Below are 138799 nucleotides of genomic sequence, written 5' to 3'. Positions count from 1 at the left end.
ATTGTCATAAAGAGACGCACATGGTCAACAACAATGCTCATATAGGCTGTGGTATTTAAGCAATATCTGAATGGAATTATCGGATTTAACAGATTAAGTGTGTTAAGAAAGCATTCCCCACATCATTTTATAACCAGCCTGGACCATTGAATAAGGCAGGTACTGTGTGTGGATGTAAGCTGATGGTGCTAAATTCTGACCCTAGCATGTGTGTACCTCCAAAATCTAGATTCATCAGCTCATGCTACATTTTATGCAGTCTTCAACTGTCCAGGTTTGTTGAGCCTGTGTTTATAGTAGCATCAGCTTTCTGCCTTTTTTTTTGACAATACTGAAAATCAATGTGGTCTTTGGCTATTGTCGCTGATTCACCTCACTCTGAGATGCTTTTCTCCTCACCAAAACTGCACAGTCACTGTAGCCTTTATGTTAACATTAAACCAGTCTTCCCATTCGGGTGATCTCGTTTATCAAGAAGGTGTTTCTGTCTGCAAAATGCCTGCTCACTGGATGTTTTCTCTTTATTGCACCATTTTTTTACTCTAGAGACTGTTGTGTGTGAGAATATCAGTAGCTCAGCAGTTATAGAAAATAACCAAAGTAGCTTCTCTGACACAATAATCATACCACGGTCAAAATCACTGAGGTACATTTTTTTTCTATGCGGTACTCTCACCACGGCGGCCCGGGTTCGATCCCCGGTCAGGGAACCGACCCCACTTTTAGTGCCGGTCCCAGGACCGGATAAATAGGGAGGGTTGCATTAGGAAGGGCATCCAGCGTAAAAACATGCCAAATCGAACATGCGGCTCATGTTTACGGATGATCTGCTGTGGCGACCCCTATTGGGAGAAGCCAAAAGAAAGAAAGTTTTTAAGAGCTGAGCATTAACTAAAGCTGCTGGGCCGTATCTGCATTATACTGCTGCCATATTATTGACTAATTAGATACTAGATCGTGATGGCATGGATGTTTAGTTGTACAGGAGCTCTAAACTGCTTAAAAAAGCAATACACTGCCAGCAAAGCAGACTAAAAGACAGAGCAACCTAACAGTATTGAAGGCTTTTGCTTTTCAGTGAGGCAGATTCTCTGCAATTACCAATGATGTTTTTCTCCAAGTATGTCTGCTTTTTTATCTACTTCACAGTAATCAGATACCAAAAAAAAACTATGTTGTCCATTTATTTGTTGAATTTGCCTGCACTGCTGAATTTAAGGGATTGAAGAACATTTTGACCATTTTAACAAAGAGAATTAACTACACAACATTAAATATACCATCTGAAGCACAGTGGTCAATATCAAAATGATTGGCTTAGTAGAGTTTTTTTTTTACAAATATTTGTACAAAATGAAAAACAAGGTTTGAAGAGGCATCTTAACAATTACACTCTATCATTTAATAATACTTTTTGTTGCACATATCATGCTTTAAAAACAATGTTCAGGGTAGAGAAAATGATCAGAGCTAAGCTGAATTGAAAAAATGCCAGTTTAAAAGCATACAAAACAAAGCATATATGAGTTATAGTATGTGTTCCAGGGGACACCTACAAACCAGGTAAAAAATTATTGTAATCATACACTGTGCCAACCCACCAATTTAGCAAATGTGACTCAGCGACTGCCTTGAATTTACCACTTGACTGAGTTTTACATGCCACGCTCATTAATTGTGTAATACATAGTAATTGCTACTGAGGACAACAGGCCAGTTGCAGTGCATGAGAGCATTCTAATGACTAGAGACAGCAAAGCAAGTGAATCAAGTCATTTCCACTCCCTTGTGCGAGTTAATTGCATTGTCTAAGCCTGATTCCCACATTACATGAGAATTATGAGACACATTAGTTTGTTCTTTGTATGGAAAATTAGCATTCTGACCTTGCAGCCATGTGTCTTGTGTGAGATTTATGATTTGGTCCAGTGAATAATAAATTATAGCTCTCAGTCTAGGTGGAAAGTACAATGAGTGTTTTAGTGTGGTACTAACTACTGTTTTCAAAACTGTCTAATAAAGATAAATGGCATTACTCATTTATCCTTTTAAAAGGAAATTAGCAAATTATAGAAATCTACACATAACAAACTCCCCCATGTGTGTTAAGATGCCCTATGATATTTAATGAAAAGCAGCCTGGCAAGATAGGGTCCTGCAGGGACAGTCCTGCAGGTATCTATGGACACTTAGCACTTGGACACTTTAAGGACAATCACATTAAACACTTTAATTTTTATTGTCAATATCTACCATACGCATCTATGTATTTACATATATTTTCACATATTGTATATAGTTTATACTTTTTATTTATCTACCTTCTTTTTACTTGATTTTATTTTTATCCTCATTCCATTCCTTTTATATTCCATTCCTTTATATGCTTGAATGCCGGACAGTCGTAAAAAGCATTTCACTGCATGTCGTACTCTGTATGTATGTAATTTGATTTGATTTGATTGCTTGATTGATTTAATAAAGCATTTGAATTAGTCCTCCCACTCTCTATTTAGAAGCTATATAAATATAACCCTTTTTTTTGTATAACTTTAAAATGTCCCTTTCCTGGCATTTGGGCCTAATCCAAACCCATGCCAACATGACAATGCTGTGTGCACAAAAAGAGGTTCATGATGATATGGTTGGTGTGAAAGAACTGTAGAGGCCTGGAATAAACTGAAAACACAAAATGTGTAAAATGTGTACCTTCTCGACTGACAACAGTGATTGACCTCAACTGACTGTATAAGACTGAAAATGACATTACTCATAATCAAACACCCCAGTGTTCATGTTAGTTCTCACTCTCCAGTGTTCTGTAATGTTTTAAGATTTATAACACCCTTGATATTATCCAAAGGAGGATGGGTTCCCTTTTTGGGTCTGGTTTCTCTCAAGGTTTCTTCCTCATTCATCTAGGGAGCTTTTCCTTGCCACAGTCACCCCAAAGCTGCTTTGAGACAATGTCCATTGTCAAAAGCACTATAGAAATAAATAAACTTGAACTAAAATAAATAAACTAATGCTATAATGGCTGAATTATCAGAAATTCCCACAGCCACATTACAAATACTAGTGCAAAGCCTTTCCCAAAGAGTGGAGTCTGTGTTTACAGCTTAGGCTGAATCAACTCTGGAATAGGAGCAAATACGGGTATCATTTTTATATAAGCAAATATTTTTTTCAAATGGTGTACGGTTCATTCTTGAACTATTAAGTCTGATTAATGTCATCCTATGATAAAATATGTTCTAATAAACACCTTACTTATGTTGTTTTTCCATTCGTCATCCAGTGTATTAAATACTGCTAATTATTGGTATTCATTTATTGATATAACAACCGAGATAAGTTTCATTAAAAATTATTCAGTACAGCTATAGAGACATGTTTTTTTTAGGATTATATTAAATGAGGTTTTGGTGTTGTAGTAAACAAAGTACAATTGTGCATTCATATTTGTTTGTTGGTTTTGGACTTTTAGACCTGATGGTAATTATTACTGTATATAGATCTATAAACGAGCAGAGCTGAAACAGTTCATAAGCAGGATTAGAAAATGTTGTATACTGTGTACCTGAAGCCTGAGATACAAGCAGGTTTGGCATGGTATCTCAAGCAGGTGGAACTGGATCTGCTCCTAAGCTATGTGCACTGATTGTTTTCGCCAGGCTCAGCGGGAAAGAAGGAGGATGATGAGGGTGAGTGAAATAGCTGGCGCTCCCTGCTGCCCCCCCTGCCAACACCAGGCTGCCCCAGCATGCCATTATCGATCTGTCCAAGGAAGTAGACATGGAAAGGGGAGGGCATTGCAGATTGTGTTGAGAAAGAGAAAAAAGGGAAGAAGGGAAAAAATAAAGAGGGACGTGGAGTGAAGAGGTAGTTAGCAGAGGGCAAGCTGAGGCAAAGAGAGATGAAACAGGTTTATGCTTCTCCATTTCTCCTCCTGATCTCACCTCGAGTTCCCACAGCATTGCTATTGAAGGGCAGCAGAGGGCAAGTTCGAATAACAAACAGCCCATAAAGGGAGACACACCAAAGATAACGAACATTTTAGACAACATCAACACACTGAATTTCATTTCGACGATTCGGTCAAATTCACTATTAACTTTCTCTACTGTCAAAACCTAGCACAATGGAAAACATTGCAGACAGTGATTCAAACATAATGTACTGGCATCCAAAACCCTTATAATAGGAACCAATAAAACTATTTGAAACAGTATTATTGACACCCCAAAAACTAAAGGAATGAAAATAATTACAAACAAATAAAAGAACCCATTGGCTTTTCCCCAGGTTTTCCTCATATGGTTTTTGTCCTCTAATATTATAAAAATACATAAACATTTAAATATATGTAAAAAAAAAAATTAAAATACCAATAAGATTAAAATAGGGCATTATTAAAACAGAGGTAAAAGTCTGTCAAAAAATATGCATAGATGAGGACACAGGACCGCAAAAACATATACAGTAAACAATAAAATATGGAAATGGGTGTAAGGCACAAAATCAATTATTTGTAATTGTTATTTTGGTTCATGCACTAACCCAGCCATTAGGGGGGCACAAGCCAGTGTACTCTTAGTGCCGGTCCCAAGCCCGGGTAAATGGGGAGGGTTGCGTTAGGAAGGGCATCCAGCGTAAAACATGTGCCAAATCAAATATGCGGATCACAAATGAGAATTTCATACCGGATCGGTCGAGGCCCGGGTTAACAACGACCGCCACAGGTATCGTTAGCCGACAGGGTACCGGTGGAAATTGGGCTACTGTTGGCCGAAGGAGGAGAAGGAGAGGAGGAAGGCGTCTACAGAGACGGCAGGAAAAGGAGCAGTGTAGGAGAGTAGAGGTTCGGGTTGGTACTTTAAATGTTGGTACTATGACGGGTAAAGGGAGAGAGATAGCTGATATGATGGAGAGGAGAAAGGTAGATGTGTTGTGTGTTCAGGAGACCAAGTGGAAAGGGAGTAAGGCCAGGAACATTGGAGGTGGGTTTAAACTGTTTTATCATGGTGTGGATGGGAAGAGAAATGGTGTAGGGGTGATTTTGAAGGAAGCGTACAGTAAGAGTGTAGTGGAGGTGAAGAGAGTTTCTGATAGGGTGATGATCGTGAAGGTGGAAGTTGAAGGGATGATGATAAATGTCATCAGTGCCTATGCTCCACAAGTTGGCTGTGAGATGGAGGAGAAAGAAAGATTCTGGAGTGAATTAGATGAAGTGGTAGATGGTGTACCTAGGAAAGAACGATTGGTGATTGGGGCAGACTTTAATGGGCATGTAGGTGAAGGGAACAGAGGTGATGAGGAGGTGATGGGTAGGTATGGTTTTAAGGAGAGGAATGTGGAAGGGCAGATGGTGGTAGATTTTGCTAAAAGGATGGAAATGGCAGTGGTGAACAAGTATTTTAAGAAGAAGGAGGATCATAGGGTGACGTATAAGAGTGGAGGAAGGTGCACACAGGTGGATTATCTTCTGTGTAGGAGATGCAACCTGAAGGAGATTGGAGACTGTAAGGTGTTGGCGGGGGACAGTGTAGCTAGACAGCATCGGATGGTGGTCTGTAGGATGGTTTTGGAGGCGAAGAAGAAGAGGAGGAAAGTAAGGTTTGAAAGAAGAATAAGATGGTGGAAACTGAAGGAGGAAGAGTGTAGTGTGAGGTTCAGGGAAGAGGTCAGACAGGGGCTTGGTGGTGGTGAAGAGGTGCCGGATGATTGGGCAACTACTGCAGGAGTGATGAGGGAGGCAGCTAGAAAAGTACTTGGTGTGACATCTGGAAATAGAAAGCAAGACAAGGAGACGTGGTGGTGGAATGAGGAAGTGCAGGAGAGCATTAGGGGAAAGAGATTGGCAAAACAGAAGTGGGATCGACAGAGTGATGAGAAGAGTAGGCAGAAGTACAAGGAGATGCGGCAGCAGGTTAAAAGGGATGTGGCGAAAGCCAAGGAAAAGGCATATGAGGAACTGTATAAGAGGTTGGACACTAAGGAAGGAGAAAAGGATTTATACAGATTGGCCAAGCAGAGGGACCGAGCTGGGAAGGATGTACTGCAAGTTAGAGCAATAAAGGATGGAGAGGGAAATGTGTTGACTAGTGAGGAGAGTGTGTTGAGAAGATGGAGGGAGTATTTTGAGCAGCTGATGAATGAGGAAAATCAGAGAGAGAGAAGGTTGGAGGATGTGGAGTTGGTGAAGCAGGATGTAGATAGGATTAGTAAGGAGGAAGTGAGAGCAGCGATTAAGAGGATGAAGAATGGAAAGTCGGTGGGACCAGATGACATACCGGTAGAAGCGTGGAGATGTTTAGGAGAGATGGCAGTGGAGTTTTTAACCAGATTGTTTAACAGGATTCTGGAAGGGGAGAGGATGCCTGAGAAATGGAGAAGGAGTGTGCTGGTACCGATCTTTAAGCATAAGGGAGATGTGCAGACCTGCAGTAACTACAGGGGAATTAAGTTGATCAGTCACACCATGAAGTTATGGGAAATAGTAGTGGAAGCCAGGCTGAGAGAAGAGGTGACCATCTGTGAGCAACAGTATGGTTTCATGCCGAGGAAGAGCACCACAGATGCCTTATTTGCTTTGAGGATGTTGATGGAGAAGTATAGAGAAGGACAGAAGGAGCTGCATTGTGTATTTGTGGATTTAGAGAAAGCGTACGACAGGGTGCCGAGAGAGGAGTTGTGGTATTGTATGAGGAAGTCAGGTGTTCCAGAGAAGTATGTGAGGGTGGTGCAGGACATGTATGAGGACAGTGTGACGGCAGTAAAGAGTGCAGTAGGTACGACAGACTGGTTCAGGGTAAAGGTTGGACTGCATCAAGGATCGGCCCTGAGCCCTTTCCTGTTTGCAGTGGTGATGGACAGGTTGACGGACGAGGTCAGACAGGAGTCTCCCTGGACTATGATGTTTGCAGATGATATTGTGATTTGTGGTGAGAGTAGAGAGCAGGTTGAGAAGAGCCTGGAGAGGTGGAGATATGCGCTGGAGAGAAGGGGAATGAAAGTCAGTAGGAGTAAGACAGAGTACATGTGTGTGAATGAGAGGGAGGGCAGTGGAGTGATGCGGTTGCAGGGAGAAGAGGTGGAGAAGGTGGAGGAGTTCAGGTACCTGGGGTCAACAGTGCAAAGTAATGGAGAGTGTGTTAGAGAAGTAAAGAAGAGAGTGCAGGCAGGGTGGAGTGGGTGGAGAAGAGTGACAGGAGTGATTTGTGATAGAAGAGTATCTGCAAGAATGAAAGGGAAAGTTTATAGGACTGTGGTGAGACCTGCGATGTTGTATGGATTAGAGATTAGGTGGCATTGAGTAAAAGACAGGAGATGGAGCTGGAGGTAGCAGAGCTGAAGATGTTGAGGTTTTCGTTGGGAGTGACGAGGATGGACAAGATTAGAAATGAGTTTATTAGAGGGACAGCACATGTAGGATGTTTTGGTGACAAGGTGAGGGAGGCGAGATTGAGATGGTTTGGACATGTGCAGAGAAGGGACATAAATTATATTGGTAGAAAAATGCTGAAGATGGAGCCACCAGGTAGGAGGAAAAGAGGAAGGCCAAGGAGGAGGTTCATGGATGTGGTGAGGGAAGACATGCAGGTAGTTGGTGTAAAAGAGGCAGATATCGAGGACAGGGTGGTATGGAGACGGATGATCCGCTGTGGCGACCCCTAATGGGAGCAGCCGAAAGAAGAAGAAGAAGAAGAAGAAGATTTTGGTTCATGCACTCAAACCCTACTAAAAACCGATGGTCTGAATTATAGAAGGACGTGTAGAGACCTTCACCAAGCCCACATTGTCATTGTAAAAATGTCCTGCATTTAGGAGTCTAAGATCCATCTACAACAATTGACTCGTAATTATGCTTAACATCTTTACATTTTACATATTTATTTAGTTTCCTAAAGAGCATCAACAATCCTTCAACTGACTGTTTGTCTTAGAAAATAAATGACAATATTGCAAGAATAAAATCACTTGATTAATTACTTATAGTTTACCCAGATACTTTACCAGTCAGCAGTGCACTCCATAAAAATGATCCTAATTGTTTTATTTTAAGTCAAATTTTCAAGAATCAACAACAAATTACAATCACTACAGCTACATGCTAACAAGTAAATTCATTTTCAAACTTTTATATATCGTCAAAGACTAATAACTTACAAAAAGATTGCATTTTTTGTTGTACATACATTATCTATTTCACAATCCAACTTTCCCGCCTCAGTCTCACAACAAAAATGCTTATGTAATAGACACTGTGTGAACTTACAATTTGCCTTCCTTTACAGACATTTACTATATTCCAGTTATTTTTGCTATAAAACATGATCTCTGTGACTATAGAGTCTTTTTAAACTAGCGGAATATGGTGTGAAGTCTATACTTTCATTAACTGTCTTTTTACTAAAAATGTCCATAGTGGCAAACATGGGTCATTGAGGATCCTGTTCCACAGATGCAATTATAACTATATTAAGCATTGAGAAACATATGAGAACAATTTAACAATGAAACAAACATTTTTGTCAAATGGCTTATTATATTTTGTATTATTATATTTTGGTCCTTAAAAAAAATAGAATTTTAATGGAATTTAAAATGTATTGTGTGTGAGAAGAAAATCAGTAGTAATAATAATATACAAATATAATATTTGTTTTTAGACTGTGGTGAGACCTGCTATGTTGCATGCTATGTACAAAAAGATAGGAGGCGGAGCTGGAGGTGGCAGAGTTGAAGATACTGAAATTTACACTGGGAGTAATGAGGATGAACAGGATTAGAAACAACTTAATTATATGTAGGAGACATTATGGAGACAAGGTGACAGAGGCACAATTGAGATGGTTTGGAGAGTGTGCAGAGGAGGGACATGGGATACATCGGTAGAGGAATGCTGAGGATGGAGCCACCAGGCAGGAGAAAAAAAGGAAGGTTGTTATGGATGTGGTGAGGGAAGACATGCAGGTGGTTGGTTTAAAAGAGACAGATGTTGAGGACATATAGAGGGATGTAGAGGAGGGGGTGGATAAGGCTCTGAGTTACTGATTGGAAGGTCAGGGGTTCAAGCCCCAGTATCACCAAGCCGCCACTCTTTTGCCCTTGAGCCAGACCCTTGTATCATGGCTGACCCTGTGCTCTGACCCAAGCGTCTTAACATTGCTGGGATGTGCAAGGAGTTTCACTGTGCTGTAATGTACATGTGACAAGTAAAAAAAACAACACCTTTTTACCTTTACAGAGTGATGTGGAAACAGATAATCCCCAATGGGAGAGGTCAAAAGAAGCAGAAGAAGATGAATAATAATATTTGTTTACTGGATTATATAAATTGGGGTGGTAGGGGTCCCTCTGGATGCTCCAGCACTGGATACAACACTGCCACACAGTCAAAGACAGATTATTAGCCAGGATTATTGGGCACGTACCATGGGGGGCCCTCAACATACACAGATTTGAAGGGAGTGTTTATGACATTACACACTATCACACATCACAAGAAAAATGGGTTTGGATTTATAATCAATGTGTGATGAGGTCCTAAAAAAAACAAATGGTACATCACATGTTAGATTGCATTGATTCAACCACTTCTACCACTGAATTAACTCACAGTTTAATGATTGCACTGAATCAATGAAAGCTAGTTGTACCAGTAATGTTGGCTTAGAGATTTAGACTTTGTATTTAAAAAAAAAAAAAGGTTCTATGTTTAAATCCCAACACCAGAAATCTGTTACAATTCCTTGTGTGTCTGGTGGTTTAAGTAAAATTGCATGTTTTAAGGCACCAACCAATTGTTTTTATTTGTTGTTTTCAAGATAAACACACGATTTATAAATAAAAAATTTATAAATGCAAGAAACAGAAGTGTGTGCAGTGTAATATTATAACCAAAGTTAAAGTTAAACCCAAAAAAATTTATAAGCATAATCATTTGAACACACTAATTGTGTCAGTACAAATAAAACATCATTGGGAAAAAACCCCAAAGCGCATTCATTTCCCTTAATAGGCCTGCTTACAAATGAACCACAAAACAAATAGGCCAAAGAAGTCATTCCTGAATAAGGTATTGTAAATCCAGCAGCCTAAGTTAAGACTGCTGTCTGCTTATTATCAAGGAAACTTAAATACTTATAAGGAATGTGTACTTTCATGATGCACGTGTTTGATTGTAGAGTAGCATTGGTCTGCATAGTAGAATGATCCCCTGCTTAAGAACCTGTCCATAGCTATATTAATACATCAATGCATAGATTTGACTGATACTGAAATATATATATATATATATATATATATATATATATATATATATATATATATATATATATATATATATATATATATGTCACCTATATAGTTTTAACATAATCCGAACATATATCCTCCATAATTAATCTACAACCCCAATTCCACAAAAGGACATAAAAACAATGCAATTTGCACAATATGCAAATCTCTTAAACTTATATTTTTTCCACACTGGAACACAGAAAAAATTTCAAATCTTTAGACTGAGGAAATTTTAAGAAAAAAATTTTTTTCATTTGATGGCTGCAACATGTCTCAAAAAAGTTTGGACAGGGCAACATACTATAAAGAAACAGCTAGATTAACATTTTGCAACTACATAAGTCAATTAGCAACAGGTCAGTAAGATTTGGGTATCAGGTATAAAAAGAATATTTTAAAGAGTCGTTCAGAAGTAAAATGGGCAGAGGTTCATCAATCAAGAAAGTGCAACTACAAATTTTCAATTTAAGAATAATGTTCCTCAACAAATATTTGCAGAGACTTTAAATATATATCTACAGTACATCAGGTAAATCAAAAGATTCTGAGGATCTGCTGAAATCTTTGTGCACAAGAGACTAGGGTGAAAATCAATACTGATATTCAGGCTCTCAGGTGGCACTGCATTAAAACAGGTGTGATTCTATAATAAGAATTCTATAAATGCATGGGCTCTAATATTTGCCTGTGAAGACAGAAGACCATGCCATTCATAGCTGCAGATGAAAGCTCTGTCATACAAAGAAAAAGCCAAAATGGTCCAGAAATGCAACCATCTTCTCTGGGCCCGATCTCATTTAAAATGGACTGAGCCAAAGTGGAAAACTGTTTTTCAGTCAGAGGAACCAAAATTTTTAATAATTTTTTGGAAACCAATGAAACCTGCATCTCTAAAAGTAGGTATTAGTGACTATGGAATGGGCAGCTTTTACATTTGGAAAGGCAACATCAATGTTGAAAGGTTTATAAAGGTTTTAAAGCAACATATGCTTCCATCCAGACAATGGAACTGGAAGGCCTTGCATATTTCAGCAAGACAATGCTAAACCACATACTGTATCTAATACAACAGCATAATAAAAGGGCTAAGATGCTGAACTTGCCTGTTTTATTACACAGCGTCTCACTTTTTAGAATTGGGGTTAGATAAAAATAAATTGCAATGCTTTTGAATGAGAGTATTGACAGCCCAGTATAGCTATTATTTTACTGAAATGTTAATAAATTGTCAGAGAACCTCCAGCCATGCCTCCCTCCAAGGCTCACACTCTCACTCAGCCTCTCCCTGCTACTAATCACCTACACCTGTCCTACGCCTACTAATCACCAACTCCTGTTCCACATTTACCTATCCCCTTTATAGGGTCCCAATTCTTCCCCCTCACTCACGTTCCAATCTACCAGTTATGAACATCGATCCCCCGGACTTCTGACCACTCTTGTTCCCTATGCTTCCATGCTCTTGGCTATGCTTCTATAGAAGCACTCAGTTAAGTGTACCATTCTGGCTTCCTACTCCAGCAAAGCAGGCGAGTGCAGCGGCTTTCTGCGACAAGTCAGTCTCTACGTCGAGATGCAACCTGCCAGATTCCTCACTGAATGCTCCAAGGTTGCTTTTCTCATCTCACTACTAACCAGGAAGGCTCTGTCATGGGCAAGCACAATGTGGAATGCCAGTCAGGACTTCATCAGTGCATACTCCCTTTTCACCAGGCACTTCGCTGAGGTGTTTGGGGTTGCAATGGCCAACCAACACTACAGCCTTCACCGCTCAGGGAGGGCCCCAGACTAGACTGCAGGGCTTCAGATTACCTTATTACCAGGCTATCCTGGTTTAAGCTAGGAGCCAGGGTTCCAGTTTGGCTGTCCCTGCAGCCTACCAAATCCATAGTCCCCAAGCCCCAATGAGTATCGCCCAGCCATTGTTCCTCACTGGGGGTGCCGCTCAGTTCTTGAGTTCCACTGGGGCTGTTGTTCCACCGGGGTTTTTAATTCTGGGGTGCTGCTCCCGTCCCGAGCACCTGACGAGGCCGTCGTCGTCCCCCCCGAGCCCCAACAAGGCCGTTGTTCCACTCCAGAGTCCCGCCGAGGGCTCCGCTCCAGACCTCCGGCGAGGGCACCGCTGTGCCTCAGATCTCCGCCGAGGGCATCGCTCCATCCCAGGCCTCAGCCAAATTTGTCGCTCCGCCACAGACCTCCACAGAAAGCGCCGCTCCTCCTCAGACCTCCGCCAGGGGCGTCGTTCCCCCTCAGAGTCCCACCGAGGGCGTCGCTCCGGCCCGGACCTCTGCAGAGGGCCTCGCTCTGGCCCAGAGGTTGCGAGGCCTTCCTCGGAGTGCCCTGGCCCACCTGCCAAAGGTGGGATTGGGGCGTCAGGAGCCACCCCTGCAGGAGGGGGTAATGTCAGAGAACCACCAGCCATGCCTCCCTTCAAGGCTCACACTCTCACTCAGCCTCTCCCTGCTACTAATCACCCACACCTGTCCTACTCCTACTAATCACCTACACCTGTTCCACATTTACCTATCCCCTGTATAAGGTCCCCATTCTCCCTCACTCACGGTCCTATCTACCAGTTACGACCATAGATCCCCCGGACTTCCTACCGCTCTTGTTCCCTGTGCTTCCATGCTCCTGACCACGCTTATATGGAAGCACTCAGTTAAGTGTACCATTTTGCTTCAGTCACCTCTGACACCTCTTCGTGACAGAAATAAATGTTATGGAATATAAATAGGAATATAAATAAATAAAAAAACCATACAGATAATTTTCCGATTATTGTGGTGTCATCAGGCCTCAAATTACAATCACAATAACAATATAATACATTTAAATATTAAAGTCAATAGAACATAAGATTTATGTAAAACAGGTAAAAACATTCTTAAAATATACTATACTTATACTTTTAAATAATTCTGAAATCACATAGTACAATTTTCTCTATCCTACTTTTCTCAGTTCAGCACACTGAAGTTCAAAAATATTTCTTAAAAACAGCAGGGAGATATTAATAAATCATGCACCAAAGTGATAGCAGAGTGACAAAGCTGCTTGATGTAAGCAAGAGCAGCTGCAGGGGGGGTTAATGCAGGAGTGTTTGTGTGTTTGTGCATACTGTGTGTGTGTGTTTGTGCATACTGTGTGTGTGTGTGTGTGTGTGTGTGTGTGTGTGTGTGTGTGTGTGTGTGCGTGCGTGCGTGCGTGCGTGCGTGTGTGTGTGTATGTGTGTCAGTGTGTGTCAATCAGATTGGGCGTTGCAACGACATCTTCACCAAATAGAGCTTAAAGGTCAGCTCCTGAGGAAGATGACTGAGGAAGTGCTCTTGCTCTCTCATGGTAGAAAAGACTATTCCTCAGGAGAGGGAAGACCTTTAATGTATGAAGTGATGCCTGAGTATCTGGCTATAGGGCAGATGTAATATACAACTCACTGAAAAATTTTTTTTGTTCTAACTCTGTAGTCCAGCACAGTGATTTTGGTATTAAAAAACTATTATTAGGATCATGTACATAATTTTTAAAAAGGAATTTATATTGCGTTATCCTATTTAACTGCACTTAAAGAATGTTTGAATATGACTGAGTTCAGCGTGGCTAATTTGTTTTATTGTTAAAAAAAATGGTTCTACAGATGGTAGGGGTGTAACATGCATTCATACCAAATCGTTTTGGTACAGGGCTTTTAGTTCTGTGCACATGTGTACCGAATGGAATTCTTTTTATGTGCAAAAAATAGTTCCCTTACGAATGATATTAAGTGGAGGACTGCAAGTTTGTTTAGTCTCCACCTCACACTTTGAGCACAGAGTCACTTCATGTCATCTGCAATGTTTTTACATCAGTCAAGCAAAATGGATTCTTTTGCGTTTTATGTACAGCTTCAAGAATCTCTCTTAAAAGGAAAAAATCCTGACAATTCCACATATGGAGGAATTCTGCATTTCTTAATACCTAGATTATTTTTTTCATTCAGGGAAATCGTGTTTGTACACACCTGCATTACCCAAATGGGGTCTACCAAATATAAACTATTCAATTTATAAATTTCTATTTATTTAGTTTTATTTAATCCATTTCTTTTGTGCCAATTTAATCGATTACTCAATTGGACCAATATGATTAAAAAGTATATTGCATTAATTAAATTTATATATTATTATGTTCATTTATATATTATTTATGTTTTGCATTTCTTTCGCCTAACTGTACCGAAATTGAACCATGGTTTTTAAATCATTCTTACAAAATGTAAGATTTTTTTATTTAAATTTTTTTTTTATTAATTTAATTCTTTAATTAATTTTAATGTACTTATGAACTTGTTAACTTACACACTTAAAAATGCTTAATAACATAAAGACTCTTTGCCAGTACAGTATATTACGGTTTGTGTAACAGAGGGATTAGAGACATTTTATATAAAACGAGTCCTGTTTATTTGTAATTATGCAGGTTGACTGTAAAAGGAAAATATATAACAGATTGTCTTTCACCCAATGTGCTTGTATTTCCTTTATATTGAAATATTGGACATTTAGGAGGTTAAAGAAACAGATACTGCTTCATTTAAAATTTATAGCCGTTCATAAAATGTCATAACTCTTAATGTTCAATAACCTAATGATCCAGGCTAATATTTCTACACAAACCTTAATTACATGTTAAAATGTGTTACAATTAAATATCATATTCAATCATTTATACTGTGAAAATATTATAGCCCTTTCTAGCCTTGACAGTTGAGATCGGAATATCTTGTTTTATATTTCATTAAGAATAAAAATAAATAAAAATAAAGCTCAGCATATTGGATAATAATCTGTTTAATGTCAAAAAAGGGGTAAAACTCAACATAACCTAAGAGAAATATCCCAGGTGTGAAAACCATATAGTGAAAAGAAGAGAAAGGTGATTGAATAATTCATCAACAGCCTAAAGGAAGACTGACCAAAACCAATGATGTGGTAATCAGGGGAACAATATTCTTCTCCTCATCAATTATTAGTAGTTTGTGGATAATGGATTGATGAAGTGACCCCTACTCCTGCACTTCAGGGCCTTTCAACTGATTGCCATGCTTCTTGGAAGAAAATTACATAGAAGAAACATATAGCTATAACTGATGACTGGATATTAACACACTTTACCGGAATGGCACTTTCTGGTGAGGTTCATAAAATAAAAGACAAGACTGATAGTGTACACTCTACAGGGCTCAGGTCTGTTCTATAAGATAAGCTTGAGAGTCCCATCTTCTATTTCCCAGCGGATTTTGTCTTGTTTGCCAATCTAGTCACATTCCAATCTTTAGCAGAGGTTACAAGTCACCGTCTGCATTGTATTAATGTTGTTTGTTCACTTATTGTTGTGTGTTATGATTCTATGTCTGTGGAAAAATACGTAAACCCTTGCCCCTGTTCAGTCACACCACATCAACATAATCACATTGGATTTATTGACAGCCTGTCACAAATGAGCATTTCCCAAGGCCATCTATTGTAGCATTCTATTACGAATCAAAATGTGAAAACGTCTAAATAAATCTAATCATATGTCTAATTGTATAAGAACATCTTTTGCATGGAGATAAAAATGGTTGGCTTTCCTCAGGCCTCTTAGGATTATACAGACCGGAGACTGAATGTTTGGACAGTGTCATGGAGCCTGATGTTCATTTACCTGAGGTTGAATAACCTTAATATTTGATTTTTTTTAAGTGCTAATAGAAGGAAATCTGTCATGGTCCGAGTTAGCTTCTTTTTTATTCCCCTCCCTTGATTTTGTGTTTGTGTGTGTGGGCATAGCGCTCCACTTCACAAGTCTTTTTTATAGAATTATCGAACACACCTGTTCCTCATCAGCTTGCCAATCAGCAGTGTATTTAAACAATGGTTCTTCATCCACCAGCTTGTTCCAGCTTCCACTGCCAACTCATCAGGCTAAAACATTTTGTCCAATGGTTTTGCAGTGTTATTTTTTTATCTTGTGTTTTTAATCATTCTTTTTTTTTTGTTTCTCCTTGTGCGCCAGGTCCATAGCCCACCCTGTCTGCCTGCTCACCACCTGCTATGCCCAGACCGGCTGAACTGTAAATGTGTCTCCCTTGATTTAAACATTAACACTTGGTTCTGTGTTCTGCTTCTAGGTTTTCTTAGTATTGTGATCATATCAGAAAGATCTAGCTATCATGGACCAAACAAAATTGGATCTTCAAACACTTTGATTGGACCAGACCACCTGCACAACTTTCTCCAGCTAAGGGTCACTCCTTTGCCAACACAATCTCCTGTAGCTTGCTACAAGCAACTGTAACACAGTGGCACAGATTTAATGTTTCTATCGGGAACTCCTTCCCCAATTGGCCCAGATATCTTATAGCTCTCAGCCCAGTCATCCTGCTCCAGCAGCCTCCAGCGCTCTGTCCTTCAGGTCTCTGTAGCTTGAAGCACATTGGCCTTGCCCCAAAGACTACACAGATGAAGACTCTTCTCCTTCATTGCACCCTTCTGTTCACCAAGCATCCTCCAACTTACTCTACTGATAAAGTCAAGATCATTAGCCCACATCACCAGACAGCTGAGTGGAGATGAATTGGCCTAGGCTTCTGCAGTCTGAGATGGACAGCTGGCTCTGTGGACCACCATATCCTTTTTACTGCCAAACTAATAAAGATTTTTGACCATTCTACACAACAGAGCTAGGCTGCCAAATGCATCCTTACACTGTGTGGCAGGGTGTTCAATAGAGTTCCAATTCCTTGTCGTAAATTTCAAGTGGAATGATGCAGAACTTTTTGTTTAGCTTCAATAATCCAGGGAAGAAGCTAGCCCCTTTAGAACAAACTTGACACCTTTTAATCACTCGCCTCATCATTAGATTGGATAACTACATGTGGGAGTGATTCAAGGAGAGGGGCCACAGGGCCTATGATCAACCTCTACCTTGGCCGATTTCTCACACATCATTGCCCTTGAGCTTAACTTAAAAAAACAAAAGGGGCTTGTTGATAGTAAAGCAGCTACTCGTGAGCCAAATGATGACCTAAATGTACTGACCTGATATACTTATCTTTACTGCATCCCTATCACATTCACTAACTTCTACAAGACCTGCTTGAAAAAAAAGCAGTATGCCAAACCAAAAAAATTTGTCCCATTCTCAGGTTCTTTCCTTGATCCTGTTAGAGATCATCTTAGTTAGAGCCAATACCAAGAAAATCCAAACCACCATTAAAGGGGCCATACTCAACACTGTGATAAACTCCCCTGGGATCCTGGGATTTGTTCATTTTTCACCCCCATACATCAGGAACTATAGCTGAGTAATGGTACATCACACCAAGCTCACATCCACCTAATTTGTTGGGACCCTAAAGCGGAGAGCATATTTAACAAACTCAAGAAAATGTTTACCTCTGCTCCTGTAACAGTTTAGTCCAACCTGTCATTGCAGTTCATGCAATTAGACACATAAAACACAGGTGTGGGTGCCACCCTTTTCTAGCATTCAATCCTGAATTGAATTCTGAAACCAGAAACTTTATCCATGTACAATGGGGCAAAAAAGTATTTAGTCAGCCACACGTAAGAAGCATTTCAAAGTCCTAGAGTGGCCTAGCCAGTCTCCAGATCTCAACCCAATAGAAAATCTTTGGAGGAAGTTGAAAATCTGTGTTGCCCAGCAACAGCCCCAAAACATCACTGCTCTAGAGGAGATCTGCATGGAGGAATGGGCCAAACTACCAGCAACAGTGTGTAAAAACTTTGTGGATACTTTCAGAAAACGTTTGATCTCTGTCATTGCCAACAAAGGGTATATAACAAAGTATTGAGATTAACTTTTGTTATTGACCAAATACCTATTTTCCACCATAATTTGCAAATAAATTCTTTAAAAATTAGACAATGTGATTTTCTGGATTTTTTTTTCTCATTTTGTCTCTCATAGTTGAAGTGTACCTATGATGAAAATTACAGGCCTCTCTCATCTTTTTAAGTGGGAGAACTTGCACAATTGGTGGCTGACTAAATACTTTTTTTGCCCCACTGTATCTGATTCTCTTGCCAAACAAACTCTCTCCAAATAGGGACTCTTGAGTTTCTAACTGTGAAGTTAGCCCTGGAGAAATGTAGGCATTGTCTCCAGGGGGGCAAGCACCTGTTCATTGTTTTTGGTAAGGCCATAAGAACCTGGCTTAAATTTATAAACACAGAGACTCCCATCAGGCATGCTGGGATTATGTATCTTCCTGGCTTAAACATTTTAAGCCAGATGCTCTCTCTTGCTAATAGACCCCTGAAGAAACCTTCTTGAGTTCCGAAACCAACATCCTTTCATCCTGTGTAGAGGGGCATTGGGGTCTCTCCTCAGGATTTCATCTCCAAACCAAGAGTCAGGTAAAACATGTAATCTGGAGGTTGCTGTATCAATATTAAAAACCCCTCTACCTGGAGCTCTCAGCTCCCTTGGATAGAATATACATACAACTCCCAGTCCAGCACCATGACTAGTGGGACACCCTTCAAATGTTCCATTCATGCAGTTCCACATTCTTTAAGGCCTGTTTAGCCTTTTTTCCACTAAGCAGTGCATAAAACAGGCTTTAATTACTAACACTAAACACTAGAGCTCCTAGTCATACCATATGTATCATATGGATACTCTTGCTATTTTTCTTATTGCATAGATGGCATCCTGATCTATTCCCAAACCAAAACAGAACAAATCCTCTATTTTGCTGCACTGTGGTGCCACCCCCTTACATTTATTTTCAAAGGAAAGTCTAAGATTATCAAATTAAACCATTAAAACTCGTCCTCGTGGTGTTTTATTTAGCCACTGGGTAAACTGAGGCTTTGCGAAAGACCCAATATCAACATCGGTGATGGACCAAGATGGCGGCGCATGTACAACGTGAGGCCCAGCGTCTCTCCAGTTGTATCAGTCTTGCCCCAGTTACTATGCCCATTCTAAAGAGTTGTGTTCTAATGGTTAATGTGAGTATTTCGTAACATCTGGCCCTGACTTTTCTACTCCAGACCACCAGAAGTCAACCTTCTCTTTAAACAAAACTTTCCTGTGAAAATTCTATTTGACCAGGCCTTGTCTTTTCAGCTTTGCCTTTTATTTTAATCTGATGCTGCTTGACCCTGCCTGGTACTGCCTGTGCTTTATTTTGTGCTTTGGATCTTGACAATGTTTTGGAACTGCTCTGGTTATGGTGATTCTTCTGGTTTTGACTCCTCCTGTTTTCTGTCTGACTTTGGTCCTTTCCCTAAAACACCTTATGCATGCTCTCTAAATGTGGAGTAATCTCTGATCTAATTTGTAATAATCTCATACAAAATATTACATACATTTTCAAATTTTAAGATATTTTTACTTGCTTTTCCCTAGGGGTCAATGATGTTTTTGTATGCAGTCACCTACAAGCCAATTATGTATTGTCCCTGTCTATGATGTTGTCACTGCCTTTTCATCCACTGACTTTCAAGTGAACACTCATTGGGTGACATGGATTTGTGCTTGGTTGAGTCAGTGGAAACATCTGTTTTTTTTACTTTAGACACACAGTTAGATTTTTCAGGTGATGTCGTGAATAAAATGTTTTCTTTAAGATAAAACTCTCACATCAGCTATGAAAAAATATAGCTTCCGTTCCCTACATTTCATGTTTATCACTGTGTATATATCAGATACTGTATAATTATAAAATATTGCATTAGCTGGAGTGCAGTTACATCAAATAGATCCGAGGGAAGCCACATTCACTTTATTGCAGGCTGGTGTGAGAACTCACACTGATTAGTACATTCCTATTAAAAACGCTGACAGTAAAGTTGCCTGAAATTCTTCTTACTTTTTAAGACAAAAGATATACTCATGAAAAGTATTGTTTTTCGTGTATGCCATTAGTGGACCACAAATAACTATTGTGTAATGAATATATTTACAAAAAACAAGAATCATGGTATGTTATACACAAATATGAAATGGGAAGCTTTATATTGACTGTATGTCAGCATTAAGAACAAACCACAAAGATAATACCTTCACCACATCATTATTTGTATTATCCTAGTATCCTACAGTGAAACACAGAAATCACCTTTGTTTTGACTCTTTTATTTGGGATTTGTTCATATAACACCAATCCAAGTGGATTTGCTCACTAATCTACTCACAGGCATAAAGACTCCACCGTATGTGAGTGTTCATGCATAACAGTTTGGTGGATTTCACTCCACTGTTAGCCCCTATTGTTCAAAGTTACCCCAAGCACTACACTTTTAGCCCATGTGAGTGTCCTCGTGCAGTTCACTATTGGTCCACACTATAATCAATCATACAGAGGTGTTACAGGGCACAGCAGCGCACCCGATAAATGAACTGTTTCTAAAAAATGTTCTTACAACACACAATTAATGACTTTCCAAAGAAGAGATGCTTTGGTGATTCTAACGTATGGATCCTTTTGATAGTGTTGTATTGAGATCCATTCTCATGAAATATCAGACCTACCTGGAAGTTTTAAACAAGAGAGTTTAATATTTACTTAACGTGGATAGGAATCTCCTCATCCGCTGAGCCTTAGTTCATCGTGCACACAAGTCAACAATCTGTCACTCAGTCATATAGCTTAGGATCACTGCGTCATCTGTACCTTCTGAGAGAATGTATTCAAAAGCAGAAGAAGAAACATCCACAAGGGGGAAAATGCTTTCAGTCAATAATTTCTTGTTCCTTTTTCTTGCACCCTAATCACATTACACTTCACTATTATGTAACAATAAGTATACCTAGTAATGCATCTCTCTCTCGCTCTCTCTCTCTCTCTCTCTCTCTCTCTCTCTCTCTGTCTGTCTGTCTGTCTGTCTGTCTGTCAAGTCAAATATGCTTTTGATACCAGTGATCCTGTCCCTTTCTTCTTTTTGGCTCTGCTGGATTCATCATCCTGATGCCCTATTGGTTTATTCTGATTTCACAACAGCGCTGTGACGACTAGTATTTTTAAAGTTAAAATAAATAAAGCAATCGCAGCTATGCTAGAGCATTTTTTTTGTTATTTCTTAAAAAATTTTGTATTGTTAACATTATCACAATAGTCTACTTCATACTTAAATAAATTGTGCAGTTGTATTTACTGAATAAATACAATTTAAACATACAAATAAAACTGAATAGGTTAACTATTCTTTTTAATTAGTAGTTTGTCCCTTTTACTTCCACTGTTGATTTTTATTTAGTTTTTTTTTTAATGCAATAGACAATATGATTTAGATTACTACATCTACAGATTATATTGTTTTAGTTGAAGAGGACATTTATGTCTATGTCTAGCTAGAAAATAACATTTTACTCCACATTTTACTGTATAGAGTGTGCAAAATTGCCATACAGTGGGTCAGTGTTTTACTGTAAATAAATTACTAAACATAATACTGTCCTGGGTGATTTAGTCTGTGTGTCTATGTGAGTAGTTTATAATTAAATTATAATCTTAAACTTACTAAGGTCAGCATTTTAAAGACATGAGAAAAACCTTATCAAAACAAATGATTATTTGTGTAGCCTAGCCAATGACATTGCGTGTTTTAAACTATAAGGGATACATTTATATTGACTGACTTTACATTTAATTTACATTGAATTACATTTATATTTATAATCTATTTAATTCTGTAAAGCTGCTTTGCAAAGTGTATTGTTAAAAGTGTATTGTTAAAAAAACATTGTACATTAAATTGGATTAAATTGAATCGAATCGAATCGAATTGAAAAAATATATAAAGAGGAAGGAATGTAGTTTGTTTGAATAATAGGGCTTATTCAAAAGATTAATGTTTATTCTATTGTAGTCTAATTAATATACATATTGATGGATGTATTTATTATTTATTTTATACTTGTTATATAATTGGTATCGACACAAACCTGAAAGAATTTGGTTCTAAATCAAAAAAGAACATAAGCTCTACCGCCGGCTCTATTCCAAACAACTCAAGGTGACTTAAACTACAGATGAAAACTACATTTCCCACGATGCTCTTGAGATTTGGTCATGTGACAATTGTGTTCTTGTGACCAGTGTTGAGTGTTTTCCAGTCTCATTGCTGTAAATGAGGCGTTCACGAGCCGGGAACTGCTCTAAATCCGTGTGTTTGTATAGAATCTCTGCAGTGACTGAGCTCCACTGACTTCTTTATTACATTCAGTGAACTGCCACCTTCATTGGGTGTCCTTTTGGATTCATTGACGGCTAGCGGTTAGCAGGGAGCTATGTCGGAAGTGGAGGAGCAGGTAACGCGTGTCCATCTAAAAAGCTTCAGTTTATCATTTATTAAAATATTTGATCAGTTTGACTGGATGTAAATGTACAGTTACTTTCAGCAAAATGCATCTTAAATGACATAAATGATCTTAAATGACTGAAGGGGGAGGGCTGTAATTGCTAGCTGTTTATACTCGCTAACTCATAAATATGTAGCAGATAAATAGTTGATAGAGTGCAAATGAATGATTCAATTTATTTTTAGGTTTTAATAATTTATTGGATGAAATCAACTAATTATGTTTTCTCAGCGTGTTCTTGTAACCTCCCCCTAAAATGGACTGTACCATTTTAGCTTTAATAATTGTACTGCTGGACTTTTTATTGTATATTTATTCAGAAGAGTTATGTATATTATATATTTAAGTCTGCAAAACATTTTATGTTGATCTAAGACTTATACAATTCTCATTCAGTCCATCTGTCTGTCAGGCTTTCTAAAATGAAATAAAAATAAAAACAGGTTGACATAACATACAGTATACAGTACAGGTCACCAAAAAACATTAATACTAAATACACCCAAACTATTAAAGAAAACATGTAGAGTTATGTATAAACCAAAAAGTGTTTAGAAAAAACGCAGAATGTTTTGCCATTTAGATTCAAGAATTAATTTGTGACATTTCTTGCCTTCTAAATGTGCTTTAGACTATCAGTTGACAGAGTAAAGTTTGAGTACATTCAATACCCCTTTTAGTGTTACAACAGCTACTGTACAAATCCATATTATGGTTAGAAACAGTCAGTGAAGAAAAGAGAAAAGACAGTCTATCGTTATAAAAATTAATAAATAAATAATTAAAAGTCAGTTTAAGAAATCTCAAGAAATTTAAATGTACTCCCAAGTGCAGTCTCCAAAACCATCAAACAGGCTCTCATGTTGACCATTTTGGGAAAAGAAGACCAAGAGCTACCTCTGCTGCAGAAGAAATGTTTATTAGAAATACCAGCCTCAGCCACCGATTTACATTAATACTTCTCGGAGTTCAGGTGGAAGACATATTTCAACATACACTGTTCAGAAGAGACAGAAGGAGGCTACTTTGAAGAATTGAAAATATAAAACATATTCTGGGTTATGTAACATGGTTTTGTTCACTACATAAGTCCATATTTGTTCAGGTCACAATTTTAATGTCCAGTATAAATATACAATTTTGATTACAATTAAAATAAAGCATACGATTGAATATGAAGGCATGTACACACATTATGACTGGTATTGTACATATACTAGCAAAAGATTAATTTTATTTTACAGGGAACGAAACCCAGTGAGGAGTCCACAGATGAGTCAGAGGTAAGAGCATTTTGTAGTTGCTTTTCTTTTAGAGATTATATTTGCCACAAATCAAATAGCAGTGTTTATAATCTGTCCTGGACAGGCTAAAGTGTGTTTTGTCACAGACACATGGAGCGATTAGGAACTGTTTTGTTTTTTTTAATGACTGCTAGTGTTACAGATATGGGCATTATTTTATTTTGACGATGATGATGACAGAGCAGAAGAATGCAAAAACATTTGAATGGTTGTTGGTGCAGTGGGTAGCAAAACTTTATCAGTCCAGGGTTTCTTGTTTGATTACTACCTCTGTTTTTCTTTGTGTTTGCTTGTGCTTCCTCTTGGTTCTCCAGTTTCCTTCCATCTCCCAAATGTATCCCGGTTGGTCAGAGATTCCCATAAAGATGCTTGTGCGACCTCAATTGGACATAATACATTTTCTGTGATCCCTATCAATGTTCACTCTACTTTTTTTTTTTATTCCAGATTTACAATATAGGACCACATCTGATTGTCATCCAGTATATATTCTGTCACAGCTGACATACTAGTAGTTGTTACAGGAAATAGAAAACAGGGCATGCTGGTACCATTTCAGCCCAGTATGAAGCTTTACACTTGCTGCATTATTTTTCACACACACTCAGAAGCAGAAGTAATGCAAGCTGCAGTACTATTCACACAATCGCTGTGTACCTAATGTACATTCAGATTATGCAAAACAACCCACACAAGCTTTAGAGCCAAAACATCTTTGTTTATCGGGTTTCCTAGTGTGTAAAATGTTTACCAAATGTCATGAACTGCATCACAAATTTCTGTAGAAAACCTAGAAGACTGGTACACAAAACACACTATAAAACCTACTGTGAGAGGATGAACATTTAGTGTCAGATCTCAGTAGCAGTGTATGTGTATGTGAATTGTGGCACAACCTTTTTCTAATGGGGAAATATATGTATTAATCATGGCATTATTTACTGTTATGACAGTATCAGGGCAATGAAAAAGACTAAATAAGCACTTAAACATGTTTTGTTAGGTCAGTGGGTGTTTATCGTTATTGCTTTCTACCCGGTGTATACACTAAAATGAAATATATTTTCTTTATGATCATGGTGCAACACATAACAGCACACAAGACTACATAAAGTGTGAAACACGTGCAGAACAATACACAGGCCAAAAGAATAATGTTGTGATTGAAAAGCTGTTGCACAATGGACAAGCAGCACTGAGTATGGACAGGAAAGAGTTTTGTAAAGTGTGACTTTATGGGGTTAGATGTTGGTCGAGGTTTGTGTTAGGTGGCAGCAGGCTGTGAATTAATCCGACTTTGTCTGGAAAGAAATGGAGTGTGCTGGTGTTGGCATGGATACTCTGGTATGTTCTGCCAGATGGTAAGATGGTGAAGAGTCTGTGGGAGGGTTGAGAGGGGTTAAAGGGGTCACCTGTGATGCTGGTGGCTTTGCAGATTAAGTGTTATTGTAAGATGTGAGGATGGTTAGTAGGAAAAACCCTGTTGATCTGAGGACAGGAAAGGGGGAGTCTGACTCTCTTCAGACTTGATGATTTGAGTTGAACTGCACTTTGCAGCACAGTCAGGAGTCACCAGTGTAAACAGCAGTGGACCTAACCCTGAACCCTGTGTGACACCGGTGTTCGGTGTAGTGGTGCAGGATGTGGTAGTGCCATTCCTGAAGATTGGTTGCAGAGAAGGGGGATCAAACCCAGCATGCTCAGCTTACTTATGAGTTGTCAGATGATTGTGTTGAATGCTGAACTAAAGTCTATGAACAGCAGCTTTCTATGTGTAAGGATTTTACCAGCCTTGTACATTCAATATTATCTGAATTGGACTTTCGGTACCATTTGATAAAACTAGTACATATTATGTGTGTACAATATTTCTAATATAAACTTAAATATTTGAAGAAATCCATAGAAGAGGTTCTGCCATGTCCCCAATTCATGGGACTCCTTTGCCTTATGTTTAAACAGACTTGGATAAGCGTGGTCCCATTTAATGTATATTCCCTCATAATGTCTGTGTTCCTTCGATTTTGGTTTCAGCATAGCAGCTACTGAAAATGGGTAAAGCATTTCATGTATTGAAATATACTTAATTTTATCTAGTCTTCAATTTTCACAACTGATTTGAAAACTTTCTTGCTATCATAAAATAATGCTTTTTTTATTTATATTAAGCTACACTTCAAAATGTACATATATCATTATCATATTACATTTGTGAGTTCAAAATGAGTGTAAAATGGAAAAAAGTCACAAGGTGTGAAATGTCTCGTTATCTGAAGGTCATCTTAAACCTGATGTGTATGTTAGAAAGATCCTGGACCAATCCTGTGTATTGGTACTGGAGCAGAAAAGGAAATTCTGGGTCAGTATTGGATCAGATTGACTTATTTTCCGATCTGATCCACTGATATATTTTCTTCTTTGAATGCTTGTGGTGGGTTTAAAGTTTTTGAAAAGTTTCAAGGGAATCTTCAAACACTTCCAGCATTTTCTAATGTATTAGTTGTTTTTCCGCTTCTGAAAAAGTCTTTTTGAGAATTTTGTCGTGCAGCAAAACATTTGCATTCGTCTTCCATGAGCTTAACAACTTCTGTAACTCATTATGTAACAGATTTATTTAATTAGCATTTTCCATGTGATGTGATCATATTTGTGATATTTTCTCTATTATACCCAAGGTAAACAAGTTCATCATTATTATAGACACAATAACATTTTGAAATGAGTGCAATAGTTTTTACCTCATTCCTGGTACAGTGTAAAATACTGTCTGAGCCGTAATGAGACACAAGGCACCTTTTAACTAATTGTATCTTATACAACCATACTGTGCTGTAAATGGCAAGAATAAGGTGTATTAGTATTACAGCTCATAACTAAAATAACTTCTTTCTTATTTATAACACAAGATTAAGTGAAATTCATGCTTTTAGCATTTTGTATGAAATGACTCATACCATTACAGCATGTGTTTTGATTTTGCCAGTGATCAGTTTGACTTCATAGGGTTACTTTCATTTCTTTTTGAGAGTGTCAGGTGTTAAAAATTATTATATACTCTGGAGTACACGTAAACAACTTCGTTAGTTATAAAGAACAAACATGTGGTGCCATCCAGATGAGGATGGGTTACCTTTTGTGTCTGGTTCCTTTCAAGGTTTCTTCCTCATACCATCTCAGGGAGATTTTCCTTGCTCTGGCTTACTCATTAGGGATAAACGTGTAGGCCCTAAACTAACATCTGGACTACCGTAATTTCCGGACTATTAAGCACACCCAAATATAAGCCGCACCCACTGATTTTCACAAAGATTTTTATTTTGAACATAAATAATTCGCACCTGTCTACACTGAAACTAATTAACTTTACACAGGCTTTAACGAAAGACAGTGTCTGTTACACGGCGTGTATCTAAACAGTAGCCTACAAAGAAAGTCATTGTTCACTGTCTTTCTCCTTCCTTTCACAACAACTTCTTTTGGCATCGTCGTGCGTTTAAAAATCACCATCTGTGAAACTTTTCTCCCGATGCCGTGCAGCTCAGAACACTGGTGAAGTGTGTTTTTTCATGCCCGGTTGTTTTCAGCGTGACGAATGATTCGCATTTCCTGTTGACAGTCCGAGTGAGCGGCAGGTCAAACATCAGAGGAACCTAATCCAGATTTATGATGTGGTGCGGCCTGATTCAGTGGGAGCGCATCTGATTTTATATAAAGAGTTTCATTGGTTCACCTGAACCCGTTCTGCAATTTCATTGGTCTAATTTTAAGGGGCTCCGTTTTTTTGTCTTGAAGCTTGTGAAACCAGGAAAAACCTGGAAAAATCCATAAATTAGCCGTTTAGTTGTTTAAGCCGTGGGGTTCAAACCGTGGGGAAAAAAGTAGCGGCTTATAGTCTGGAAAATACGGTATCTTCATCTGTTTCGGGACAATATTGTGTTAAAAGAGCTATACAAATAAAACTGAATTGAATTTGTTCCACTCCTAACCTGCTGTTTTATATTGATCATTGTATTGTACAGTCACAAATTTGTAATTTGCTGCTCTGAAATTTTTTGCCAGTAAAGAATAAGACAGATGAGGTGCACAGATTCAAATGTAGCTATTATATCGTTGAAAATACTTTTGTTCAACACTAAGGCAGCTAGAATAGCTTGAAAAAGAGGATGAAATAATTTTAGTTGTAAAGACAATAAAAATATGCTGTAAAGCAGCTCCTGTCTATGAATGTATTATAAATTATAAGGACAAAAGTTTGTGGACACCTGACCTGATTCATATGGGCTTTATGGACTACATATACAGTAGTTTGTGCTTTCTGTTGTAATAGCCTCCACTCTTCTGGGAAGATGTTCCACTAGATTTTGGAGTGTGGTTGTGGAGATTTGTAATCATTCAGCCACAAGGGTGTTAGTAAAGTCAGATGCTGATGCAGGGTGAGAAGTTCTGGGGTTGCAGTCAGTGTTTCGACTCAAAGGTTTTCATTTGGGTTGAGGTCAAAGTTCTATAGCAGGCCACTCAAGATCTTCCACTCCAACCCTTGTTATAATTATCTCCATGGAGCTGGTTTTGTACACATAGGCATTGTCATGCTGGAACGGGTTTGGGTCTCCAAGGGAAAATGTATTGCTATCGTATTTAAAAACGCAATATACAGTTGTGTGCCTCTTCTGAGGTAACAGTTTAGGGAAGAACCACATAAGGCTGGAGAAGTCAGGTGTCCTAATACTTTTGTCAATACAGTATGTATATATAAGAAGTGGCATAAATATAAGGTAGTCTATAAATAAAAATATTCTTGTGCTATTTTTCTTTTACTTATGGTACAGTTATGTAATTCTTGACCCATGTCTTACTCGGTTTATAGATATTTATATGTATTTATTAAGTAGACACTTTTATCGCATAACCATCATAGCCTATTGGTCAGTAGGACAGAACCGTAACTCCTGAGTAATGTGAATTTGGTTTCGACTGTAGGAGGCAGATGAATATGATTCTGAAAAGGTTTCTCTGTCACCAGAGTATCCACATGCCTGCAAGCGGATAAATAAAATACCGTGTGTCAGGCTGAGATGGGATGGAGGCTGTAAGTGATAGAGAGAATGAAATGTCAAGCAGTCACTGAATACCTCCACTGCAGCTCCTTACAATGTAGAATGAATAAATAAATAAATAATAAAAACTATCTGTGGGTTCACAGTAAAACCTCAGTGTGTGGAGTGATTTATTATAATTTTTCACAGTCTTGCTTCAGATTCAGGTTTTTTTTTTTTTGCTTGCTTGCTTTATTTCACCTGTTTCCCTCTCGCTCTTCCTGTACACTTTTCTTGTAAGTATCCACACTATGACTAAATTTTAACCTACTGTATGTAGAAGTCTTAAAGGCATTTGCAATTCAGTGTTACGCTATTTAGTGAATAAAACCCAAAGTGACATGCTGTTAAAACAGTCAACAACAGTTTGCTTTTACAAATGAATTTATTCAGCATTAAAAAAATTTAAATTTCTCTTCCAGAACTGTTAAAGATGATTTTTATTTGGTTGTGGGTTTTATTTTCTGTGTGGCAAAATACCTTTTCTTGTCTTTTTGAGTTTCAGTTCTTGAATCAGTTTCAACCTTGGAAGCAGTTATACATTTATTAGTTTCGATCACATGGAGGACTATTTTAACTATGCCTTTATTATGCGAAGACTATAAATTATCATTAAATCAACTTCTATTATATATCTATAATGCAAATATGTTATGCAAAAAGCTTGTTTTGAAACAGCTATTCATTAGAACGTGTAACATGTTTTTGATAATCAATAAGTGCAACATCAGAGCGAATTTTTTTTTCCTTCTTTTTTTTTGACTTGTACAATAATAATCATCAGTTTCACTTCTAACCTGCAGTCTCTGTCTCTTTGTATTTATTGGCATGCCCTACAATCACAAAGCCGCAATCTGCTGCTCAGAAATTTCTTGCCAGCAAAGAATTATATCCCATACGGAAAGCTGGGAGGGGGAAAAAAACGCTGCATTCTCGAGACGTGATGTCACACAGGGAATCGAAGGAGGATGCAGGCTTAGACTGACATTAATCTGAGTGTCAGTTTGATGCTCTGCGTCGACAATCTGGAGAATCCGAGGAGCGAGAGAGATACGAGGAAGATAGAATGAGGAGCGAGAGAGAGAGAGAGATAGATAGAATTGTGTGTGAAAGGCAGAAGAGTGTGTGCTTGGTCACACCACTCCAAGAACAGGGCAATTAAAGACAGACTCCCCTTCATCCCCCTCTCCCCAGGGCACCAATTAGGAGCGGCACGGAACACCAGCACAACACTCATCCGCCACAGCGGCAAACACTAACAAGAAGCAGAAATTATGGGATATGAAACGGCAGAGCTATCACTCTAACAACCCCCTCCCCCCTCCTCACCCCAACCACACACACACAAACACACACAACCAATGTAGAAAGTTTTTGTGCCTTTTTCCTCCCCTCATCTTTTTTCCTCGCTCCACAACTATAATGGCTTTGTAGACCATGACAAATGTCCAGGTATTCGAAATTTCACATCTGGAGAAGACAGGAAATGGACATGGGAGCTCAGGAGATGAGGGGAGAAAACACCTTTTAGAAGTAAAAGGAGCTGCTCTGTACTTACAAATCACACTTTTCCACAAACATCCATGAGTGGAACAATGTGGGGAAAACGTAGGATTTGACACAACTGTAAAAGCCCAAATTACAGTTCTCGTATATCATCTATACAATGTTAAAATGACAACACTAAAGTGGAAGTTGAAGTATTGAATCATTTGGTCGAATGGAAAAAAGATAAAGGCTAATTTTGTTGTATTTGGTTGTACACCAAATACTGGCAGCAGCAAGTACAAGTTCACACAATGGTAAATCAAAAGCTTTGCCTTAGCGCCTGTGAAGTTTAAAAAAAAAAAACACTTAAAGCATGAGTAAGTTTGACTCATTTTTGAGTTTTGAAATAACAAGTTTAAGCAAACAAAATGCTCAGGTCCAAATAACAAGGTTTCAAACGAGATGTATTCAGGTAGCATCTGATAAACTGTACAGCCAAAGAATATTTGCAGAGAAAGTAAGATGCTTAGATATTTGTGAGTAAATCAGGAAATAAAACTTGTGTATAATATTTGTTTTATGTAGTAAAATGTTTTTTTTTTTTCCTCAAAAAGGTACACATTATGACCTAATTTGACAAAATGATTGAATAGGAACATGCGTGCACTGTAAGGCTTAATGTTTGTAAACTAACCATCACACCCATATACAGTATTAAGAGTATATAATTGTGCAGAATTGTGTTTTCTGTACTGTAGCATTAAGATTTCCCTTTACTTGAACTTCCCAAACAAACACCATACATATTCCAGCATGACATTGCCCCTGTGCATAAAGCAAGCTAAAGTCATGGTGTATTAAGGTTGTATTGAAGAACTTGTATTAAAGTGTTGCCCTCAGCCCCACTAAACACCTTTAGGTGGAACTGGAATGCTGACTGCAACCCACATCCTCTTTACCTGACCTTTACAATTAAATTTACAGCCTTATCCAGAGTGACTCGCAGTGTATCTCATCTATACAACTGAGCAGTTCAGCAGACGCCTTTATCCAGAGCGACAATTTATATCATTTATGCAAACAGAATTCAAGTGGCAGCTTGGTGGCACCATTATTTGAGCTCACAACTAGAGGTTGACCGATGGTGGATTTTACAGATACTGATAGCTAAGTTGGATAGTACTTTCCAGTAACCAATCAATCAACTGTTTGTTTTTTTTTGTTTGTTTTTTTAAATGGATACTAAAAAAAACCCCACCACCACCACTCTATGTAAAAATAGTCCTGAGCTTTATTACAAAAACAATAAAAAACAGTGCTGAATCTTAAAAATAAATGAAAAAAAATATGAATATATTATTGTGGAAATTTACTTTGAGGAAAAATTTACTTTTGAACTTGTGTCTCAAAAACAACATGGAGTGTCAGTGATTCGCATCTATATTCACATGTGCTGTATAATAAAAGCAGACCTTTTCAGCCACTCCAGCATAAGACACAACCCGGAAAAACTATGTGTGGATTTTTTACAGACAGTTCCAGCAATCAACTATCGTGCAGATTCATCGGTTTTGCAGATTCATCGGCACCGATAGTTAATTGCTCCTCTATTTAAACCTTTTAGACAGCCAAAGTCTAGTGAACTGCCTTGTAGGTTATTATAACCAAATGGAATGTCGAGGGGCCCACAAACGTTTAGTCATGCTGTTTAAATATAAATGTACTGTATATTTCTAGAAGCTCAATCTAAATGCTGTTAGCTTTAATATTCAAATGTGCAGCAAATATCTTATATTCAATAATTTTGATTTTTTTTTTTTTTTTTGATTTACTGAAATCAAAGCCATAGTTTAAATAAATACTGTATACCAGTCTCAGACTTAGTAAATATAAAAAAGTAAGAAAAATGTCAATCTAAAGGGTTTGTACATCAAAAAACTTTTTTGCAGATGTAATATCTGCCCTTTGCTCTGGGTAGCACACATGAGAGCCCTTCAGTGAACTGCCTTTAAGAGGTAGTAAATAGAGTGTGTGGGTAAATGAATCTGTCGCATTGATGCTCTTATTATATGCACTTCAAGGTAGAAACGGGCATTGAGTCATACATTTAAAGCTTGTGCTATTTTGCTTATGTGAAAAACATAAACGTTTATAGGTGGTGCTAGTCTTAGTGTTATAGAGTAAAAAAAACATTCTTTCGGCTTCCCCCATTAGGGGTCGCTACAGCGGACCATCCGCATGTTTGATTTGGCACTTGTTTTTACGCTGGATGCCCTTCCTAACGCAACCCTCCCCATTTATCCCGGCTTGGGACCGGCACTAAGGCTTGTGTAACCCTAATGGCTGGGGTATATAATGTGTAAAATACACTATATGGACCAAAATTATTGGGACACCTGACTTATAAAGTGCTTTTCCAAACTGTGAGCACAAACTTGGAGTCGCACAATTGTATAAGATGTCTTTGGATGAAGAGGCATTACATTATTTCTTCTCTTTAACTAGGAGACCCAAACATATGCCCCTGTGCACAAAGTGAAGTCCATGCAACATATGATTTACATGGGATGGCGTGAAAGATCTTAAGTGGCTTGCGATAGAGATGTGACTTCAACCTTACTGAACACCTATGGGATGAATTGTAATGCTTAATGCACCCCAGGCCTCCTCACCCTTCATCAGTACCTGACTTTACTAACTAGCAAATGGAGACTAAATGTACAGTAGAATGTGATGTTCTGCCTATATGAATCTTGTGCTTGTGTCCACAAACTTTTTTCCTATATAGTGTATTAAAGACATTAAAAATGCATCACTGTGAGCAGCTTTTGGAGCCTTCACTCTGTTTTAGATCAGTTTTTTTATTTCTTCTTAGATTGCAGGGCCAATCTTTTCTCACTGAGATGTTATACAGCCAAATGTCGTCATATTCTCATCTTTTCTCATTATTTTAAATACGCCCAGGACACCAACCAATCACCACCAAGACACTTCTTACTTTTGGTCCTTTTAAAAATTTGAAGCCTTGTTTTAGATTTGAATTTCTTGGTGCATTCACTTTGTACATCCAGTTCTTGTCATTATTTTTCATTTGTAAACGCTTTGTATAATTTACTGTTCCCCAACATAATGCCTACATCTCTTCAAAATTCTGGTGTGACTTTCTAGCAAAATTTGTTTCGTTTCACATACTTTAAATGGTTAATAGTTAAACTACTTTTTTCAGAGATAGAATGAACAGTTTGATGAACAGTCAAGTTGAAGATCTGAACTCGGTATAATGCTGAAAGTTTTATTGTTCATTGTCTGAGATCTTGAGGACATTTGCTAAGATGTGGGTGAGGGCATTCTGACAGTGCGAGTCCCTGTGAAGGGATAAGGTTCTTATTGAGGATGAAGAAATAGCAGCCTCAGGACAGCTTTGGTTCAGGTGCTCAGAATCTGCCAGCAAACCATGTTTGATTCAGTTTCACACAAACTTGCTGTAGAAGTTTCACAAAGTGAAACAAATGAGGAGTCTTAGTGATAGTGTTAGATTTTTAGCTGTTTGGATCATATCCTCATTTGTGTGTGTGTGTGTGTGGTGTGTGTGTGTGTGTGTGTGTGTGTGTGTGTGTTTCCCCTCAGGAAGAAGACAGCGAGGAGGAACCTAAAGTAAAATACGAACGATTAACCAATGGCGTGACGGATATTCTTCAAAAGGACGCAGCCAGTTGCTTGACCGTGCATGACAAGGTACTACTTTGCTTCAGTAATAAGGTGGGGGGAAGGTGGTAGCTTAGTGGTTAAGGCATTGGACTGAGACATTGGACTTTTGATCTAAAGGTGATGAGTTCAAATCCCAGCCACACCAAGTAGCCCTTCTTGGGTCCCTGAGCAAGGCCCTTAATCCCATAGCTGCTCGGTTGTATGAATAGGATAAATGTAAGTCGCTGTAATAAATTAAATAAATAATTTGAACACAATTTCAGTTTTAAATTTGTGCTTCTCAAAACTACTCTCCATTATTACTGTTTCACATTTGACTCTACATTTTATATTCCTCTTGTTGAAAGCATTCCTTCTTTCTTAGGAACAAATTAATACTATATTAATATACACTGACCAGGCATAACATAATGACCAGTGTTGTGCTAGTTAATAAAAAATAGTAACTAGTTACAGTTACTCGTTACTTCATTCAAAAAGTAACTCAGTTACTTTGTTGATTACTTACACCAAAAAGTAATGCGTTACTGTTTTATTTACAGTTATTAACTTTTATTAACTTTTTTATTACCTTTTTTATTTATTTTTTTACTTTTTTAAAGAACCTTCTTTAATGTTCCCATTAATGCCCTTTTATGTGTTATGGTCTATACAAACACAAAACTGACTTAAACACAAAGTAATTTTCAAACACTATTTTATTTAAGTCAGACCTGCACAAACTGAATATATCACAAGGATTTCTGAAATAAATAACAAAACAAGCTGAATAATATATTCACAATCAAAAACTAAAGTGGTTTCTGCATCATAAAAGCTGTTGTTTTGAGCTCTTAAAAATGTTCCTTTTACAGCTTAAATATGAAAACTATCAACAATGTACAACAGAACACCGGGTTAGCTTCTAGCTTCTAGCTTTGTCGAGGCATGTAGTTCTTGGAGGAGCTTTAACAGATTGGAGGTGCTGCTATCGCAGTAGATACGAGCTTCGAACCAGAAAGACACAGCTTACATTTGACTAAAAGGTCTTTATGCTCAACTAAAGTGAAATAATGAGCATATTTCCACTTTGAGAAACTCATCTTGCTCTCGCCTTGACTCGCCATTACTGCTGCACAGACCTGAATAAACGGAGACACGCCCACAGTGCGTCTTCTTTGTGTTTACAGTGGTTTATCCTACAATCCTACAATGCGTCGCTGCTGTAAACAGGTTAGACTGTAGGCTACACTTCAGCCAAAATTCATTAATTAAAAAAACGTACAACGCACCATACCGTAATGGTAATGGAGTTAATTTATTTAAAAAGTAATGTGTTACAGTATTAGTTACTGTCAAAAGTAACTGCGTTATAGTAACGTGTTACTAGTAACTCGTTATTGCCCAACACTGATTATGACCGGTGAATTGAATAGCACTGATTATCTCCTTAGCATGGCACCTGTTAGTGGGTGGGATATATTAGGCAGCATATAGACATTTTGTCCTCAAAGTTGATGTGTTGGAAGCAGGAAAAATGTGCAAGTGTAAGGATTGAGCGAGTTTGACAAGGGCCAAATTGTGATGGTTAGACGACTAGGTCTGATCGTTTCCAAAACTGCAGCTCTTGTAGGGTTCCTGGTGTGCAGTGGTCAGACTCTATGCTCCATGATGGAACAGTGGTGAACAGGATCACGGGCGGCCGAGTCTCTTTTATGCACGTGGGGAGCGAAGGCTGGTCTGTGTGGTCCAAACCAACAGACGAGCTCCTGTAGTTAAAACTGCTGTAGAAGTTAATGCTGTTAATGTTTGACAGGTCACGACTGTTTTGTGAAGGGGGACCAGCACAATATTAGGCACGTGGTCATAATGTTCTGCCTGGTTGGTGTGTACTGTACCTGTAAAAAAACTAATCAGTTACCACCTCTATTCTTTTTTTTCCTAATGTATTTTGTTCTTATTTTTTCGTTTTGCAATATGTGATCATTTATATTGACCAAAAATATGTCATGGCAAGCGAGTTCACTCATGCACACCCGCTTTGGAGGAATAGTCATACCCTGTAATGCCTCCTCACCTGATGTTTTATTAACCGCTATTGATTTTTTTCCTCCTTTCTTGCCCCCTGGAGATCTCTCTCTTTTTTCTTAAAAAAAAGAAAAGAAAAGAAAAGATGCATCACAAGCTTGAATCTCCAATAATAGTCCCATTTTGTGTCTTTCTTTTTATACTTATATGTGTGTTCCTGTGTGTCTCCTACAGTACATCCTCGTACCTTGCACACGCTCCAGCAGGCCAAATGTAACCTCATGTTTTAAGTGGTCACAATCAGAATTTTATTTGCACCATTCCATTTCAATAAATCCCTTTAAGAGCTGCTCTAACTGCTGGGGCCACTCCGTTTATTTATTTATTTTGGCTGATTTTATTTGGGCAGATGGGGGGGGGGGGGGGGGGCTCTGTCGGACATGCTCTGCTGTGCCTGTAAATATAAGCATTTCATTATAGACTGCACTGAAGCATGGAGCACACTGTGGGCTGGGCAAGTTGTGTGTGTGTTAGAGCTTCTTGCATGCAATGTTTTAACACGTTTTTTTCACTGCTTTCTTGGATTAGATGGATGTTTTCAACAAAGTCACCAGTCACCAGACTACTTAATTTGCAGATTTTTTTTTTCCTTTAGGTCAAATTTGTGGGATAATTGCTTGTATTTATGTTGCTTTCTGTTACTTATTGCTGCCAGAGCTTTAGTATACAGTTATTTTTTTTAATTATTGGATTGCTTGGGTTTCTTTTTTTTAATTAGGAAATTCTTTGTTAGGACAGGGCAGGTGAATATGCACACACACATGCACACACACATTATATATATATATATATATATATATATATATATATATATATATATATATATATATATATATATATATATATATATATATATATACAGTGAGGAAAATAAGTATTTGAACACACTGCTATTTTGCAAGTTCTCCCACTTAGAAATCATGGAGGGGTCTGAAATTGTCATCGTGGGTGCATGTCCACTGTGAGAGACATAATCTAAAAAAAAAAATCCAGAAATCACAATATATGATTTTTAAACTATTTATTTGTATGATACAGCTGCAAATAAGTATTTGAACACCTGTCTATCAGCTAGAATTCTGACCCTCAAAGACCTGTTAGTCTGCCTTTAAAATGTCCACCTTCACTACATTTATTATCCTAAATTAAATGCACCTGTTTGAGGTCGTTAGCTGCATAAAAACACCTGTCCACCCCATACAATCAGTAAGAATCCAACTACTAACATGGCCAAGACCAACGAGCTGTCCAAAGACACTAGAGACAAAATTGTACACCTCCACAAGGCTGGAAAGGGCTACGGGGAAATTGGCAAGCAGCTTGGTGAAAAAAAGTCCACTGTTGGAGCAATCATTAGAAAATGGAAGAAGCTAAACATGACTGTCAATCTCCCTCAGACTGGGGCTCCATGCAAGATCTCACCTCGTGGGGTCTCAATGATCCTAAGGAAGGTGAGAAATCAACCCAGAACTACACGGTAGGAGCTGGTCAATGACCTGAAAAGAGCTGGGATCACCGTTTTCAAGATTACTGTTGGTAATACACTAAGACGTCATGGTTTGAAATCATGCATGGCACGGAAGGTTCCCCTGCTTAAACCACCATATGTCCAGGCACGTCTTAAGTTTGCCAATGACCATTTGGATGATCCAGAGGAGTCATGGGAGAAAGTCATGTGGTCAGATGCGACCAAAATAGAACTTTTGGGTCATAATTTCACTAAACGTGTTTGGAGGAAGAAGAATGATGAGTACCATCCCAAGAACACCATCCCTACTGTGAAGCATGGGGGTGGTAGCATCATGCTTTGGGGGTGTTTTTCTGCACATGGGACAGGGCAACTGCACTGTATTAAGAAGAGGATGACCGGGGCCATGTATTGCGAGATTTTGGGGAACAACCTCCTTCCCTCAGTTAGAGCATTTAAGATGGGTCGAGGCTGGGTCTTCCAACATGACAATGACCCGAAGCACACAGCCAGGATAACCAAGGAGTGGCTCTGTAAGAAGCATATCAAGGTTCTGGCGTGGCCTAGCCAGTCTCCAGACCTAAACCCAATAGAGAATCTTTGGAGGGAGCTCAAACTCCGTGTTTCTCAGCGACAGGCCAGAAACCTAACTGATCTAGAGAAGATCTGTGTGGAGAAGTGGGCCAAAATCCCTCCTGCAGTGTGTGCAAACCTGGTGAAAAACTACAGGAAACGTTTGACCTCAAACAAATGCTACTGTACCAAATATTAACATTGACTTTCTCAGGTGTTCAAATACTTATTTGCAGCTGTATCATACAAACAAATAGTTTACAAATCATATATTGTGATTTCTGGATTTTTTTTTTTAGATTATGTCTCTCACAGAGGACATGCACCTACGATGACAATTTCAGACCCCTCCATGATTTCTAAGTGGGAGAACTTGCAAAATAGCAGGGTGTTCAAATACTTATTTTCCTCACTGTATATATATCTCAAATAAAGCCTTTCAATGGCTTTTCAGTCATAAACTGTACAGTTTCTGTTGGCTAGTAAGACTTGATGTGGTCTTATTGGTGTTGCTGTTATTGGCCATCCAACTTTAAGTTTATTATGTTGAAATGCTTTTCTGTGCACCATAGTTGTAAAGAGTGGTTAGTTGTGCTAAAGACTTCCTGTCAGCTTAAAACAGTCTGTCCATTTTTCTTTCATAAAATGTTTCCTCCCTCAAAGCCTTCACTCAGAGTTTTTTCCACACTATTCTGTGTAAACTGTAGAAAACGTTCTCTGTGTAAACCCCAGAAGATCCACATTTTCAGCAAACACTCGAACAAAATCATCTGGCAATGAAAACCATGGCATATATTACCCATTCTGAATGTCTTGACCTGCATCTTCTTGGTTTTATTTATTGGAGTATATTTTATTGTGTATATTTATGTAAGTGAAATAACAGGTGTATTGAATGCTGTTTTGGTGGTCAGAAATACATCTGTAGGGAAAGTTCTATCCTGTTGATTTTACGTTTACCATCTATTTCCTAAGACTTTAGCATTAACCTGCTACAAACTAAAATCTAAGGAGGCTAATTGATTATGCTTGAAACAATAAGAACAAACAACTCCACCTACTAAATGTAAATGAGGCAGTTGATGGCTGATTACAATTAGGTCATCAATATAACTTAAGTTGATTTAAATGTGTAACACAACAATTATTTTCCAAATACTAGACTCACCAAACCTATTGACAATATACTAGCCAATATAAATGCTATGTCCTAGAGGCTTATAGAGGAGTCAACACTTAAAAGTGCACAGGAAGACAGGAAAATGAGTAGCGTCTGTAAGCAGGTTATTACTATGTCTACATTATTGATGTCCAGTCTAGGTATAGTAATCTAATTATGTGTCATTCTGAAAATGCCACTGCTATATGTGTCTATTTATCATAAAGTGTATTATTGTGTCATACATTTAGCTGTGTTCGAAATGCTCAATTCATAGTTCACCTGAATTCAGTGTGGAAATAATTCATGTCTTTGGTGCCATTACATTTTTTTGTTTCAGTTAAACATTTCTTTCTGTATGTACAGTAGGGTTCAAAAGTTTGGGAACATTAGTGAAAGTCATAGTACTGACAACAACTTGAGTGATTGTGTAGTCTTTGAAATATGAACTTCCTTCTATTTTTTTTTTCCACATTATGTCCCTATTTTCTATTGGCAAAAACACCATGTGAGTTCAGAGCAGAATTGCCAGACTGGTTTCAACTGACCAGTATACTACAGCAACTAAAACACACAAGTTATTTTTGAAGAGAAAAGCATCTCAGCCTGCGCAATATGCCAAATTTGGAGGAGCATTACAGAGTGCATAGTTTCACTAAAACTAGACACCTAAAATTTTTGCAAACAAACTGGTTTAGTTCGCTATGCAATGGTAAATTTTGTTTAAACACAAAAAGTTTAGTTTGTATAAAAGTAAAATATAGATAGATAGATAGATAGATAGATAGATAGATAGATAGATAGATAGATAGATAGATAGATAGATAGATAGATAGATAGATAGATAGATAGATAGATAGATAGATAGATAGATAGATAGATGTATTAATTAATGTATATATATAATCATAGTTTTATATATGATTATTGTTTTGTTATGCATTTGTCCTCTCAGAGAAAGTGTCTGGTTTTTGCTAAGGAGGTTCAGGGATGTGATCCACGGTGCATATATTATGTTGAAGCATTTTGATATTTTGAAGAAAAAAAAAAATGCCATTTCACACTGGCATGCTCTGATAAATAGGCTTTTCTGGCCTCCAGCAATTTCACACTTTTTTGCCCCTGAGGGGACAAGCTGAAGCCACACACATACACACACACACACACACAATCCCTCAAACACACTCATGAGAGTACACTAATACTCCAGTACAGCAGATTAAAGTTCAAATTCCTGACAACTGTCTATCGATCTCATGTATACTAAAGTTTCTGTCTTCTTTGTGGCTTCCAGTTCCTGGCTCTTGGAACTCACTTTGGAAAGGTCTTCCTACTCGATATCCAAGGAAACATCACCCAAAAGTATGAAATCGTAAGTTAAGAGGATTTGTTTGTGGCAACCTTGTACAAGTTAATACTGTTTGTATCTCATTTATTTCTGTATGCGCTGTTTTGTGTGGTATTGAGATTTTCCGAGAATTGTTTTGGCTGGAAATACCACAGTAACTAATCAATCTCTGTCTCTTGACCTCTCAGAGTTCAGTGAAGATAAATCAGATCAGTCTGGATGAGAGCGGAGAGTATGTGGGGATCTGCTCAGAGGATGGAAAGGTAAGCTGTGTCTTCTTTGCTGGCATTAGAATGGGTTGAACCAGATAAATGACAAAATAAACTTTCACAAGGCCATGTTTACCACCATGTAACATCACGTCTTCTGTCCATATACATCTGGGAACTGAGGAGACCAGTTGCTGAGGTTTTGGGAATGTTGTCCCATATGTGTCTGGTACAGGATTGTAGCTGCTCAACAGTGTGGGTGTCAAATAGGTGCCCTTTGTTGTTGTTTTTGTTTCATGATTCACCAAATGTTTTCAAACGGAAAAAGGTCAAGACCATGGGCCTTCAACCAGAGGGCTGCGGCAGTAATTAAGGGGGGTCCGCTAATTAATGTTGAATCGCAAATAATTATTTAAAAAAAACATGGGTAAATCCGTGAAGGTTAAAATATGTAATTAAAGAATAATTATTACATTAAATTCTATTCAACTTAAAGCTGGTGTTCATTTAAATGTGTAATTGTTCACCTGACAGTAAAATAAAATGGTTAGTTCTATTAAAATTAAATCGTTCATATAATTGTATAATAGTTCACCTGATAGTAAAAGGAAAATGTACTAAACGGCAAATCTATTAAACTGCAAACAACTTCATAAACTGTTATGATGCATAAATCTGAAAGACTTAAAAATATACAGACAATGATGCATGTACAACAAAATAGTTCTAATTGTTTTGACATAATATAACTAGTGTAATATGATTGGTTTCTATTATTATCAGTGGGTTTGTTTGATCCATTTTGTATCGGGGGTCCCTGCCCAATTTCTCTATCGTCTAAGGGGTCCTTGACCTGAAAAACCCCTGGTGTAGACTTCAGGCAGATCACTTCAGCACCCAGACTCTTCTACTACAAAGTCATGCTATTATTGTGAATAAAATATGGGTTTATGAGATTTGCAAATCATTGCATTCCATTTTTGTTTATATTTTACAGCGTCCCACTTTTTTTTAGAATTGGGGTGGATTTATTTATATCTATATTCTATTGATGGAGCCAGTTGGTTACATGCTCAAATTCAGTAAAAGTTTGTGAATGACTGTTAAAAGATGTCAATAACTAAATGACTAAATCATAAAATTCTATAAAAAAAAAAAAATTTGGCAATTGCTCATTATTGTTATTAGGCATTTTAAAGTTTCATCAGTTATGTTGAAAGTAATTAAATTTTTTGTTGAACAGTTTCTGTTTGTTTGGCATCTGTCAGCTTTCCATGACCATCGATCTGTGCACTGAAAATTTGTATCAGGGGAAGTCATTCTTTGGTCATTTTTCTGATTATAGTTTTCTCCTCTGCACCTCATTTTAGCTTGGCCTCTCCTTTTAGAAATCTTGCAGCTCCTGCTTCCTTTGCTTGTAGTTGACGACTTGCTTGTCCAAGTTTTCTTTAAAGTATCTTTAACAGTAACAGTTTTGAAACAGAGGTGGGGCCAAAACCTTCTGTTCTCTTTCCAGGGGCAGTTCACCAAGCTGACAAGAAATGAACATGGCCAAACCATTGAAGCAAACATTGCAACAGCAGTGTGAAGAGACTGGGAGGGTGAAGATGATTGTATGAATAGGGTGGGCATCCAGTCTTGGCACTGAAGCTGCCTCTGCTCTTTAGTGGCAGAGTGTGTTTTTGTAACTGAAACCACATTGCTGCTTAGGATATACCTTGTCAAGTGATTGAACACCTTACCCACAATGGGTTAATGTCTACCCAGCACTAACACAGCAGGGGGTCAGCAAAGTGTTTAAGGTCTCCTTAAAGACCTTTGGTGGTGCTCCATCTATTCCTGGTGCAGGTTGTCTAAGACCTTGCTTATTTCCTCAATAATTGGCATCTTGAACCACTCAATAAAGTCAAGCGGTGTCCAACATGATGGTTTACCATAAGTTGCAGCGACCCCACCCTACACCTTTCCAGCTCTTTGCCTTTGCTTTTAAGATTTTCCCTAGTAGCAGTGCCACTTTGCTCTATGTGGGAACAATAGCTCTTCTGATCTAATTATACACTCCACAAATGTTGATGGAATCAGCCACAAGCTGGAAGCATCTACCAAGTTGAAGTGAAGGACCATGTGCAAAGTTTTGGCACTGTTTTTGGACCTTGCATCTCTCTGCCTCTGTCTAAGTGAGGTGTCTGTGTTCTAGCAGTGTGACGCTGTAATGACATTAGTGTTGGGTGATTTGGCTTCGCACAAGTCAGGAGTCATACTCTCATTATTTTCAAAAGCTGAGAATGCAGTGATGTGAAGAGTGACCCTGATTTGATTCCATCTCTGCTTGGCATCTCCCTCTGGCATGGGGTGGTAATGGTTTTTGGGTGATTGAGTGTTTGTGATCCCAGAGATTTGTATATCCACATTGAACACTGGGTATTCAGTACTATTTGTATCTATGGATGGTTTTCCTAGTGAATCAGAATTGAGCATTTTTGGACTGATTTCACAGCGATAAGTGATTGATCAGTTTTACAATGCCCTCAGACCATGAAAGCGTCATGAGGGCATTTCTGAGGTGGAGAAACCTGGGCCAGAGGGTCATGATCAGCACCCTCTCTGACTTTGAAGTTAGAGCATTGTTAGTTGTTCTTGCCTATAGGACAACCTTCATCTAGTTATATAATTCATCCTTAATCTGATACTAGTCTTGACCTAATAGGAGTGGAACATTGGCACATGGAACCATCAGTTACAAGATTATCTCGATTTTAACCTAGATCACTTATTTATAGCAGCAAGTTCAACTTGACAGCAAAGACAACACCATGCTCTTTGGTATTGTCTTAGCTTTTTCCTTGCCAAAGGATAGTATAATGTCTTTTACAAGGGGTCTCTGAGAGCAGTTTTATCAACAGGCTTTATATGGATCACTGCTGTCTTCTTAATCTTATGTCTTCTGTTAACTGTTCATTTCTGTCTCCTGGTTAACAATCTTCTGTTAGTCGGCTAGTTCAAATGTTCTCTCTGCCTTGTCTGCTGTTTAGTTATACATTCTGGTACTTATACAGTTTGGTCCTAAGCCCTATGCACCTAGTAAGGCCGACATTACCGGCTGGGGGCTGCCCTGATTGAGGAGGACGATAACTGAGCGAGATGCAAAGTCCTTTTTCACTGTCCAAGAGTCCCTGCACCACACAATAACCGAGGTTCATCACCAGTAATTACTGCTGTCTGTGTTATTTTGTCATGGTGAAGTAACACGGAAATAATCTCTCCAATGTGCAGGCATGGGCAGGATTTTGTTCAGTGGACTTCCTGTTGACTGGTTTAAGACTTTTTGATCTAATAGATTGCATTATATACAAGGAAAAATGCAGAACATTATGTTATTTTTAAAACGTATTAATATTGTTTCAGTAACTGCTCTAGTTATCACTGGTGTTGTAGTGACTATAAACAGTCTTTTTCCTTAGCAACTTAATTAGCACTATTTCCAGAGCTGTTAAGCTGTAAAATAAATAAATGTATAAAATAATAATAATAATAATTAATACCTGACCAAACATAGTTAGAAATTCAGCAACACTGTGGTATAAAATATACCTATGAATATTTTTTTATTTTATTTAACATATTCTTGATTAAATGAGTAATAAGATTGAATCTTGCATCAATGGAAGACACCAAAGTATTTAAAATACATTAAATAAAATATCTTTTTCTCAACCACCAATTTATGCTTTCTTCACTTTTTGTCCCTATATCTGCTCATTGATCTAGACATGAGCATTTAGTAGGGTTGACCAGGCTAATCGGCACCACAGCGGGTGGCTTTCTCAGACTGATTTTAGTACAGATAGCAGACAAACGACAACGTTGAGGCCGGTGCTGTGACTGTGCCAATTAAAATCGATGCGCCAGCCATTGTTCACTCTACAGAGGTGTTAACGTTGGTGCCACTTATCCTCTGCTTCAATAACTGAGATATGTCAGGCATGAGACAAAAGTCCTTGATTGGTGGTTCAAAGTTTTTTATTTAATTTTTTTCAATTCTTATTTTCTTAAATATGTTTTTGAACACATGCATACTGGTCTTGGATCTGACCATGGTTCCGTTTTATTTCAGCACACACCTGGACCTGTTAACCCTGAGAGCAAGCAGAGATACTAAGATATGCCATGATATGACAATGATATAACCATGATATTTCCTGCTTGAGTTATTATTTTGGAACAACTTTCTTTTCAGACTTCACACACTTTTTTTTTTTTTCTCTCTAGCTCACACAGACAGGTGTAATTGAATTGCTAAGTTAAGGTTTTCTTGTAGCCTTCAGGGAGTACTGCAGAGCTGCAGATTAAGACCGCTTTATGATGTCTTGTCAGGGCATAGGGAGTTGACCTGTCCACTAATTGGGAGCCTAGTGGATGTATAACCTGTCTGCTGAAAGATGTGATGTGTTTGTGATATCTGGTCCAGGTCAACTTCATGAGTAAAACCAGTCATTTTATCTATTCTTTTAATTATTTTTCTTTTGACACTTCTTTATCTTTGACCTTTCAGGTGCAGGTGCTTGGTCTCTACACCAGAGAAGGCTTCCATGAGAACTTTGACTGTCCTGTCAAAGTAAGTTTTTGTAACATCCACTCTTTTTTTTTCTAGCAGATTGCTGGTGTCAGTAGACGTTTTCCCTTAAAGTTTGACGTCGTGTCAGAAATCGCTCTGTTGGTTTTTCAAATTATGCTTCAGTTTTTCATCAGTTTTAATTGATTTCTCTGGGGCTTCCTTAGCTTGGATCACTCTCATATAATGTTCAAGTGATTCAGTTGTGTCTAATATAAGAATGGCAAAAGGGGTTAGGAGTAGAAGAAGAAAAACCTTTATTTTATGTGAATTGAACATTGTCCATGATGTTCTCAGTTCTATCTTTTATGCACTTTTGATTAAATAATACAGTTCAGATTAAGGTTTTAATCCCATTTGGTTAACCTTCTCATGTTTTGAAGTCAGTTTTCTGTATGTGTTCCAGGTGGTGGCTTTGCATCCTCAGTTCAGCAAGTCAAACAACAAACAGTTTGTAACCGGCGGAAACAAGGTACAGTATTTTACCTGATTTATAACTACATATTAGCAAAAGCCAAAACTTTCATCATGTATATTTCCTGTAATTTTTAGATATTGAATAATACAAAAAAACCACTTTCACCCAGACAACATTTCTTCTAGCTTTTTGCCGTTCCTTTCCATCTAAAGAATAAGCTCTAAACACTACAGCTTCCAAATCTTTGGCTTTTTTGAGCTAAAATACAGCTTGGCCTTGTAGCAGGGTCAAAAAGATAGAAAGAACAGAAAGACAGCAAACAAGAAAGAGGTCCATTTTCTCAAAGTGTTCACTGGGAGAGGTGTTGTCTCCCTGTGCGGAACAAATAACAGTCATTACCCAGAGTGCCATAGTGTCTGCAACATGTAGAACATGGACTAAAACAAATACACACTTATTTTTCTGAGGAAACCGTGTCACCCTGAAAATACAGAGTTTATAGCATAAATAGAGAATCATATTTTTTTACATTTTTGCAAACAAAATAATGCATTTGTGCCTTGGATAAGTCTTGTATATTGTAGGGTTGGGGAAATGTGATTATACATTATAAGTGTAGTGATAGTCTTTTATACCACTGACAGACTGCTTTATTACTAATAGCACAATCAGTGGAATTAAAAGTGATTAAAATGTTTAAAGGCAACAATAAATAAATAAATAATTAGTACCTATTACTGAGTATAAATTGATCATTATCAATTGTAATACTAATAATTTTTTTGTAATAATTGTAAAAAAAAAAATCTTTATAAAAACAATAAATAAAATGCATATATTTATGAAAAATAGGTTAAAGGTGATTACCCTTTAACTGGTTTAAAATGTCCCTTCTCCAATTCGTTATTCACAAATTAAAGTAGACTTGCACCTGATTCTAAAAACAAATTGGGTCACACATCAATCCTAGGAAACTGAATTAAATTATATCGTAGCAGATACGTCCATTTTGTGTTACTTATTTTTGTTCAAAATGATCAAACCCAAATATTGTGATATGTTCTGCACAAATGCTTTCAAGTATCAGTGTATTGACTCATCTGATTGATTAATATTCTATAATAGCAGTTCTGACAGTAGTATCAACTGCTAGATTAATCACAGATTTATATGAATGCATTTCTTTTGAAACATACTAACAACTAATCCATGGGGGCTGCAAAAATGTCAAAAAAGAAAGGGTTAGGTTTTAATGACTGTAATAAGAGGTTTAGTAAAGTAGGCTCCAATGATCTAATCAAGTCAGCTTCTCCTTTTCCATTTGAAGACCTCACTGCAGCACAGTGACATTTTCATAATGGCATACAATTAACTCTTCAGTTAGATTCGTTAAATTTTTTTGTGGTAGAAATAACCAGCTGTCTGGCTGAGCTTGCAGCAAATAGATATTTTATATTTTCTGATTTAATGTCAGTTTATGTCTGTTTTCTCCCTAATTTTATCCTTGGCCAATTCCTACTTACCAGTTAGTTCTCGCCTATTATATAACAGCTGCCAAATCCAGGAGTTTTCAGAAACTGAAATTGTTCAGTTTCTGAAATTGTCATCGTAGGTGCATGTCCACTGTGAGAGACATAATCTAAAAAAAAAAATCCAGAAATCACAATATATGATTTTTAAACTATTTATTTGTATGATACAGCTGCAAATACGTATTTGAACACCTGTCTATCAGCTAGAATTCTGACCCTCAAAGACCTGTTAGTCTGCCTTTAAAATGTCCACCTCCACTACATTTATTATCCTAAATTAAATGCACCTGTTTGAGGTCGTCAGCTGCATAAAGACACCTGTCCACCCCATACAATCAGTAAGAATCCAACTAATAACATGGCCAAGACCAAAGAGCTGTCCAAAGACACTAGAGACAAAATTGTACACCTCCACAAGGCTGGAAAGGGCTACGGGGAAATTGCCAAGCAGCTTGGAGAAAAAAGGTCCACTGTTGGAGCAATCATTAGAAAATGGAAGAAGCTAAACATGACTGTCAATCTCCCTCGGACTGGGGCTCCATGCAAGATCTCACCTCGTGGGGTCTCAATGATCCTAAGGAAGGTGAGAAATCAGCCCAGAACTACACGGGAGGAGCTGGTCAATGACCTGAAAAGAGCTGGGACCACCGTTTCCAAGGTTACTGTTGGTAATACACTAAGACGTCATGGTTTGAAATCATGCATGGCACGGAAGGTTCCCCTGCTTAAACCAGCACATGTCCAGGCACGTCTTAAGTGTGCCAATGACCATTTGGATTATCCAGAGTCATGGGAGAAAGTCATGTGGTCAGATGAGACCAAAATAGAACTTTTGGGTCATAATTCTACTAAACGTGTTTGGAGGAAGAAGAATGATGAGTACCATCCCAAGAACACCATCCCTACTGTGAAGCGTGGGGGTGGTAGCATCATGCTTTGGGGGTGTTTTTCTGCACATGGGACAGGGCGACCGGGGCCATGTATTGCGAGATTTTGGGGAACAAGCTCCTTCCCTTATTTAGAGCATTGAAGATGGGTCGAGGCTGGGTCTTCCAACATGACAATGACCCGAAGCACACAGCCAGGATAACCAAGGAGTGGCTCTGTAAGAAGCATATCAAGGTTCTGGTGTGGCCTAGCCAGTCTCCAGACCTAAACCCAATAGAGAATCTTTGGAGGGAGCTCAAACTCCGTGTTTCTCAGCGACAGTCCAGAAACCTGACTGATCTAGAGAAGATCTGTGTGGAGGAGTGGGCCAAAATCCCTCCTGCAGTGTGTGCAAACCTGGTGAAAAACTACAGGAAACATTTGACCTCTGTAATTGCAAACAAAGGCTACTGTACCAAATATTAACATTAACTTTCTCAGGTTTTCAAATACTTATTTGCAGCTGTATCATACAAATAAATAGTTACAAAATCATACATTGTGATTTCTGGATTTTTTTTTTATTTTTTAGATTATGTCTCTCACAGTGGACATGCACCTACGATGACAATTTCAGACCCCTCCATGATTTCTAAGTGGGAGAACTTGCAAAATAGCAGGGTGTTCAAATACTTATTTTCCACACTGTATCTAGTGCCTACTTTGAAATGTTTTTTTAAAATACTGAATATTTTTTTAAATTGCCGTTCATGCTACGTTTAGGGATGTGCGGTATTTATGATGCATGCATTTGAAAAAAGGTATTTTTAAATATAAAATTTTATTTTTGTCATTTGTATTTGTAGGGTTGATGTAAATAGCTTCATATTTCGTATCAAAACTTTTAGTGTTTTGTATTTTTGTAGTTTTAAAATACTGTAAAAAAATAATTTGTAAGAAGTCGACATGATGACATCATACAAATACGGTCTCTGAATGGTGCCGACTCGGTAGTTTTCCCAGACTTGTTGAGATCAGAACAGAAAATTGATCCATTTGGAAGAAGGTGGTGAAGGTGTGCAGGATTTAAGCTTTCGAATAGGTGCCCAGTGATTAATGAATAAATATTTGATTGCTGAATATTGCACCCTAATTGAAGTGGCTGTTTAGTAGGATCATGATTTTGTATACCATTGCATGAATGACTGCCTGACACAATCAAATGATTAATTAGTTAGAAACTAGTTTCTATGAATGACTTCTTTGTCATTGAGTCAGTGTTGCTGATGTAAAGTCACCCTTCAAACACCAAGTAACTAAATTAGGATTCAATTATGAGTCATTCGCAAACTGTTAAACGTTAAACTGTTGGTTACTTTAAACCTTAACTTCACCTGGGAGATCACAGGGATTTGTATGTGAATATTTGATCTGTTAACAGGTTGCATATGTTGCTATCAAATATTGTTTACTGAATCAACTGAGTGTAATGGTGAAGTGAACAAATCAAATAGGCAAATTTTCATTGAAGGCTTGCAAAAAAAAAGTCATGCTCCCATGTAAAAGTGTTTTTTTTTTTTTTTTTTTTCAAATATAATAATACACTAGTTTATTTTGATGCATGTAAAGTGCAGGTATTTGGCATTTTATTTTTTTAAATACTTTTGGATGGATCTTTTTCCAGGGTTGGGCAAAAGTGGTTGTGTAAAAAACCTAAAGACTTCTATAAGTCTATCTATAATCTATAATCTACAATCTATAAGTAAACATACTGTATTAAAAAAGTTAAAATAAAATTCTATTAAAAAGATTTGGGATAATTATGCATATACAGTATAAGGCTAATGGAAAGATTGAAAGCATTAAAAAAAAAAAATTATAATAAAGTCTAAATGGTTGTAGCCAGACAAATACCGATTTTATTGATATGGGTGAGTACTAAAAAAATAAAATTATTTGATTAACATATTTTTTTTATAATAAAATAATATCAACAATTGGAATAACATAAGATATCTAAAGACAAATTACAAAAAAGTTGAATTAGGCATGAATGAAGTGAGGGGAAATCAAACTGGCTCGACATAAAAAAAGATCTGTATTGTACCCAGATGATCCTGGACAACAAGCACATCACTCAGGAAAACGTCTGGTTTTGAAATTGCGTTAAGTGCCTCGAACGATGTGCTGGATCTAAAGTGTTGCACAGCATTAAAGGGTAGCAAATGGAGCTGAATTAGAATCCAGCTTTCATCCTGCAAAAAAAAAAAAAAAATCATACCAGTCTCCAAACATTTTCGCTTACTTTTTTTTATTTGTTTAATATGATTTATTTAATAGCATTAATATAGTGACAAGGATTTTGATGGAAACTACTAAGCACTAAGCACTTCTGTAAGTCACAATGAGAATCTGCTGTAACCATGAACCGATGCATTGTATTTAGTTGTATTAAATGACACAAGGCTAAACATGGGGGGGGGGGAGCATAAAATCAACATTACAAAAAATTATGTATATCACTTTTCACTGGAAAATTTACCAAAATATAATCAGCTAACAAAAAAATTTCATTCTCTAGGCAATTAAAGAATATAGGAATGGTCATATAGTGCTATGGTTAAAATTTAGGCAAGTAAAATGTTCCTTTAAAATGTAAAAGTCTCGAGTGTCAGTGCGACTATCAAATATAAATCTGTTCAAATATAATCAGTAAGAATTACAGTTAAATACTGTGAGTGGAAGAATACACTTTGTTTCATAACAGGCCTCATCACACCACACTACACACATTATTTATTGTTATAATTGTTATTTCAAACTCTATATTATATCACTTCTTATACATTATATTCTGCAATGTAACATTTCATTTAAATGCTCGTACTTCTATTTTCTATTTTCAACTTACTTCTTATATTCAATGTTTATCACCTGACTGACATCATTAATGCGGTCCTCTGCGCATTTTCTATACCTCTGTTGCTTGCCACAATTTTCTTTACACATGCACTGGAGAATGATAAATAGTTTAAAGGATTAGAACTCGAAAAACTTTTTTTTTAATGCATCTGCAAACATTTCGATTCGTAACTAAACAGTCCGATCACATAAAAACGCCCGTACATACTTTTCACATGCCACGTATAAGAAGTAATTAAATGCTCGATAGCTTTTGTCCACTAACTCGGTCTTAACCGGTGTTGGAGTGTGTCTGCTGCCTTTGGCTTCCCGTTTCTGCTGATTACCTTGTGTTTCGCCGGCTTAAGATTCCCATAATGCTGCCTCGCCATGAAAATCAATACAGCTTCCACTGAGGACACATCTTTTCAAAGGCAATTCAATTCCGTCAGCAGGGCTCCTGAAGTGTCATCTCCCATTGCTGTGCCGTGATCTGTTAACACAGCTCAAAGTGCAGAATCGGAGCCGCTCTGAACGAGCTATTCTTTATGTCGTGTCAGGATACAGACAGGACAGGACAGGTCAGGTCACGTATGTGTACGTGCACTAGAACGTCCTTGTACTTCTCATTTAAGTGGGCTGGATCATTGTGGCATGCCCACTGGTTTTTCTTGTAGAATCTTTTCCACTTAATTTGCTATTACATCTATGAAGTCTATGAGTCCCAGACCAGACAGCAGTGTTTCCATGGAACAGCTTTATGTATTGAAGGTTAAAAGCAAAGAAAGTGATGTCTGGTCTGGGGCAATATTCCAATCACTTTATGATGAAGAAAGGTCATTTATATAATCTTTTCTCATGAGCGTACTTATATAATATAGTAACGCTAGTCCAAGGTTGTGGCATTTGTCTAAATTCGATTCTTCCACTTGTCTCAAAGAAGGCCATCGCACACGTCTTATTACTAACTGAACTCCAGCCGTTCTTACACTAGTGCTAATAAAGTGCAGTGTACAGCGAGCTATTACACTGCACATATGTAATACATATGAAGACTGAGAAAGCTGTTGTCGCTGTTGCTGTTTAACTGATACTTTTGTTTAAAGCAAACAACGATTTTAACCCTTAAATATATAAATATATATTTTTAATGGTTCATTTCTATCATGGGGCATTAGCACTGGCATTTTTATCTGACACAGACTGATATGTAGACTTTCACTTCAACCGTCCATGCATTCTGCTATCACAAATGATAAAATATTATTTGTAATATATATTAATATTTTTTTGTTACCTTCAGTATCTGAATTCTATAGATACAACACAGTTTATAACTCCATATAGTCATATACTCTATGACTGTGTAAAACACCTTTTCAGCTACAGAAATTTGCAACTGTTATTCAGTTTTCTGAATTCTGTTATCCAGAGGATGGAAAACAAGCAACATTGTTTGTATTTTCTTATAATTAATTTATTTAAATATTTTATTTTTATATATAATAATAATAATATATATAATAATTATTATTATTAATTTTGTTTTATTATTATTCATTTCATTCATTTATTTCAATGGTTTTGTCCCAGTTGAATTAAATATTTTATTTTTGAACATTATTAAATTGAAGTCATATGAATAATTATCAAGCAGCTAATTGTGATTTCAGTTCATTTATCACTAATACGTTATTAGTTATAAATTATAGTATTTTGCGAATTATGAAACCAGCAAACTGTTTTTATTATTAAATAATAATTGTATTTTGCTATATCGCAATTTGTTGCCCCAATGTTGAAACAACTTTATAAGCAAACAATTTATTGTACATTTAAATGATGAATGATGCACAATAGATCCAGATCAGCACCTTACAGATATATGTATATTAGATCGGCGAGCTGTAAACTTTGTGTTCTCCTGCCCTCTGCTGGAGTTACCAACAAAACACAGCTTAATGAGACAGCCTGTTCTTCAGTTAGTCCTGCAGACTAACACAGACTAATCACCGTAACTAATTTAGTTGTTGTTATTTACATTTTACCTTTTAAGGCAAAAAGATGTACCAGTTTTAGTAAAATAACCATAAAATGCTGAGCATCTTATAGGTTCAGCTGATTGCATAACATTAAATCAGCCAAGGTTTAACGCTTAACCTTAGTTATTTAATTTTTATAGTTTATTGTGTGTGAAATGGTAACCATTTGAGTGAAATGGTCATCTTTTGTCTCACTGGACCTTTAGTTGCAGCTGTATGAGAGAAACTGGCTGAACCGTTGGAAGACGTCCATCCTGCATGAGGGAGAGGGAACCATTACCAACGTTAAATGGAGGGCCAATCTCATCGCTTGGGCAAACAACGTGGTACGATAACACCATACACTGCAGGAATAAATTCACACATTCATATCATTGGGAATATAACAATGTTGGTGTGTAATTGTATGTAAGGAAGTGTAGAATATATACAATATATTAAAATACTGCAGCAACATAGAAGTAGCTTTTGTGCTCGGATACTGCATTTAGAATGATCTGGAATTTATATTGCATTAAATTTGTTGAGTGCAGAATAAATTTTCTTCTTGAATTGTAAGTGGAGAAAAAACAGATATATATAAATATATATAATATAACTAATCTGGAAGTGTTGCATGTGTTAATCCTTAAAAACAGAGAGTGTGTATGTGTGAGAAACATGATTTTTGGTTGTATAACTCAGTGGTCCCCAACCCCCGGGCCGCAGACCGGCACCGGTCCGTGGGCCAATTGGTACCGGGCCGCACAAAAAGAATACATACGTTATTTCCGTTTTATTTATTATCTGATTCTGAATGATGTCTTATTTTAGAAAATTACCAGATTCTCTCCGCCACATCTGTCTATGACTCAATCTTGATGCATGTCAAGATGCCTCTGTCACATCTCTACATCCACTACCTTCTTAAAGGGGCTGCTCCGGCCGCTAATACATAATACATTACTGCTAAATTCAAACCCCCAAGCCAGCAAAATTAACAAAAAACAACACAGTGGATTTATGTTTATTATATTTAGAAAATACCAGTTTTTATGCCGGTCGTATCATTTTATTTTGTTGTATTTATTTGCCAGACCTTAAAGGTCGGATGTGAAAATATTGTCCGACATTAAACCGGTCCGTGGGGCAAAACAGGTTGGGGACCGCTGGTATAATTGACTTCCAAAACACAGAAAACTAATTCTAAGAATTTTGTTCTATAGCTAGCCGTATATGATATCTGGTAGTTAAAGACTAACCACCACGAACCAACTTATAAAACCTCTAACAAAACTCAAACACCACACAAATTACATATATATATATATATATATATATATATATATATATATATATATATATATATATATATATATATATATATATATATATTTATATATATATATATATATATATACACACACACACAGTCAGGCCCATAAATATTGGGACATCGACACAATTCTTGGCTCTATAAAAAACATTCTTGGCTCTATACACCACCACAATAGATTTGAAATGAAACGAACAAGTTGTGCTTTAACTGCAGACTGTCAGCTTTAATTTGAGGGCATTTACATCCAAATCAGGTGAACGGTGTAGGAATTACAACAGTTTGCATATGTGCCTCCCACTTGTTATGGGACCAAAAGTAATGGGACAGAATAATAATCAGAAATCAAACTTTCACTTTTTTAATACTTGGTTGCAAATCCTTTACAGTCAATTACAGCCTGAAGTCTGGAACGCATAGACATCACCAGACGCTGGGTTTCATCCCTGGTGATGCTCTGCCAGGCCTCTACTGCAACTGTATTCAGTTCCTGCTTGTTCTTGGGGCATTTTCCCTTCAGTTTTTCTTCACTCTTCTCTTCCCATCACTCTGGTACAAGTTGATCTTGGTCTCATCTGTCCATAGGATATTGTTCCAGAACTGTGGAGGCTTTTTTAGATGTTGTTTGGCAAATTCTAATCTGGCCTTCCTGTTTTTGAGGCTCACCAATGGTTTAATCTTGTGGTGAACCCTCTGTATTCACGCTGGTGAAGTCTTCTCTTGATTGTTGACTTTGACACACATACACCTATCTCCTGGAGAGTGTTCTTGATCTGGCCAACAGTTGTGAAGGGTGTTTTCTTCACCAGGGAAAGAATTCTTCGGTCATCCATCACAGTTGTTTTCCGTTGTCTTCCGGGTCTTTTGGTGTTGCTGAGCTCACCGGTGCGTTCCTTCTTTTTAATGTTCCATACAGTTGTTTTGGCCACAAAATGGCTAAAATTTGGCTAATGTTTTTTGCTATCTCTCTGATGGGTTTGTTTTGTTTTTTTTCAGCCTAATGATGGCTTGCTTCACTGTTAGTGACAGCTCTTTGGATCTCATCTTGGAGAGTTGACAGCAACAGATTCCAAATGCAAATAGCACACTTGAAATGAACTCTGGACCCTTTTATTTGCTCATTGTAATTTTTTATAATGAGGGAATAACACACACCTGGCCATGGAACAGCTGAGAAGCCAATTGGCCAATTACTTTTGGTCCCTTAAAAAGTGGGAGGCACATATGCAAACTGTTGTAATTCCTACACCTTTCACCTGATTTGGATGTAAATGCCCTCAAATTTAAGAATATATAAGATATAAAAATAAGGGTGTCTGACTTCTCTTATCAACAAGGCATTTCCACAAACAGGAGTGTCGCACGCTCAGTATTTTTAGTTATTTTCGCGCCATTCTGTGTAAACTCTACAGACTGTGGTATGTGTGGAAAACAGAAGATCGGCGGTTTCTGTAACACAGAGAGGACACTGTTAAAGTCACAGAGAGGACACTGGGATGTTGTGCTGCTGCAACATGATTGATTAGAGATCTCTCTAATGAGCAGGTGTCCTAGTTTTCCTAATGATGTGGATGGTGAATTAAAATGAAGATAGCTTGCAGTCCAGATCGAACCATGATGGTCGTATTTCTGTTCTCGTTCAGGGAGTGAAGATCTACGACATCAGCAGTAAGCAACGAATCACCAATGTGTTACGGGACAACTCCAGCTTGAGGCCTGACATGTATCCCTGTAGTCTCTGCTGGAAAAATAACACTACACTAATCATCGGCTGGGGAACTTCAGTCAAGGTGTGTATGTGTTCGTGGAAGACTTACTGTACCACATTTTGTATTAGGCAAAATAAATATATTTATTTATTGGTTTGGTTTGGTTTGGTTTAGATTTGTGTTGTCAAGGACCGTGGCCCTTCCGAAATGAGAGATTTACCTAGTCGCTATGTTGAGATTGGTAAGCCTTAGCTTTTACTCTTAGCTTATTTAAACCCAAAACATTTTGAGATATTGTTAAAAAATATTAATTGCTAAAAAAAAAAAACATTGTCATTGTCTTGCAGTGTCAGCATTCGAGACGGAGTTCTTCATCAGTGGACTGGCACCTTTGGCTGATCAGCTTGTCACTCTTTACTTTGTTAAAGAGAATTCTGAGCATATGGTAAGATTCCTTACTTCTACTCTGTGTGTAAAAAAGGGACTAAGATCACTAGTTCTGCTTTGCCCTTTGTAACTGCCCAGGGGCAGCACGGATTAATCCAGGATTTATCTTCTACACATGCATATAGATGCTCAGAGACTTCAACACAGTCACAAAATATGACATGATGCTGTATTTGTAATGTGAATACAATTGGACAATACTCCAAACTGGTCTCCTTCTGTTAGTGCATTGTCATTGAGCTATTTCCTGAGCGCCCTTCACTGAGACAAGGGCACATTTCAGTCTGTGGCATTTAAGGTCCAGCCGCAGGCTCATAACTCGCTTTTGGAATGCCCACAACCCCAGCAAGGCTGATATGCCAATTGTCTTAACATTTAACTTGATACTGAGAGGCTGAGAAAGAGATTCTGATACCACACATCTAAACCTGAATTGGTATGCAGTGTAATATTCATCACATATTGATGGGCTGAGGGAGTGGCTGGCAATCTCAGCGAATCTAGCATCTGTGAACACTGCTTCTGTCTTAGGAGTTGTTCAGAGACAGAAAGAAGGGAAGTGGTAGCTCAGTGGTTAGGGCTCTAGGTTACAGATCAGAAGTTTATGCCCCTGTATTGCCAAGCTGCCACTCTTGGAACCCTTGAGCAAGGCCCTTAACCCCTTATGGTTGCATCATGGCTGACCTGGTGTTCTGACCCCAGCTTCTTATATGTCTGGGATATGCGAAAATATCACATCTTCCCTGTGGGATCAATAAATAGAATAGTCTTTGTCCCATATACATTAGAGCACAGTTTTTTTGCATATTGCTCAGAAGCTGGGTTCAGAGCCCAGGGTCAGCAAGGATATGGCACCTCTGGAGCGCAAAGGATTAAGGGCCTTGATCAAGAGAGTGGCAGCTTGGCGATACTGGGGCTTGAACCCCTGACCTTCCAATCAGTAACCCAGCCCCTTACCCACTGAGCTACCACCTCCCAAGTATTCTTTAAAAAAAATGTGATTCCAGTGACCATCACTGAGATAAAGCTGCCTAGATGTATTTTGAAAACAGCTATAATGCCAAGGAAAGGCTAAAGAGTCTTTGAGTTGGAACATCTGCCGTTTGGAAGCAAACTTTCCTTGCTCTTCTGCGTAGGTGTGATCCATAGCAAATTCTAAAGCTGTGAGCACTTACTGTAACTGGCAATCTAGCATACAGTGTAAGAGCAATCTGTCTGCAAAGTATATTGTGTGAAACATTTGCAATAAACAATGCTTGGTATGTCAAGTGAAAACCTCTCAACTATTTTGGAGAATGAGGAATGTTGAAATAAAAAAAAACTGACTCGAGGAAAAAGGAGATGAGTGAAATCTAAGAAAACTGCAGCTATAAAATGTGTTTATGTACTTTCAAAGACACTCTCACTCAGGAAGAAGGAAAATGGGGGCAATGGTTATATGACTGCTGAATGCTTATTAAAAATTCTCTCACTACGTGACTGTTGGATGAAATCTGTGTGTGCACAAATCTTGTTTATTGCATGAAGTCTTTAATCACTGGAACTGTTTCCCTGAGATTAAATGTATAACTGCGTGAATGTACTTCATGTTTGATTATATTGTGTATTGGATTAGATTATACTCATTATATTGTACTATAAGGCAGTGGTCCCAAACCCCTGGGCTGCGGACCGGCACCGGCCCGTGGGTCAATTGGTACCGGCCCGTGGGTCAATTGGTACCGGGCCGCACAGAAAGAATACATAACTTACATTATTTCAGTTTTATTTATTATCTGATTCTGAACAATGTATTATTTTGGAAAATTACCAGATTCTCTCCGCCACATCTGTCTATGACTCCATCTTGATGCATGTCATAATGCCTCAGTCACATGTCTTACCTCTATCCACTACCTTCTTAAAGGGGCTGCTCCGGCCAGTAACACAATACATTACTGCTAAATTTCAACCCTCAAGCTAGCAAAATTAACAAAAAACAATACAGTGAATTCTTGACTATTATTATATTTAGAAAATACAAGTTTCTATGCTGGTCGTATCATTTTATTTTCCGTTCGTGAAAATACTGTCTGACATTGGGGACCGCTGCTATAAGGTACCTAAATGCATTGGATTTAGCAGTTTTGGTAGAACAAAATGATATCTTTTTGTAAGTTTACAAAAAAGATCCAGTTTTGCGTAGGCTGTTTGTCCAGAGTGATAAAAGTCCTACATTGCAATAATAAGAACTTGTATTTTAAGATGATTAGTATAAATGCAATGGTGAAATTTCATACATAAAGTATGAATTGGGTGTGTGTTTGATTTTGTCACAGGAGGAAGAGTTCAGGTCACGTCCACGTTTAGACATCCTCCAGCCATTGCCTGAGAGCTGTGAGGAGATCTCTTCAGATGCTCTCACTGTCCGCAACTTTCAGGAGAATGAATGCAGGGACTACAGACTTGGTAATGGAAGGAGGGCTAGAGGGAAAGTTAAATCATTTACAAAAAACATTTTGAGTTCATCCAATCTTTTATTCGATTCTTTAAGTGAGCCGTATACCGAGACATTTTCACCGTAATTCAATTTGTTTCGATCATTTTGGTATAATACGTTAAATATGCAAACATGGAAACGCTACTTACCCACTTGTTTGATATGAACAATTTATTTATGTTTTCGACACAATATAAATGTTTAAATATATCCCAGGTTTTTTTTTAAAGGATTAGAAAAATAACTTTTATTAATATCATAATAATAGATTTTTTTTTTTAAACATTTTTGGAATATCACAGAGTTAAAATGTTGCCTTGAGCCAGCCATAAATCCAACTATCATCTGTTTATAGAGCACTCAGAGGGAGAATCGCTGTTCTACATTATAAGCCCTAAAGACATTGTAGTGGCTAAAGAACGAGACCAGGATGACCACATCGACTGGCTGCTCAACAAGAAGAAATATGAGGTCTGCGTAGTAGCAGATTAGGAAATATTGGGAACTGTTGTTATATAATCATTAAAATAGTAATGTTTGAAGTTGGTCTGTGTTACAGGAGGCACTAATGGCAGCCGAGATCAGCTTCAAGAATATCAAGAGACATGATGTTCAGGTACAAGCCATGCGAATCCTTGATTCCTGTTATAGAATCAGACAATCCATGTACATATTTTAATACTTTGATTGTCTGCGTACAGAAAATCGGAAGAGACTACATCAATCACCTGGTAGAGAAAGGAGACTATGATGCTGCAGCAAGGTTCTTGAACAGTTTCTGTTATATTTAGAAGGTAGATAATTATGAGAAATGATGCAGTAACTCTCTGTTCTACTTGCAGAAAGTGCCAGAAAGTGCTAGGGAAGAATATGATGCTGTGGGAGGAGGAGGTGTACAAATTCAAAGAAATTGGACAACTGAAGGTACGTTATTCTGAACAGTGAAGGAAACTGACACAAGAGTTTGCCATTGATTTACACAGAAACATTCAAAACGAAGCTGCTTATTGTCTGGATGTGTTCATTATGGACGTGTTGGTTTTGTTTTTGCACGTAAGACAAAAACCTTTTTTAGGATTAAAGTACATTTTAAAAAAATTGTAAAGACAGTGTTTGCACTGCATTTGCCCAGTATATCAGTCCCCTAACACTGGCAGCATTTTTCATTTTCTAGTAGATCAGACTGACCTATAAAATCTCCTGAGGGCTTTAAGGCCTTTCAGAGGTCCCACACTGCTATACCTATGATTTACCTTTCTTGCTTTAATAAAAGGTCCTTGCTGCTCAGTCCCACATGTTACACTTTTGCCATACGACTGTTACACTGCTTTTCTAAAACCTCTCTCTGACTCCAGGCCATCAGTCAATACTTACCCAGAGGAGATCTTCGCCTCAGACCTGCCATTTATGAGATGATCCTGCATGAATTTCTCAAGACTGACTATGAGGTGAGTGTGTACATATACATTAGGGAGGTTGAATGATTTTTATTAGATCATCAGTTTAAAATGCTACTTGATTAATAGTCTTTAAGTTCTAAACTAATCTGATACCGAGTCTGGTGCCGAATCTGATGCCGAGTCTGATGCCGAGTCTGATACCTCTTCTATAATGTTTTTAACATAGTTAAAATCTGAGTTTCCTCTTGAACATTAGGTGGCGGACCGCAAGTTTTTTTAGTCTCTGCATTGCTGTTTGAGCTTTTTTGTAAAAATTGTAAATTTGTCGACACATACATTTGTTACATAATCCAAACACAATTGCAAATCTTGCATTACCATTTGCGTTTACACTTTTGCAAACGCAATGCTAATGACCGCCAAATTAAAAAAAAAACATTTGCAACTGAATTTCCCATGTCTTTTGAGCTGACCATCAGATTTAAATAGCAATATTAATTACATTGTTTGATTTTTAAAATTCTCTGCGCCGCGTATGGAGCCTGCCATAGCTGAAATAGAATTCCAAATCCTTGGATCCTTGTAATGGACTGCGTTAATAAAAGAACAACAAGCAATTTTATGTTTTGCATTTCTTTCCCCTAACTTGACTGAAATTGAACCCGACCTTGACTTAAAAACTGAGGTACGTACGAACCATGAATATTGTGTCCTGTTACACCCCTAGTACTATAGTATCAGTGTGAGATAATCTGCTGATGTATGCATAAAAACTGTCTTTTTCTCAGCCGACATTTATTTACATTATGCTGATACTAAACATCCATTCAGCAGGATTTTTTAGTTCATTTGTGCGACGTGTGCTATTACTATTATAAGGATTCCAATAAATAGTTTTCAATCACAAGACAAATTTTTTTCCCATAAAAAATGAATGGGGACGAAAACATGAGTGTCACAGCTCAGCTCTCATCATGCCTGTTTTGCATATCCAAAATATATATTTTTTATAAATAAATAAACATGCAGAAAATAGCGGCTGACATGACATACCAAACGCTTGTATTAATGAGGAGAATTGCATCAAGCACTTTTCACAGAAAATGAAGAGCATTTAGTGACTGTTTTTGCACTGTGACTCATCACTCATATCTTTTTCAGGAATTCCAAATTCTTGTTAGAATTTTTATACAATAAAATATTAACTAAATGATCATCTCCTGCAGGGTTTTGCCACGCTTATCCGACAGTGGCCAGGAGAGCTCTACAACAACATGACTATTGTACAGGCAGTGAACGACCACTTAAGAAAGGACCCCAACAACAGCATCCTGCTCACCACATTGGCTGAACTGTGAGTGACATGATGTGAAGTATTTTCAAGGATTTCATCTTTGATTATACTGCGGTCATGTTTTTATTTCTGTTAAAATAGTCAAGACACTTGAATAGCTTATAGTTATTATAGCCAAACTATTTTAATCATGACCATGAACAAGCAAAGAAAAATGGTACAGTCTTCTGCTATAGTCTTGATAGGCGTATCACGCAGGTCTGACCTACCATGTGTCTTTATGACCAGATATTAACACAGATAAATCTCTCCACTCTTCTGGGAAGATGTTCCACTAGATTTTGGAGTGTGCTTATGGATATTTGTGTTTATCCGCCACAAGGGTATTATGAAAGGCAGGTACTGATGTAGGTGAGGAGGCCTGGGGTGCAGTCAGTGTGCCAATTCATCCCAAAGGTGTTCAGTAGGGATGAGATCAGAGCTCTATAGCAGGCCACTCAAGATCTTCCACTACAAAGCATGTAAACCAGATCTTCAAGGAGCTCACTTTGTGCACAGGGGCATTGCCATGCTGGAACAGGTCTGGGTTTCCAAGTTCAAGTAAAGGCAAAATATTATTATAGCACATCTAAAGACCCTTGGCCTTCCTCTTTTCCTTCTTCCTGGTGGTTCCATTTTCAGCATTCTCCTACCGATATACCCCATGTCCCTCTTCTGTACATGTCCAAACCATCCTAATCAGGCCTCTCTCACTTTGTCTCCAAAACGCCCTACATGATATATATATATATATATATATATATATATATATTCATTCATTCATTCATTCATTCATTCAGTCCACTAACTATCAGATGAGAGATGAGTACCGCAACGTACCAGAACCTGATAATAAAATAATGGGGAGAAGTGATTTATCCAAAATAAAAAGATGTGCTCTCTGCTTAAGGCGAATGGATTGGTTCAAGAGAAACCACAATTCCACTTGCCATTTCTACTGGGCAGACTTTTGCTCTGGAACAGTAAATCTGAAATTTCCAAATATAATCATAATGCCATATGTCTGTCTTTAGATACACATATGACCAGCGCTATGATCGTGCTCTGGACATCTACCTGAGGCTGAGACACAAAGACGTCTTCCAGCTTATCCATAAACACAACCTCTTTTCTTCCATTGAGGACAAAATTGTCCTTCTCATGGACTTTGACAAGGAGGTGAGCCATCAGCATGTTGGTCTACAGATTTTTAATAAAGTGACAGAAGCTTTTTTCTTTCAGTTTTAAAAACACAAAGAAACTGTAAATATTGTTTGACAATGTAGTAAAACATGAATGAATCCTAGTTAAAAGGTATTTAGTATTTGTTTGGAGAAACCAGTCAGAAAGATGACTGTTTTTTTTTTACCACAAGATTTTTATGAGGTTTAAGTAGATACAAATAGTACAATAGAGTACAAATATTTTACCAAAACGCTGTGCATAGATCATTCCGGGTAAAGAGACAGTTTAATTAGCGTAGCTGTAAATGTTTTTCAGGGTTCAGTTCAGGTTTTGATCAAAGTGTCTGAGGTTTCCATGCCATCTCAGAACAGATGAATGGAGCAGATGGCAAGTTTGGCCAAATTTTTAAAATATGTTCACCTTATTAAAATAGAAGATCAGTGAGCCGATAAAAAGTAGTAAAAACTAAATTTAATAATGTGATTATTTCCTCACTTGTGTGAATGTGAGCTGGGATCAGTTGCACAAAGAGAAAAGATGAAGCTTATTAATACCAACATGACGATCTCATGAAATGAGACAGAGCCAAATATGTGGAAGAGTCTAAATAAAAATAATAATTTCTTATTAAAAAAATTCACTTTTTTTTGTATTATTCATTTTGATTTTATTGTGACTGAGATATTTGGTAATAAGACAACAATTTTAGTTCAGGATATACTGTAGTTTTAAGCAATTAATAGTACAGATATAAAAATAATAATTGGTAAGGTTATTTAAAGGGCTTTGTTTCAGAACTGATGTGTTGAATTGATATGTATTATTGAACTGATGTTCAGCGCAGTTATAGATTGGCTTTGTTGATGCCGTGTAGTTGGGCGGCATGGGGAGAGCGCATTGATTACTTGTCACAGATGTCTAAAAGATCCGCCTTTTTCTCTCCGCTTTTCAGAAAGCTGTTGACATGCTGCTGGATAATGAAGATAAAATATCCGTGAGTTCACCCCACTGCTCTCAGTCTTTGGATTAAAACCACACAAACTCTGTTTACTGGTGTGTCTCGACTTTTTGTTTTTCCTCTCTCAATCTTCAGGTGGACATAGTGGTTGAAGAGCTGAAAGACAGACCTGAGTTGTTGCATGTGGTAAGCAGCAACTATGCAAATTCAGGGTTTTTTGTTCTTAGAATTTACTAATGGCAGACTTAATGCTGGAATTAACCGATATCAAGAAAAAGAAATAACGATAATTTCACTAGCAGTGTTTCAGACTTTGAGAATTTGAGTAGTTGTACTGTATAGTGAGCAATGCATCAACATCACATGAGGGAAATCTATTCTCAAAGAGTTCAGAACTGAAACACTGACATATAGTTTGATTAAGTGCAATTGGTAGTCCATATTAGGCTTTTGAGCCGTTTGGGATTTTGGCTTTGATTTGGAATATTCCTTTTATAATTTGAGTCAAAATTCAGGTTTCACTTTAAGCTCCTGAAAACAAAAGCGCAAGCTTCCTTTCACTCACTATAATCCAGTGAGACGTCAAAGTATAAAAAGTTGGTCTCTAGATTTTAGAATGCAGTGAATCTATAATAACACATTTGTATAAACTCAGCATGCTTTGTTTCTGTTCTATAAGGTGATGGTGTTTACTGCATTATTATCATGAACTTTGATGTTTTGGAGGCTGATCTGTTTGATCTATCCTACTGTTTACGGATGAGGAAGTGAGAGCATCTGCTTTGCTCTATAGATCTGGAACAAGAGATAAAGCCCATTGGCACCACAATCAGCAAGCAGTCCAATGGCAATACTTTGCAGATTATCAGACCAAAACATTTATGAAAGAATTTTGTACAATACAATTTTCAATTACAAATTAATACCTTGACACCACTGAAAAATCACATTTTAAATATAAACGTGTAAACTATTATTATTATTTATATTGTTATTATTTCTTTAAAAACGTAATGTTCTTTATGCTTTAATCATTAGGAACAAACAACTTTATAATTAGTGTTCAGTTTAACAAAAACATTGTAATAGTTTAGTAGAATTCAATAGGATTTATGTCTGGTGACCAATAACAATCCAGACCTTTTTTAACCTTTTTTCTCTCTACATAACTTGGACGTACAGTATGCTTTGGGTCAACGTCTTGTTCTGTGGTGAAGCTGGTTCCAATTAGCTGCAGTCCAGACATAATTTCATGGTGTCACATTATGGAATGGTAGCCATGCTGGTTCAGTATCCTTTCATCTAGAGCCAGGAGCCAGGCTCAAACCTTCCCAGCTCCACAACAAAAAAGATTTTTCCTCCATGTTTGACTGTGGGTGTGAGACAGTGTGGTAACAAACATCTGTCTTGTTTGTTTTGGACTTTGATATTAACATATCAAAGTCCTCCAACTAAACAGATGGAAAAGCTGTGCCATGACGACCTCCATCTTCTTTCTTTTTCCTCAACTGGCCTCTTATCAAATCTGCTCAAAGTAGTAGTTCACCTCCACAGCTAAACGAAGCCTCTGCATTGTCTTTTCTCAGTACCTGCACAAGCTGTTTAAACGAGACCACCACAAGGGCCAGAGATATCACGAGAGGCAGATCAGTCTGTATGCCGAGTACGACCGAGCCAACCTTCTCCCCTTCCTCAGAGACAGCACTCACTGTCCACTGGAGAAGGTACAACTGTAAAACATGACCAGCTCTTTTATCTTCTTATTATATACATGTCTGATTTTTGCTCTCTGAACATTTTCTTCTCTTGTAGGCCCTAGAGATCTGCCAGCAGAGACACTTTGTGGAGGAAACTGTATTTCTGCTCAGTGAGGCCATCCTTCTGTGGTCTTATTTATAATTATATAAGTCTCAAGTCACATTATGTAAAAGCAAACAGGGAGCAGATACACAAAATATCCAATCAGATCTGGGCTTTGTTTCTAAGGAAAGGGTCTTTTTGTGCTTGATGTTTGATTTTTTTCACATCCTAAAGGGGCTTCATATGTAAAGCTTTTCTGAGAGTTGAATGTCTTTAGGACACTTAGAGATTTGCAGATTCCCAGCAACATAAGTATATGTTTTTTATCTACAGGAAAGAATGGAACGGCAGATTATAGCAGTTCTACATGAAAACATGTTTTTGAGGACATTTTACCACAATAAACATAATTTAGCAATTATTCAAGTATTAATTGATGTAAAGTATAATTATTCATTTAGAAGAAGATTCTAGTTTAGCACAAGTTTTGATAAATGCACATCCTAAGCTTTTGTGCCTGAGTTGACTGATAATGTCGTTGCTCCATCTGCAGGTCGCATGGGGAACTGCAGGCGGGCATTACAGATGATCATGGAGGAGCTGGGAGACGTGGATAAAGCCATCGAGTTTGCTAAAGAGCAGGATGATGCTGAACTGTGGGAGAATCTTATCTCTTACTCTATAGATAAACCACGTACGTCTAGTCCAAGCTCGCTGCCGTGCTGTTCTTATTTTGAAAGTCCAAATCTATCAGCGCTGTTTATTTAACAGGAACAGACATGTTTACGATGTTGATATTAATGAAATGGTTTAACTCAAGCATATGGGTAAATGTTTGAAAGATTTGATAATACCCAAAATAATGGCTTTCAATAAGAGTTGGAAAGTATTACTAATTCAACCGCACACATTTTTGTTTCCCCCCAGCATTCATCACTGGTCTCCTAAACAACATAGGAACCCATGTGGACCCCATTCTCCTAATCCGCCGCATAAAAGAAGGCATGAAGATCCCGAATCTCAGAGACTCACTCGTCAAAATCCTGCACGATTACAATCTACAGGTAGAGTCGCCCGTTCCACTGCTGAATGTCGTCTATTCAAAAGACCTTAAAGTGAACTGTATAAGAACAAGATTTATACTTGAGATTGAAAGGTGCTAATGTTTGTGCTTCAGGTTTATGTTTAGATGCCTTGAGATGGGGGGGGGGGGGGGGGTTGGGGGGTTGTTTTTTTTCCCCCAGGTAAATATGAAAGCTAGACAGGGCTGTTAGAGGAAAATAAACATTAATGAGGTGTTAAGATCACCCCGGTTAAGTGAAGTAAGCTTTGACATGCCTTTCATCCCATTAGGACATTAGAATCTCAATTAATATGGGACATCTCATGTTGGTTGACATTATTTAATCTATAGCGAAGTCCATTTTTATATATATATATATATATATATATATATATATATATATATATATATATATATATATATATATATATATATATATATATATATATATATATACACACACACACACACACACACACAAAAATCAACACCTTTATACATTTTAATCATTTATAGGCAAGTTGCATGTTGTGGAAAATATGTGTAACTAGTTCGTTCCTGTCTTGGCTTCTTGTTATCCAACCTCATTTTCTTCCTTTTAATAAGAAAATAAAATGAGGGGGAAAAAAAGCTAAAACACAGCTTGTCATGTTACAGAGAAACAGGAAATCCTGTTTTGTTTTTTTACATTTTTGCTATATTTCAAAACTTACAGATAAAACTTAGTTTTTCCACCTTTTAAATGTTGCACAGCTTCCATACTTTTTCTTGTGTATCCTGTTACTATACACTCCTGGGCAAAAAATAATAAATGGCAGATCCCAAAAGGCTACATGTTCAACTTTGAATGGTAAAATGATTGTTCAGGAATTTATCCAGAGTTAAAACAATGGCAATCCTCGAACCTCCTGTGCCACCATTTGCTCGTTTACTTTGACTGTTTTGGGAAACGCTAGTAACAGGGAATATCATGTGGTCTTTTTATGTGGTCTTCTTGTACACAAAGATAAAAGTGATGTGAAATTGAACGCACGCCTGGGTTCAAAGCTTTTTTTTTTTTTTTCAACTTAGCAATGAATGGATCAATGAATCTACTTTCTGTAAAAAAGCTGTCTGCATGATCCCTCCCACACACACACACACACACACACACACACACACACACACACAGCTTTGTTTTAAGGAAACCAAAGGACAAAACCTTTTTCACAACTAACTTACGTCAGCTATTTGTTTAATTGTTGCTAATTTCCTGACCAATAATTAGTTGTTAAGTTCTGGGTAAATGTTTGGGCGAATTTTGATCTACATGCAAATGGTTTTAATGGATGGATTTTAATGGATAAATTGGGGTTTCAGGCCCCGGTGTCACCAAGCTGCCACTCTTGGGCCCTTGAGCCAGGCCCTTAACCCTTTCACTGTAATATGCAAAATAAGTGCTTCACTGTGCTGTAATGTAACATGTGACTGGTATAAAACACCTTTACTTTTGAAGTTTGTAATTTTCCTCATGGATCTCCCTTTAGATTTTATTGCGTGAAGGCTGTAAGAAGATCCTGGTAGCAGATTCGCTTTCACTGTTGCAAAAGATGCACCGAACACAAATGAGAGGCGTTCGAGTGGACGGTAAAACACCATTCGCAGCATTCGTAGAATCCAGAAATGTCCAGAAAATATGTATTAAATGTGTTTTTCTCTTTGATGTAGAGGAGAACATCTGTGAGGCATGCCATGTCCCAATATTACCATCAGGTATGTTTTGTAGCTTGAATCCTTGAAGACCGATATGGTCATTAAGTGTTTCTTAAGGACCAGTACAACTGTCATTCGTTTGGACTTCCCTAGAATCCTCTTAATACTATCATTATGCCACCACAGGTATAGAAATCAACAATATTATGCAGAAACACAGTATAACAGAGCGCGGCATCGCAGCCAGGTATCTTATACAGTGAGAATGAATGCCATTATTAAAGCAAGAAACCCAACGTACACAATTCAGCAAGTCTCCTTTCACTGCAGTTACAGCTGCACCACCCGCATACATCATCTCTCACAGAAGTATCGATATAAACCCCCTAAAACCACCTTACAGCAATACATGATGTGACGGCTGAAATCCGATTGGATGGAAACTCTTAACCGAAACGCTATGAAATAAAGAAGATAGACTTTTGGGAACAATTTGATACATATTCATGGAATAGGTACTTTAATGTGATTCTGATAGAGTTCAGGCCAGCAGCGGGGTCACCACAGCGGCTCATCCGTATTCGTGATCCGCATGTTTGATTTGGCACGTTTTTACGCTGGATGCCCTTCCTAACGCAACCCTCCCCATTTATCCGGGCTTGGGACCCACACTAAGAGTGCACTGGCTTGTGCAACCCTAATGGCTGGGTCAGGGAACCGAACCCTGGCCGCGGCGGTGAGCGTGCAGAATACTAACCACTAACCCTAAACCACGGCACTAAAAACCACTATTGTCTTTCCCTGGACCTAAAAAAGAAATCCTCATATTCTTCCCAGTTCGTCACGTGTTATGATCTGTCTAAATGTTTAGACAATTAATTCCCTCTCCAGTGTTACCCAGAAAAGCATGGTTTGGTTTATAATTCAGATTATTATAAAACTGCTTTGTGACAATGTTAATGTTAAAATGCCATGAGACATTTCATACTGCCATCTACTATGGCAGATTAGTTTATATCTTGCTCTTTAATACAATAAAAACAAAAAAAAACATTTTGTCGTCTAAATGCAGTGCAATATCAGTTCACCTTTTCACCTTTAACAGAAAATAGGAGTAAAACTCCTAACATTACAGTAAAACTCGTGCTAGAGAACGCAGATGACATCTAACGCTTTTTTAAAAAATCCACGTTGTGTTTCAGACACGGCTCAGACCTTCAGTGTCGTAGTCTTCCACTGCAGGCATATGTTCCATAAAGAGTGTCTCCCCTCACCAGGAACAGTAAGACTTTCTCTCCTTTAAAACTGAATACTCGTGTGTCTGAGCCCAGGTTCAAGATCACTACATTCATCTTCAGTGTAAAATGTTTGAATTAATTTTATTTTCTAATAAACATTTTCTGTCTTTTTTTTTTACTATTAAGTAAACTAGTTGTTTGGGCTTTAGGCATCATCTTATAATCATATGAAAACAATGATAATACAAGGCACACTATGTTTAATCCTAAATCTAGAACTTAATGCTGGGATAAAACAGTGGCAGTATAAATGCTGCAGATAATTTAATGTTTAAGAATTAACAATCAATCTAGAAAATGGGGCATGGAAACATTTCATTTATTGACTTTCATTTTCTAGATTTCAGGTGGACAGTACTGCAACATCTGCAGTGCCAAGAGAAGAGGCCCAGGCAGTGGCATTCTAGAGATGAAGAAATAGTCTCCTTTCACCCAGTGACTCCTTGCATACATAGAGCAGGCTTTCATTTCGTAACACTGGGTGACTATTACAAACTGAGGTTCACTCATTTGTATTTTTGTTAAGCTTTTTGTCTAATGCACTTTTTTTTTTGCAGTGCTTGTAAACCGTTTCATTTGGCATGAAAATAATTTCCACTCTTGTATTATTGGTCAGTGATGCAATGGAACACATACAGGAGCTTAAGAGTGGGGAGCCTGGGGCTCTCAGGACAGGCAAATATGTATTAATCGATATTCTATAAACAATAAAATGAATCGGTAGTGCGCTGTGTCTTCAATGGATAGTTTTTCTTTCCACTTAGAAAAGCTAATGTTGGAACAGCTCACTCTATACAGCAAGGCTTATAATAAAATATCTATATCATCATCTAACTAATCTCTGCTGGTGTCCCAAATGTACCATCAGTACGATGAGTCCTCATGTGCATCGTGATCAGCAAGATTATCTGCCCTTGTGATGACACCTGGGGGGTGTTTTTGGTTCCTGATTAAATAAACATGAAGTCAACACAACGAAATCACGAACACCGTTTTTCGGTCGAGTCCTTGTCCCTGACCACATGTGGAATCTCAATGGTCTGTTTACAGCACAAAGAAGTGGACACTTTTGAAGGTTATGCTTTAATTCTGGTTTGCCAATCATGAAATCAGATAAAAAGTATACTGAAAAGGGTAGAAAGAGAGGAAAAGGGAAAAGAAAAAAAAAACATATGGAAGCAGTTAATCAAAATAAGGTCAGTTTTTCTGAACACAGTAAGCCTTGCACCAAATAAATGGGGTTTTTTTGCAATAAACAATCTGTGCTGAAGCAGAAGTCCAGAAAAAAAAAATTTTCAACTACAATTTAGCACTACAATCCAGTCAAAGGAAGCAGGGAGGTGGTTTTTACTCCTCAAAGTGGAACGATTGAGGCAAGCAGCAGACTTCCACACACGGCAATTATCTCTCCAGAGGATGATAGACATTTCTCACTTATATATATTTATATATTTCAAATCACTCTTCTATGTGTTTACTCTTTACAGTAAGGCCACTTTTAATAGAATCGATTCAAATACCATACGCTTCAGAGCCCCAAAAGGAGAAGAAAGGGGGAGGGGAGAAGAAAAAGAACATTCAAGTCTAAGATGAAGTGTTAAATGCTCCTCTTCAGCTGAGATTGTGATCAGGCCCAAGGACTCTTAACCACAGATCTGCAACTGAGGTAGTCTTACCCTCATCTCTGGCCTGACCTAAACACTCCCTGTGCTCATGTCATGAAAAGAAAACAATTTCACTTTCAGGAGTTCTGCTGATTTTAGCAAAGCAACAAAAACAAAAAACAAAACAGATGTGTGTAATTTCAACAGAAGTTCAATTGATCATATAAGAGTCTATCCTCAGAGAAGGCTTTCTCAGGGGTCAGCTGATGTCCTATTCGCAGCTCTTCAACCATCCACTGCTCTGAGTAAATCCACCATCAGAGAAGTTTGCTTCTTTTCACTGTCATAAGAAGGAAAAATTAGTCACTCGGTCCCCTTTGCCGCAGCCCTTTTGGATGTGTTCAAGAAGAGATCAGCTTGGCCAGCCAAGTGAGTGAAGTACTTGAGGGCACTGTACGAATGTCTGTGTGGTGTGTGTCAGTCAGTGTCAGAAAGAGTAGTGGTGTGTGTGTGTCAGTCAGTGTCACAGAAAGAGAGGTGTGTGTGTGTGTGTGAGAGAGATAGAGAGAGTAATTGTGTGTCAGTGTCAGATAGAGAACTGTGGGTGTAAAAGGGAAAACAATTAACCATGTAGTATAGACGCGTGTGTGTGTGTGTGTGTGTGTGTGTGTGTGGCATCTCCAGCATGATCAGAACTGCATCAGTACAACGGCAGGTCATCTCGCCCTGTGGTTTCGGACTGCGCCACTGGTGGTGGGCTGAGGGGTCAGGACAGTGTTGCTTATTTATCCTCTAGAACAGAAAATTGGTTGTCTAACTGTAAATGCTGCACGGCTCCTTGACCTTCCCCTTCTCTGGCACGGCTCCTGTGTTTGACCACCTCAAACGTCTTCTCAATCTCTCGGTCCCTGAAGCAGAAACACACTGGCTCATTATTGTGCACTGGTGATCTAAAATAGATTCAACTTTTTTTTTTCTTTTACCAGAATCAAACACCAGGTGGTGATTAAATAATGTAAAATAAACTATCACATTTGTTTTTAACTTGCTTTTCTACATTGTCAACTGAGCATTAGCTTAAAAAAAAAAAAAAAAAAAAAAAAACCACTGGCTATCAAATGCTGGCAACATTGCAAAGATATAAAATGTCCCTAGTTGCCTGGAGCATTTCAGATGTGAACAGTGTCAAATGCAGCATTTTTGTTTTGTTTGGTGGAGTGTTGAGTACTATTTCCATACCAATTTATATAAAAAATAAAAAAAAACCCACAAACAGAATTTCAGGTTTATTTCTCCCTGCAAGGATGTTGTATTGTTAGTAATTGTTAGCTTCTCTAACTGCTTCCCGCACAGCCAGATTCAGTAACACTAATCTAATCCTACCAACGATCACAGTCTATGTAGGCTAAAAGGACTAATCCAAGTTTAAAGCGAGTGAGTCCCAAGCCCATTTCAAACTATTTCAACAACGTTTAAGTCACACAATAACCTGTATTTTTTAATTACAGCAGCAAGCAGTGACTCAGGAAAGTGCTTGGGCCCCTTATTGACTTTGAAAAGAAGACTCGTGATCCAGAATCAAAAGCTAGGGGCAGTTTTACTGCTTTGTAAAGTTATAACATCCCCAAAGTCAGACAACCTGTCTGTCAAGTTACATTCTCACATCAAAACCACTTTAGAGGCCTTCCTGAGAATCAAGAGAAATACAAATCATGATCTAACCTTGAGCTGTTTAACGTTATAAGCAGTTTTACTAATATGTGAACCCTATTAGAGAGGATTTTCTGCAGAAATAAATTCTTGTAGTCCTGTAGTACTCCAGTACTCCTTAGGATACGAAGTTTCTCCTGATTAAATCCCACCATTGCTGAGAAATGCCCTCACTTCCTGTTTTTGGTAACTTTATGTGGTATGGGTGATCTTTTACAGTTTAGTAATTAAAGATATTTTAATAGGGTGTCTGTGCCTCAAACCCAGAAGTGCTGAAGTAACCTGATGCTGAACTGATTAGGACTGTTAGTGATCCGGATAAAAGATGAGCAATCTTACTTGCGGGTCTCCACATGTTTGGCAGTTGCGGAAAGCGAGGGGAACTGCGCATCACTGAAGATCTCAGGAGGCCCCTGCGTTGGTGCCTTTTTTACACCTAACCGAGCCCCAGGGGGACGATATACACCAGCAGGCTTGGACTCAGGAACCTCTTTCTCTTCGGCTAGACACAAAGAACAGCAGTTGAAAAAATTATATTAATAAAGTTCAAAGTTTTTAGGGAAACACACATATCAGGGCTGCAACAATTAATCGTTAATAATCGATAATAAAATCTGTAGTCAATTAATGACGTTATCGATTAGTTGGGCTGCTTGAGTTACGGGTGAGTGAGACAGCAAGAGAATACAACCGCTTGTGAAATGGCGGGAAGTACAGGGTCAACCGGCAGCAGGAGAAAGTGTGCGTCCCAAGTCATGGGAGCATTTTATATTAATCGCAACAAAGAACACTGTAACCAGCAGGTTATGCAACGCTGAGCTTGTGTGCTATTGAAGTACCACAGTGATGCACAAATGTGTGAAAAAACACACTGGTGAAACATCAACAGGGTAAAGAAAAACTGTAGAATCCTCATCGTGTGAAAATGGTACAGTTTAATGAAGTGCTATTGTGTAAACTGTTTGCTAACTTCGGTACAGTCACGCTGGATTGTTCTGTCGTGACTCGCGAGCATCAGGTTGCGCAATCACTTCGATCAGGATGGATTAAAATATATATATATATATATATATATATATATATATATATATATATATATATATATATATATATATATATATATAAGCAGTACATGATTACATTTTTAGTCACTTGTGAATTTTAGCGAATGCTAATGCAATGCTAACGCACATGTTACTTATTCTCTCTAAATGTTCTTCTCATTCTCTCTCCAAAAGCAGCTCCATATTTAACCAATAAAATATATAAAGCTAGATTAAGTTTTTTTTTAATTATAAGAATTTAAAACCCGGAACACACACTAAGCTGATGGTCGGCCGTCTGGGAAAATCAGGGGGATTTTGAGTGATGGCTTTAGTTTTTTTTTTCCTGCACTGTTGGCTCTGTTTGGACGGCATCAGCTGTTTCTCGGCTGGTTCGAATCAGCGGCGGAGAAAAAGAATCCGATTGGCTAATTAGCTTAGTGAACGAGCACACGGAAGAGAAAAACAGAACACGTAAGTGGTCACTCTTGCTCTAGCCTTTGCAACTTAGCAGATATGATTAAAAAAAGCTACCTGTATCAGTTAGTAATGATCATGGCAGGTGGAAACGCTGCTTTGCTTTAGATATTTACAATTCTAGCTTTTCTGGTTGGTTACAATAGTTGTATATTCAATTTATGCAAATATCTTAATTATCATACAACATTTTATTAATTATATATTCTAGATGCTTATATCTTCACAACTGAACAAAATGTCTTTGTATTTTTTTTAAACAAAAACTGTCAAAACAATGTAATATTTTCTTTAGATTTTTAAGCATTGTAAAGTACACTTTTTTGTAAATCAATACCCTGAATTAGTTTTATATAGTTATAATAAGGCAAAACAACTCAGATCAGATTAATCGGAAAAAAAAAAGAATCGCCCAAACAATCCATCATCAAAATAAATAGTTAGTTACAGCCCTAATATATACATACACACACAAAATAGAATGTCTCAATCAAATAATCAAATCTGGTTATCAAATTTACTTAAACATAACAGAAAAGACTACAAAAATGTAGGTCGAGTTTGGGAGCTCATCTGTCTATCGTATGATATATTCTAAACCGATGTGAGTCAAAGAGTATAAAGCGACTTCCAGACTTCACAGTGCAACAAATTCTCAAAGCCCTTTTCATTTTTACTTTCACATTGTGCTAAATGCTTCCTGTTCTATTTCATTTTATGTCTTCTCTTTTTCTTCTTTTTTCGGCTGCTACCATTAGGGGTCGCCACAGCGGATCATTCGTCTTTTTTGTAATAATTTATTAATTGAAAATATAGTGTAATAGTAGAGCAATTTTAAAGCAATTATACAACAAAATGGACTAAATTAAAGCTTCATATACAATTTTTAGTCCCCTTCACAGTCTGAGACCCTCTTTAGCAGGACTGTGTATAAGAGGTGTTAAAATTATACTGCAAGTGAGAAGTGATGTTCTTGTATATGCATATCATGATGTAGCCGTTACATGTATGCATGAACGGAAAGGGAAAAGGGTATTACAATTGGACCAGCTCTCCCCTACTTTGTGGCACGTTGCTTGAAAAATGGCACAATTTAAACCGTGTGTGTGTGTGTGTGTGTGTGTGTGTGTGTGTGTGTGTGCGCATTCACTCACCCACAGGAGCAGTCGGTGGAGGAGGTCCGGATTTGTTCCAAGGGCCAGATACTTTATCTCCACTGACTAGTATGATCTCACCATCCTCACCCACTTCTTCTTTCTCATACTCCTCCTCTTCTTTTTCATCACTATTAAATGTGGAAATTCACCCATTTAAAAAAAAAAAAAAAAAAAGTGAACCACACTTAAATTATATCATGGATTAATATGAAAAGCGTTCAGTCCTTACCTGATCTGCAGAGCATGAAGCCTCAGGCCACTGTAGTCCACCTCCTTCTGCTCAAACTCCTTCCATTCCTCATCCTCCTGCACATGGAAAAGCAAAATACTTTATGCAGGCAACTTAATGTAGTTAGAAATTGACCAGTTGAAGCACCTTACATTTACAAACATTTTCATTTTAGAAATTTAGTTAAACACTTCTCTCTTGCAAAAAATATATGATAGAGGGCAGTTTTCTTCCTGTCTCCAGTTGTTTGGTGAGAAACTTTTTTTTTTTTTACTTCAGAATTCACTAGCACAAAATTCGTCATTATTTGCCTCAGAAAGACTGAATCTTCACAATGCTTCTGTTTATTCACTCAATGTGTTACACGCGTACAGAAACCGACTCCATTATCCTGTCCAATCCAATGAACGCTTCATAATACACAGGGAAAATAACCGCTCTTTTGTAACCAATTATCTGATTGTGTTTGTATTTCGCAGCAGTTTGTCACGTTTGCATTGTGCTAGTCAGTAACTGGTTTAAAATTGGTCAGCCATCTGCTTAACATGGCTCCTCACAGGGCCACAAAATATGAATTAAATTTCCACCTATTTAATTCTTGTGTATTTTATATCTGCTGGCATGCAGTGAACACAACTGCACCCACCACCAGTAAAAGGAGAACTGGGAACCCCAAGATCCCACTGGTGGCTTTCAAACACACAAACACAACTAGAAAACAAGATCAATATCAATATAATAAAACACTATTCTTTTTCCAGTATCTGGTTTCTGGGGGACAGTTTCAACTCTATGTGCTGTACGAGAGAGAGAGTGGATATGTACATTTTGCTGAGACCTGGCAACCTGGAGGGATTCTTCCAGCACAACCATATGGTTACATAAAATAAAAAACACTATCACTGATTTTAAGATGTGATTTTGACATTTCTGTATGTTCATAAACAAAACACTTACAGATATGTATATATACACATACACACATTATATATATACACATTACAAATATTATAATTGAGTCGTCAGGCTAGATCGTTAGCATGCCATGACAAATTACAAACTCTCTTTGATAAATAGCTTTTTTGAAACGTTTCGACTTAATACTCTAAAAATGATCTCATAGCTTCTTTCATGGATGTATTTGGTGTAAACGCGGTATGCTGATGATCGCTCCACTTCTCGAACATGTATAAACGAGCTAATGAGCTAAATATTTAACACGTGAGTCATAATCGGGGGGAAATCTAGCAGGAATAAAACGTGCTCGGATTAGACAGTGTGAAGTAACCTGTGAGGAATCTGAATCAGATCAGATGTCCGTCCACATGTCCTGCCTAAATCACGTTGCTAACCCCCGCTAGCGAGGCTGTAAAAATGACACGATGACTCTGCAGCAGGCGGTGTGATGGACAGCCAGGGTGAGATCAGGAGGAAGAAAAGGCCCAGTGTCCACACTCGAAATATCACATGAACATGGAGATGGAAATGGACGTGGCGAGCGCAGCCGCCATGTGGACTTCTTGAATTAGCTTGCTAGCCTGATCCTAACCTTAGTACCGAAGCTAACTCGCTAGCAACCAGTTCAACGAGTGGCAGCTAGCACCGGCCTCAGCGGTACTACCGCGTCACACGCGTGTGGGACTGAAGATACGACCGAGTTTACCTTCTCAATGGTCGCGTCTTGGTTCTCGTTTTTCGTCGACTTCTCCCGGTCTTTCTTGGCCTTCTTGAGCGAAGCCGAGACCGAGGCCGAGACCGAGGCCGAAGTCGAGGCCGAAGCCGAGGCCGGGGCGCTCACCGGGCCTGCTTCTTTTCCTTTTCCCTTCTCCTTCTTCTTCTTTTTATCTCGCTTCGCAAAGAAGTCGTCGAGGCTCTTTTCCGCACCGGGTGTCGCAACCTCCGCCATTTTCTCAAAGAACTCTCAATCTCAATTCAACTTCAATTTCTCTCACCGAGCCAAAGCTGTCGGCTGTCAGGCAGCGCTTTCTACATCAGGGAAAGGCGATTTCTTTAAATAGATTTCCACCACACGCGTATGTCACACACTCAAATCACCAAAAAAACGCCCCGGTTCGCGCTGCTGCCGCCACATTGACCAGCTGGAAGTGGGACTTGACGCTGCTGTTTGACTCGCGACTCAAACCGCAATCTACCCTTCTACAAAGTGCGCCAAAATAGCGCGAGACCGAAGTGCACCTATACACTTTTTAGCACGCTAGTAAGCGGTTTTGGACGAAACCATTCATCCAGCGAGCCAACCGGATGGAGTTTCGTCCCAAAACGGATTACCCCGGATTGGAAAAGTGACTGGCTATCGACTTTCACAGATTCAGAGAGTACAAATTACATTAAAATAAATAAAGAAAAGATTTTTTTGAAAAAAAAGCTGAATCTTGAAAGTAATCTGAAATTTTACTTTTCCAATCACATCAACCTAAAATGTAAAATATATTTATAGCTATAGATGGATTGGATTATTCTAACGTGCCTTTAGCACGTGTAATAATAATAATAATAATAAAAAAATAATAATAATTATATTATGTAATACGGTGCAAAAGTTTTAGTTGCTGAAGAAATGCTGGAAAGTGAGAATTTAAAAGTAGAAGTGTTAATAGTTTATTTTTATCAAATAACAAAATGGAAAAAAAAAAATTAATAAATCAATATTTTGTGTGAGGTCTTTAGGTCACATCCCTTAACCCAAATTAATTATCAAATTACAGACCTATTTAAAAGATTTTAGAAAAGATAGTTCAGTTATGCTCCCTCTTACAAGAAAACAATATAACAAAAACAAAAAGTTTCAGTCAGGTTTCAGGCACCATCATAGCACAGAAAAATCACAAATGCTAGTTAAAATCACAAATTACCTGTTTTATCTTCATACCAAGGCCACATCTCTCTGTTAGTTTTACTAGATCTTATTGCTGCACTATAGATCATGATTTTCTTCTGGATCACTTACAGAATTATATTGGCATTTATAGACAGGCATTAAGTTGGTTTAAATCCTACATTTCTATTTTTTACCATTTTGTAGATTTAAATGGAAAACTATCCAACTATCTATTGCAAGTACATTATGGGGTGCCACAAGGCTCAGTTCTAGGACCTCTCCTTTTCACAATATACATGCTTCCCTTGGGAAATATAATTACAAGGCATGGGATTGGCTTCCACTGTTATGCCGATGATACCCAACTATATATCTCATCAAAACCAGACGAAACATTTTAATTGTCCAGGTTAACTGAGTGTGTTAAATAATTAAACGAATGGGTTTACACATAACTTTATATTATTAAATTCTCATAAGACAGAGACTTTGCTCATCGGCCCAAGAACCAGTAGATAAAAGCTCCATCAATTAAACTTGCATTTAGAAGGATGTACTGTAAATACTAGTAAATACAAGTAAAAAAAAAAACACTGGCTGCCTTTAAGTTTGGTATCACCTACATACTATTGCTACTTACTTACAAAACACCAAATGGTTTAGCTCCCATGTATCTATCCAGTCTTCTAACATGCTACAATCCTGTTTGAAATCTCAAAAATTTAGACTTCTAGTAGTTCCCATTATAGCAAACATTTAGCTCCTAAACTTTGGAATAGTCTTCCTGACAGTGTTCCGGGCTCAAACATTCTCCCAGTTTAAGCACAGATTAAAGACCTATATTTTTAGCAATACCACACACCACATATCCTAACCTTGTACTCCAGTACATCTGATTAAATGCACATTTTCAAAGTGTGCTTGTTAATATGAACAGCAGCTACGCTAATTCATCTCCTTTGCTTCTCTTTCTCTACCCATCCCGAGGCATCCTGAGTTTGCGCCAGCTCCAGTTGTGTCCCACCTCATAAAGATTATGGACCTTTAAAGAGTAGATGCGACCCCACAAACATCCCGAACCATTTAGAGACGTACCAGCACTATTTGGATCCCACTTCATCTAGAGTTTGGAGATTGGACTTTAAACGTTTAAAGGCTCTGGCATGAAGGAGTTGGTGTTGTGTCTATGATGATCTCAGAGTTGCTCAGTAGCTCCTGGTTCCACAATGTTAACTGACTCTATAAGACTGTAGAAAAGACATTACTTATAATCTCACACTCCAGTGCTCATGGTAGTTCTCACTTTCCGGTGTTTTGAATTATTTGTAAGATTTATTATCACACTCTTGATATCACCCACAATGAGGATGGGTTCCCCTTTTGAGTCTGGTTCCCCTTAATGTTTCTTCTTCATAACATCTAAGGGAGTTTTTCCTTCAAATTTCCATAGTTGCCCCAGGCTGCTCCTCAGGGATAAACACATATAATTCTCTTTAATTCCAAAGTTCTGTAAAGCTGCTTTGAGACAATGTCCATTGTGAAAAGCGCTATAAAAATAAACTTGAACTTGAACCTGATTCAGTGATGGGTCGTGCATTTCACATCCAATCCTTCAGTGGTCTCCTACCTAACCTCAATCCACCAGAAACAGCTATAGAAACCATCCATTTTATACAGAAACACAATATAACAGATCACTGCACCACAAACAGTTATCTAAAAGAAAAAATGCAAAAGTAGAAATGGTTCAAGAAAAAGCTCAACAAATGTTTTGACCTGTTTTTACTTACCTTTGCTCACAATGTCCAGCTTTTCTTCAAAAAGACCATCTTGTAAATATATCAAATCAATTTCTTCTCTTCTATGAGCCATTGTGGAATAAAAAAAAAAAAGCTAATAAATCTACCAAATATATATGAGCTTGTGCAGTTTTCTTCAGTTGCTGGTTGCGAATTCTGACTGGTAAAATGCTAACATGATTCTATGCCTTTAGAGGCCATGGAGTCAGCAAGTAGCAATCTGATTGGTTAAAGCAAGAGCTTTAAGCAACATAGATTCAGAGCAACCAAGAGTATGCGCTGTTCTTTTCTGCTGGCTTTACAGCAATATGTGATGTGATGGCTTAAATCTAAATTAAATGAACAGAAAGAATTTCCAACATAAAATGACACTTGGATGTGCTGCTTCTTGAAGAAGCACACAAAAGAAATGCTAGGAAGAGAAGAGAATAGAGTATTTGTAATAATGTACAGGTAATAGGTGTTAAAAGATATATTTAAATGTCAGCGATTCTGATTGCGTTTAGGCCAGCAGAGAAGTTTCTTTCACCTTAAAAATATTGCTAAAATTAGAAATATGATGTTGTTACAGGATGCAGAAAAACTAGGTCATGCTTTTGTTACATTTAGATTAGACTACTGTAATGACAATAATACTGTCTGTGTGTTTGAGTAAATGCTTAAATAAGCTTCAGTTAGTTCAGAATGCAGCAGCAAGGGTTCTTACTAGATCTAGAAAATATGATCACATCACCCCAGTTTTAATCAGTCTACACTGGCTCCCAATTAAATCTCGCATTGATTATAAAATATTACTACTGACATATAAAGCATTTAAACGGTCTCGAGTTGCAGTATCTGAGTGAATTTCGGTACCAATATGATCCTCCATGCCAACTTAGATCAAAAGGTGCAGGCTATTTGTTGAGATCTTAAATAATGAAGACTACAGCAGGGGCCAGATCTTTCTTTTATAAAGCCCCACAGTTATGGAACAGTCTTCCAATCAGTGTTTGGGACACAGACAGAGTCTCAGTGTAAAAGTCGAGGCTAAAAACATATTTATTTTGTCAAGTCTTTTTTTTTTAAGAAGATTTTTCTTAGGTAAAGGATCAGATCTGAAGTTATCATTGATATAGAGTGTTTGGTGAACTGGGATATTTGTATGCTGTTGTTCCCACACTCTCACACCTTCACTCAGGTTTGTTAATGGTGGTTGTAGTTAGTTATGCTGCCATAGCGAATATTGCTGAAGTCCCCAACTGCACAATGTCCTTTAATAAACAATAAGGAGACATAATAATCCATATCCTTTTCTTCCTGTCACCCCTCTTTTCTCTCTCTCTCTCTCTCTCTCTCTCTCTTGGTCGAGTTAAACATTCTCCTGAGGTTCCAGTCACCACTGTTCCTGCCCCTCTTCCCTCCGCGGATCTTCCTACTTTGTCCAGGCCTGCCTCTGAATAGTGTCCCCGTCGATTGGAGGCCACTCTGTGCAGCTGGGGACGGTTTCTCATCAATGCCCTGGGCAGTTCCATGAAATTCAAGAGTAAGAACAGGAGCTTTGAAGATGGATTTGGACTGTAGTTAATGTCAACAGTCTGCTACACTGACTCAGGACTACAGTTTGTTCTGCTCATCATCACTGTACCCCACAACATAGTTTATCTGTAATAAATGGATATTCGGTGCAACCCAGATGAAGATGGGTTCCCTCTTTTTAGAGGATGAAGATGGGTTCCCTCTTGCCACAGTCGCCACCGGCTTGCTCATGAGAAACAAACTTACACTTATAAAGAACATCTTATTTATTTTTATTACACATTATCTGTGTAAAGCTGCTTTGAGACAATATTCATTGTTTAAAGCTTTATACAAATAAAAATGAATTAAATTGAGTTTAAGAAGCCTTTATTGGTGTGCCTACAATTGCTGGCACAACACACAAAACAGCACACAAAAACAGTTTTTAAAGCTAGGTAGGTTGTTCCAAACATCTTGTAGATCTAACCACAGCTTTTTATTTTTATTTGTTTAGCACTTTTGACAATGGACACTGTCTCAAAGCAGCTTTACAGGGATAATCCACAGAGATCTTGTGTGGATGTAGGCTGCATCAAATCTTTCTGTCTCTTCATCTTATCCCAGTGAGACTCAATTATGCTAAGATCTGAACTTTTACACATGGGTAGCCTCAGCCACGCCAGCACCATAGTGTCCAGGAAAAACCAGATGGGACAATGTGAAGTCTCTCAAGTCACAAAGAGGTCCACAAAACTTCCTCCATATCTGCTCCACCACATCAGGGTGGAGCCTCCACTCCCGGGCCTTGGCCTTTCCCTCAAAAGGGCATTTGCTTCTTGGTTTAAGTGCCCTAGGATGTATACTGCCCTCAGTGAGAGCAGCTTCCTTTGGGCCCACAGGAGGATCTGTCATGCCAGCTTGTAAAGGAGGCAAGAGTGCAGTAAGATGTAAGAGACCACTGATGTGTAGTTAACAGTATGTGATGATTAGGAGTCCCCAACACAGGGCCTTGTAACAGGAACCCTGGTTTCCCTTAACATGTCTAAGGCTGAAAGGATTGTGTGGAGTGGGTTGCCCTTCTGGGAGAACCCTTTGGTCCTGAGCCACCACTGCATGGGTCACATGTATAGGAGGCACCACATCGGCTGCAGCTGCTAACAAACCCAGCAGTCTTTGAAACTGCTTTACAGTGACTGACTGGTCTTCTCTCACTCTCTTGATGGCTGTGAGGAAAGACTCGACTTGAGCAGGAAACAACTGCTCCTGCATGGTGGTCGAATCCCACACAACACCCAGATAGGTGGTCTTCTGTACCAGAGAAATTACACTCTTCTTGGCATTCAGTATTAACCCCAACAACATCTCGATACTGGGTCACCAAGTGCTCTGATTGAGCCAATATCAACCAATCATCAATATTGTTCAGTATGCAGATGCCTCGAAGTCTCAGAGGAGCCAGAGCCTCATCCACACACTTTGTGAAGGTGTGGGGTGAGAGTGCAAGGCCAAAAGGAAGGACCCAATATTGGTAAGCTTCAGCTCTGAAAGCAAACCTCAGGAACTTCCTGTGTGAAGGAAGGATGTCTACGTGGAAGTACGCATCCTTCAGAGCTAACGTGACAAACCAGTCCTCAGGACTTATTTGAGACATAATTTGTTTCAGTATAAGCATCTTGAACCTGATCCTCATTAGTGAGCATCTCAGCTAACGCGGACCAAAAATGGGATGCAGCCCCCATCCTTCTCGGGAACTATGAAGTACCGGATGTAAAACCCAGACTCTCTGTCAGGGGGAGGGAAATCTCGATGACCTGCTTTCTCAAGAGAGTTTCTACTTCTTGTTCCATAATCAGAGCCTGTTAGGGCCCTACCAGAGTGGGGCACACCCCGTTAAATCAAGTTGGACGAGACCCGAACTGAATGGAGTTTTAAGCGTGCTGGAGAAAGATCAGCCATTTGAGGGGACTCAGGTTCAGCCTTCCACTTATGACATTCCATGCAGTTATGTTCGGATTTTTAAATTGCCTTATGACCTCTTAGTATCCAGACACTTCTCCTCATTTCAGCAAATACTCGTTCCGGTCCTGGGTGACACAACTTACTATCATAGTCCTGAATGAGTAGTTTGGTGGCTCAGTGATAAGGATATAGAATAATCGGGAGAACTGTCTGAAGTTCCAAGCCTTCGGCATGACATAGACGCCCTTCGACCCATATAAGCTGACTGGCTTTGTCAAACTCTGGGGCTAAAGTGAGTAATCTGCTTGTAGTGGATACAGGCTTACCAGACTTTTGTTGTTCATATTTCTCAGGAAAGCTGTCTTGTTGGATGTTACGGAACAGGAGATGTTCTGCTGTCACATAGTCCTTAGCTATAGGTAAACTAGTTTGATTTAAATCACTTTGATGGTGTTAAACTGTGTCTTCAACAAGGTCTTTCTAGGAACTGTACTCACTGGGATCTAAGGAATTTGATGTTTGTGTGACACCACAGAATACACTGGTTCTCCTTTACACTTTATTTTCAGGGGTTTTAAGGAATGGCAGAATTGGCCACTCTAATTGAGCTTGAAATGAAGTATGAGAAGAAGGGTGGGCCTTGACTTCACCTGTTTGGTGTAACATTTATTTAACTCTATTTTCTTAATCTCTTCATTTTATGCAACGTTTATGGAATACTTTTTCAACCGCCACTCTGTGCTTCTTAACTTGGGCATAACGGAGTCCTTAGGGGTACAAAGTTGTGGCATATTAGCTTTCATTAACAGGGGTGTTGCATAGCAATCTACTCCTTTTACCATCACCCTGGTCATTCTGGTTTGTAGTAAATCTATTGCCACTTGATCCTGCTTTGATTGTGTGGCTAAATTCTCATTTCTGTGTGGAACAGTATCACCTTGCCAAAGTCTCTCTACGTTCTGGGATAGTTCTTCCATTTGAGGGGTGATAGAGATATGTAAACATTGCTGAGGCTGTAGTTGTTGCTGCAGAAAGCGTATTTGCCTTGCAATGTCCAACTTAGTCTAGTTTTGATTGCTGCTGGACCTCCAGGGGGCCCAAGGTATACAGGCTCAAAAGGTGTTATAAGGTGAGAATGGTCTGCTCCTATTAAAAGGAGGGGTTGTACTTTGTCAGTGGGCTGTAAAGCAATGCCTTTTAGGTGTTGGTATTTCTGCTGGAGCTTTGCAATGGGATAAGAGTGCTCAGCCAAACCTAAGTGTTAAAAGGCATTTTGGATCCGGTAACTCTGTTGGGGCTGCGATATAGAGCGTACTTTAAAGCTGCCCCACTGAGTTTCTTGACATCTTGTCGATTTATTCTTCATTTTAAATCCTCTGTCCGTCCTTGAAGCCCCAATTTCTGAACTGCAGCTGGGAGTAGCATGGTCCTTTTGGATCCATCATCGAGTACTGCATAGGTGTTTAGGGTTCAATTATTGTGTTGTAATACAACAGGGATTACTTTCAGCAAACATGCTTGGAACCTTCTGGCCTGTCTAGAGACAGTGTTTTGTTCATAGAAATCACTAGAAATGTACTCTTTGTTTGACATCGGTTATTAACCTCATGAAGGATTTGAAGGTGTTTCCCACTGCACAGACGACAGGGCTTCTTTAGGGTGCAATGTTTAGCTAAGTGTGATCGCCCACATTTCCAACAACGCTTGTTGTCTGTGATCCATTTGATTACCTGCTCTGTACTAAACACCTGGAAAGTGGTACACTGGCTTAAGTAATGTTCAGTAGTGTCGCAGAATGGGCACAGAACTCTGATCTGTTCAGATCCCCGTGCTGAACTGATCCGAGGGCGTCAGCATCTGAGCAGCTGCTTCTGGGGGTCGGTCAGCTCCATGCAGAAAAGAAGCAAGTTTAGGCTTTGCTACTGGGCCTGGTCTTGGTTGCACCATTTTACGTCTCTGATCTTTCCTCTGATTCGAGCTCTTACAGTTTTGAAACCAGGATTCAAGCTTGAGCCACTCTGCTAGGCAATAAGGCATGCAATAAATACTACAAAATACTAAATACTAAAAATGTAAAAGTAAGTTAAAGAAATAAATGAGTGTTTGTGGAGTGTAATCACACCAAAGTCTTTGACTGCTGTACACTCTGAGACTGAAAGACCGCCCAGAGATGCTACGTATCGGAAAGTTTACTTTACTGTTGCCTGCAGACACTCGGATTTTAAATCCTTTGTCCAGAGTGTCTGCTACCATTTCTTTGCACCCAGTTACTTTTTTCATGTTTTGGAGGTATGGCATTTTCGCTGCAATTCTTCCATTAAGACCACTTATTTTAAGACTTCTCCAGGAGGTAGATGAGTGTAGCTGGGTACCAATTGTATTTGCCAGTTCTTTCTTCTCTACTGCATTACAATCCTGAAGATCATAACAGTCCTGTAGATGCAGTCCATCCAGTCCTCAACATTGCCTGTTTCTGCTTTTTCAAAATACCTTGAACAGCACATTAAAACACCAGTCTGCTTTAAAATCATAGACTGGGAGAGACCTTGCTGATGAAGTACACAGTAACTACCCTGTCAAGTTTCAAGTCAATTCAAGTTTATTTCTATAGCATTTTTCTCATTAGACATCGTCTCAAAGCAGCTTTACAGAATTTAAGAATTAAGGTGAATGATGTGTTTATCCCTGATAAGCAGCCTGGGATGACTGTGGCAAGGAAAAGCTCTTATATGTTATGAGGAAGAAACCTTGAGAGGAACCAGACTTAAAAGGGGAACCCATCCTCATTTGGGTGATATCAAGAGTGTGATTATAAATATTTAAAACAATAAAAAACACCGGAGAGTGAGAACTAACATGAGCACTGGAATGTAAGATTATGAGTAATGTCCTTTCTATAGTCTTATACAGTCAGTTACTGTACTGTTTCTGTAACCAGGAGCTACTGAGCAACTTGTAAAATAGCACAACATTTGAGATCATCATAGATCCAACACCAGCTTTTCCATGCCAGAGCCTTTAAACACTCAAAGAGGTCCAATGTCCAAACACTACATAAAGTGAAATCCAAATAGCGCTGGTACGTGTCTAGATAGTCGTGATGTTTGTGGGGTCGGCATCTACTTCTTTAAAGGTCCACAATCTACATGAGCTGGTGCAACCTCAGGATGCTTTGAGATAGGTAGAGAAAAAGAAGCAGTGGAGAGGAATTAGCTTAGCTGCTGTTTATAATATAATATTAACAAGCACAAGTTGATAATTTGGAGCACAAGGTTATGATGTGTGTTATGTGTAGGACTGGCTAAAAGGTAAGTCTTTAATCTGCGCTTAAACTGGGAGTATCCCGAACACTGTCAGGAAGACTATTCCAAAGTGTAGGAGCTAAATGTGAGAATGCTCTACCACCTTTAGTGGACTTTGCTATTCTAGGAACTACTAAAAATCCAGAGTTTTGAGATCTCAAGAAGCGTGACTGATTGTAGCATGTTAGAAGACTGGATAGATACATGGAAGCTAAACTATTTAGGGCTTTATAGGTAAGTAGCAATACTTTGTAGATGATTTGAAAATTAATAGGTAGCCAGTGTAGGAATGATAAGATTGGGGTTATATGGTCATATTTTCTCAACCTTGTGAGAACCCTGACTGCTGCATTCTAGGCTAACTGTAACATGTTTATTAAGGATGCAGGACAACCACCTAGTATTGCATTACAATAGTCCAGTCTAGAGGTCCTGAATGCATGGACAAGCTAAACTGGAACTGAACCTGGTGGCACCCCATAATTTACTTGCATTAACTTGGATAGTTCTCCATTTAAATCTACAAAATGGTAACGATCAGACAGGTAGGATTTAAACCAGCTTAATGCCTGTCCCTGAATGCCGATGTAATTCTGTAAGCGATCTAGGAGAAAGTCATGAACTATAGTGTCAAATGAAGCACTAAGATGTAGTAACACTAACAGAGAAATGTAGCCTTTTTCTGAAGCTAAAAACAGGTCATTTGTGATTTTATCTAGAGCATTTTCTGTGCTATGATGGAAACCTGACTGAAAATCTTCAGAGATATTGTTTTCTTGTAAGAAGGAACATAACTGGGCAGACACAATCTTCTTTAAAATATTGGACATAAACGGATAATAAAAGTTTATTTGGATCCAAATGAGGTTTCTTAATGAGGGGCTTAATAACTGCCAACTTGAGGGATTTAGAGACGTGACCTAAAGATGTGAGGAGTTAATAATATTGAGAAAAGGCTTAACGGCTGTATGTAACAGTTCTTTCAGAAGTTTAGTTGGAATGGGATCTAACAGACATATTGTTGATTTGGCTTTGGTAATAACATCATACAGCTCTTCCTGTCCTATACATGTAAAGCAGTGTAGTTGTTGAGTTTTAGATGAGATTGGAATCAGGAGATGCTGGTAGAGGTTGGACCTCCACAATAGTTTTTCTAATACTTACAATTTTTTCAGTGAAGAAATTCAAGTCCTCACTACTAAACTGTGATGGAATAAATTTTTTGTTAGATTTGTTAATTTAGCCACCGTATTGAAAAGGAACCTGGGATTGTTTTTGTTGTTTTCTATGAGTTTGCGCTGGTGCTCAGCTCTAGCAGTGTTTAGCGCCTGTCTGTAGCTGAGCATACTGTGTTTATACGCAATTATAAATACCTAACATTTATTTTTTCTCCATTTTCTTTCCAGATTATGGACTGTGCTTTTGGGTGCATGCATATAACTATTACACCATGGTTCAGGTGTTTTTTCTCTAACATTTTTTTTTAGACCAACGGTGTCTAATGTGCTAGTGAGGATAGTGTCTATGTTGTTACTTTGTGTCTAATTGCTGTGCTCAGTCTTGCAATGGTGTATAACCTGTGACTGTCTTCCATAATCTCACCTTTGTAGCAGAGTTTGGCTGTCCCTCACTGAGGTTTATGCCTCCTTCCAGTGGTGGACAAAGTACACAAACTACAGTAGGTTAAATATTACTAATTATTTTTGTCACAAGACTGTTGCTTAACCAACTCACTGTATGTGAAAAGACTCTAAAGTTACTCTTAGCACACCAATCTATTCATAGAATATTAATGAGTCAAACACTGATTGATATATACATATTTCCATTTCCATTAAATTTTTATTCCATGAAATTCTATTACTTCAGAAAAATCACGCAAATAAGTTGACAGGTGTTGTGGCAAGTTAGAGTCAGGAGCCTCTTCCATCGTTCATTGCTCTTAAAATGTTTCAGCAAGTGTACATACAAGTTCAGGACAAAGTATGCACTCTACCCTGATTGGTGGCTTGTTGCGTGCTTGACCAGTTAAATATGTATCCACTTATAAATAAAAAGGAACGACTGATTTCTTAAAATGTAGTTGAGTAAAAAGTACAATATTTGCCTGTCTAAGGCTATAACTACCGTAATCTGCTTAGCATGGTTAACAACATGCATTTCAAAATGCATAGAAACAACAATGACTGCTGGAAGAGAAACGAGACACAAAACAGCATAAAGCATTTTCCTTTTATTGCTCAGCAGTAAAAAGTACAGTGTATGTGCTACAATACAAAATAATTTGAACATGTGATTCTCTCTCCTAAAAACTGTGTTAAGCAGTCAACAATAAACCCAATATTTTTCCTACGAATCCTTCCTAAATGTAAAATTGAAAATAACAAGATGATAAAAGATTAAAAGAAAAACACAGACAATAAAATCGGTATATGACAACAGAAACCGTTACTGAGCTGACTTAATATGTGATACATTTACTGAAAGACTGACTGAATACCATGTTCATACATATGCTCAAAGTAAATATTGCAGTATAAAATATTTTTCTCTGATTTGATCAGTTTATTCTAATACTTTTACTCTATTACATCCAGTGTTTTTTTTGTATAATACTCATAATCATCCAAAAGAAAAAACCTGTACAATACAGCAATAAACACCAGAGGAGAACTACAGAGTGACAACTTTTGGTCTTATTCTTTCAGCATAAAACAATGCCGTCCAAGACTGGACAAACCTCAACGCTCACAAGAAAACAATTTTAAAGGCAGAAGACATACATGAACAGACAAAACGGCTTCCTCGTTCCACACTTTATGGAGCTTTCCTTTTTAAAAGCACCTGCTTTTTGTCATTAGGGATTGCAGACACTATCTACCACCATTTTCTGAGCTAATACGAGTGCCACTGTATTGATAAAGGAACCCAGTTTAATGGCTCAGCAGAAACAATACACTAAGCATGTCAGAATACAAAATTTGCCAACACAGCTAAGCTTAACATATCAAGCTAATATCATTGTGTGTTAAAAACATGAGATTTATAGTAACAATTTAGAACAGTGGTATCCACGAATGCTGCAACACATAATATGATCCCTAATCACACACAGACAGATGTATTCTCTGACAGACATGATCTCAGGTTTGTCACACGTTCCTACAGCCAGGTCTATACTTATTTAGACAGTGACATGTTTTATGTGATTTTGCCGATATACACCATAACAGTGGGTTTGAAATTAAGCAAGCAAGATGTGATTGAAGTGGAGACCCTAACTCAAATCCTTTGCATTTTGTGAAGTAAGCAACTGAATGCTTAGCAAAGCATTGCTAGTTCGTCTGATTACTTTACATGTACATTAAATGTCACACAACTGACTGTATAAGACTGTAGAAAGGACATTTCTCATAATCACACACTCTGGTGCTCAGGGTATTTCTCACTCACTTTCTCACTTGTATTGTTTTTTTTTTTGTTTTTTTTTAAGACTTTTTTAAATATTTTTAAGACCTCTTGATATCACCAAAATGAGGATGGTTTCCCCTTTTTAGTCTGGTTCCTATCAAGGTTTTTAATACAATCTAAGTATTGCCACAGTCGCCCCCACACTTGCTCATCGAGGATTAATACACATAATTCACTTATATTAAAACTTTTTGTTCTGTAATTCTTACGTTCTGTAAAGCTGCTTTGAGACAATGTCCATTGTGAAAAGCGCTATAGAAATAAATAAGAATTGAAACTTGAACATATAAATGCAGATATTTTATAGTTAATGCAATACTTTTTCAACTCCTTTAAAAAAAGCGAACTAAGTCTACACGTCAATCACATCTTGATCGCTTCACTTCGAACCTATTTTGTGGCTATACAGAGGCACAATTACGAAAAATGGACTGAATAAATATGTGAGAAACCAGTGATGCCACATGCAAATGGACACAGTAACACAGTGCTGTCTACAAGGGGACTATAGACTTTTCAAATAATCCCTGCGCTGGTGACTCATAAGGACAAAATCTCCTCAAAATTCCCTCTATTTCATGACATTCCATACTACACCTCTTCCGACACCACAAGGTTTAGGTGCCTCCCTGAACCCAGGCACATACCAAATGCCACCTGCTTTCGTATCGACTCGCACACACAGGCAATTCAAGTTCATCAGGCTTATAAGTTTTTAAGTGTTTTGGGTAAGATCACACACATCTTTACAGCATACATTGCATTGCTTTATATTCCAAGCCACTTGAACACCACAGAAACCACACACACACTGCTTTTATCCAAAAAAGACATAAAAACCCTTATCACAATTAAGCATCTGTAGAAAATGTACATCAGGAAAAAATATGCAAGGGGCCTTACCCTTACAGCAAGAGTGCTCTTAATTCATTCGTTTGTCTTTTTAAACTTGTCTATATATCTTATATATATATATATATATATATATATATATATATATATATATATATATATATATATATATATATATATATATATATATATATAAGCTCAGTCTCTGAAGGTTCACCAAAGAATATATATTTATAATATAATATATATAATATTTAAAAAAAAACTTTGAGTAAGAAAAAAAAGAAAACAGACAAGCTTTGATAATGGTGACATGCTCAGATGTCAGAGGCCTTGTCTCTGTTGATGAAGAGAGTCTCTTGGCAGAAAGGGTTAACCAGCACAACACCACTGTCGCTGAAGTCACCATTAGGGGGTAAGCATGTCTCCCGCTCCTGAAATATAGGAGTTCAATATTCAGTTATTGCATTAAAACTCAGAGGTGTTGACTGACATTGCGGCTGTGTATGCACACGTAGATTGCCAAGGGTTAATAGAGGTTTGTGGATAAGAATATGGAGGGGAAAGATGATGGCAGCATGTACAGTAGGTGGTGCTAAAGACCAGGAGAGCAATCCTTAAACGCGAGCTTACAGTCTGTTTCAGTTCCTTGTACACTACAAACATGCCACAAGACAAGTCATTAAAAAAGACTATCACACAAATATGTAGATCTCCTCAATACAAATGTATAGAGTAATAATAAATCTTTTATGTGCTGTAGCATTACAATTGCCTTCACTTCACTTCAATATGGGGAGCAAACCTTAGAGAATTACAATGCCCTTTTGCACAGCATGATGGTGTAGAAAAACCCAAGTTTGCAAGAAGACGTCTTTATCCAGAGCGATTAACAATTATATTATTTATATATACAACTAAGCAGTTAAGAGTTAAACCTTGTTTAGGGGGCCAGCAATAGAAGCCTGGACATGGTATGATTTAAAATCACAACCCTCTAATCAGACATCGACTGAATTACCACTACATGTGCCCTGACCAAAATCCAACTGAAAACCTCTGGAATATATTTTAATGATGACTTTGCACCATGCCTTCTTAACTGACTCCAGCGCGCAACCTTACTAATGATCTTGTGGATGAATAGGCAAAAACCAAAATATAGAGGAATGCCAAATAAAACTGCGCTTGAGAGTATTTTTGTAATTGAATTTAAACAAAAGATCAAAAAGTAAAAAAAAAATGAAGACAAATTTGCAGACATCCATGCTCATATTTACTACATTTATTATAGAAGAGCACTGTATGGGAGCTATCTAGCAATCTTCACTATGTTCAACCTGGGAGCAGCGCAGGGTCACCTGGGGAATTAGTGATCAAGGACTTAATAAAAAGCTTTTGATCCAGGTTCTACAGTTTTTTCGGTTCATATCAACATAGCTAGGGTAAATCCACCTTGTAATTTTGGAGTATAAATTCATGCTCACGTAATATTAGCCAATTAATGTGCACTCAGAAAAAAAGATTTATTCACAATATTCAAACCCAGGAGAGAATTATATGTATGTATGAACTATATGTATGAACTACTGTATATTCACATTCCAATCAAATCCATACCAATCTCTCTAAATACCACAACCAGTCGGCTACAATGAATGTACTTAAGAAGGACATGAACTCATGAAAAATCAAGAATTCATATACATTATAAGAAATATACACTTTTTAGTGATTTAGAGAAGCTAGTAATTAGGAAGAAATTTGTGTCCACAGAACCTATGCATATGCACATAGTCGTGTCTACAGAACCTATGTAACCTTTATAGTCATTAAACTAGTTTACCATATTACTTTCATCTTTTAAGATTAAGGAAAGATGTAAGTAGGTATGTGTAGTTCTAGTTGTGCAACTGGTTTGAGAATCGTACATCGACAGTTTCCAGTGGCAGTATCTCGCGAGGGAGTTCCACAGCATGACGGTTGAAGTAATCCATGGTGATGGTGTTGTTCCAGTAGCTCAGGTTGTTCTCATGACTGGCTGATTTCTTTTTCTTTTTCATGCAGCACACCGTCAGCAACACAGCTATGAGGGAGAAGAGAGTCATAAATATTATTATATATAAATTTATACACACAAACACAAACACAAACAGACACACACACACACACACACACACACACACACATGCACACACACACACACACACACACACACACACACACACACACACACACACACACACACACACACACACACACACACACACAGTATTAAGCCAGTGGAGTCAATGTATTTTACTGAGTGGCATCCAATGCTCAGATACTCACAGCAGGAGGAGACAGGCACACTGATAACAAGCACCACCCATACAATGTCCATTTTGGTCAGGCAAATGGTGGCAGGGTTTTCGGCTGAGTCAAGATCAGGGTGTGATTGGTTCCCTGAGCCCCAGTGTCCTCTTGGGGTGGGAGGTGGTCTACTCGAGACTAACTCGTTGGCACGTGAATCATTTATGAGACGGGGGGACAGTTTCATTGATATATTTAAACTGCTATTAATGGAGCCAGTGCCTGTGTCTGTTACAATAGTCTGGGAGATGAAACCATCACTGGTTATGGTGACAGGGGTATTTGTGCCACCTAATGTCTTTGTTGAGCTGTCATCTACAGAAATGCTAACAGCCCCATTTGAGAAGGTAACTTTATTTGTTTTTGACTGCTTAGTTGTGTCAAGAGGAACATAGGTGGGCGGACTGGGAGACTGTGATATGGACACAGGCACGTTCTCTAAAACCTCAAGGTTTTCAGGAGCATGACGTAGTGTGATGGCATGAGCACGGTGCCCATGGCTTTTCTCCAGTGCCACAGCATGGATGGATGTCTCTGATGGCATCATTGAAAAGTAGGCATAACTGGGCTCGGTTGGCTCTTCAACTCTCATCCCTTGGGTCTTTTCAGTGGACCTCAATTGCTCGAAATTATTTTTGGACCTTGGTTGGAAATGCTCAGTTCTTTGAAGCCCCTCAGCAGCCAGATCCTCAGAAACAGCACTGGAATTCAACAACATGGATAATGCAGTCATGGATCTGGAGCTGGTGCTTTTAGAATCAGGTCCAACAGAGTTCTGAATCAAAGAACGGTCTCTTGATTTAATACTAAGCATTGGACTTGGTCCAAAACTAGACTTGACTGTTGTAGTGTGACCCATGCGAGGCATGGAGGCATCGTGACCCATGAAAGTGGGCTGGTCTCCATTACTAGATTCCTTCCACCAGCCAGGAGGGTTTGACAAATGTAACATGGAGACAAGGCTCCGTGGTTTCCAACTTGGGGAGAGCTCCTCTGCAAAGGACAGCAGCTTCTCTGGTACTGACAGGATCAGAAGAATGCCTAAGGGGGCAATGGAGAGAAAGGTGAAGTCAGAAAAACATTGGAATAATAATCATATTTTAAATAATGACCTGTGCAGTACAACTTTTCTCATATCACTAAGCAAAAAAACCCAAATGATTATATGCATTATATTTATATTATATTATAATGCAATCATCACCAAATTCAATATTCACCAAAATTTTGAACCGAAAAATATTTACATTTGCGAATTTGATTAAATATTATATATTATTAAGGCTATATGTTTAAACAGTGTCAAACTGAGCATTTGTTATATTTAATTGCAGATGTCAATGAGCATTGACTTCAATTGTTTTATTTGTGCCTTTGAATACTGCAGACTACCAGCACAACCACTGGGTGTTGCACTGTGCCACTGTCACTGGCACCACTGTTGATCTTTATTCACTCTCACGGTGTCAGCAGACAAATCATTTGAACTATAGAAGCACTTTATGTAGTAATTATATTAAAAAAGTCTTAAATTTTTTATACAGATGTATGCAGAAATTATATCAAAAGTATAAACATTTGCATGTTCAATAGCTGCACATTTTTGTGGTTTAACTGGAGCCGTTGGAATGTGTTTAAATTTCACAGTTTTGGCTAGAAATGGACATTGATTCAAAATTGTATTTCCATCTTTAACCTATATCCATTTCTGTGTTCTCCGAAAAAACCTTAACTGAAACCGAAACACAGTCGTCTTGAGCTGTAGGAAAACTTTTTCATAGAAAATTAAAACGGAATATTATTATTTGCAGGGATAATAAAGATTTGTAATTGTGAACTACAGTGCTATTAAAATTCTATATACTGGATTATGACTAGTTGTATTATTTAAAACTTCTGGCTTGTAATCAATGGATTTAAAGGCAAAAGTAAAGGTTTGATACTAGAAATGCTATGACCAGTGGAGAGTGCTATCATTAGCTATAGATCCAGACTGGTTCAGGAAACAATGCAAAAGCCAGAAATTAGAGGTATATTGCGAGGAACGAACATAATTCATCGTGCCTTAGATTATTTCATTAATTCAGGATATTACCCAACACCCTTTTGTTTTTAGTCAGATAGTCATTCAGTCCTTAATGTAGTAGGAGTAGTAGCAAACACTAATTACATTTAAAATTCCCATGCTTATTTACGCAGGTCAGTATTAGAAGTGCAATATTTGTACAAATGTTATATATATATATATATATATATATATATATATATATATATATATATATATATATATATATATATATATATATACACACACACAATTTGCAACACAAATCTCTTTAACAAAGGTCTGTAACAATTAAGCATTACATCAAATAATTTTTGTATTTGTAATACTGTATACATAAGAACTGCATGGCTGTTTGATTGAAAATGTAATTAATGTATTGTAAATTTTCATAATTCCCTTAATTATTTTATTATCGTTATCGCTTGTGACCAAGCAGGTATTAATAAATACAGAATGGCTCTAAAATCAAAAAAAAAAAAAGGTAGATTTCTGAGTACTGAATATAACTACAAGTAAGCAGGGTGTGGATGCAGATAAATATATGTATGTGCGAACTTAAACGTGAACAATATATACAAAACGCAAAATAACAATAAATGAACAAAAAACATGGAAAAATATAAGAAAAACTGCTTAAAAAGCTAAGCCAGACTGCGGGTTGGTATTAGGACTGACCAATGCATTTTATAGCCATACTCCCAACTTTAATACAGTATATGATATAAATATGATATTTAAAATGAACTTCGTTGCATGAGCAATTTGCTTTAGCATAACCTACTTAAATATTAATACATAGAAATGTTTTTTTTGCATTTTAGGCATGGAGGCAGCAGTGCTGTTTAATACGTGTTTAAGCTAAGTGATATACAGTATTACGTTTTTGTTAATTGATTTCATTATATATAAGGCCAAAGACAGACTGCATCAAAGTTACTAGCTTTTTTTCTTTTATTTTGTTTCTACTGCTTTAAATAACATAAGTAAACAGATAGCATAACAAATTTAGCTTTAGTGAAATTCTGTGCTGGGGTGGCACACAAGCTTTGTACAATATACTTGACCTATTGGTTCTCTACCTGCCAAACTGACAGATGTTTTTAATTATTATTCTGAACCCTGATGTTTGTAATGTTATCTGTCTTGGACCCATAACCTCTTTATTTCTGTAAAGCTGCTTTGGGACAATGTCCATTGTTGAAATGGCTATACAAATAAAACTGAATTGAACTGAATTGAATTAAACTGAACTAAATAAGTGAAGCCTAAAAGAACTGAATTATATTTTGCTGTAGATTTTCTCTCTGTAACAGGTTTGTCCCCACAATAAAATAATTGGATGCCACCTGGCCACCTGACAGTAATAAAAAAGATATGAGAAAAAGATTATTAGTGGTGCAACACCACATTAAGAAAGAAGGACACACTGGCTGGCAGTGAGCTGGTACTATTGTGAATCTACTGATGTTACAAGGACCCGAGACTGTGTTTACAGTGTCTTAGCAATGCTACAGGTCTGAATGATTAAATGATATATGACACATTTCAGGCTTTACATTTTTTGCAGATAAGTTTGCCTTTTTCTAGAAGTAAATGCTCAAAAATAAAAAAGATTCTAAGCCTGAAATTTAGGTAAAGGTCTTTGGTTTAATAATTTCATATCTACTGTAATGAAATATATAATCAGATAGATAGACACTGTAGATAGACAGACAGACAGACAGACAGACAGACAGACAGACAGACAGACAGACAGACAGATAGATAGATAGATAGATAGATAGATAGATAGATAGATAGATAGATAGATAGATAGATAGATAGATAGATAGATAGATAGATAGATAGATTTTTTAATTGATTAAATGTAATGCAGAGTTTGAACATCCTGCCAGTCTGAGATCCATGGGCTTGAGACACTGATGGTCTTGTTAGTACACAAATATTTAGCTGATATTTCTTGTGTATAGACTATTCAAGCCAATTAAACGACATGGCGAAATGCCATCTCTCAATTTTGGACATATATGTAATTTACTGTAATAAATGCAGGAAACAGAGAAAGGACTCTGTAGGACAGCTGGCGTATACAGAAGAGAAGTTCGGAAGAACAAGAGAACAGAAAGGGAGCCCTCCAGCAAGCTGTGCTCCGAAACGTGTTGAAACATGCAACTGCATCTAAAACCAAAGTTTAAATTCAGTGGCTTCTGGACACAAGAGAACTAAGAGAAGCAATCCAGAGGAATGAAAGAGGCTTTGAATGACATCCGAATGTTACAAGAGTTGCTATGTTACAGTGAATCCCTCAGCAAAGAGAAAAGCACTTTAGGATAGTTGAAGGAACACATACACTGATATATGCAGACATGCGTGGGTTCATACACATCCCCAAAGCCTTGACCCTGGAGTTATGCTATTGTTTAATCGAGATCCCTCAGTTGCTATGGAGACCAAGCCTTGGCTCTCAGAGGAGTAGAACAAGGAGGAGGAGAGAGGAGGAGATTTGAAAAAGAGGAAAACATTTTATAGAAAAAGGTGAAGAAGGTGTGAAGGCTACTAAAGCCATGGATGGCATTGAAGGCAGAGGATGAATACATGCTCATGATTTTGTTAAAGACAAAATTCTGAAAACATTCTAATAAGACACAAAAAAGTTGTATTTTATCAAAGGTTATGAACCAATAATGTTCACATATCTGTCACATATTCCCATATTCATTGTTATTTCTAATAACTCATGGAATACTTCTGATCATGATGATTTATTTGCACATAATAGGAAATTTTATTATGCGTGCAAAAGTAGCCATTCCAGAAGAAACACTTAAAAAAGGAAGAAACTCTCTCGTAACCACAAAATTTAGAGAGCTGAGATTAGGTTGTCAAACTATTTTTACTGATGCTACTAAAATTCCAGCTTTAGGTCAGGTAACATCCCACCCTTATCTAGCTCACAAACATTCATCTTTGTATTGCTTTACTCACTCCTGATAAAATGTGTATCCCTAGAGATATACCCAAATCTCTAATTGAGCACTTATACACAAAAACACAAACAGATCAACCATTCTCAGTGTCTCTCTCTCTCTCTCTCTCTCTCTCTCTCTCTCTCTCTCTCTCTCTCTCTCTCTCTCTCTCTCTCTCTTCTGTATGTGTGTGTGCTGGAGTACTGTTTACAGAAGCTGTCAGGTTGGTAATACTTAAGGCTGGGGTCAGGTCTGTAGCCAAGAGATAACACACAGACAAGCGAGGACCCTTTAAAATGACCCCCATGCCTCAGCACTACCCTGTCCATCCCTGCCACCTTAAGAAAAGAGAAACAAGCTCAGTTTTAGCCTTTACTCCATACACCTTGATAAGCACATTACTCTCTGACTATAGGCAAAGATTAAATCCATGTAGCAATTATTGCCATAAATGGAGTGGTAATTGTTAGTTATTGTTATTGTTATTATTATTAGGGGGCTATGTATCAAACTTGCAATAGGGGCCTATTATAATTCTACCTGTCTAGCCCATAGAATCATCAACACAGAGATTGACCAATTTTTACACTCTTAGCTCCATCAGTGGGTCAAATTTACACTGGCTGTCCAAATCTCTTTGTTGAGCCGAGTTTCATGCACCATATAACATCAATTTCCAGTTAATTTACTTTAATCACCTCCAAATGTGGCACATATCATCTTCAAAATACACTTAACAAATGTTTTAAAAGATATCTCAGCAACAATTTTACACACTGACACAAAGCCTGGTAAGCATCTTCAGGGCTATAACCCAAGGCAAAGTTCTTGTGTATGGCACTGGTCAAAATTTATTTGCCAAAAATGCTTACATGTTACTGTCTTTATTGCTATTTTTCCTCATCATCTTGACACCCTGCTTGTTTAGCTACACATTTCCTACTGCTATCAGAGAATTCCAACACTGTCTGTGGTCACAACATACGCACCATAAGTAAAACCTCATTTCCTTCGCCTAAAATTATGGTTCTGCTTTCCTGTGATAAGGTAACAGCTGTAGCACATCTGTGAATGTGTGGCTCACCAACTCTGGGTGCTTGGCCCCAAAAAATGCTGCTTGCGGCTTTAATTATATACTAAAATAAAACATTTAAATATTAAAAAGTGTTAACATATTAACATACCAAACTTACTGACATTAAATATCACAGATAGAATATGCAGTAAAAATTTTCAGCAACTTGCATGTCATATGTTTTTTACATTTTGCTATCAAAGGCCAAACGTACCTCATACGGCCTATAATATGGCATATTAGCACACAAATGAATAATCCAGTGGTTCACTTTACATAAGAACTTTTTCATTAGAATTATTTATTTATTAGGGACAAATACACTGAGCAGGCATAACTTTATGGCCATCATTCAGGCACACCATTATGACCACCTGCCTAATACTGTGTTGGTCTCCCTTTTGCTGCCAGAACAGTCCTGATCTGTAAAGCATTAACAGCATTAACAGCAATAACAGTTTAATTAACAATCAGCAATTTGAGCTACTTGAGCTCATCTGTTGGATCAGACCACACAAGCCAGCCTTTGCTCCCCTCGTGCATCAATGAGCCTTGGCCACCCATGATCCTTTTACAGGTTCACTACTGTTTCTTCCTTGAGACATTTTGAAAGATATTGACCACTGCAGACTGTGAACCCCCCACAAGAGCAGTTTTGGAGATGCTCTGACCCAGTCGTCAAGCTGTCACAATTTGGCCCTTGTCAAACTGAAATCCTTACACTTGCACATTGAGGACAAAATGTTCACTTGCTGTCTAATATATCCCACCCACTAACATGTACCATGATGAAGTAATAATCAGTGTTCATTGTGTTCATCAACTCTTCGGTCATTAATCATGATGTAATGCCATTATGTTATCCCTGGTGGATGTATGGCAACTGTTTCTACAGTAAACCTTTCAAAGGAATTTAATACCACATCCAAAAATGCAATAAATATTTTGCCACATTCTGTAATAAATATATAAATACTGAAGCCATGCTGATTTAAATACTGAATAAAGATTTCAAGATTTAGGCATCACCAAGCTTTATTAACAGTCAATGTTCTACTGGCTGGTGTTTGGGTATGAGTAACAAGAAATCTACTGTTAGCTCTAGAGGACAGAAAAGGCTGTAAAATACAAGGGTGTAAAATACACAAGTTTTTCACTTTGTCACATAAGTTTTTTTTTTTTTTTTAGTATATCTATATGTGTTAAAGGTTTTATAAAACAAAACCGAACAAATAAAGCAACTGTTTAAAAAAAGGCCAAAGTATCGCACAATTCTTAATTTAAAGTTCATTTAAATTTAAATACATTGCAGGTATGAACTACACTATATGGGCAAATGTACTGAAACATTTCCAGCCATGTGTGTTTTTTTTGTGGATACAGTATTTGGATGTGTGTTGGTGTGTAATAACACAGTGTAATATGTTATGTGCTATTCACCTAAGGTTGCATTTATCTAATTCAATCCATACATTTATCTATTTAAGATCAAAACACCTAGTCTTTCATTGTTTTTGAGACACGTGCATTTAACTTTTGTTTATATGTAACAAACTGGGGACCTACAGTTTGAATTTTGACCAAACAAATATACAAATGCACAGATGTTCAACTTTATTTTTATATATATATTCTTATATATGTATAGAATAAATAAAATGTGCAAATAAAAATAAATAAAAAAGGTTTTGGGTTTATATGTATAAATTAAAAACAGTGCAAAATAAAAGAATAAATAAGTAGATAAATAACAATATATTAGTGTATAAAATGAGAGGGAAACCACTCTCATTCTACTAAACCTATTTCAACTAGTTCACTATTTGCTTATAAAAGCACAAGCTGAAATCCTAAGATTTTTTTTTTATTGCAAGAAGCCATAATTGATGAAATCCCACAAAAATCTTTTTGGCTATACATAAAAAGGTCTATGACAGCTTAACTAATTAAAACCCAGTCCAGTTAATTTGATTAAGTACATTTTCAAAATTAAAAAATTGCTAGGCAAAACACTGACATGATTCACTGGTCACATAGAAGATACTTTTGTGTGAAACCCGCTTTTATGTTGATAACGTCCAGACCTATCATTTCAGCTGTCTATGTCCGACCTTATATTAGAAAATAAGAGCCAGTCTTGCTGGCTACATTACAGTTCTGACCTGAATCAGTGCACCTACTCCCTCTAGCTCTTACTCCATATACTTGGAAATCCGAAACCACATCAATAAAACATCAGCTCTATGAATAAAACATAAACGTTCCTCAATACACAACAAAGTTTTGCGTATATATATATATATATCAGGACACACAACGTCAGCTAAATTCCCTGTGCATGGAATGCCACTGATACAACAAGCGTTTAAGCAATCTGTCCACATGGGATACTGAGGTCCAGCCAGTAGTCTGTAGAAAGCTGTGGAATATCCTATGTCTGTATGTCCTAACTAATGCTTAACGTATTAATATTTATTGTCGCATCACATGTGGAAAATCATGTTTCATTAACAAAAATGCATCTAGTTAAAGGGAGTAAAATTACTTTCAACCCCATGGGTCTCAAAAAACATCTGGGACCAGGTGACAGTATAATGTTATTCAGCATTATTCATAACTCGAATGTTGTTCATCATTTAGAATTTGCCATGCAACCTAATCCAATTTGTTCTACCAAAGTGACACCAGAACCCAAAATTCTGTACAAGAGACAGAATTAGCAGGAACAAGGTGTCAGTGTATGGATGTAAGATTGCATGTTTCTGTGTGTGAATGTCTGTGTGTTTCAGTACAAGAAAGAAAGAGAGAAAGAGAGAGAGAGAGAGAGAGAGAGAGAGAAAGAGAGAGAGAGAGAGAGAGAAATAAAGAGTTCTTGAAGCATAAAACCTCTCTCTCTCATCCATCAATGGCTGACTCATTTTCCAGTGCCAACACTGCCATTTGGAGCTACACTATCTCACACACCTCTGACTCATGTTCCCTGTACTATGGGGGAGGTAGAAAAAACGAGTGCTTACTCAGTCCCTGAACACTACAAGTGCGTTTACTGATTAGTCATGTCTGACCCTTACATCTGACTGTGAAGGTTGCGAGGAAAGAAATTTCTCTGGGCCTTAGGCATCTCCATGGCAACAGTACTACTGTTAAGTGAAATAATAAGTAAATGTAAAATAAAAAAATAAAAAATGCATGCACCATACCCAATTCATAACACCATTGCAATTTAGCATTTCTTCTCTTTCAAAGGTTGTTTATGTTCTCACAACAACTGTTGTTTTCATTGGATTACCTATTGGATATGTGGTTATATTTACACCAGTACTGTAATCAACCGCTTTACCGCGGTTGGAATCTCGCACCCCAGGTTTATCACAGAATTGCATTTGTCACTTAACTAATTTGTTGAGCTGATTTTCCCGGTCTCTCGCGGATAGCACGATAGACCATAAAACTTATAGGGAATAATTTCTATGTGGAAACAATGAAATGTATTAATAAAAATATTATTATTAATTATAAAATGAACCCAGCCATTAGGGGGGCACAAGCCAGTGTACTCTTAGTGCCGGTCCCAAGCCCGGGTAAATGGGGAGGGTTGCGTTAGGAAGGGCATCCAGCGTAAAACATGTGCCAAATCAAATATGCGGATCACAAATGAGAATTTCATACCGGATCGGTCGAGGCCCGGGTTAACAACGACCGCCACAGGTATCGTTAGCCGACAGGGTACCGGTGGAAATTGGGCTACTGTTGGCCGAAGGAGGAGAAGGAGAGGAGGAAGGCGTCTACAGAGACGGCAGGAAAAGGAGCAGTGTAGGAGAGTAGAGGTTCGGGTTGGTACTTTAAATGTTGGTACTATGACGGGTAAAGGGAGAGAGATAGCTGATATGATGGAGAGGAGAAAGGTAGATGTGTTGTGTGTTCAGGAGACCAAGTGGAAAGGGAGTAAGGCCAGGAACATTGGAGGTGGGTTTAAACTGTTTTATCATGGTGTGGATGGGAAGAGAAATGGTGTAGGGGTGATTCTGAAGGAAGCGTACAGTAAGAGTGTAGTGGAGGTGAAGAGAGTTTCTGATAGGGTGATGATCGTGAAGTTGGAAGTTGAAGGGAGGATGATAAATGTCATCAGTGCCTATGCTCCACAAGTTGGCTGTGAGATGGAGGAGAAAGAAAGATTCTGGAGTGAATTAGATGAAGTGGTAGATGGTGTACCTAGGAAAGAACGATTGGTGATTGGGGCAGACTTTAATGGGCATGTAGGTGAAGGGAACAGAGGTGATGAGGAGGTGATGGGTAGGTATGGTTTTAAGGAGAGGAATGTGGAAGGGCAGATGGTGGTAGATTTTGCTAAAAGGATGGAAATGGCAGTGGTGAACACGTATTTTAAGAAGAAGGAGGATCATAGGGTGACGTATAAGAGTGGAGGAAGGTGCACACAGGTGGATTATCTTCTGTGTAGGAGATGCAACCTGAAGGAGATTGGAGACTGTAAGGTGTTGGCGGGGGACAGTGTAGCTAGACAGCATCGGATGGTGGTCTGTAGGATGGTTTTGGAGGCGAAGAAGAAGAGGAGGAAAGTAAGGTTTGAAAGAAGAATAAGATGGTGGAAACTGAAGGAGGAAGAGTGTAGTGTGAGGTTCAGGGAAGACATCAGACAGGGGCTTGGTGGTGGTGAAGAGGTGCCGGATGATTGGGCAACTACTGCAGGAGTGATGAGGGAGGCAGCTAGAAAAGTACTTGGTGTGACATCTGGAAAAAGAAAGCAAGACAAGGAGACGTGGTGGTGGAATGAGGAAGTGCAGGAGAGCATTAGGGGAAAGAGATTTGCAAAACAGAAGTGGGATCGACAGAGTGATGAGAAGAGTAGGCAGGAGTACAAGGAGATGCGGCAGCAGGTTAAAAGGGATGTGGCGAAAGCCAAGGAAAAGGCATATGAGGAACTGTATAAGAGGTTGGACACTAAGGAAGGAGAAAAGGATTTATACCGATTGGCCAAGCAGAGGGACCGAGCTGGGAAGGATGTACTGCAAGTTAGAGCAATAAAGGATGGAGAGGGAAATGTGTTGACTCGTGAGGAGAGTGTGTTGAGAAGATGGAGGGAGTATTTTGAGCAGCTGATGAATGAGGAAAATCAGAGAGAGAGAAGGTTGGAGGATGTGGAGTCGGTGAAGCAGGATGTAGATAGGATTAGTAAGGAGGAAGTGAGAGCAGCGATTAAGAGGATGAAGAATGGAAAGTCGGTTGGACCAGATGACATACCGGTAGAAGCGTGGAGATGTTTAGGAGAGATGGCAGTGGAGTTTTTAACCAGATTGTTTAACAGGATTCTGGAAGGGGAGAGGATGCCTGAGGAATGGAGAAGAAGTGTGCTGGTACCGATCTTTAAGCATAAGGGAGATGTGCAGACCTGCAGTAACTACAGGGGAATTAAGTTGATCAGTCACACCATGAAGTTATGGGAAAGAGTAGTGGAAGCCAGGCTGAGAGAAGAGGTGACCATCTGTGAGCAACAGTATGGTTTCATGCCGAGGAAGAGCACCACAGATGCCTTATTTGCTTTGAGGATGTTGATGGAGAAGTATAGAGAAGGACAGAAGGAGCTGCATTGTGTATTTGTGGATTTAGAGAAAGCGTACGACAGGGTGCCGAGAGAGGAGTTGTGGTATTGTATGAGGAAGTCAGGTGTTCCAGAGAAGTATGTGAGGGTGGTGCAGGACATGTATGAGGACAGTGTGACGGCAGTAAAGTGTGCAGTAGGTACGACAGACTGGTTCAGGGTAAAGGTTGGACTGCATCAAGGATCGGCCCTGAGCCCTTTCCTGTTTGCAGTGGTGATGGACAGGTTGACGGACGAGGTCAGACAGGAGTCTCCCTGGACTATGATGTTTGCAGATGATATTGTGATTTGTGGTGAGAGTAGAGAGCAGGTTGAGAAGAGCCTGGAGAGGTGGTGATATGCGCTGGAGAGAAGGGGAATGAAAGTCAGTAGGAGTAAGACAGAGTACATGTGTGTGAATGAGAGGGAGGGCAGTGGAGTGATGCGGTTGCAGGGAGAAGAGGTGGAGAAGGTGGAGGAGTTCAGGTACCTGGGGTCAACAGTGCAAAGTAATGGAGAGTGTGTTAGAGAAGTAAAGAAGAGAGTGCAGGCAGGGTGGAGTGGGTGGAGAAGAGTGACAGGAGTGATTTGTGATAGAAGAGTATCTGCAAGAATGAAAGGGAAAGTTTATAGGACTGTGGTGAGACCTGCGATGTTGTATGGATTAGAGACAGTGGCATTGAGTAAAAAACAGGAGGTGGAGCTGGAGGTAGCAGAGCTGAAGATGTTGAGGTTTTCGTTGGGAGTGACGAGGATGGACAAGATTAGAAATGAGTTTATTAGAGGGACAGCACATGTAGGATGTTTTGGTGACAAGGTGAGGGAGGCGAGATTGAGATGGTTTGGACATGTGCAGAGAAGGGACATGAATTATATTGGTAGAAAAATGCTGAAGATGGAGCCACCAGGTAGGAGGAAAAGAGGAAGGCCAAGGAGGAGGTTCATGGATGTGGTGAGGGAAGACATGCAGGTAGTTGGTGTAAAAGAGGCAGATATCGAGGACAGGGTGGTATGGAGACGGATGATCCGCTGTGGCGACCCCTAATGGGAGCAGCCGAAAGAAGAAGAAGAAGAAGAATTATTAATTATAAAATGAAGTAAAATGTTAATACAGTACAGTACTGTATACATAAAATAGCATTTTTGGGGTGGTTTTTCTTTTATCGCGGGTGGTTTTGGAACGTAACCACCGCGATAAATGATGATTATTGTAGTTTGTTTCAGCAAATTCAAAACCATTGTGTTGATTTTTGCATTGGCTTTATCTATTTTTTCTCAGTGTCAAAATGCCTGCCATTTTCCCAAAGATAGCTCACTGATCTTCATATGGGTTCATTCTTTCCAACAACAAATGCAGTCTTCACAGGCAAAACCAAGACCCAAACCAATAAGAGACTTTCAGAGCTCTTAATTGTTCATACAATTCATCTAACAGGTCACACCTGGGCAACAAGAAACACAGTAGAATTTTTGTAAGAACTTGAAAAAAGGTGGGGACGACAAAAGTGCTAAAATTATAGCTTATATACCACATCCAGATGTAATTATTGGGAAATGAAAGCTGAAATTTCGATCTACTGCATCAACATATATCATCTTATGATATAAAAAATCAAATGTGTTTAATGTACAGCAAAAAAATTTTTTTTGTTATTAGCTTTACTGTTCTAATATTTTCTGAGGGGACTGTATATGAAGGTGTACTGGGAAAATTAGAAAACTATGTAGTAAAAGAAAAAAAGATCAGAGTGTGATTACAGCTGTGGCCAGGGGTAATAAACATGCTTTTAAATAAAAATTAGGGCTGTCAATTGATTGAAATATTTAATCGCAATTGATGGCACGATTGTCAAAGTAATTATGGTATTTTACATTACGGAAATTATCAGGACACCGTACTTAACTTTTGCTATGTTTCCACATGGACGTTTATAATTGCCGGATGTGTGCATCATGCAGATTTTGGTGCTTGATTTGAGACTTGGTGCATCAGTAAAACAAAAGTTTACTGAATAAAAATAATTTTTCGGTGGAGTTTATTATTAATATTTTATATCTGAGTAAAGAAAGAATGTCGTGAATAAATGTGTATTGCGTTGAAGGTTTTAATTTCACCTCTTTTATATTTATATTTAAAATAAAAATGGTCACAGAAATGCATGCTGCATTAATCGCGTAATAATAAAATTAGTGCTGTTAAAATTAATTCGCGTTAATGCGTTATTAATGCATTAATTTTGACAGCCATAATTAAAATCCATTATAAGTGAAAAAGGGTATAATAAAACACATACTGAGGATCAATTATATTTTAAAAACTTGGCAAATAGCATGTTCCAATGTGTTAGTTTCATGCAGAGATTAAATTACAACCTGATCTATGTTTCCAATTGGACCAACCCATATTCATAGCACAGGGAGAACATTTTTATTAGAAGAGAAACCCATGCAGTATGAAATATGGAATATATAAGCAGCCTGTGACATTCATAAAGTCTTGTAATAATATGCTTTCAATAACTAATGTGAATAGGAACATTCAGTACATTCTGGTTGCCACTTAGTATTCAATATTTGGCTCATTTTTACAATTAAAACAAAAAACATTCACCACAGGATCTCCATGTTCTTCATTTTCTTGTCGATACATTCAAAATTGCTCAGTTTAATCAGTTTTATACTGCATGTGATAGTGCCAGCTTAACAATGAGAGGCTGAAAGAGTCTGATGTTGAACTACAAAAGGATAAAGGTTTTAGTGTTTTGCATTTTTTTTAATTGATGAGGAACAATAATGAATTAATTACTTCAATTAATTTTTGTTTGTTTTTGGGATCTGTAATATTGAAATCACTTGTGTCTATTTACCCTCTAAACTATTTTAGCTAGTGCAGTAACTTAGGCTAATGGCTAACAGGTGGGTTTTTGGTGTTCTTTTAGTACTTTTGTTGTATTGGTAAGAATAATGTGATCAATGCTTTTAAAAGTCTACATCTACAGATTAGCATCTCTGCTTCTCCTAAAATGCTAACATTAGCCAATGTGCCTTTTATGTTTTTCTGTGATTTTTGCATTTCAGTCTTTCAAACTTGAAAGAACAGATCATTAATAAATCTTTACACATTCCAAATCACATGCTACACCAAACATGGGCATTGGTTTTCTAATTTCTCGCAACTATTTATTTTCTACCTGGGTTTGGGTTTTGATAAAACTGATTCTCAATTTTCAATATTGTTGTTTTAAACCTGTTTGTTAAAACCATTTTGTCTGACTACTGCCTTTAGCCAAACTTAGTAAATATAGCCATATAATAAGCTATAAAATGAGCATAATTTACTTAAATTCTTTGTCAGATTAGATTGCTTTCATGCTTTCTATGGATGCTTACTCCAGCACACATTTTTACTAAGATAGGGCCAGCAGTTTTCAGCCTCAAGTCAGAAACTGAAGACAAATTGAAGTGTGTCATGAAAAGGTCAGGGCAGATAAGAAAATGGTGTGATTCTTAGTGTACATGATCAGACAGAAATAGCTGTATCTTGAAGTGATTTATAGTGTACAGTTTATTGTAAGTACACTGAAGGTGAACTAAATAATAAATGAGTACAATGGAAGTTTTTTTTATTGTGGAACTTTGTTTCAAAGAAGTTCAGGTTCCAGGAGGAATGTATGTGATGTTACACCTGTAATGCACTCAGCAAAGTTTCATTACTGGTATTGGCATGTTTTGTCCTCCATTGTTCTTGTGTGCTGAGTGGGCTGCTGTGGCATGCTGACACCTGTACATGTGTTTGCTTCCATGCATGTAATCCTAAAATACTGTATATTGCAAAAAGATTTGTTGTGAGAAACTGATTTTGGGTTGGATGAAATATGACGAGTGGGCTTAAAATATAACTGGGTGAGTCGAATCGGGTCTGGTTGTGTTAAACAATCACATGTATTGTATTAAGTTCAGACTTCAATTAAAATCCTGTGTAGATCAGAGTAACACATGATTTGCCAGGTTATCAATCTTTGGTCAAAGACCCAAAATCTTTTACAAATTTTTGATCATTAAAATTCAACCAATTCTTCTGTAAAAAAAATAACTTGTATGATGAAGGTTCTATTTGACTTCACACCAACCTGGAAAAGATGCCAAATCTTAGTATTTAAAGAGTAATAATTTAGGGATAGAAAACTTAATCATTGCCCACATCTTTCCCTAGTGTTCTTACTTGTATTATAATTATAATGTATGATTTTGGCACTGAAAATGGCCTACTGTTTCTATGTTTAACTGCCAGGGAGACTGGATCCTGAAATAGCTTGACTTATTTCATTCATTTTGCACTAGGCCTTGGCTGCCAACACTGCCCGAGATCTCTGACCCAATCAATCAACCCAGGAAGTCCACTTATCGCTCGGTAAAGTATAGATTTCTAGGTGCTTCCTCAAGGTGCCTAAAGATCAATTCCAGAAACACCAAATGTAAGCATTGGCTTCCTCAAGGGAAAATATATACAGCAAAATGGCACTGGGGAAAAAAATGACAAATGTGACTAAGCTGTGCAACAAGATGCCCACAAATAAACACGACCCTATTTTAGAAACCATTTCCAAAATAGGGCAAAACACCATTAATCAGTATTTAGAGCTCACATGCCTACACTGTATGACTGCGCACATCCAGAATGTGTTAATACTTTCAGAATATCAGAAGTTAAGAATATCTCTGAACTTCAGAGGTATAATACAATGACACTGACTGTATCTGACAGTTCCTTAGTCTCAGCTGTATCACTTTTATTTGTCTCAACCTGAGATTTGCTCAGAAGAGTTATTAATAAACCCAGTTAGAGGTAGCTTTCTTCAGTGGATTGTGTATTGTACATGTCACACTGACTATGTTTAAAAGGAGAAAGACTGTGCAAATTGTCTTTAGAGTCTAACAATCCTAGTGATAAATCCGGGTTATTGGTCCTTATCTAAGAAGAAAAGCAAGTCTAATAGTTGTATTTATGTTTTTACTGAAAAACACTCCCTTGAATATTTCTGGTGTTAACATGCTAAACAAAAGACAGCCGGCAAAAATCCCACAGGAGAATATCCCGGGTTGTAAACGTAAAATATGTACAATGAATCACAGCAATAGTCCTTTCTACTGGTTCCTATTTGGGGAGGGCCAGGCAGCAAAGCCCGACACAGTGGCTAATTCAAAGGATTGTGGGACAGATGCAGCACTTCCTGTGTTGAGGGAGGGTCAGGGTGGGACAGATGTGAGCTTAAAGATAAGGTGGGAAGCAGTATGCCCATCTGATAATGCCTTCCTGTTCGTGTTTGTTGAGCTCTGATCATTTCTGCGTTGCTTTTTTATGTCTATGGTTACCGTAATGAAAAAACACACAGTTCGGGCTTGTTTACTGAGACGCATAATTAACATCACAGAAATGTTGAGATGTTTGTTTTTTCTGTTAGATTGGTATGCACAAGAGGACGTGTATACCATTCTATTGGGACAGCTTTACTGTAACAGCTAAGAAAACAATAATAACTAACTACAGCTAACATAACACCAGGATTTTCACTTTAATACCAGGACCGGGTATCATGATTGACACCTGACACTTGACAATGACACTTTTGACTAAAACTAATTCAAAAAAAGAAAATAAATGTATACACTGAACAAAATTATAAACGCAACTTTTTTTCCTAAATATTGTTCACAGATCTGTCTGAATCTGTTTTAGTGAGTACTTTTCCTTTGCCAAGATAATCCTCCACCTCACAGGTGTGGCATATTCGGATGCTGATTAGACAGCATGATTATTGCACAGGTGTGCTTTAGGCTGGCCACAATATAAGGCCACTCTAAAATGTGCAGTTTTATCAAACAGCACAATGCCACAGATGTCGCAAGTTTTAAGGGGGCGTGTAATTAGCATGCTGACTACAGGAATGTCCATCAGAACTGTTTTCCGTGAATGTTGTTAATTAATTGTTGTTAATGTTGTTAATTGTTCAATGTTCATTTCTCTACCATAAACCATCTCCAAAGGCATTTCAGAGAATTTTGCAGTACATCCAATCGACCTCACAACCACACACCACGTGTAACCACACCAGCCCAGAACCTCAACATCCAGCATCTTTACCTCAAAGATTGACTGAGACCAGCCACCCGGACAGCTGCTGCAACAATCGGTTTGCATAAACAAAGAATTTCTGCTCAAACTGTCAGAAAGCATCTCAGGGAAGCTCATCTGCATGCTCGTCGTCCTCATCGGCGTATACGACAGCGTGTTCCAGATCCTGCCAATATCCAGCAACTTCGCACAGCCATTGAAGCGAAGTGAACCACCATTCCACAGGCCACATTCACCAACCTAATAAACTCTGTGCTAAGGAGATGTGTTGCACTGTGTGAGGCAAATGGTGGTCACACCAGAACCAGTTCTGGTTTTCAGAACCCCTCCCGTACCCCCTAAACCCCCAATACAGTAAAACTGCACATTTTATTGTGGCCAGCCTAAGTCACACCTGTGCAATAACCATGCTGTCTAATCAGCATCTTGATATGCCACACCTGTGAGGTGGATTAATTATTTCGGCAAAGGAGAAGTGCTCACTAACACAGATTTAGACAGATTTGTAAACAATATTTGAGAGAAATTTGCCTTTTGTGTAAATAGAAAAATTCTTAGATCTTTGAGTTCAGCTCATATAAAATGGGGGCAAAAAAAAAAGTGTTGCGTTTATGGTATTGGTCCAAAGTTTAAAAAAATTGCCAATCTCAGCATTTCCTTCTGCAAAAAAAGTACTGAATGTTGTAAAACTTTAATCATGTAATACCATTAGAGATTTCAAATAAAATGTTAAACAGTACTACAGATGATTGAGTCTTTACTTTAAACATGCAAGTCATTATAAAAATACAATATTTAGGGACATGAAACAATATACTGACTAATATAACAGTGTTAGAGAGTTACAGTGATGGTGCAGTTTCTTCCTGCTGACAACATATGTTTCAACTGCTACTCAATGTCCTTGAGAAGCATTTTCACAAAGGCAATCTGCACTTCAGAGAAACACTGCAGAGACCAGAGATGGTGAGACCTAATTTACTTTCATTTTAATCACCATTCAAAATATGACTGATGCTTTATTACAGGGTTCTCCAAACTTTTTCACACCTGCTGGTGGGGTGTGTATATATGTATACATATATCAGCTAAGAAACAAAATATTTGCCTCTCAATGCCGAGCGCTCCATTACAAGACGTCGAAGCAATTTTGAGGGCTTCATCGACTAATTAGCAAATGAGTCCAAATATCTCCACATATTACACACATGGGTTTGAAGTATGCGAATTACCCATAGAGACAAAACAATAATATAAACACATCTTCATATTTTTGGTTAAAGGCTTTTTTCCCCCTCGTTATTAGCTCTGCTATCACGTGGTCTTTTCTTACCACCTCCACTAAAGATACTTTGGAGGGATGTTTATTTAACATTCATGCTAATGATTAGCTAAAACTCTTACAAGTATGCATATAAAGTTCTCTGAAATCACGCTGTATGTAAATTTAGATAGTGGCTCTTAAAGGGCAAAACACACAATAAATAATACAATATTAAGTCTAAAACATTTCACCAAACCGTTCTCCAACCCAGTAGGAATTCTTTTACAGCATGGTACTGGGTCGGGACCTGGTGGTTGGAAACATTCCTATTTAGCAGCACAGACAAAAGCCTGAGAAAACCTGGGAAATGGTATCATCAGTGTCATCCATTTTCTCCAGACAACACACACATTTTAAGCACACGTCCATATAACTAAGGAGTTCACTAAAATATTGTAAGATTTAAGCATAAACAACATTTCATATATTGAAAAATATATAAATATTGAGAGAATTTACTTATTTAAAAAACAGTTGCCGTGCCGTTTTTTTTGCACCTAAAGTCTAAAGTTAAAAAGCAGTTTTGAATTAACATTTGTTGTGTTTTAAAGCTGTGTGTAAGGGAGTAAGTTTTGTGTTTGTGGTGTTCATGTAGTGACCTATATTTGAAATAATATCTGTAAGTATACATGCAGCATAAATACGTACGATTAAAGGATTTTTAAAATTCAGAATTGCAGCATTATGTATCAAGTACTGATGACTGCTGGTTATCCTATTTTGTTACAATTTCTTACAGGAGCTAACAACATTAGGGTTGGCTAATCTGCCACAATAAAGAGACAAGAATACATACATTTTCAATGTATGCAACTGCAGTAAGATTGGAGAATGAAAAAAACCCCCACAACAAATGGCATTTGAATTTGACAGAAAATTATTTGCCTCGATGCTTCATTTAGTCCAGCGGTTCCCAAGCTTTTTTGCGCCATGGACCGGTTTAATGTCAGACAATATTTTCACAGACTGGCCATTAAGGTGTGGCAAATATAAATACAAGAAAAATAAAATGACACGACCTGCATAAAAACTGGTATTTTCTAAACAAAATAATAATCGCGAATCCACTGTGTTGTTTTTTTTTTATTTTGCTGGCTTGGGTGTTTTAATTTAGCAGTAATGTATTATGTGTTAGGGGCCGGAGCAGCCCCTTTAAGAAGGTAGTGGATGAAGTTAAGACATGACTGAGGCATCTTCACGTTTTAAGAGTGAGTCATAGACAGATGGCAAAGAGAATCTGCTAATTTTCCAAAATAAAACATCGTTCAGAATCAGATAATAAATAAAACAGAAATAATGTAAGTTAGGTATTCTTTCTGTGCGGCCCGGTACCAATTGACCCAGGGGTTGGGGACCACTGGTTTAGTCCATTTAACTACACCTGGAGCACTGTGTCTCCCCACAGACCATTATTACAGACACACCACCTGATAAACTCTCGTTTATCGTTTTGGGGTCTCATTTACAACCTTTGAGTGGAAAGTGGCGTACGCACATTTCCAGCCCCAATTTGTGCATATGCCACTTTCCACTCAAAGGTTGTGTGTACTATCGGTGTCACCAATTCCCCTTCTCACCTTCTGTGTTTCCACGTTTTACAAAGTTTGGAAAAATTTCAAACAAAATTCTATGCGTTTACCTTTTTTTAAAAGTAATTTGAAATGTATTTTGATATTTTCATTTATGGTTTATATATTTATTTATATATTTGTATTTGCATTTTGATGTTATTTGGCAATTAAATGCATTAAATGGGTTTAGTTTTTAAAGATATTCTTGTTTGCTATTTCAGCAATAAAATTTTTATTTTTTCTAAAAAAGGAAACAAATTACTTGTTCATTTTAACAGTAAGAGTCTTATTTTCTCTTGTACATGTAGCATTGCTCTTTAACTAAGAAAAAAAATACTTAATTAATCGATGGACTATTCGGTAAATTACTAGATTACTAAATTCTAGCATAACTGCTTTATCGGGCTACATTTTCTATTCCCTGAGTTATTTTTCAACTTTCTTCTGTGTCAAGAATCTATTTTAAAGGAGTGGTTCAAACACAGATGACAAACTTATGGCCACACAGATGACTTTGACTTATCGACCAAAAAACCTTTGAAAAACAGACGTTTAACTATTATGCTCATTCGAATGTCTGAAAATCTTAATATAGACAATTTCTATGACAGAATTCATAACAAGAGTCATAAATGCAGGTAGTTCAAACATAAATGAACATATAAAATGCATAAAACAAATAAATGCAACCTGCTTCACATTAATAATTAGCAAGTCTGTTCAAGGCATTCCAAACACTTTCTGAAAACAATTTCTTTCAAGAATATAGATTCATTTGATTTTATTAACATGTAGACCCCATTGTCAATCATTCACTGTCCATTTGTAAAATATACAAATGAAAAATATTGTATAAAATATTATAAAATATTGGGGAATTGTGGCCATTTACTTGTAGCAATATTATAGAACAAAAATCCCCCGAAACTACAAGTGATTCCAAATAGCTTCCTTTAAAGCAGATATCAGATTGAAAATGCAATGCATACATGAATAAAAAGAATGCTTGAAATCTCTAGGTGGTGAACCACATCTCAACAATCTGCACCTGAGAAAATGTACCAGCTTTTCATCTAAATCTGCAGAGCAAGTCTCCTTCGCTAGCTCTTAGGTCCGTCCTTGCAGGTAGCTTCTCATAACAACGATAAGGCCTTTGACAGGATATGTCCTAAAAGCAAATTTACTTCAGAGAGACACATCATCGCTTGACCTCGTGTTCCTGATCCATTTTGCACTTTTCATTTTGGAGGTCTGCCAGGCTCGTGTGGTGCATGTGCAGCTAACCATGGCTGTTAAAATATTGAAAGTAGTGCGGACTCAAGAGTGCAACAAATAAAAATTAATAGAGTAAAGGTAGAAATTACAATGAACGTCAGATGGACTGTTGAATGATAGGACGTGTCATCATCACTTCTTGTTTAATCTGGATATTTACTTTTTCATTTCTCTATCTTATTAGTCTTTTAGCTACACTTTCTGCATGTACTGAAAATTTTGTTCAGATGCACAGATTATTTTCAACAATTTAATACACGAAATACAATTGAATATAAGCAGCTCATGCAGAGCAAAAAAAAAAACAAACATACTCAGCAGCTGGTTAGGCAGGACCTGCAGGCTTCTCTTCATGGTATCATGTGATCCGGGTCTTCCTCCACAGTGCTCATGATTCTCTGTGGACAAACAAACATACACACACATGCAATCATCAATCCTAATCCATATTCCTGCTTAAATCATGATTGGAAATGGAAGATATCAGTCAGTGTTACCACCAAATATTGCAATTTAGACACTCGATTACAGTCGTCAAACTGCAAACGCATATGCCAGACATGCTGTATTTAAATCTTCTCTGACAGCCACAAAACCGATCTAGACATTAGAAATCACACTGATAAAGTATATTGACAAGAACGTCAGTTATTTCTTCCTGCGTATGTGTCAATATCTCATATATAGTTTATAGCACTATACATTATTAATCTTCCAGACAACCCACCATTTGATTATTAACACCATATAAAAACAGTAAGCACATACATGTTGCTTTAATTTGAAGAGAGCTTTGTGTGTGCATGCATGTGTGTAAAAACTTGAAAATCTAAGTGTCACAACTGTCATGTCATTGTGTCCTTGGGCTACTTGGATTCACTATCTGTACTGGACCCACTTTATAATAAATATGAAGTGGCTGGCTGATGTGAAATAGGATTTATGTCCCTCTGGGTAGAGGTGACATAACCACAAGCCTGCTTCAGCCACCCCTGAATAAATATACAGACAACTGATAAAGATTGCAAAAAGACTCTAAATAACAGTTTATATTAAATATGAGTAGGTTGAATATGAAATGTTATATATAATATTATAGTAGTACTAAAAGTAACAGATGTATAATCTTAAAAATTGCATGTACATATACAGTTAATGATTATGTGAACTGGGTTATTTGTAAGCAGTTATATTTCGAGTGCTTAATGAGCGAGATCCTAGATAAACTATTAATATATATTATATTCAGTATTTAGAACGAGCAGTTTTGTAGTTTACTGGTTCTCAAAGTAAGGTACAGGAGCTCCCTGGAGTGCATGAAACATAGGCAAGAGGTCTGCAATGTTTGAGACCTGGAAATAAAATTCATGGTGATCAAAGTTATTATATTTATTGTTTGGTTATAGTCTGGACACTTGAATTGAGTGGGTTTAGGTTAAAACTCCAAAAACAAGTAGGCATATGAATACTTAATAAATTTGGTTGTCGGAAAGTAAAAAAAAAATAAATAAAAATAAAAATTGGACTATAGAGATGTGAATATTGAATGATTGTTTTTGTGGTCACTTCTTGTGCAAAACATTTAATAACCCCTGATTTAGTTTGTACCTATGCTTTTACCTCAGTAGGCTCGATACCTATCTAGTTAAGAGAAAAGTTTTTTCTTTTTCAAATTGCCTTTTCTTTAGAAACCTGCTAGCTAAGTTACAAGGTTTCTGTTCTGAGGTTAAACATAAGTATTACAATGATAGCACATAGCTAAACACATATCAGCTCCTCTTTGAGTATAAATGCATCATTTCTCACTGCTTTACTATATAATTACACTACTGGCTATACTATGTCCACAGGTCTTCCAAGCAAGTAGTGGCTTTAAAGAGGAAAACCCATCAGTCACATTCTCTCCCAGTGTAATCACCCTGAACATGGTGTATACTCCCCCACTCAGCCTACAATACACACTCCTCAATTATTGTTTGGCAGAATCAATGCCAGAACTACACTTTACTCTGAGAAAGTGCAGTGTCTGTGTGTGTGTGTGTGTGTGTGTGTGTGTGTGTGTGTGTGTGTGTGTGTGTGTGTGTGTGTCACATCATTAGTATGGCTGAAGAAAGTAGAGGGTCATCTTAGATCACCTGCAAAAAAGCCCTTCAATGACTCACCAATAATGCTGCTTTTGTGATGCGTGACTAAATGATGATTTTGTGTGTGGGAAGTGAGGAGGTTTGTGAGTCATGTCCACATAATAGAATACGTTTCGGGGCACGCCCACATCCGCTACAGTGAAGTTGAGAAGATAGGAGGTGCTGAGGTAGACAGAAAATGCTTAGAAGTAAATGTATGCCTAAAGACAACAAATTATATATATTTGAATGGACATTTGGTTCCACCCAGATGAGGATGGGTTCCCTAATAAGTCCAGTTCCTTTCAAGGTTTCTTCCACATGCCATCTCAGGGAGTTTTTCTGTACCACAGTAATAAAAAACAAACTTATACAGTACATTATTTTATTACCGCTTTATCTGCGCTAAACTGCTTTGAGACAATATTCAAGCAGGTGCTCATCAATTTCATATGTAGGTTGAAACACGGTCATTAACTGAAAGAGAAACAGCTGAATAAGAGGCTTAAATCTGTTAGAGGAACAGCCAAACTCTGCCACTAAAATGAGGTAGTGGAAGACAGTCACAGGTCCTACACCAAAGCAAGAGTGAACACAGCAATAAGACACAAGGAAGTTATACTGCATCAGCAAGGTCTCTCCCAGGGTTTCAAGATGCTGTTCAAGCTATTTTCAAGAAGCACAAACATAAAGGAAATGTTAAGGACTAAAGACACAGTGGTCAGCTAAGAAAACTTAATGCAGCAGATGAAAGCCACATCATGCTTACTTCCCTCCAACATCGGAAGATGTCCAGCAAGGTGCCATGAGCAAAGAAACCATCAGCTGAAACCAGTGGGATCCAGGTATACCTATTTACTGTCTGGAGAAGTCTGGCCAGAAGTGGTTTTTATTGTAGAATGAAGGTGTAGAAATAAGGCTATGTGGTTTACTATGCATGAAAACATAAAAACTGGGGTGCAGAAATATGGCAGCAGGTGCTCTGGACTCATGATGAGGTAGTTTGTTTGCTGAAAGCCTGGAGAGTGGTACAATAATGAAATATTGTGGAGGTTTCTTGCAAGTTTGGGGCTGCATTTTTGCAAATGGAGTTGGAGATTAGGTCAGGAATAACAGTGTCCTCAGTGCTGAGAAATAAAGGCTTTTTCCGGCATTTTCAGGGATTCGTCTGTTTGGCCCCAAATGTATTCTGGACAATGACAACAATCCTAAATATACAGCCACTGTCATTAAGAACTATATCAGCATAGAGAAAAATAAGGAGCCCTAAAATTGAAAGCCCCATTCATCATGTTCATGTTTTTGTCTGCTTGACAGGATCATACAAATCTGTATATCTTGTATTAGAGCAGCTAAAATTTGGTGCTTTGAGTAAAATTCTCTCATCCTGACCACTGGATGTTCAACATGGCAGATCATGGCAAAGAACTCTTTATGGATTTAAGAAGCCTCTTTTGAAGCTGGCTCACAATAAAACCTGCAAACAGTTTGCTGAAGACAATCTGTCCAAAAGCATGAATTACTGTAACATGTCCTGTGGTCTGATGAGACTAAGATAAACTTTCTTGGCTCAGTTGGTGTCCAGCATGTGTGGTAATGCCCTGCTGAGGATTACCAAGAAAATTGAGTCTTGCCTACAATCAAGCATGGTGGTGGTGGCATCATGGTCTGGGGCTGCATGAGTGCTGCTGGTACTGGGGAGCAGAGGTTCGTTGAGGGAAACATGGATTTCAACATGTACTGTGACATTCTGAAGCATAACATGATGCCCTCCCTTCAGAAACTGGTCCAAATGGCAGTTTTTAAAACATAATAAGGACCATATACACACTGCCAAGATGACAACTCCTGTGCTGTGCCAAATATGTCTCCCGATCTGAACTCTGTTGAGCACGTGTGAGGCATCCTCATGCGGACGGTGGAGAAGCTCTGTGTGTCTAACATCCAGCAGCTCCATTATGTCATTATGGAGGAGTGGAAGAGAATCTCAGCAACAACCTGTGCAGCTCTGGTGAATTCCATGCCCAGGAGGATTACGGCTGGATGCTGGATATCAATGGTACTCATACAAAGTGTTGACAGATATTAAGACAATAATAGTTGTATTTTGAATAATGTTTAGAGGACAGTAAATCTGTACTGCTATACAAACCGCACATTGACTACTACATAGAATACTGGTTGCTGAAATTTGAGAGGTGTAGTCCCTTTTGTGAGATACTGTGTATATATTTATATATACTGTTTATTACTATTATTTATTACTCTGTTACTCTGTCTGACCAGAGTAAAGCACTTAAAAAACATGACTAAATGAATTAATATGAAATGAACAATATAACATATATATAATTATAGTTATATGTTAATTATATCAATTAATACATAAACGAAGAAGCAAAAATAATCCATGTACATGGATATAAAGATACGTAATAAATAAACTTAAATATAAATATACTACTACTACTACTACTACTACTACTACTACTACTACTACTACTACTACAAATAATAATAATAATAATAATAATTTAGCCCACAACTGTACAAGAAATAAAGCTATTTACTTTAGTTTGCAGATTAGCTAAATAAAATTCAACATGATGCTCATAATTACTGCTCTTTATAAAGGTAAGTCAAAGGGCAGCCCTCTTTCAGTGACACTGCTGTGTCTTGCAGTCCCTCCTGCCCTTTCAGCCGAACCTATTCACACAAAAAATGACTCTGGGAACAGAGCAACTCACTAAACCTCTTTCACCTCTGCTTCAACCATTCTTTCTGCTCTATAACATAAAAAATATTGTAATCCCAGGTCCTTTTATGCTAGCTGACAAATCACTTTATGGAAGCTGACACATGCAGAGTCCACATTTTGTTGCCATGGCAACGTTAACAGAGCATTATACTCGCATCTCCTCGTGATGGCAACTGCAAGGCAAATCTAAAAAAAAACGACTTACTATAAATTTCATGTCTATCTACAGCCTTTAAAAGCATTTCTTATTTGTTGATGTTCGGTTGTATAATGCATTCATTTGATGAATGTTGACGGAAATTACTATTATTGCTACTGTGATGAATCATAAAAAGTCTAGATTACTTTCTCAAAATAATGTTTTATTGCAGCAGACAGTACGTGAGGAGATCTTGAATCAGAGCGATTCTCTTTTAAATCAGAAAACAATTAGTTGTGTTTGAATTTTTGGTCCAAGCCTTGGTGGTCTTCAGGAACACTTTTGTTTTATGATGTAGATAAGTGTAAAATGTAAAATTTCTTTTACTTTGGGTTCATTTAGTAATGTTAAAATCAGCAGTGAATTAATTCAGGAACAGAATTTTGGTTCCAAAGTATTTATGTTAGATGGGAATTCAAAAAAGACGATGCTCCTCAAGAGCTGCTTGTTCTCTGAGAAGAGGAAATTGAATGTTCCAATTGAAAGACACCCAAATACTTTAATCTTTCCACTGCTTTGCGACAGAATGCTAAAAAATACATTATTGTTCTGCATGAATATGTTCTGTATTCAGAAGTCAGCCAGTGTGTAATGTTCATAGTTCCTGAAGAATCTTTGCCACTAGTAGTAAATGCAGTGTACAACCTGTAGACACTCATTTCATACAACACAATTCCCAAAATTCCATTTTGAATTAAAGAATTTCATGTAAGGAATCATGTAGTGATTTAACATTGAAATACGACTGCACCTGCTTGTCTAGTGACAAATAAAGTATTTAGAAAAAATGAAATGTTGGTATTTTGCAGTGACAGGAGCCACATCCTGTTTCCTGTAATCTCAGACGACTAATCAATTGTATTGATCGCATTCACCACTAACTTGTTTACAGGAGCCTATCATTCCAATTACACTGAACTAATAGCAGAATTACTGTGCTGTATGTTAAATAACATCCTCTTGAGGTAAAGATCAGGTCTGTGTCTCTTCTTAATGAACATGCTCCCAGCACTTGGAAATAACATTTCCGCCATTTTGTAGTGTTGCAGTTCACCACATAAATGTCTAAAATAAATAACGTGGTTAGTAAAGTCCAGATAAGCAAGAATACTGTCAAGCTAATATGTTCCAAAGAGGTTTTAGCAATTGTAGAGAATTTCCCCCACACCCATTTAGCTATCACAAAAACATCTATGAATGCTATTTTAAACCCTTGTAATGTTAGCATACCCAATTTATTACATCAGGGCAAAAAGATTTGGAGGGAAAACACACATTGGGCTTTTGCATCCCAAGGGTTCACCACAGAAAGCTCTGCATTTGTAATGCTGACCTGTAGATAAGCTGATAATGTGAGGGTTATAAAGCACCCCTGTGCATGTGTTTCCTGTTGCTGTGTGTGTAAAAGGATGTTACATGGTAGTGGTTAGCTGTGTGGAATGTACAGTTGAGGCCAAGTCTAAATCACTTTCATCATATTTCTGACCATAAAAACTGCCCGTTCACACATCAGTTATTGTCGGTTATTACAGCATTCAAAATGTCCTGTCAAGGTAATTCAAAAACTCAAGAAAAAAAATAATAAAGCATTAACAAAAAAGTAATAAACAGTGATACAATCTTGTATTTTCTTGATCTGTGAAGTAAACTACGACACACCCGCACAAAAGATTTCTTTTTTATTTTATTTGTAATGAATATATTATTGATGTGATCCACACTTGATAAGTAATATAGAAATTGATCGAACACAATTTATGGCATTTGGAAGACGCCCCTAGCCAGAGCAACATACACTCATCTTTTTTAGTTATCCAGCACTTAAGAGTTAACGGCCTTGCTCAAAAGCCCAGAAGTGGCAGGTAGATGGTGTTGGCATTTGACCTCAAGATCTGATCAGACATCTACCTTACTAATCACTTAGCTACCATGTTTAACACAAGCGACCCACAAGTTCCCTGATCCATCCTAGTGCCTTACTTTTGTGAGATTACTGTCGATAGTACCACATAGTAACCCTTAAGATTGCTGAGGTTCTTGCTTGGAAAGCCTCAAAACATCATTGAACAGTTAATAACTTCAGTTTCATACTTAACAAATGTGTCAGACAAAGTTAAAACTATAAACAATTCCAGAATGACTCATAGAGACTGAAGCTTTATACAATTACATTGCAGAAAAATTAATTTATACATATATTTATGCTCATGATTGTTTTGGTTTTTGCTATGGTTATGTCTCTGCTACTGTTTAATTAGTGGTCTGTTGTTGTCTTTATAATATTCTCTGTGTGTCATTGTTCAATTTAAAGACTTTCATTCAATTGGAAGCCTGATTTCTGTATTTTCTTGTTGCATCATACTGTTAGTGTAAACCATTACCCACTGTCCTAGCGTCTGGTAACTGTACCTGCCTATGTTTGAGCCCTAGTTTTGACTTGAAATACAATTTAGGCCAAAATTTTCAATTTACCTATGTTAAAAATGTTTAATAGATTTTTTATGTTATCATAACATTTCTTTTGCCAGGTCAATTATGGTATCTACTTTATTTACATCCTAGTTTATTTCCAATCAAGTCTTATTTTAATTTGGATAAAACTGGGAGGAAGAAGGCTTCCTCCAGAGAATGTGAACTGTAAGAGGTAAAACATACAGAGGCAAGCAGCATCCACCCACTTCTGCATACACAAGCTTACAAGCACCATTTAGCTGTGATTGATAGGAGAGAGAGAGAGAGAGAGAGAGAGAGAGAGAGAGAGAGAGAGAGAGAGAGAGAGAGAGAGAGAGAGAGAATGCTCTAGTTGACTTCTAATCAAAGAAGCTTGTAACTTTGTTAGGATTTACAAACAACTTTCTGTTAAATAAAAAAAAAAAAAAAAAAAAAGAAATTAAAGTAAAGGGGCACAAATATTGTCCTTAAATGTTTAATTAAACCCCAAGACAACAACAGGTGGCAGCATCAGGTACCAGATATGTATACCAGTATGAGAGCACAACAGAAATTAAATTCAATTGAACTGAATATTTAACCAAAAATATTTGTTTCTCCATGATGATCAATGCTTTGACAAAAACTGTAAGTTCTGGGGTTGCTGCATCATGTTTGGTAGAGAGTTTCCTCCTGAAAAAGGGACTGGTATACTTTGAACTCTAAATACATCTAGAGAATGATCTAGAAATACTGAAGCACCTCAAGAAGCAGCCAACCAGCCAAAAGGTTAAAACCTGGTTGCAACATCAAATCTTCTATATACTTTAGTTGTAACAAAATGGCTTAAAGCAACACAGTGAAAATAATGGTGTGATCATTACGGCAATTAAAATAAATAAAATACTAAGTATGTAAACTTTTGACCTGAGAAAAATTTTAGATATTGCTTCCTCACTTACATCAGGTTATGCATATGCAAATAATATTGTCACATTTTATTTGGCTTTAAATACAATAGAAGCACCAAAAAAACTCTATCAAGAAGATCTCCATGTCACACTCTATGAACACCATCCGTCCCTGCCAGCAGATGTTGTCTATCTATTTCCCACATTTGTTTCTGGTTGATTTCATTGTCCATGTATACAGTATATGGTGTTCCACTCAATTTTTTTTATTGGCTTTGCTTGTTTCCTTTACTTGCCTTCCTCACTTTTTGGCTTCTGTCTATAAGGAAAAAAAGGCAATTAAGACCAAATCCAAATTTGCCATATTTTATTAAATGTATAATGAACCATCCTAATCAGAACAGTGGCTATACACTAGATTATCTATTACAGCACATGCACATTAGAATCTAAATGGTATTGCAATAAAATCAGAGACAGCATGGGTCAGTGGAACAACCACTGGCAAGTATTGAACACTGAATGCAAATTAAACAACTCGTCTGAGCACAACAGCATGCTTGGATGTACACCAATCTGCTGAATCATGGCAGCTTTTTCAGTTGCCCTGATGGCAGGATGAGTTGCAGCTACTGCCGAGATTGCTGCATCATTCTCTTCATGTCATCAATCAGCACCACAGCTTCATGGGCCTTGCAGGACCTCAGGGCTCTGCGCTAGGTCATTAAACTCGCATTAGCATCCCAGCATGCCGTTCACGACAACATCGCTTCATCACCTCCTCTAGCTATGATGCCTTCTCCAATGCATGTGCAAGCGATTTTAAACGGAAAAAAAAAATGAATAGCAAATATATGCTAAATATACAGTTTGTTAAAGAAATAAGCCTCTTCAATGCAATAGATATGTTTTGGAGGCTTGAAGGAATATTTAAGCACAGATGTTCCTGACATGGGCATGCTGCTCATGCAAATGATTAGCAGTTTTTAATTGAAATGCGTGGGTCTCAAGGTCTCAAGGTCTCTGCCTGAGGAATGCTATGACATTTTTGCCATGCTTTTGAGCATGTCTACAAACACAGCTTAGACCCATTCATAATAATGTTGCGCATTGCATTAGTGCATGTATATTAATGGAAACCTTGACTCTGCATACTTTACGTTTACTACAAATATACTATTATATATTGAATGGAAAGTATACAAAGTATATAGGTTTACTTCAATTGGGGTTAGCACGAAAACACACATGGTGCTAAGTAAACTAAAAGGTTACCTTTGGATGTCAATATCAACAATAATAAACATCATCATCATCATAATAATCATTATCATAATAATAATAACCACATGGTTATGAAACATACTAAATATGCACATGTAAGTCCACGGTATATAAATTATAAAAAAATTATCTGACCAATTTAAACTGAAGATGGACTTTTTATTAATCAATCATATACAGATAAGAGTTCAATCCCCTTTAATCAAACTCATATTACTTAGATTTTAATGTGCATCAGTTCAGTTCACAGTTGCTATCTTCAAACTTTAGAAAGGTTTTATTTGACATATATACATAACTAAGCATTAGCTTGCAGATCCCAGCTAGTTCCGGGTCAGAGAACAGGGTCAGCCATGCAACAGCACCACTGAAGTAAAGAGGATTAAGGGCCTTGCTCAAGGGCCCAAATGGGAGCTTGGTGTTGCTGGGGCTTGAACATTAACCTTCTGATCAGTAACTTAGAGCCTTAATTACTGCCCCACTGTGCCACCACCATTGGTCAGCCTTCATGTGCTTTATTAAAAAAAGTAGCTTGATTCGTGACTTAAGGAACAAAACAAATTTTTAGCCGATCTGTGATTTCTTAAGAGGTGCAATGCTAAAAGGTTCATCCTGCCACAAAGCTATAGCAAGAAAGATGGTCCTCCATTATTATTTTAATTGTCACTTCTTGTATTTCTTGTTGGTATGATTTGCATGATAAAAAATGTTTACTCAAATATGTATGTAGTTTATGTTAGTGGTTATATTGTAGCCTTGGTAAATCCTTCACATAGTGAAATCTTGCCACATAGAATCTTTTAAGAGCTAAATGTTTTTTGCAAATGTAAAAATGTAAAGTGTTAAATGTTTCACAATGTCTTTTAATTTGTCTTTGTTCATAAAATAGCTATTTTCGTAGTGTTGCTCTTCACCTACTGTAAACCAAACATGACCTTTTTATTCAGTCTAGTTTAGTAAAGGAATGCTTTTTTTTTTTTTTTAAAGTATACATTGTGTTTTTTAAGACAAAGCAGAAAAACCAATAGGCCAATTTATCCTGATTTTATCCACATGATACTTGAATGGTGTGAGAACAGTATATAAATACTGTTTTATATATATTATATATATATATAAAATCTATAAATCACAGCATTCCGTAGCACAGTGGGGGAGTCTGGATTAGCAGTGAAGCGGTGAGTGAAATGAAGTGATTAGTTATTAGCTGATTTGACAGAAAGAGAATTCACAGTGGCAGACGGCCACAAACACCCTGCAGCATCTCTGAAGGGATGAGGAAGGTGTCCGTGACTGCACGGCTGAGGAACAGTTTAAATGTTAGGGTGAATATTTCTGAATGGAGCCTGAGTTCCACACGCACGCACACACACACACACACACACACACACACACACACACACACAAACACACACACACACACACACACACACACACACACACACACACACACACACACACACACACACACACACACAGACAGGCCATAAAACACACATAATCCCAATACTGAAGTCTTGATAGGATTGTTTACATTAGTTAGTCATATCCTTAAATGACACTGAAATCTGTTGATTCTTGTAAATGAGCACAAATTTATTCTATTAGAATATTTAGCAAATAAAATTTAATTAAAGGTAAATTATCTGCTGTCACTTTTGTTTTCTGTCGGTACTTATGTATGGCATCATCAGTTATATTTATACTGTAAGAGCTACTGTGGCATCAGGAGTCACTGAGTCACTGAGTACTGTTGGCAGACAGTACTGATTTCCTCCTTGAGTTCCGTCTATGAGGAAATAGAATTAAGACATAATCAGCTAATATTTCATTGTTTTATTATTTATTCAGTTATCTTCCTCAAATGCTTTATTTTGTTCTGGTTTATGGCGGATCCCATTAAGGGACTCAGCCTACAAATTGCAATATAACTAATTATAACTAATTTCATTTACAATCGAAAATTCATTCTTATATATTTTTGTGATGCAATATATGGTGTAAAAACACACCTGCACATACTACTGTCTCAAAACAAATATTAATAGGCATGCACAGAGGTATCCCAATTGTTGAATAAAGGTACATTATGTAATATTTGTTATTAAAAATGTGTGTAATAGTCAAACACTTGATGTTAACACGTTCATACAATTTCAATTACCATTTTTTTTTTTTAAAGAATACATTCTGGACAATAGCTTAAATGTGTAGAAAACCATTTTTCGCATTTTTTTGTTACGGGAAACAAATGAAAAATATTGACGACTGTCTTTTTAAGGAGCTTGTTTTTATATACTGAAATCATTCTGCATGTATTTCCTATGCCCTGTGTAAACATGAATTCAATGGGAATATATTCTCAAGTAAAGACAGAGAGTATTTAATGCATACAGCTGTGCAAGGTAGAGGTGTGTATCAGACCTGAAAAAAGTCTCATTCTTATATGGACAGGAGTGGGCAGCCAGGTATGAAGCTCACAGGACAGAGAGATAATGCAGTACCAATAATGTTCAGAATGACTCCAATACAAAATCAAATCAGGTCTTCCTGGGTTTGCAGATTAAGTCCATTTCAGACCAGAAGTGATGCAGAACATCTCAGTAACTCTGAGACAACTCTGAAAAACAGTTCTGAATTTCATCTTACACCAGGCATTGTTGTAACAGTAATAACACTATATTTAGTTTATAATAATGATAAGCATGCTATGTTCACATGGCCTTTGATAATCCAATGAGATTTCTGTTTCCATTTGTGCAGCAGAACATTGTAATGTAACATTGTTACATTGCTTTGTAACTGATGTCAGTGTGCTGTTGGGTTACCAGCTGAAATTGAGTTGACATTCAGTAAAGCTCATTTATTATTTATTTAATATTTCTGTTCACTAACGCCTCATATTACATCTAGCAAACATGACAGGTGTGCCAACCTTCAACAGGTGGAAAATAATAATAATAATCCTTATTTTTCCTCTACACATTTCCCCCCACCCCCCTGTCACTGTCAATGCTCCTGAGGTACCAGTGACCAGTCTATCCTTATCTTTTCTTAGGATCTGCCTGATTTATCCTATCACTCTACTGCTGGATGGAGCTCTCTTCAATTGGAGACCACTCTGTGCAGCTGGGGATGGTTCCACCTCAACAGCCTAAAGATCCATAAAGTTACTGAAACACTCAAGAACTATAAGGATGGATTTGGACTTTCTTCTTCTTCTTCTTTCGGCTGCTCCCATTAGGGGTCGCCACAGCGGATCATCCGTCTCCATACCACCCTGTCCTCTACATCTGCCTCTTTCACACCAACTACCTGCATGTCTTCCCTCACCACATCCATGAACCTCCTCCTTGGCCTTCCTCTTTTCCTCCTACCTGGTGGCTCCATCTTCAGCATTTTTCTACCAATATAATTTGTGTCCCTTCTCTGCACATGTCCAAACCATCTCAATCTCGCCTCCCTCACCTTGTCACCAAAACATCCTACATGTGCTGTCCCTCTAATAAACTCATTTCTAATCTTGTCCATCCTCGTCACTCCCAACGAAAACCTTAACATCTTCAGCTCTGCTACCTCCAGCTCCATCTCCTGTCTTTTACTCAATGCCACTGTCTCTAATCCATACAACATCGCAGGTCTCACCACAGTCCTATAAACTTTCCCTTTCATTCTTGCAGATACCCTACTATCACAAATCACTCCTGTCACTCTTCTCCACCCACTCCACCCTGCCTGCACTCTTTTCTTTACTTCTCTAACACACTCTCCATTACTTTGCACTGTTGACCCCAGGTACCTGAACTCCTCCACCTTCTCCACCTCTTCTCCCTGCAACCGCATCACTCCACTGCCCTCCCTCTCATTCACACACATGTACTCTGTCTTACTCCTACTGACTTTCATTCCCCTTCTCTCAAGCGCATATCTCCACCTCTCCAGGCTCTTCTCAACCTGCTCTCTACTCTCACCACAAATCACAATATCATCTGCAAACATCATAGTCCAGGGAGACTCCTGTCTGACCTCGTCCGTCAACCTGTCCATCACCACTGCAAACAGGAAAGGGCTCAGGGCCGATCCTTGATGCAGTCCAACCTTCACCCTGAACCAGTCTGTCGTACCTACTGCACACTTCACTGCCGTCACACTGTCCTCATACATGTCCTGCACCACCCTCACATACTTCTCTGACACACCTGACTTCCTCATACAATACCACAACTCCTCTCTCGGCACCCTGTCGTACGCTTTCTCTAAATCCACAAATACACAATGCAGCTCCTTCTGTCCTTCTTTATACTTCTCCATCAACATCCTCAAAGCAAATAAGGCATCTGTGGTGCTCTTCCTCGGCATGAAACCATACTGTTGCTCACAGATGGTCACCTCTTCTCTCAGCCTGGCTTCCACTACTCTTTCCCATAACTTCATGGTGTGACTGATCAACTTAATTCCCCTGTAGTTACTGCAGGTCTGCACATCTCCCTTATGTTTAAAGATCGGTACCAGCACACTCCTTCTCCATTCCTCAGGCATCCTCTCCCCTTCCAGAATCCTGTTAAACAATCTGGTTAAAAACTCCACTGCCATCTCTCCTAAACATCTCCACGCTTCTACCGGTATGTCATCTGGTCCAACCGACTTTCCATTCTTCATCCTCTTAATCGCTGCTCTCACTTCCTCCTTACTAATCCTATCTACATCCTGCTTCACCAACTCCACATCCTCCAACCTTCTCTCTCTCTGATTTTCCTCATTCATCAGCTGCTAAAAATACTCCCTCCATCTTCTCAACACACTCTCCTCATTAGTCAACACATTTCCCTCTCCATCCTTTATTGCTCTAACTTGCAGTACATCCTTCCCAGCTCGGTCCCTCTGCCTGGCCAATCGGTACAAATCCTTTTCTCCTTCCTTAGTGTCCAACCTCTTATACAGCTCCTCATATGCCTTTTCCTTGGCTTTCGCCACATCCCTTTTTACCTGCTGCCGCATCTCCTTGTACTCCTGCCTACTTTTCTCATCACTCTGTCGATCCCACTTATGTTTTGCCAACCTCCTTCCCCTAATGCTCTCCTGCACTTCCTCATTCCACCACCACGTCTCCTTGTCTTGCTTTCTTTTTCCAGTTGTCACACCAAGTACTTTTCTAGCTGCCTCCCTCATCGCTCCTGCAGTAGTTGCCCAATCATCCGGCACCTCTTCACCACCACCAAGCCCCTGTCTGACCTCTTCCCTGAACCTCACACTACACTCTTCCTCCTTCAGTTTCCACCATCTTATTCTTCTTTCAATCCTTACTTTCCTCCTCTTCTTCTTCGCCTCCAAAACCATCCTACAGACCACCATCCGATGCTGTCTAGCTACACTGTCCCCCGCCAACACCTTACAGTCTCCAATCTCCTTCAGGTTGCATCTCCTACACAGAACATAATCCACCTGTGTGCACCTTCCTCCACTCTTATACGTCACCCTATGATCCTCCTTCTTCTTAAAATACGTGTTCACCACTGCCATTTCCATCCTTTTAGCAAAATCTACCACCATCTGCCCTTCCACATTCCTCTCCTTGAAACCATACCTACCCATCACCTCCTCATCACCTCTGTTCCCTTCACCCACATGCCCATTAAAGTCTGCCCCAATCACCAATCGTTCTTTCCTAGGTACACCATCTACCACTTCATCTAATTCACTCCAGAATCTTATCTTCTCCTCCATCTCACAGCCAACTTGTGGAGCATAGGCACTGATGACATTTATCATCATCCCTTCAACTTCCACCTTCACGATCATCCCCCTATCAGAAACTCTCTTCACCTCCACTACACTCTTACTGTACTCTTCCTTCAGAATCACCCCCACACCATTTCTCTTTCCATCCACACCATGATAAAACAGTTTAAACCCACCTCCAATGTTCCTGGCCTTACTCCCTTTCCACTTGGTCTCCTGAACACACAGCATATCTACCTTTCTCCTCTCCATCATATCAGCTACCTCTCTCCCTTTACCCGTCATAGTACCAACATTTAAAGTACCAACCCGAACCTCTACTCTCCTACACTGCTCCTTTTCCCGCCGTCTCTGTAGACGTCTTCCTCCTCTCCTTCTCCTCCTTCGGCCAACAGTAGCCCAATTTCCACCGGTACCCTGTCGGCTAACGATACCTGTGGCGGTCGTTGTTAACCCGGGCCTCGACCGATCCGGTATGAAATTCTTATTTGTGATCCGCATATTTGATTTGGCACATGTTTTACGCTGGATGCCCTTCCTAACGCAACCCTCCCCATTTACCCGGGCTTGGGACAAAGAGCCTGCTACAATGGCTTAGGACTGCAATTTGCATGAACAGTTTTGCATTTAAAAGTGCATCACTGAACAGCACACCTTGACAGTGATGGAACTGTAATGAATGGACATTCTGTACCACCCAGATGAGGTGCCACACACTAAATGAGTTTTCTTATAAATCTGGTTCCTCTCAAGGTTTCTTCCACATACCATCTAAGCCACAGTTGCCACTGGCTTGTTTATTAAAAATAAACTTACAAGGCACAAACTTATAGGCACTAAAATTATACATTTCATAACCTGTTTATCTCTGTAAAGCTGCTTTGGGACAATGTCCAATGTCTATATAAATAAAACTGAATTGATCTGAATTAAAATTCAATAATAATGCAATTTTTACTTCCTTCTCATATCACGAGTGAAAAACAAGGGGTCATTAACTCAAATTGGTGTCACTTAATTTATAAACAGGGTCAAGAGAGGATAACTTGTCAGGCTTTCCCAAATTTCCTAATACATCTACCTCTAATTCACAAACAATCCTCACTAAACTATCCTTTCTAAAAACATAAATCTTACTCACAAATATGGTAAAAAAAACATTTATTCAATAAGGATTTACAAGCAATCGGTTGTAGATTTTGACTGTACAAGCGAATAATACCCAAATATTTCTTTAGATGTACTAAAATGTGATCCCAACAGCCCAGTTTAGCTTATTTTCCTATAACAATGTGCCACTTCATGTTTTATTCCTTACCTATTGTTTCGACTTGGATGTGACAGTGGAAATATGCTGCACCCTTTCCAACACACCTCATGATAAGTTCACCCTTTCCACTGCACTGGTAAGTATTGTATTACACAGAGGTTACTGACATGATAAAATGTGTTATACCGGTTCTAAATTATAAATATGGAATGAAAAATGCAACGTGGGCATGCATAATGTACATTTAGGGTCATGTATCCAGAAACCTTTTGCGTTTTATTCAACGTAAAGCATATTAATCAGTAACTTCAGCTACATTAGTTAATTTGAAAATGTTGGATTTGTAGCACAGATATTAGGTGAGAGGTGCAATATACAGTGCTGCTATGTTTGTCTGAATAATTTGTCGTTGCTACCAAAGACAAAATAAAATCTAGTTGTCACGCAAATTTGCTACACTTTCATGAGGCTTGCCATGGCCATCAACTCATGTTGCGATCTTTTATTACATGCTTAATAGGCATAAAATCAAGAAGACAGGCAAATCACTACTCGTCAAGAGAGGTCGAATCTTGCACGCTTACAGGAATGTACCTCACGATGGTTCCTTACATTATTTACAGTATGTATATAGGAATATACTGTATAGGTGACACCAAATCCCAATATATTTGCCTCAACCCATTCAATAATGGCTCAGTTACTTATCCATTTGTGCATGCAGATTAGAAAAGCATTTATATTTTTATTTTATAATTGACTGTATTGTTGACATGAGTCGATATTGAGCATAGAGAACGTAGTGTTTATTAGTGCACTGGCTGCAGTGTCCATGAAGCAACACTTCCTATTTTGAGCAGTTGGCTAACCCAATAAGCAGCAGCAGCTTGTGTTGCTTCCTGCTGAGCCCTTACGATAAGGAAGATGCATTAAACAGCATTGGGAGTGAACAAAGGTCAGCCTTACTGGATCAAAACACCTACACCCTGGAGAGACACAATTACCTCCCTTTAGCATACATAAAAACAAGCTGCTGCTGAATCTAGTTCAATAGCAGCTTCTCTCCCACATTCTGAATGACTTCTTAATGTCTCTGTATTTGCAGTCATCTTTTATCACACAGGGGACGTGGCTGCCCAAAGGCACATTAAAAATAAACAAGGACAATAAAGGAAGATGAAAAAAGTGACAGTGTTACAGGGATTAAACAGTAATGACTGAATCCCCCTAAGGAATTAAGAGAACAGACTTTAAGAAGCTGGGTGTGACAGTGAAAACAGAGTAGTGAATCTCAGAAAACGACCAAGACATAAATGATCTGATTCATAACACATAACCCTGGGCTTCTTTAGGATCTTTGTACATGTGTCTTTTTTTTTAACACTATATACTATAGTAACCTGTGGTCAATGTCCAGAAAGCCTGAATAGATCAGTGCTTATTTGACAGGCCCATACAGCCTTTATTGTGTAACACAAACCAGTTTACAAGTCCAAAGGCAAAATTTTACAAGTTGTGCAAAAAAGTGACATCAACTACATAAAGGAGACAATGACTCGTCACTATAAATAGGCCTTCCCTACTAGTATTAGCCTCGAGACTTGGGTAAATTGTATTGAAGCTTTGAATTACAGGAAACGTTAAGGGCACAGTGAGACACAAAGCCTACTGACTTTAAAGTGACTGCAAGGATTTTTTTTGTGTGAATCACCTTGCAGGCTCAAAACTGACCATTACACCCACAGCAAGCTACAGAACTTCTATAATATTACCACATTCAGCAGGTTCCCACTGTTTCATGCTTTAAAAAAAAAAAATAATAATAATAATGAAAGATAATGTATGTGTATTTTTTTACACCCATCAGATTCAAACATGCAATAGACAAGTTGTCTGAATCAAACAAGAGCGGCATTACAGGTAGACCCCAACTGGCGACGAAGACAGGGACCGAAAAAACGGTCGTAAGTCCATCAGGTCGTAAGTCGAGAAGAGTGACTACTCTATGATGCGTTCCGACGCAGACATAAAGAGGCACTGTAAACACATTTACATTTATTTTACATAGTACAAATAAAGTAAATAAAAAATAAGATCTCCGAAATGTCATAAGTTGAGTGGTCGTAGGTCTGGTCTTCCAAAAGCTAACTCATAGGGACTGAAATGGTGGGAACCCAATCAATAAAGTGCAACAATAAAACAGATTAAACATAACTGATTTAAGTTGTTATTTAACAAATAAATGTTTGTAGAAAACGTTAATGAAAGATTTATTTACCGTATTTTTCGGACTATAAGCCGCTACTTTTTTCCTAAGTTTTGAACCCTACGGCTTAAACAACAAAGCGGCTAATTTATGATTTTTTCCTGGGTTTTTCCCGGTTTCACAAACTTCAAGCCAAAAAACTGAGCGACATAACATTAGACCAATGACATTTCGGAACGGAAACGAAAAAACGCACCTCACCTGTGTTCTGAGCTGCACGGCTTCGGGAGAAAAAACTTTTTTTTTTAAACGCACGACGATGCCAAAAGATAAACTCCCAAGATAAATAGTTGTAAAAGGAAGGAGGAAGACAGTGAACAATGACTTACTTGGTCGGCTACTGTTTAGATACAAGCCGTTGTAACGCGTTGAGTCTGGGTGAAGGGAGAGCTCGCTAACTCCAGTTGCAACAGAAATCATATAAGCACAGACAGGTTTCCAAAACTCGTGCTATTTTTATTTTTTTTGGCAACAGCATTACGGGTTAGTCAAAGAAACTTAGTAATGAGCATCAAAAAATAATAAGGACATAATCCTCAGTCTTGAACACACGCAGTAATACCGGGAAAATGCAGTGCCAGGCTATTCCCAAAATACCGCTATGCTGCTAAAGGAAGCGCAACATATTTCACCCGTTACACCGTGTGTAACGTGTCTTTCATTAAAGCCTGTGTAAAGTACATTAGTGTAGACAGCTTATAGACAGGTGCGGCTTATAGACAGGTATTTATGTTCAAAATAAAATATATTTGTAAAATTCAGTGGGTGCGGCTTATATATGGGTGCGCTTTATAGTCCGGAAATTACGGTAAACTTTATGTTAAACATAGACTCAGGACTTAAAGCTTATTAGACATCAGACAAATTGTTGACTAACTTGTTTCATGTTCACACCATTCCAATATACACCATTAAATAAATCTTTAAACATATAAAGAGTATAATTTTTAATAACTGCAATATTTGCCATTCAAATATTATTTGGCAATACTTAATAAAAAAGTTGTTTGTCACATGTTCATTAAAGTACAGTCGAATTCTTCATATGTCCTAACTTGTTAGAAAATTGGGGTCAGAAAAAACGAGTTAAAAACTTTTCACTTTAACTAGTAATATTTATTTGTTTTTATTTGTTTACCTAACGTATTTTGCAGATGCACTGTACAGCAGAAGGCAAAAAGTTATAAAAGGCACATGAAGTGTAATAGTCCTTGCACACACTGTAAGTTCGATCTGAGGTATAATTTTTATGCTGAAGAATTCAACTATGGATAGATGATAAAAGGGTTTAAGAACTACGTGTTCTTATAATTGAAGTTCGCATCCTTCACATCTGTCTTAGATATGAACGTGAGTCTGTAAATTCTGACTAGATGCTGCAATTTGCCTCCTGTACTCCTACATCCTTCACTCTGTTTATCCCACTCTGCTACCTTTGATCGGCTCAGTTTACAGCTCCTTTTATCTCTTATAATTTTGACACCACTAAGAGTTCACTCATGCTTTTACTTCCTCCACATCAGAGGAGATCATCCGATGAGAAATGTTAATCTGTCCAGTGTATAACCTGAGATGCTTCAGAAGGCCAAGAAACTCCATAAAAATGCTCCAATTCCAGCTCCTCATATTGCCATTGTTGACCAACACCATGTACCATGAACAGAGGAGACATCTGTTTTGAAATTGTAAATGAATAAACACAGTGGCGGGCCGTGCATTTAGTACCTGGGCCTTCAGTGGGGATTTATCTGACTTAATCCATCTCCTAATCCGACCACTATCACGTCATGATTATAGAAACTATCAATACTGTACAAAAACGCAATATAACAACGCATGGCATTACAGAGAGAGGCATTTCACATATCTAGGGTGAATACAATTTATACTAAAGCAAGCTCCAAACCTCCACACTTCAACCACAACTGTGCCACCTACATCATCTGAAACAGTTTAGAATCAATATTTGTCTAATAACATGACAAAAACATAAAAACTTACATTTTAAACCAGAGATGCAGACTCATAATTTGCACAGCTCCTTAGAGGCTGTAAGCCAGTGGTACCGCTCGTATTCGGTGGTCTGGAAGTGTAGAACAAACCCTTTCCCAGGCTGAGAGGTGTTTTCTGCACCTCTTGACTGCTGCTACTGCTTTTTTTTTGCACTGCATTGTGTCTGTTTATATATATATATATACTCCCAGTTATAGTTTTTACAGTTCTCCTTGCACAGTACTGTATAATCAAAGTATACAGTAGGTTTACTGTCGGCGCTATCTTGGGTTTTTTGTCTTGTCTTGTGTTGTCTGTCTGCACTGTTTTTCGTCTGCACTGTTTGCACTAGGTTGCACTCGATGCACTTTACGTAGCTTGTATTGTGTTGTAGCTCTATGTTGTTGTTTAGTGTAGGACCAGGGTTCTAGAGGAACTAGAGGAACTATACACTGTGTACCCCTGTGTATAGAAGAAATGACAATAAAGGCCTCTTGACTTGACTTGACTTGACTTGACTTGACTTGACTTGACTTGACAAGCTAGCTAGCTTCGGGGTTGGCCAACCTCTCCTCACCATGTCTAGCTTTTCTTGAAAATGGATTTTTAAGTATGTCCGAGAACAAATCAATTTCTCTTCCAGCCAATGTGGGTGTAAAAAAGTCTAACTCAGATGTATTAATGTGTGCAGAGAGCTACAGATGTGTTTTGCCAGGTGAACTTGGCTGTAACAGTTTCCCTCTGACCAACCATTTAGAGGACGGAAAAATGCTGCCGTTATTCTGGGCCAGCTAGCTAATATGAAATCTGATTGGTTAAAGAAACACACTCGTACTGGAAGCAGTGCAGCCAAGAGAAATCATACAAAATAAAGAGAATAAACTGTTGGAAAAAAATGTATACGATTTCATTGAACAAATATTAGAATTGAGGTTGTAAATGTAGGTCAGTGCTTCTGATAGTGTTAAGGCCAGCAGCGAAAGCTTTGCAGGACCTGACCGCCCACCACTGAATAAACTTATATTTCCCTGTCTACTACTCTATTAACATTCTGCTTTTATCAAGAAATTTTTAACAAGCCATGTCACCATTTCACTAATCAGACCAGAAAGAGTACATTTAAATTTCTTAATGAATTATCTTCAGGCTACATACACCAACCAGACATAACTTCATGACAATTATAATAATATGACCAGTGAAGTAAATAACACTGATTGTCTCTTTAGCAGGGCACATGTTAATGGGTGGGATTTATTAGGCAGCAAGTGAACATTTTGTCCTCAATGCAGGAAAAAGTTTGTCCGCAAAGCAGGAAAAATGGGCCAGTATAAAGATTTGAGCGAGGGTCAAATTGTGATGGCTAGACGACCGGATCAGAGCATCTCCAAAACT

General features: G+C 37.9%; 3 protein-coding genes across 4 annotated transcripts in view; 1 reads left to right on the top strand and 2 right to left on the bottom strand.

Moving 5' to 3' along the window:
- Window positions 1-22341: 22341 nt before the first annotated feature.
- On the top strand, window positions 22342-71919 carry vps41 (VPS41 subunit of HOPS complex). Of its 2 annotated transcripts, XR_014531574.1 has the most exons (30): window positions 22353-22611; window positions 23907-23945; window positions 34175-34282; window positions 40817-40894; window positions 41059-41133; window positions 45632-45694; window positions 46098-46163; window positions 53658-53777; window positions 56410-56556; window positions 56650-56716; window positions 56823-56920; window positions 59241-59370; window positions 59757-59872; window positions 59961-60017; window positions 60103-60164; window positions 60244-60325; window positions 60757-60849; window positions 62028-62155; window positions 63169-63313; window positions 64272-64313; window positions 64413-64463; window positions 65864-66001; window positions 66090-66144; window positions 66631-66771; window positions 67005-67141; window positions 68667-68766; window positions 68848-68892; window positions 70035-70114; window positions 70471-70876; window positions 70915-71919. XR_014531574.1 is itself a non-coding variant. In XM_083529905.1 (29 exons), exons 1-29 carry the CDS (start codon window positions 22591-22593, stop codon window positions 70549-70551), a joined length of 2565 nt encoding a protein of 854 aa, XP_083386031.1. In that variant the 5' UTR covers window positions 22342-22590; the 3' UTR covers window positions 70552-71919. The 2 variants fall into 2 exon arrangements, 1 of the variants encoding a protein (XP_083386031.1); XM_083529905.1 differs by having other exon boundaries at window positions 22342-22611; window positions 70471-71919.
- On the bottom strand, window positions 71198-78637 carry cdv3 (carnitine deficiency-associated gene expressed in ventricle 3). Its single transcript, XM_083530052.1, has 5 exons — window positions 78014-78637; window positions 76351-76427; window positions 76119-76249; window positions 73784-73946; window positions 71198-72642 (listed from the first exon to the last, which is right to left on the bottom strand). The coding sequence occupies exons 1-5, from the start codon at window positions 78254-78256 to the stop codon at window positions 72516-72518; spliced, it is 741 nt and encodes a 246-aa protein (XP_083386178.1). The 5' UTR covers window positions 78257-78637; the 3' UTR covers window positions 71198-72515.
- Window positions 78638-92272: 13635 nt separating this feature from the next.
- The window catches only part of tmem108 (transmembrane protein 108), a 73037-nt gene continuing 26510 nt past the window's right edge, over window positions 92273-138799 (bottom strand). Inside the window, exons 3-6 of the mRNA XM_083529980.1 lie at window positions 116747-116830; window positions 94404-95465; window positions 94004-94158; window positions 92273-92506 (exon numbers count right to left, since the gene is read on the bottom strand). Of these exons, the coding sequence (XP_083386106.1) occupies window positions 92390-92506; window positions 94004-94158; window positions 94404-95465; window positions 116747-116786 (1374 nt within the window). The 5' untranslated portion in view covers window positions 116787-116830 and the 3' untranslated portion in view covers window positions 92273-92389. The remainder of the gene's footprint in view (window positions 92507-94003; window positions 94159-94403; window positions 95466-116746; window positions 116831-138799) is intronic.

Source organism: Silurus aristotelis (genome assembly GCF_946808225.1).
Source record: "Silurus aristotelis genome assembly, chromosome: 25".
Taxonomy (NCBI): domain Eukaryota; kingdom Metazoa; phylum Chordata; class Actinopteri; order Siluriformes; family Siluridae; genus Silurus; species Silurus aristotelis.
This window is presented reverse-complemented; position numbering and strand designations above follow the sequence as displayed.

Bases quoted from the DNA above. Each gene is read 5' to 3' on its own strand.
- cdv3 (XM_083530052.1), bottom strand. From the start codon at position 78,256: ATGGCGGAGGTTGCGACACCCGGTGCGGAAAAGAGCCTCGACGACTTC. The intron at 76,250-76,350 runs GTAAGGACTGAA...CACATTTAATAG, and splicing joins CTTCATGCTCTGCAGATCAG to TGATGAAAAAGAAGAGGAGG. The intron at 72,643-73,783 runs GTAAGATTGCTC...TTTCTGCTTCAG, and splicing joins AAACATGTGGAGACCCGCAA to GGACCGAGAGATTGAGAAGA.
- vps41 (XM_083529905.1), top strand. From the start codon at position 22,591: ATGTCGGAAGTGGAGGAGCAG. The intron at 23,946-34,174 runs GTAAGAGCATTT...GTTTCCCCTCAG, and splicing joins AGTCCACAGATGAGTCAGAG to GAAGAAGACAGCGAGGAGGA. The intron at 68,893-70,034 runs GTATGTTTTGTA...GTTGTGTTTCAG, and splicing joins TGTCCCAATATTACCATCAG to ACACGGCTCAGACCTTCAGT.